Source organism: Uloborus diversus, chromosome 6 (genome assembly GCF_026930045.1).
Source record: "Uloborus diversus isolate 005 chromosome 6, Udiv.v.3.1, whole genome shotgun sequence".
In the NCBI taxonomy this organism is placed as follows: domain Eukaryota; kingdom Metazoa; phylum Arthropoda; class Arachnida; order Araneae; family Uloboridae; genus Uloborus; species Uloborus diversus.
The window spans coordinates 14,329,670-14,460,666 of NC_072736.1; the positions used below are offsets into that span (position 1 = coordinate 14,329,670).

Here is a 130,997-nt window from a genome sequence, read left to right on the forward strand (position 1 = left end):
TTTAAATTATAAATTATCATTTATTATAAAGTATTGTTTCAGAAGTCAATTTTTACCCCCCGTCGCAAAAAAGAAGGGGTAATAAGTTTTAAAAGTGTGTACCTGTGTGTCTATTTGTGGCATCGTAGCGCCTAAACAGTTTTTTTTTTTTTAATTTAATATTAGTTTTTGTTACTGATTTGGGGTTTCTGTTTATTCTTCATTTTCGTTTTTCTCGGCATCCTTCAAAAAAAAAAAAAAAAAAAAAAGACTAAATTCTCTATTTATTGTTTGCGAAGCTGTTCCCTGCTTTGTTATTTCGTCGGACGGATTAAATTGGGTGGAATGGGTCAGCGCTGCGCTTATGCTGAAATAAAACGTGAAAAATGATTTCTATCCTGTCCAGTAGCAGCTTTACACTTTTGCTCCTGTATCCTACATCTACCGAGCAAGCTAGAAATAATTTTTCATTCTATTTAAGCATTAATGCAGCGCTGACTCATTCCTTCCAACTCTCCCTCAGTTTTTAACGGAGATTTCTTCAAAGAGTAAATCATAGTCTTGATTATATTTTCGCCGCAGATGACGTTTTTTGAAGAAACTGTGTCATTATTCTGACAGGAATACCTTCCGTAACAAATTTTACGCTTGGATAGTTGAATTGGGTAAAAAAATTTTGAGGTCCGTATCCGTATCCGCGGATCTTGAGACTAATGATCCGTATCCGTATCCGCGGATCTACTCTTTTAACGATCCGGTACATCACTAAAAACAACCCCATTCTGTACAAGTAACTTTTCTGCCAGCGCAGTATGAGTGCAGAGAAGAAAACACCTCTCCATCCAAAACCTGTCCTGCACCATTGATTGATGAATTAACACAAATGATTGCTTTGGATATCTAGTCCCAAATCGAATGTATTGCCTCAGGAGGAATTTATTACACCTAGGCAGAGTTGGGTTTTGGACTGTGCAAAACTGGTTTAGGACAAAACAGGTAGTTACTACCGTCCAAAACTCTAAAAGTGCCCGAAAGTGTCTTGCTGACCAAAAGTATGCCAAAGCTAAAGCAGTGTAATCTAATCAATTCGTGTTTACTGCAATATTCGTAATGCATAAATATAAATATTAATTCGTTTTAATTAATGAGCGTTTGATAATATTTTTCTCTGAAATGTTCATTAAAAATATTTTACTTAAAAAGAAATTTCTATTAACTCGATCACATAAAAACTTCCTAATGTAACAGTTGGTAGAGTTATGAAAGGAAATTCACAACACTACCAAGACAAATAATTTCAGTTCTATTTATAACTGAAAGGACTGTTATTGAATGTGTAATATTTAGGTGCAAAAAACAAAAGCACTCAACTAAAAGCACTCACTAAAGGTGGTTTAGTTTTTTTTAAATAGTTTTTGAATGATATATTTTAACGAAAATTATTTTTTAAATCAAAGATTAAAGAACAATGAATTGATGTAAAATAAGAAAAACAACGTTAAGAAAAGCACGAATTTGCCAATTACAGCAAATGTAATTGCATAGCAACAGCAGCTGTAATTGGCAAATTTGTGCTTTTTTTAACGTTGTTTTTCTTACTTTACTGTTCAGCACAAAGGTATTTATTTATCTTAATGAATTGATGATTAAATATATGCACTTAAGTTTTAAAACTTGTGTGATTTCTTTTTTTAATTCATATTTTTAATATAATATAGTATGTAACTACAAAAAACAAAAACTATAGTAGCTTGACAATTTTTAGAAACAAATTATTGGCATTTTCCTAAAGTAATTGGGTGGTAATTTAGTTTTAGATCAAGAAATGGCACCATAGTCAAGAGAAGAAAAGCTTCCCAAAGCTGCAAAAGATTTACAAATATATATATTTTTTCCTTCCGTAAAAAAATTGTCATTTCATTGAAGTCAGTTATTGCACTACATTTTGAACACTTCCATTTGCCCACAGGCATAAATGTAAAAAAATTTGGTTACTATTATGGGGGGAAAAAAAACATGGCGTACAAATTCTTAATGAAGAATTTAACTTCCTTGAAACTAGATTAGAATCAGCTGAATACATTACATATATATTTGAACTTGAATGTTCACATTTAATAAGTTAAATATAAAACATAATTTGGACACGTTTTGTTATCACATTGCTCATTAATTTTTTTAAGTTATGGCGTTGTTAGAACGATTGAGATACATCAGTTTGAGTATTTGATATTTTATTGCATTTTTAGTTTCTGCAACAATTTTCAATTTTCATCATCTTTCTCGGCCATATAATATCCTTCTTTTATTTAGTTACTAGTGGTACCCGCACGGCTTTGCCCGTAATAGAAAATCAAAAGGTCTTTTGGTTCGCCTGTCTATTTACAAATAATGTATGGTGAATTTTCTCGCCAATTGGCTTGTACCCATGTTACGGTTCCACGTTATGATAATTTCGTGATTTACTCGTCCATCTTATGATATTTTTGTTCTTAAAATTGGATTGGAAAAAATAACCGCATCGAATTTTCGAAAAATCGCTTCGAGGTGCACACCCCCATGGTACAAACTAACTTTGTGCCAAATTTCATGAAAATCGACCGAACGGTCTAGGCGCTATGCGCGTCACAAAGATCCTGACAGACAGAGATGCGGACAGACAGAGGGACATTCAGCTTTATTATTAGTAAAGATAAAGATTTAGTGTTTTGGAAAAGTGGACGGGGGGAAGGGTATAACAACATTACCTTCTCCTTTTTGATTTTTCTAACGACATCAAGTTTCATATGTATGACGCAAATTTACATAATTTAAATACAAAACATTGAAATCATTTATGCTTGAAGGGCTGCAGAATCTAGTCACACGTTACAAACTCCGCGACGAATGAAAATTACCCTCTTATTCTTCTCGATAGTCCGCATTTGTAAATTTTGGGTCATTTTTGTCTTTTCTTTTTACTTTAGATACCAGCTTCCTGTTCATACCAGAGTAAAACTTTTCGATATATTTTTTTTGCACATTTATTTAGCAAAAGTTAAAACCATCTTTTTAAAACAATATAATATGTAGTCAAAAATGAATATGTTTGTGTTTCGCTGTTTTTTTTTTTTGAGTTTATTTCCACTTGCGAAAAATTGAAAAATTTGAAATTTCTAGTATAAAATTATGCATTTAGAAATATCTTACTACTATTATATATGCGAAAGTTTGTCTGTATGGATGTATGGATGTTTGTTACTCTCTCACGCAAAAACTACTGAACGGATTTTAATGAAACTTTACAATAATATAGCTTATGCATCAGAATAACACATAGGGTAGTTTTCGTCCCGTTATGGGGGGCAAAACCCCCTTGGAGGACAATATAACACAATTTTCGTATAAATTCTCTAATATGGGGATGAAAAAATACTTCCACATATTAACATTATATGTCCATCGAAAGCTCTGATTTTTCTGCTGAAGATGGCACCTGTTCCAAATTTCTAAGTCGAATAAAAAACGAGTTATGAGCTTTTTAGTTCCATGTTCGAAGGCTTTCCTAAACTCAATACAGTATTTAGTGTATCATCTCAACTCCCTGTCGATAGCGACTATTGTTGTATTGTTGACTATCTTTGCTTTTCGTGACTGTTCAAGGCTTTTCTCAACTCAAATCTTGAAGTAAGATTTTTGCACAAGATTGGCAAAGAATACATGATTTGGCTGATCATTTTCCACTTAAACGGAACTTCAATGTAATTAATGGTTTTTTTTTATTTATTTGTATTGACTGGGTATTTAATCGATCAGCTGAAATCTAGCCAAACTTTTTTTGTGGAATCATTTCAATAGCTAAGGCATTTGGCATTTTTTTTCAACTGTCGCTGTTTTTGAAACTAAAGACTACGCAATACTGTTTCTCGGTTTTCACCATGTAACCAAATATCGCCATTTCTTTAATATTTCTTTCTTTAAATTTGTTAACACGTAAAATAATTCGCCAACTAATTCGCAAATTCATAAACAGCGCAAAAACTTCCATTACTTTGTCTTTGCACACAATTTCAAACAATTGCCAAATTTTTACTGTTTGTTGGAAACATTTCGGGTAGCATCATTGTTGACCCTATTTTGGGACGATTTCTACGGTAAGAAGTTACACATTATACAATAATTTAGATTGCCGGTGTAGCGCTGGATATTATGTGTTTGATGCAGATCGGGATTATAAGGGAACTGTTTCACTTTATTTAAGAATAGTTGACTTCACTCGAATTGGATTTTTTGGGAATTACCCAAACTGACTTCTTTACAGCTCTTGAACGTTTTCGTGATTTATTTTTTGTGATTTTTGGGTTTCTTCTCAGTTTTGTCATTATTTCATTTACTCCCTTTCCCCCTAATTTTCAGTTTTAATCATACCTTTTGATACATTTAAGGGGGCAGGCAATTTGAAATGTCGGCGAAACTAGAGACAAACAATGTTTTGGTAACTATTTGACCTCTGCCTGTAATGACCATTAACTTGAATCAATTGAAAAAAAAAACTACATCAACGTGAGCGAAGCCGCGGGCAAAAGCTAGTTTATAATACTTACACTTAAATGCTTTTTGTGCTGATGCCTGGGATTGTTGATCCCTTAGTTTTCTAAAATCATAAAAAATAACAAATTTCATCACTTTTTTTTTCTTTCTTCGTCATGAATTTAATTTTATTACTTGTATTAGTAGCTACCTCAAGCATAATCTCACCTGGAAACGATGACCACTGATCAATTTATATTTAAGGAATAAATAAATAAATACCATACGAAGAAGAACCAATTTTAGCATGATATGAAATATCAATACGCTATTTTTTCTTTTTCATATGTACTTCGTGTTTACTTAACCTTTTCCTTTTTTAGCTACGTTAAGTTAAGAATTCCTTCTGTTAAATCTAAATTACTCGTTCTTGCAGAATTTTCATTTCTGCAAATAGTGCAGTTTTTTCTTAAACTCCACAGGCTCTCCCCCCCCCCCCATTTCTATTCTAAGAAATCAAACTTAAAATTGGAACGAAACAGTTTAACGACTTACGTTCTAAATGAACAAGTAAGCAGGAAGTTGGACAGAGAAGAATGAGATGTGATGATTCTTTATTTGTACTATTTTTTTGACAGAACTTTCTAAAGGCTGTTGTGCATTTGTCTTTTAAATATTTAAAATGAATTCCTTCTTCGGCTCAAACTAGTTTTTTGTTATTATTTCTTATTTCCTGCTCTATTTTAAATGACTACCTCTACTAGTTTTAACGAGGCATGCAAAAGAGTACCTGAAAGAAAAGTAATTTGAAAGGAACTGGGAGGGGGGAAAAAGTCAAACGGCTTTTTTCAAAAGTTTTCTCTTTCTTTATTTTTGAACAAACTTCTGCTGACCTTTCCATTATTTTTTCTCATCACCCACTTCCCAAATTTTTCATACTTTTTGAGCAATCACGATTGCTTATTGTTCTCATTTGACTGTTTTGAATTCCTCTATGATTTTATTTTCCCGCCAGCACCCTCTGCCAGCACCGCCGTCGCGTCGACCGGCCTCACAATGCTGCTCCTCTTGCTAAAACCGTCTCCAGGTTGCGTCCATATCCTACACACACATACACACACACACTCATGCCTGCACACAGACACACACTCCTACACACACACATACACATACACACACAAGCTCGTGATTGCAAAAAACATAATTTGAATTCAAGATGCCAAAAATTCAAATTAATATATATATATATATATATGTGTGTGTGTGTGTGTGTGTGTATTTTTTTTTTTATCAAATGCATCATTACCTAATTTTTCTGATTTTTTAAAAAATATTTCTTGTCATCCTTAAAGAGGACATATTTCATCCTCATATATAATAGCGAATGATCGAGTAACGTTCCTGACGTCATCAATTTTTCGTCATGTTTGACATGCAGAGAAATGCCTTATTTTGACGGGGCTGAACTGGATCCGGTAACTTAACTGTTTTATTGGTGAGACTCATTGTAGGAGAATGAAGGAACGAAAAAGTACTCAACAATGAACGCTACCTACTGGAGTTTAGGGTTCATCCCCTGGAGTTAGGGTTGAAATTTCAACCATCAAAATATCACCACACAGGCAACGGCTTCGTTCAAATGTAAAAGTAATTTTCACCCGTCATACCTTGACGGGCGACTTTCTAGTTTATATTAATCATGGTTTCCAATTTTTCTTTAACCGTGGGAAAAACAACAGTTGATTCACCAGTTGTCCACTGACCATCGTAAAACTTGTGGGATCAGTAATCCTAACCTCGCTAGATTTCGTTTGGTCTCAAAGTAGAGGTGCAGAATGGGATCATTTCCAATATTTTAAAAGTATTTTTTTCTGAAAGAACATGCTTAAAAACCTAGGATCTAACCATTTTTTAAAAACTTTAAGTTTAATATTTTTAAAAAACTACTTAAATTGGTGATCTTTCATAGTTTACATTTCTTGCCGATGACATCACAAATGATGAAATGCCATTCTGTGTTGCTATTCACAGATCAAAATATTTAATTCGTATATTTTTACTCACGTGTATTGGCAACGATAGGGTTGATAGCAAGCGTAGAGCGCAATTTTAATTCGCTGCTTGTTTATCATAACGTGGAAACGCGGTACAAAGATGCGTCATAGAGCATCATTTGTGACGTCATAAAGACCACGCCTTGTTTGAAAAATCGGACATTTGAAGAAATTAATTAAAAAACAACTGTTGGGAAAATAAAAGAATTTTCCAGGTCCATGTTTTTTTTTTATTTTTTTGCATATTCTATCAATTTCAGTGACTAAAAGTACTACTTTTGACTGAAGGAAACAACCCCATTTCCGGAAATTTTGAGGCAATAGGGGAAAAAAACCCACTTTTTTCTAGAAAAATTGATTTTTTAGGAATTAAAATGTGGTTCACTATTTATATTTTCTTAAAAAACGCTTTTTGAGTATAATGGGATCGTTTCCAAAATTTTAAAACTATTCCTTTTTTCTGAAAGAGCATGCTTAAGAACATAGGATTTGACCATTTTTTAAATAATTTGACAAAGTTTAATATTTTTTAACAATTATTTTAATCAGTGCGCAGATTCAATTTCCTTTTTTACGCTTTGGCACATGACATCACAAGTGATGAAATGCCATTAACGCAGATAGCAATATTTAATTCGCTTCTGTACTGACATGTAGTAGCAACAGGGGCGTGCACAGGGAAAGGAGAAGGGACACCTGCTGACCCGGGTCCAAACCTGAAGGGGGCGCAATATTTTTAAAACTAGAGGTGAAATACAGGGGTGAACAATATGGAGGGGGTCTTGGAAAGGTCATTTGTGACGGGCCCCAAAATTTCTGTACACACCCCTGAGTGGCAACGATATGGTTGATAGCAAGCGTAGAGTGCAGTATTTAATTCGCTTCTTAATTATGGTTATCTGGAAACGCGGTAGACAGCAAGTGTAAGCATTCAGTGCGCCAGTGGAGTACGAGCCAAAGTTCATCAGTTGTGACATCATAAAGACCACGCCTTGTTTGAAAAATCGGATATTTTAAAATATTAATTAAAAAATGAACGTTTTAAAAATAAAAAATTTCCTCGCTCCATGCTTTTTTTTTTTTTTTTTTTTGCTCATTCTATCAACTTTAGTGACTGAAAGTAGTAGTTTTGACTGATGGAAACAGCCCCATTACATTTTTTCATAAAGTTACCGCGCTATAGTCAGGGCTAAGGCAGAAATATATGAAATACATCGCCCGCTCAGTCATTCCAGCCGAGGACTGGAGTTTCATGCTTATTAGCACTCATCAGCCCGGCATAGGAAATGACTGAGCTGGAGGTGGAAAACCTCTTAAGGAAGCCAAGAGAGCCAAACAAACTGGTAGCTAATATAAGAATTAGCACTGACCGGACGAGTGACTGAAGCAAATGGTTCGGTTCAATTACAAATACAAAAGTGACGACCAGCAACAGGCTCTGGGCCCAGCTAGACTGGTCCTAGTCAATTTACAATCCCCAGTGAAGATCAACGGCCCTCTTAAAACTGTCTACTCCCTTGCTCATTACCACCTCTTCCGGTAAACTGTTCCAAGGTTCCACTACCCTGCTAAAATAATAATTTTTCCTAACATCCATGTTAGCCTGAGATTTAAATCGCTTAAAACAATGACCCCTTGTCCTGTTTTCAGTGCTAAACTTCAGCCCCGTAACATCTTTCGTTTTAATAAATTTAAACAGCTGAATCATGTCCCCCTCTGTCTCTTCTTTGCTCAAGACTGTACATTTTAAGCCTTCTAAGCCTGGAATCATAGTCTAAGTGGGAAAGTCCACTTATTAGCCTTGTAGCCCGCCTTTGAACCCTTCCAATACATTAACGTCTTTCTTAAAAGATAAGGAGACCAAAACTGAACAGCATACTCCAAATGGGGTCTTACCAAACTTCTATATAAGGGCAGAAGAACTTCTTTAGATTTGTTTGAAATAGATCTATTGATAAACCCAAGCACCCCGTTGTTTCATTAAAAAATTTATGATTTGAACAAAATTAACATGTTGAGCTTTAAAATTCTTGTAAATTCAATTGCTTTCAATTTCTATTTTTTTAGGGCACTGCCGACTACGAGATCGTCTTCAACAGGTTGTCGCAGCCGTCTTGGTCCGAGACGCGCGCACCCGGCTGGCCGGATGCACGCTTAGTTGACGGCGATTCCATTCTTCAAGGCCGCCTGCAGCTCCTCCACAACGGTGCCTGGAGATCTGTCTGCACCAACTCTAAGAAGTAATTATCATAATAAGCTTAACTAGAGATTTCGGTGGTGATAGTCTTTAAAATATCTGTTAATTCAGTGCCGAATTTCATAATGTATCTAGCTACATAGAAAATATTGGGATCAGGGAATCGAAACATACACCGAACGATGTGTAAAGATGTTTTCCTTTAAAAAGGTTCACCCTTTCTTACCTGAATTTTAGTTTACAATTCTTATATAAAGAACTTAATTTTTATTGTACTTTTGGAGAAGCTGTATGATTAACTATAAAATACTGTTACGATGCACAAAATCAATGTTCAGTGGGAGTGCGGGAGAAATAAAATAAAGCAGTACGGTACGCACAATGTACAGTAGTAATAAAATGCAGCACTTTAATAGTACTGTACACTGTGAAACGTTCTGGTTCGAAATAAAATACACTTTATTACTCATAAAACACAATGTGGATTGTATCAAAGTTATTAAACACAATTTATTGATGTTGGAGGTTGAAGCCACTATTCCTTATGATTCATACACATGACGCCACTACTTCGAATGAAACATCACATGAAGCCACTACTTCATTATATTTCGATTCGATTTCGATTCCGAATCACAACTGGCTACAACTTTATTTATGTCGAGGACTGCATACTAAGTGCCTTGCCTCCATTTTTTTTATACCGATGGATGGCAGCACCAACACCGGATCGAACAGTTAATGAGAATTTAGAACTAGACCAGGAGCTAATAGCTACCTGCTGCTAGTAGTTGTTAGCACCCCCAGAGGTATCGTTTCACTTGGAGGACATTGAGACCACGAGCATAATTAACGTCGCCCAGTCCCCTTTAATGACGACGGTCATTAAAGGGGACTGGGCGACCATCGAGGTTCGAACTCAGGACCCTACGGCCCCGAATCCGACACTCTACCGATCGGGCTACCACGGCCCTACTTCATTATATGCATAACACTTTGCAAGAAGAAAGACAGCTTTTACTACTGTTGCCATTAAAAAACAACAATTAAAAATTAAATCTTTCACGGAAGTTATATTTCTTGGAGGAAGTACCGAACACACTGTACAGTAGTTACAGTAACTATATTTTTTACTAAGGATGATGATGAGATGCTGTGCGTTCATATCGTTACCAGTCTTCTGACAGCGCATATACACTATGAAACTGTTTAAGGGGTCTAAGGACCCTTAAGCTTCAAATTTCTCTATTTTCTGGAAAAAATATATGTTATGCATAATTTAATTCTGAACAATTTGATCCATATTTATTACCATACGCAAAAAACTTTTCAAGTTATCGTGAAAATGCGTAAACTTTCCCCATAGAGATTTATGTTTACAGCAGCTGTTTAATTCTCTTTTTCTCAGGTGCTGGTTTCTCGTTCTGCGTGCATGATATTTTAGAAAGTTTCTTATGTATTTCCGTAAAACTTTTTATGCATGTTTGTCTGATTTATTTTTATGATCTGAACCTAAATTTTAACTAAAAATGAAAGTTAATATCAAAAATAAAAAAAAAAAATATTTTCACCCAAAATTTTGGAAAATTTTGATATTAACTTATAAAATTTCAAAATAAAAAATTGAAAAAACTAAACAAAATTAGGTTTAGATCATAAAATAAATCAGACAAACATGCACAAAAAATTTCACGGAAATATATTACAAACTTTCTGAAATATCATGCACGCAAAACGAGAAATCCGAGAAAACGCAACCTGAGAAAAAGAGGCTTAAACAGCTGCTGTTAACATAAATCTCTATGGGGAAAGTGTACACATTTTTTTGATAACTTGAAAAGTTTTTTGCTTATGGTAATAAATAAGGTATCAAATTGTTCAGATTTAAAATAGGCATAACATATATTTTTTTCCAGAAAGTAAAACATTTTGAAGGTTAAGGGTCCTTAGACCCCTTAAAAGAGGAAAAAGAAGAAAGGGTGATGAGTTGATCCTCTGCTTTTCTTGGATCATCGCGGGATTAGTCCCATGGATCAGGGCGGTCATTCCAAGCTCGTCAGCTTGCGAGATCGAGATTCTCGCTCAAGTGATTGCTTGTGACGTAGAAATGTCACAAAGTAGTATTCTCATCTACTTGAACCTATCCGCAAGCTAAGTTCGTGTAGATTAGAATACTACTTTGCGACATTTCTACATCACAACCAATCATGTGAGCGAGAATCTCGATCTCGCAAGCTATCGAGCTTGGAATGACCACCCAGACATCTTTATCAGAAATGATGTCGTTTTTGGTTGCCTTAGTTTGTACTTCTCTAAGGCGAGCAAACTGGTGTAAAAGGTGATCGTAGACACAAGAGGATTAGCAAAGGTACAGAGTCTCGAAAGTTCGAGTTCCGCTTAATCCGAGGTGCTTCATTTATATTTAAAGTTATATTTTTATTAGCTAAAAATTTGATTTTCCTTAAAATCTGAAAATAGAAATATTTGCAGCTGTAAAAAACGTATTGACTTCGTTCAATAAATGATACAAATACAATATGAGGTTGATTATGATGTTTTGGTTGCTTTGCACATATAAATGCGTACGCATATAGAGAAAACTAGGAATCTTAGCAATTTTCCGAATTGCCGCCAAATTTGTGGACGCTAAAGACCAAGGGTTAATGTACTTCGGCCATGGCCTTGCTGATAGTGACAAAAGCAAAAAAACATAGCCCATAATTGACGATAGCGCCAAACTCCCAGTTAATAACCATGGCAGGATTGAGGGCCATTGCCTCGAGATTTTGGACTTTTCTATTTATTCCCACACTAGTGGCACCCGCACGGCTTCGCCTGTAATAGAAAAATTAAAGGTCTTTTGGTTCGCCTGTATATTTACAAATAATGTATGGTGAAATTTCTCGCCAATTGGCTTGTGCCCATGTTACGGTTCCACGTTATGATAATTTCGTAATTTATGATAGTTTTTTTTCTTAAAATTGGAATAAAAAAAGAACCACATCGAATTTCCGAAAAATCGCTTTGAGGTGCACACCCACATGCTACATACTAACTTTGTGCCAAATTTCATGAAAATCGGCCGAACGGTTTAGGCGCTATGCGCGTCACAGACATCCTACAGATATCCTACAGACATCCAGACATCTAGACATCCTCCGGACAGAGAGACTTTCTGCTTTATTATTAGTAAAGAAGTTAAGTTGAAATTCGTCTAAAAGCAATTAAAAGAAAATTTATGGTTAAGTTTGAGTGGGTTTTTTCTTTCTTGAAGACAATTTGTCCTTTTTCTTAAGGAAGTAAAAGGTCTCCTCCTTATGTCTTTCAAGTTGTGTAAATTTTAAATGTGAATTTTTTTTCCGGATAATCCGAGTTTTCAGTAATCCGAGGTGAAGTGAGCCCCAGTTACCTCGGATTTTTGAGATTCTACTGTAATGGATCGCATCATATTATGATTATGCGCCTCCGACCTTTAGCATTTCTCTTGCGTACATACTCTTTTCGTTTTAAACTTCAAAAGTCAGGCCAGGCATCTCTTTTTCTTCCTCACTTGCAAATTTAAGTAATTCAGCAAGGTATATGATGAACTTTGGCCATGGCAGTCAATGAGTTCGCTAATATCCTCTTTGGCCATATCGGAGAAAACCTTCCTCGCTGAGATGCTGTCCGTGATTCCCTTCCGAAAATGTTCATGTTGCGCGAGAGGAATTTGAGTTAGCTCTAAAATTCTTACTCCTGAAAAATTCGCGTTAAAGCCAATTCGCGTAAGACGAGTCGCGTTGCAGCACGAACAGGGACGGATACCAGGGGAGAGTCATGGAAGTCATGACCCCTCCTACCTAAACCTTCGACAAAATTATTCATCCATCATTATTATATGATATCATAATTTTCATGCAAAATAGATGGATGTAGAATGTCATGCAAATACATTATTTATCGTTATATTCAAATACTTTATGAATAAAATGGAATTGTTTGCCGTAATATTTTTAATATATTAATTATTTGTTTAAGTAAATATTTAAAGTAATCTTTCCTTTCATTGCTTCTGAAATTAACTATTAAAATTTGTGCCCTACTAGGCGCCTTATTCCGGCCCGATTTGGGGCTTCTTATTGACACCCAAAAAGTTCCAGAAATGTTTCCTATTCAAAACTCTATATTTTTCAACATGTTCCAATGACTGAATAGGTCAGAAAATGTATGAGACTTGTACTAAATGTAAATTAGTGCTAGCATCTCTGGATCATCTTTTATATTAGGCGGGACTGGAGAGGACATCTACTCCAGTTTTCTCCTGGTGTATGATTTCTTGAAGACTCTTGGGCTAACGGACCTGGTCTAGCCTGTGGCTAGACATCACTCTCCGAGGGTCCGCTGTGCTTGTCACCATGGCCTGATAAAGATATCAGGGGCCCCTAGGCTATATACTTTTTCAGGGTTCCTGTGTAGTCAACCATTGCAATTTTAGCCATTGCCGAAAAACGTTTGAGCTATTGGTTAGAAAAAAAATTAACCATTTGAGGGCCCCTAAAAAGTAGGGGCCCTAGAGTCACGGCCTAGTTGACCTATTCAGTAAGCAGGCCCTGCCTGTTACGCAGTGGCCTTACCAAATTAGGAACCACCGGATCCTTGCGGCTAGACAGGAGGAATTAATCAACAACAGCAGCATTTTTCAGCATGCCTATTCTTAAAAAGCTAGTCTGTATCTTAGAGCAGGAATTAAAATGGAGGGAGCAAGTTCAATCATCGACTTAGAAAAAGCTGACCCAAAGTCCCCAAGTCACGTGACCCAACAACGACGAATGGTTGGCACGTTTTGCGTGAAACAAGCGAAAGAAAACTGATTTCTTCCAATCCTTTGCTTTAAAATATATCACGTGACTTGGGGGTCTTGGTTTCATAAATGAAAGTCTTCACTCCCTCCATTTTATCTCTTCTCAATGCTCTATATCCGCCCCTGAGCACGAGTCCACTGTACACAGTAGCAATAGTTCTTTTTTCGTGTAGCGAGATAATTTGCTCTTTTATTTCTTTTCTCTCTTTTTTGAGCAATCACGATTGCTAATTGTTTTCATTTGACCGTCCTTGATGCCCGGTTTCTTTTTCAAGCCCACCGTCCTCTGCAAGCGCGACCTACACACACGCTCGCTCATACACACACAGGCGCCTTTACACATACACACACGCCAGCGTGCATACACACAGGTCTACACACACACACAAGTCTACACATACACAACTATGCACACGTAACCGCCCAAGTGGAACGACAGGAACCGTTTCTATAAATAGGCGAGTGGGGTGGTAACCAATGAGTAGGAGGGTCCGGTCGCAACTCGTGATTGCGAAAAACATAATTTAAATTCAAATTAATTTTGAAAATTTGAAATTTTTCTTTTCTTTTTCTGCTATTCAGTATTGCTTTGCTACAAAATCTATTATATCACGCTAACCACTTTGATAATATTCCCATCATTTTCTTCCAGTTGGACAGAAGAATCCCTGCACGTGATGTGCCGCCAACTGGGGTTCTCTGGCGGCCACCTGTACCACTGGTTCCCGAGGAACAACGATTCTAGTCAGCTGCTGTACGAAGATCCTCAGTGCAATGGGAACGAATCATCTTTATTCGAGTGTCCGAATTGGACTTCGAGGAGGTTGGGCAGCGGAGTCTGTGGTGAGTGCATTATTTTACATTCCTAGCACCAGTTTTTTTTTTGCTTTCTCAGGAGTCCTTTTTTCGAGTGCGACTCAACATGCCAAGGGTTCTCTTTTTGAGAGTGTCACTCAACAATAGTTTTTATCCCACGACCTTTTTAGAGTGACGCGACATCAGTTTTTATTTCAGGTATTTCCTTTTCGAGTGTAACGCGGCGTCAGTTTTTTCTTGGGACCTTCATCGAGTGCTCCACGCAGGCCCGGATCTTCGTACCCATAGACCTCGCAGTGGGGGGGGGGGGGGGGGCACGACCTAAAGGGGCCCCACGGCCCAAAAAATTGAAAAAAAAATTGAATTTTGTCATCTTGAATTCAAATTATGTTTTTCGCAAAGTGTGTGTTTGTATGTGTGTGTGTTTGTGTGTGGGGGTATGTGTGTGTAGGCATGTGTGTTTGTGTCTATGTGCAGGCATGAGTGTGTGGGTAGTTGTGTGTATGTGTGGTGTGTGGGTGTATGTGTCTGTGTGTGTAGGGCATATGTGTTTGTGTCTGTGTGCAGGCATATATGTTTGTGTCTGTGTGCAGGCATGAGTGTGTGGGTAGTTGTGTTTATGTGTGTGTGTGTGTTTGTATGTGTATGTGTTTGTGTATGTGTGTAGGTGTATGTATGTGTGTGAAGGTGTATATATGTATATGTGTGTAGGTGCGTGTATGTATGCGTGTAAGTGTAGCATGTTGACGAAACCTGGAGACGGTTTTCGCTATAGGAGCAGCATCGTGAGGACCCGGTCGACGGTGATGCTGCGGAGGGTGGCGGTGGGAAAAATGATAGGAACGTCAAAAACAGTCAAATGAAAGCAATAAGCAATCGTGATTGCTCAAAAACTAGCACCGTTGCAAATAGTATACACTAATGGCCGTTTGGGAGAGGCCCTACAGGTTTTCTTGCAGGGGGGCCAAAATTTATAGATCCGAGCTTGGCTCCTTGATATCAGTTTTTGTCTATGCACCTTTTTCGAGTGTGACTCGGTATCAGTTTTTATCTTAGGAACTCTTTTGTCTTCTCTCAGTTGACATTTTTATGTCCAAACCAATAGATCTCGCGCACATGTTATCGACGTACGATCCTCACATATACTAAAGTTCTTTCAACGAGTTCAATAAAACGCTCAAAAGAATTCGGAGCTTCTGGTAACGAAATTGAGATGTAGTTTATATATATAGCTACTGCTATTCTCTCGTTTTCAAGTGACCCAAAAATGGATGAGGACTTTTTCAGCTTTGACCTTTTGACTGTGGTTGAAAAAGGGCCACTGGAGTCAGGGGTGCCCCCTCTCTAAGAGCAAGGGCACACCCTCCACTAAATCTCACGATGCCCCTCCCCCCCCATACCAAGAGTCACCCCCTAAAAATGAGGAAAAAAAACCGTCAAAACAAGCCTTCCTTAAAAATTTCAATGACGTAGTCTGCGCCATGACCGTCCCTACTGTCCAACCACTGATTTTATGGAATTTTCAAACGTCCAGATGAGACGAATCTACCTGAATGAGGGGGAAAAGTAAAAATTTGATGCGTGTATTCCGCTCACTTGAATGAGACTCTGCTTCTGCAAAAGCTGACATCGCTAAAAATAATAGATTTGTCCATTTCCGGCTGTAAAACGGATGTTTGTCTTTCCATACAATCCGTGGTCAGACAGTAGTTGGGCGCCGCTGCCGGAGCAGTTCTCGGCAGCTCATAATGCAGTGATTAGTTCTTGTTCACGTGACTTATATGTGTACCATCGACTCCTTCTACTTGCGATGTCTAGTTGTGTAAGGTCTATGGGCTTAGCTTTAGGAGTACACAGATGGACATTTACCCCCCCTTCAGATTTCAGAAAAACATCCTTTTCTTACTGTGGCTGTAGTAGTATTGCGTTTGCAAATTTTCCTTCTCTTCCCCGTTCTTCCCCTACTAGTTACGCTTATGGTTATTGATACTCTTCTTTGCAAATCAAGTTTAGATTAAGTATGCTTTGAACAACCATATTATATCTTTAGAGCGGGTATTTAACTGGAGGGAGCAAGTCCAATCATTGACTCAGGAAATGCTGAGGCAAAGATTTCAAGTCACATGGTTCAAAGGTCACGAATGAGAGACATGTTTTTCGTGAAACGATTGGAAGAAACCTGATTTCCTCCAATGCTTTACTCTCAAATATATTACGTGACTTGGGATCTTTTTGCTTCAAGAGTCGATGGCTTCACTCACTCCACCTCTTATTTCTTCTCAATGAGTATACCTAGAGCAGGGCCCCCAACCTACGGCCCGCCGGCTACATCCGGTCCGCGAACACATTTCTCCCGACCCGCGGGAAGCTTACATGTGTGTGGGTGCGTGTGTGTGTGAGTGTATGTATGCGTGTGTGTGTGTATGCATGTGTGTGAGTGAGTGTTGTGTACGCGCGTGTGTGTGTGTAGGCGTTCGTGTGTGTAAGTAGGCATGTGTGTTTGTGTCTGTGTGCAGTCATGAGTGTGTGTATGTGTGTGTAGGTGTGTGTGTATGTGTAGGTGTGTGTGTGCGTGTGTAGGTGTGTGTATGTATGCGTGTGTGTGTTGGATATGGACGCAACCTGGACACTGTTTTCGCAAGAGGAGCAGCATCGTGCGGCGGCCGGTCGACGGTGATGCTGCAGAGGGTGCTGGTGGGAAAATAAAATCAGCGTAACATCAAAAACAGTCAAATGAGAACAATAAGCAATCGTGATTGCTCAAAAAAACTCATGGGTGTTTGGGGGTTGGCGCAAACTAGACCACTGAACTGAAATATTGTTGGATTTTGTTAGCCCGCATCACCTCCAAAGTTTTACCATTTAGCCTTTGATTGAGAAAGGTTTGGGGGGCACCCCTGACTAAGAGAAAAGAAATGACTGTATAATTAAATATGCAAAATTGCATAGTTAAAATATTTTTTTTTTAACGGAAGCACTAATTCCTTTACTTTTCTTTGTCCCGGCCCACAAGTTGAACATGCTGAGTTTCAGCCTCATTTTGTTATTCTTCGATTAAATAATAGCCAATAAAAAGACCCATTACACAAACACGAAAAATGACTGTTAACCAGGATCGTCGCACTCTTCTAAAGGTCATTATACTACGGCAAGCATCCACGTAATAATATGGAAGTCGGTGTGAGGAACAATTACCAAGCCACTTGCTCACAGAAAAAAAAAAAAAATCCTCGAGTTTTCTAGTATTTAAAGAAAAGCAGTGAGTTACGTCGGCTATTAGTTCCACAAAGAACATCCCCGATTTTTTTTTATTCCTTCGGAAGTTGCCATTTCACACCAGAACTAACGGCCCATAACGAGTAGTTATTTTCTTCTACCAGTTTTACTGCTCTGTCTTGTTTTTTTTTCTCTTGTTTTAGATAGATGTTTGACTACCGTGCGGTTAACTCGTTAAGAAATACTACAGTAAAGCGTTGTTTATACGTTTTGCAAACGACTGACGTCAAACGACGTATGGTTGATAATTTTTAAACGATTAATCCTCAAAGTACAAATTTATGCAAATGTTAGATTTAAGACTTTTAAAAAGTTTTTTTTATCAGTTTTTACTACAAACACAAGGGGGGGGGGGGTACTATACAGGGTTTTATACTACACCTGGGGGGGAGTCATGGCGCAGACTACGCTATTGAAATTTTAGGGAGGGTGTTTTGGGTGGCACTTTTATCTTTTGGGGGGGGGGGGCTTGCTTTTGGGTGGGTCTTTGCGACATTAAGGGATATGCGCCCTTGCTTTTAGTAGAGGGGGGATTCTAGACAGAGAGAGCAGACATCTAGACAAAGAGACTTTGAGCTTTATTATTAGTAAAGGTTTGGCTATTATTTCACATTTTAATGAAGCTTTTTTAAAGTTGTTTTATTTAGTGGGCGTGTTATTTCACATTTTAATGGAGCTTAGTATTTAATTTAGTTGGCGGATATTTTACATTTTGATAGAGCTTTTAGATGTCATTTATTGGTTTGTTTTCATAGGAGATTTATCTTGTTTCGCGGAGCACAAAAAAATGCTGCTCGTTCAAGAACATAAAGATTCCACTTTTGAAGAAGTGCAACCAAGCGCATTCGTTAAGGAACATGCGTTTCATTCTGAGTTTAGTGTAGTTATTATCCAGATCATTAAAAAAGTCCTCATTTCAAAAGAGAAGTATATTATAGATTTGATAACAAGACGATTGACCTTGAACGATTTCATTTCTGTTTGAGAGGAAAGAGGATAAATTCTTATCATCAGCAAGACAATCCGGCCTTTCTCAACCTTAATTTAATAAATGGAAAAATGGAGTAGTTTTAACCATTCGTTTGCCAAAGCTCACGTTATCAGAGCCAAAATATAATGTGTGAATTTTTTTTTCTTTCTTTATAAAATCTTTTTAAAATTTTCGACTGACTACTTTTGTACACAATATGAGTTTTTTCCCATTCTCACTCGAACTGTAAACCAGTTTCACACATCGTAAAATATTTTTCCGTTACAGCTATATGCACTGGTTCAAACATTTCTTCCAAGTCGAAAAAAAAAAAGTTTTTTGACTGTTCAAGTAAGATTAAACGCATCTATCTTTTTCAAAAACAGATGTGTCCGCAGATGCGGTTAAACGACGAAATTCGATTCACAAATCTAGAACAATATTATTTCTAAACCGGAACGAACCAATCACGAGAGGATCTGAAGCGTGCCTGCTTCGTCTTGGGACATCGTCACTCTAGTAGGCCATCCTGTGTTCGGATTTGCCTGTCGAACATCAAACCAACCATAATTGTGCATTCTCACCGTTATTTGTGTTTAGTTTTCGAGGGCAGGTTGTTTTATTTTCTTCCACTGAAAAAAAATAGGCATTATTTTTGTGATAAGATCTATCCCTTTTCTCCCTCTATGTTTTTTACTTTATTTTTAAATCAAATGATATTAAAAAGATACAGACACCGCATAGACCCTATTCACGGTTTGGCAACGGTCCCTTCAGCTGTCGGTCCATGGGTATTTTGACCAACTATGCAGTGTTAGTAGTGCAAAAAAACTCATTTTATTTAAAGGCTAGTGGTACCCGCACGGCTTTGCCCGTAATAGAAAAATTAAAAGGTCTTTTGGTTCGCCTGTATATTTACAAACAATGTATGGTGAATTTTGTCGCCAGTTGGCTTGTACCCATGTTACGGTTCCACGTTATGATAATTTGGTATCTCGCCAATTGGCTTGTGCCCATGTTACGGTTCCACGTCATGATAATTTCGTAATTTACTCGTCCATCTTATGATACTTTTGTTCTTAAAATGGGAATAGAAAAAGAACCACATCGAATTTTCGAAAAATCGCTTCGAGGTGCATACCCCCATGCTACACACTAACTTTGTGCCAATTTTATGAAAATCGGCCGAAAGGTCTAAGCGCTATGCGCGTCAGAGATCCTGACAGGCAGAGGGACTTTCAGCTTTATTATTAGTAAAGATGTATTACTGGACTTCATGCACATCATGAACATGCTTATTGCTTACACAGACTTATGATTGCATGCAAAATGCTAAGAAAAGGGAAAAATAAAAAAAGAATTTGAGTTTTCACCATGTTTCTGATGAGGAAACAAAGAGGCTTAAAACCATGAAAATACGATTATAAAGAGTGTATTTTGTACTAAATGAATCATTCACCTTTCTTTCACAACGTTTTCTAGTTAAAAACTTCCAAAAGCTCTCTTTCTTAAATAGAAATAAAGTTTATAAGTCGCATAAAAGCAAGTGTTATGATAACGCCGCATTTATTATAGTACCGTATTTTCGTCTCCTACAATTCCCACATGCACTGCAGTGACGTTTTATACCTGCAGTGGCGTCAAGTGAATAGGGTCCATTGTTTCCTTGTACACCCGTTAACAGGGGTGCCCACAGGGGGTGATTATGGTGCAAGTTGCCCCATCAACATTTTGGGGGGGGGGATTTTTTAAATTTTTTAAATTTATTTATTTAAATTTATTTATTGGTTTTTCTAATTTATTTATTGATTTATTTTTAATTTATTTTCAATTTAAATTATTTATTTTATTTTATTCTATTCTGTTTTCTTATATTTCATTTGTTTATTTAGTTTAGGTGAATGTGTGTGTGTGTATGTCATTCAAAGTCAGAACTTTTCTATTAAAATAATAACAATTGAAAAATAACCAAATAAATAAATAAATAATATTTAAAACAAATAAATAAAATAAAAAAGAGAGCTAAAAGATAAAAAAGGGAAAGAGAGTTGAGAAAGCTTTGGGAGGGGGGGGGGTGTATTTGCGCCATTGAACTTGGGGGGGGGGGTGGCACCCCTGGTCTGTTAAATTACACACATTTTTTAATAACTGCTTTCTGCGTTGTCCAGCGTTGCACGATCTACGTAGAAAATAAAAGTTGCGTCAAGTGACGTGTGCAAAAATCTAAATTAAATAAAAGAAAAATTAATGAAAATTATAAAAATTCCATTCTTAGCAAGTGTATAGAAGCTTTTGGGACAACTTAATTATTTGCAACTCAAATAAACTATAGGGGAGCTGCAGCCACTGTCTAATGGCGGGTGAAAAGGTAAAACAAACAAATGCCGTAACTTACAACTTGCTTTGACGCTTTGTGAATGACAGTAATTTTTCATCGTGTTTGTGGGAAGCTTTCTTTTTTATTCTTCTGAAATTACATTGCACTACAAACTGTCCGAAGCCTGTAATTTACCCCAAAGAAAACACGTGGAATGGAATGTTTTACCCTTTTCGGTAGAGTTGTTAATCACCGTAAAGTAGAGTATTCGAGCTCTGAAGTTCGAGCGAATTCTTGCGAGGAAGTAATACCGATGACTGTTAATCAAAAGCATATCTAAAATTATATCCCCTCTGCGAAATTATACTTGCCGTAGCTGGAGCGAACTTATATCGAAGGATCACCAAGTAGGCTGAAATCAACGCTCCTTAATACTATCTAAATGCCTGTCGCTGTCTCACTCTTAACATAGAGCTAAAGTGATCCCAATTAGTAAATTTCGGTACACCTGCTACGGCCATCTATCGAAGTTCGAAGGTATTCGAAATTATAGTGGAGTACACAATTGGTTAACTTTTTAAATTTTGAAATTAACCAATTAACAATTTGATTTGCATTGTTTGGATCCATCGCCATAGCAACGCCATCCTATGTATTACCGCCAGGTAGCGTTGAAAGTGTACTGGCTTAGGACAACTTTTTGAGGCAAATGTGATAGGCATTTAGTATTAAGGAGGCGATGCTGAAATTGAGTTCTTCAGGACTAACGACTTGAGAAATAAAAAACGAGCTGTCTTCACTTCTATTTCTCTATAACAATTACGAGTTCGTAGGAATGTGAAATGGAGTTTCGTGATAAGAAGATATCTTGTTTACTGATGACGTATTGTTCTTGCCCGAATGACGACTTCTTCATAATCTCTTCTATCGACAACTGTTTGCTCACACTCACCTCAGTACTCGTAGATGGTATTATTGCTGTTTTATTGAGAGGTTATGTTGAAGATTTCTAAAAATTCGCCTCCCTTCCCCTTCATGTCTGAAGAATTAAGAGAGCATCATTTGGGGAAAATATCCAAATCTGGACATTGACGAATCAAGGATTTTCTTCTGGGGGAGGCTGAGGTCGTTAAAATGTTGTCTCCTTACCATCACCAAAGTTCATTAATGTAAACGAAGATGTTTTTTAAAAACTAGCTATCATTATCTGCTATCAAGGGGTGAAAATGGCGAATGACATTTTTTGTGTCACACTTGAAATTATCAAAAATTTGGTATTCAGTGGTAAAATTTTAAAATTTAAATCTGAGTGTAGATCGAAAAAAAAAAGTCATGCATTTTAGACACTATTGCTAAACAATTTGAAAGCAAAACTTTCAATACTTGTTAAGGATGCAAAAAAAAAAAAAAAAAAAAAAAAATATGCGCATAGCAATTGTAGATAGTGTAAAAGAAGTAGAAGAAAGAAAAGCTGCAAAATCTTAAGCAAATAGTTTAAAACAGTGAACAACTAACTTTCGAAAACTAACATTCTCAAATTCCTGTATTAACCTTAAAAAGAACGAAAACAAATTAAATGATAAAGATAGGATGGATGTAGGGAAATATATCTTTGTTTAAATTTTACGTTTAGATACATAAACATAAAAAAGGCTTAAAAAAAAGAACTTAGTTCTGGTCTGGGGGCGGCTGCAGCCTCATAGCCGACCCCCTGAATTCGCCACTGAGTCTGGATAAATCTTGTGATAGTACGCATCATTAGTGCTGTTTCATTCTGAATGTAAAACTTTAAATTTACTAGTTTGCTTCTCGATGGATAGGTGAGGTAGTTGCCTCACCCTTCACCAGCCTTTTGAGGAGTTTTGTAAGGTTTTTGTAATGAAAATAAAACTCACTTGGTTACGTATTGTGAGGCTCTGACAGGTTGAGCTCCGACTCGGACAATGTTTACCTCTGTTTCGGAAAATAGGGAGGGGTAATTGGCGCTTAGTTGAGTTGAGAAACTTTCTTAGTAGTTTTTCGAAAGTACTCCAACTAAAATCCGAACCAATAACGCGTCTATTTTTCATTAAACTCCTCTAAAACGGGTAAACATAGTCAAGGTCACAGCTCAACTAACCAGAGCTGCACTATAGTTTCCCTCAGTATTTTTAGCATCGGAGAGTCAAAAAGCTTGAATTTGTAGGAAATGGGAAGGACAGTAAACGCGACCGGCTGATGGGGTTGTTTCCTTCAGTCAAAAGTAGTAATTTTAGTCACTGAAATTGATAGAATAAGCAAAAAAAGATAACAATAATAATAACATGGACCCAAAAAATTCTTTCATTTTCCCTACAGTTATTTTTTAAGTAATTTTTTTAAATGTCCGATTTTTCAAACAAGGCGTGGTCTAGATGACGTCACAAATGATGCTCTTTGGCGCATCTTTGTACTGCGTTTCCACGTTATGATAATCAAGAAGCGAATTAAAATTGCGCTCTACGCTTGCTGTCAACCATATCGTTGCCAATACACGTGAGTAAAGATGCGAATTAAATATTTTGCACTTTGAATGGCAACACAGAATGGCATTTCATCATTTGTGATGTCATCGGCAAGAAATGTAAACAATGAATGATCACCGATTTAAGTAATTTTTTTAAAAATATTAAACTTAAACAAATTATTTAAAAAATGGTTTGATCCTATGTTTTAAAGCATGTTCTTTCAGAAAAAAAAATACTTTTAAAATATTGGAAACGACCCCATTGTGACTTCCGCAGTTCGCGTCTTGTCAGGGAGTTTGACACTAGTTTTCAGTTGAAATTTGTCTTATTGTAAACAAACAAGGATGCTTGACGAAAATAAATTTTGTTTTGACAACGCTTGATTATAGCTACCTTCGCTTCTCCTGTTTTCAACTGGTTTTGAAGTGAACTTATCCAAGGATGAATGCCAGCAATCCTGAGGTGATCTAAATCGGCGAATGGTAGGGGAGACTGGGGAGGTTTGACCCACCCTATCATTTTCATATTAAAACACATATTTAACTGATGAGTGCTGGAATGCAGCATAATATTAAGTCAAATCAAAAGCTGTTTCTTTTTTTTTTTAGCCAATTTGAAGAACAGTTAAGAAGAAATCGCGTATGATAGCTTTTTCATGCAGAAAAGTCATTTTTTTCGTTGCAAGTTCTCCTCTGTGCGATTTGCCATTCACTTTTACAGAAGTAAATTGCATTATTTATATACTCTGATTAATGTGCTAAAAGCCTGTTTACTTACTTTTAAAATTCACAATTTATTTATACGCAGTTTTTATTGTATTTTCTAAAATGGCTATTAAGGGAGGTTTGACCTACGTCAGTTACGGAAGGTTTGACCCACGTCAGTTACGGAAGGTTTGACCCGGGTCAAAACTCCCCATTTAATTTTGTTTGATGGTGTAACATTTTTAAAACAATATTTTATTTTATTTATTTTAAGTAAGATTGTGTTTCGTTCAAATGAAAAAAAAGTTGCTCTTAACTTGTAATTAAAGTCTCTTTACATAGTACAGATAACAGTGATTTGAAACACTTCCTGTTTGTGAATAATTCGTATCAAACTAAACACAACTCATATTTGCTTTTCTACTTTGTTTAATTCAGTTTTTAAGATATTCAACCCATACAGACCCTTATTAATCCAATTCAAAACTAGTAACACCTGAACAGCTGCGCCCATTTGCCAAAGCAGGACTTAGAAAAGTCAAAGAAGGAAGAGAATTGATCACATCTAGATTTTTTGACAGACACCCCTGTCAAAGCTGAGATAGAAAAAATGCATAATATGAAAAAGAGTAACAAAATATCTAAAAATATTTTTAAACAGCAAACAGTAAAACGAAGATTACACTTGTGTCAGACAGTGAATAAAAACGTGAAATATTCTCATGTCATTAAAAAAAAACTATGATTTTTCTTTTACATAAGTGTTGTTTGTATCATATATTAGTATTAAATCAGACATATTAACATTTCAGTATAGTTTATATAACTTTTAACCTCTGTTGGTCAAACCTCCCTTATGGTGGATCAAACCTCCCTCAAGTGGAGAAGTCTGACACAGTTTAGACACTCTTGAAGAATTGCTAGTAAAAAAAATAATTTAAATAAAAAACAACAATGTAAAAAGTTGCTCAGTTATATTTCCTCTCGAAAAAAGTCAATCAGGAATTTTTCTTATGGAAACTTTTTTTTTTAAATACCTTAGTAAAAAGTGTTAAAATTGTCACTTTTTACGCCTCACAGTTTACTCAGCAGTTATTTACCAAAAGAACGGTTTTTCTTGCAATGATAACAATAATAATAGCAAAAATAATAATAACTTTGAAAAGAACTTTATACCATGCAGCGGAAAGAACTCTTAAACTTGAAGTTAATAAAAACAAAAACGGGAATGGGGAAAACTTTTAGGTGAAATTTGTCAAAATTAAAGCATAGATACCTACTGTCCAACCACAGATTGGATGGAATTTTCAAACGTCCAGATAAGACGAATCTATATGAATGAGGGGGAAAAGAAAATTTGATGCCGGTACTCCGCTCAGTTGAATGTGACTCTGCTTCTGCAAAAGCTGGCATCGCTAAAAAAAAAAAAAAAAAAAAAAAAAAAAAAAAAAAAAAAAAAAAAAAAATTTGAATTCTGAAATTTTGAATTCAAATTATGGTTTTCGCAATCACGAACTGAGACAGGACCCTACTCATTGGAGTTATTGTTTCTAGAAACGGCTCCTGTCCCCCCCCCCCCCCCCCCCCAAGCCTGCCTCTCCTCCTGGGTGGTTACGTGTGCATAGTTGTGTGTGTGCGTAGACCTGTGTGTATGTACGTAGGCGTGTGTGAGGGTATGTGTGTGAAGTCGTGTGTGTGTATGCGTGTGAACGTGCGTGTGTGTAGGCATGGACGCCTCCGACCAGGAGCTCAAAACCGGAGCAGCCGCTCCACGCCGCCAGCAGAGGACGGTGGGCGATGGTGCTGCAAAGGCTTCTGGTCCAAGTTGAAAAAGGCACGGACACCAAAAATGGTCAAATGAGAACAATAAGCATCGTGATTGCTCAAAAAAAAAAAAAAAAAAAAAAAAAAATGATTCGTTCATTTCCGGCTGTAAAACGGATTTTTGTCTTTCCATACAATCCGTGGTCAGACAGTATTTCATAATCGAACTGTCGGTATTGAAAATATAACCAGTTTTCTTACTCAGTGATAAAATCATTGCTACCAAAACGCGGCACACGAATTTAACTCCAAACCTCTTGGAAGAAGAAATTTTAGAATCGTGCAATGTATATCGTATCAAAAGCACCTCTCACTTCCACTTCCTCGTTTTATTCACTCAAAAAAGAATACATTTTATTTCGACGAAATAACTCGATTTCCTCCGCTTTGACCCCCCACTCTTGTTACGTGTAGGCAGTAATGCGGTTTTTATTTTCATACTGTGAGTTCTAAAAACACGATTTATATTCTCACGAGTCATGTTCGCCTGTTTTTTGGAACCGATGTAACGACATCGTTTTCTGCGAGATCCTTGTCTGCGTTTTGTTACGGTCTCCGAAAAAGATTACTCATTCTTTTTTCCTTGGGAAACCAATCTTGATTCGGTTTTTGTTTTCCTTGAATTTTAAATAAATGATTTGCTTCGCTGATTTGAAATCTCGAGTGAGAAAGGTAGCGTTGAGGTTTTTTTTTTAAATCTCTAGTGAGATGCCGTTTTCTTCAAAAACGCGTGACTTGGAAATCCGTTATTTCTGCTGATTATATACGTGTTGTGAGAAGGGTTATTATAACTTGAAGTGTGGACTGTCGCTTGAATTTTCTAATGTACACCCATTCAAGACAACTTTAATCCACATTTTTTTTTTTTTTTTTGAGCAATCACGATTGCTTATTGTTCTTACTTGACTGTTTTTGATGTTACGCTGATTTTATTTTCCCACCAGCACCCTCTGCCAGCACCACCGTCGCGTCGACCTGCCTCACGATGCTGCTCCTCTTGCGAAAACCGTCTCCAGGTTGCGTCCATATCCTACACACACACGCCTACACACTTATGCCTGCGCACAGACACAAACACACATTCCTACACACACACACTCATGCCTACACACAGACACAAACACATATGCCTACATACACACACACACGAACGCCTACACACACACACACACGCGCGCGCGTACACACACAGCACTGCATACACAACACGCACACACATGCATACATACACACATATACACGCACCCACATACATGCGCCTACACAAACACACACGCGCATTCACACACACACACACGCTCGTGATTGCGAAAAACATAATTTGAATTCAAGATGCCAAAAATTCAAATTATTATTATATATATATATATATATATATATATATATATATATATATATATATATATATATATATTCTTTTTTGAGCTACTGCTTATTTACCTCATTTGACCGTTTTTGATGTTTCTGTGATTTTTCAGACTGCCATGACGGCGGGAATAAGTTGTGATCGTTGTTTTTAATATTTAATTAGAGAGGCTAATTTTCCTCGTCATGGAAACACATCGTCTGCGTTCATTCAAGGCTTAACTAAAGCATATTTTTCATTAAAAAAGCGGCTTTTTTGTGCAAAATCACGTTTTTTTTTTCAGGAAGAGCACCCATGTAAATGAACTTAAAACAGTAAAAGTTCATCTAAATGCAAAATTTCCTGAATACTCATTCTCATCGGTTAAGATTGATAAGAACGGTATGCGCTGTAAATATAATCTTTATAATAAGTGAACGAGTGCAAACTAACCATAATACCGCATCCTACTTATGACTTATTTGTTTATTTATTTATTTTATGGATATGCCTTGTATTATCTGGTCTAGAAAATCACCAGTCATGATATGACGGGTGCGAATTTCTTTTTCATTCCATTCCATTTCATTTGTGGAAACAAGGAACCCAACGAATAGGATCCTATCGCAATTAGTGATTGCTTGAAAACATAATTTGAATTAATGACGTCAAAATTCAAATGAATGCCACGGGCTGAATGCTGGATTCCCCCCCCCCCCCCGTTTTTTTTCATTTATTTAAACGTTTTCGTTAAAAAGATCGGACCCTAGTCGATCGGAGATTGCTTCGCTCTCTCATCTGTTGCATAACGGTAGCGTGGTTGCTTGGCGAGATAAGTGATAAAAAATGAAGTTGGTAGATTATTTTGGAGAAATATTTTAAATTGCAAAGGAACTTTCACTGGTTTTTTAGAGGGTGTGTAAGCATTTTACCTAAAGAAAATTGACATTTTACTTCGGGGGGAGGGGGGCAGAGAGATTTTCATTTAATTAAGGGACTTCTTTTAAATTCTTAACAAGGGGCAACGCCGTGCGTACTAGTTGTATATCTATTGGCAAAAAATGGAGAATAACTCCTGAGGGACGGTCCATAAACGATAGAGCTCTTCCTTTCGGCATATTTGACCCCCTCCCCCTTTTATCTCGAAATGTCACGCTTTTTACCGATTGGTTGGTAGACACGGTATTACGCCTTCCCCTTCACTTGTCACATGTCGCACTGCGTTAACATCATTTTTTCTCAATGTAGCATCATTTTTGACTTTTAATGCCAACTGAAAATTGGTATTTAAAAAAATGTACTTTCTCAGAAACGATTAATTCTTCCTTTTTTTCTTCAATGTCCTGTAGAATGGAAAGAGGTTTGTTAATTTTTAATTATTTTCTGAAGCTGTCCTTAGAAAAAAATTGTGCTTCTCAAAAAACTTTCATATTCAGTGCCTGAAAAATAGGCTCTTTTTGTTGAATTTTATTATTATTATACTTTTCAATAGAACCTCCGCAGGATGGAGATTGAGAATGATTTTTTTTTTCTCTTTCCGGTTCCGGAAGAAGTTGGTGGAAAACCGGAAGTTTTCCATCAAATTGGAGCGTGGCAGTTTAAGGGGGGTAAACCGAAATGGTTCTTTTATCAATATCATAGTTTTAATTTGTACTGTTTTTCTTCTTACTAATGACTTAGTCCTAGTTTAAAAAAAAAAAGAGTACTGGTTTTGGAACAGTTAAATGAAAAACATACATGCTTTTATTTTCGATGAATTAAAAAGGTTCCAAATTGGGACACTGACTCCGTTTGGTAGGTTTTCCTTTTGAACTTATAATGGCAGTTACCGCAAAAGCACTTTATTATTATTTTTAATATGCCGTCATTTGTTTTCATTTTAGTAAAATATTGTGCACTAAACTTTAGATAAATCTGTATTGTTAACTATATGGGTTAACTTCATTATAATTAAAGCGATAAGAGTGGGTTGTTTGTCATTTTAGTTTGGTTCTTGCAGTTTCGACTCTCTCCGTGAAGTAGGTTTCAAAAGCAAAACCTTTATTCAATTAACTTGCTCATAAAATTAATTAATCTTTTAAACTGCATTTGTATTATGAACTCATACTTCAAAATGGCAGTTTTCCAGTCGATTCACACCACTAAAATAAAATTTTGCGCTGACTAATCAATTTTGTGTAAAATAATGCTCAAATTTTAAACAAAAACGGCAATATTCACTACACATTTGTGCCTGGCTGTATTTCTGATCTTCACGAGAATATTTTTATGCTACCTGCATATGTAAGCATATTTTAATGAGACGATTTTTTAATGAGGAGTTTAAAACTTTGTAATTTGAAAAAACATTAAAAAATCAAACATTTATAAACAGCAAATATATTAGTCATATCTATGGAATAAAAATATAAGGCAAAGTGCCCTAAAGCTAACATTCAAAAAACAGCGTCTAAAGCTGATATGTACTTAAATAAAACAAATATTAAAGGCATTACCAATTGAAGAGATTGCTGCAAAAAGAGGGTACAGTGAAACTGTGTAAGTTGACCACTTGTGGTGCAGACTTGTGGTCATCAACTTACTAAGGGTTTGTTTTATAATTCTCAGCCAAATTTGGTGCATATTGGTGGTCAACATAGACAGGTAATCAACTTACAAGGGTGATCAACTTTACAGGTTTTACTGTAGTCCCAAATTTCAAAAGGCCTGAGGAGTGTTATCTTTGCATTTTATTCATCAAAAGCTCTCGTACTTAAAAAGTTTTTCCCCACTTTCTTTTCACCGTGCACACAGGAATTAATTAAATTAATTTCTTTTTTTTTTTTTTTTTTTTTTTTTGTGGTAAAATCCGATTTTTCGAATTTTTAACTATCCGAACGTGGTCCGGTCCTAATTGATTCGGATAATAGGAATTGTACCGCAATTGAATTTAATCTTCGCCTTTTTCCTGTAGAATTTCACCTTATTCTGTATTGCACGTCGTAGCTGAATCCTCCCCGACTTTTCATTGTTTACCACTCAGGTGCAGTCACGTTGCTGGCCTGTTCATCTAATGTGAAGGGTGGTTGCCCACCTAACCTTTGTTCCCCAACCATCCAATTACGGAAGCACTCATTTCTCTTCAGTTTCTACCATTGTTCCTCGTAAGCGGTTTTTTCCCGATTAAAGTAGATCACAAAACGTGACCAACGAAAAAAAAAATATTCATTTTGTTACTTTTCTTTTTCGTAATGTTTACTTATTTAATTCGTTTTGTTTATTTATTTATTTATTTATTTATTTTAGTTTGAACGGTCCTTGAAACTCCCCAAGTTAAAAAAAAAAAAAACACTGTCCGCGGAATACTCTCTTTTTCTCTTCACAAACGAGCTGGTGTGTGCCAGTTGGACCCCAAAAAATCGATTTTATGCCGATTTAATGCAGCGGCTATTTCTTCGACCATTCCTATTATGCCAGGCAAATCACCTTTCAAAAATTTGTTTATTTTTTATTTTCTATCTCTTTGTTTCTCATCTGGTATCAGGATTTTTTTATACTCCGCTTTTAAAGTATGATTGTTTGTCTTAGAGTTTTTGTTTCTCCTCTTAATCACCTCTTATTTCCATGTCAGTCTTTTCAACTTTTCGTTTCCATGTAACCTGTTCCTTTTAATGAGCCCCATCACAAGTGTTATCTCCGCATCGCTTGCTGTTGTATTCTTCCATTGGTATATTTATGCATTTGACATTTACAAAACAAACGTTCGATAGTCTGATAATGTCAATGTACACATCTCTGTTTTGTGTTACTTTGTGTTCCAAGACACGCTGCCTGTTTTCTGTCTTTGAAAACGTATCAACGGAATCTTCTGTTTGTAATTAATACAAATAGATTTGTGGAAACTTACTTTAATGGTTTAACCACGGCAGTAAAATACTATACAGTAGAAGACCATTGTAACGCATACCTTGGGAACTGAGCTTTTGCGTTGTATAACTCATTTCCCATATTTTGAAGCTGATTTTCCGAATATTTCCATATATTTGCACTTCAGAATGAGTTTTAATTGCAATGAGTATCGAATCACTAGTTACGCAATATAACATATATATATATATATATATATATATATATATATATATATATATATGCGACAGGAAGGTCCGGGTTCGAGTCCCGGCTCGGGCATGGACGTACTTTCTCTCTCCTGTCCTTGTCCTTTCTTTGTGTGAATGTGTTGTTATGATGTGAATGGTTGCCTGCCCTATGAACGGGTCCTCATGGCATGTGTGTACTGTGGAAGTCGAACTTCACACTAAATTACGGTACAGTTGGAAAAGTAAGCAGCGCACTCCAAATTGCCAGCCTAGCTGGCACACGACAACAACAACAACATATATTATCTTTCACAAATAAATATGTTTCAAAATCAAAAGAAAGATAATTATCCTACACTTCTTCTAGATTCGTGGTTTGCATTTTCTAGAGCAATCTGGCTCCCCCCCCCCGTGAATACTAATTTTCATTTAAAAGCTTTGAATTAAAATGGAAAGATGGAAAACTATTTCAAAATTTAATTTGCCTAAGAATTTTTATGTTTGAAAGATGAAATAAAGGTTTTTTTTTTTTTTGGACTGTAAAACTTATTGTTTGCGTTTGAAAGGTTATGTGATTTATATAGAATTGCGTTATATAGGTCGGCGTAAAAAGGTATTCTACTGTATTGCTTCTTAACAGGATTGCACACGATAGTGTAAAATGACCAAAATTTAAACAAGTAGAAAAACCAAGAGCATTTAAATAAGTAAGAAAAGCAAGAGCATTGTAAAACATGCTTCTGGGTGAATAAATATTTTGCCCTCGTGCCGAGTAAAAAAATAAATAAATAAATAAATAAAAATAAAAAAACAGATATTGTAATGTGTCAAAAGAAAAATGAAAATCTCACCTTTTGTCTATCCTTTTATTTCTAGAAAATCGTCCGTCATGGTATGAGGGTGAAAATTGTTTCTACATTTGAATGAAGCAATATATGCTTTAAAAAAAAATGGTGCAAATCGTAGTAGGTACTCCGGAAATATGACTTATTTAATCTCCCAATTGAAAAGGCATAAAAACTGATTTTAGATAAAGAGTGGCAACACCCAACTATTCACAGAATACTTTCTGTCATTCACACTGAAAGATAAAAGTATTAGTTTGTAATTGATACCAAATTCAGGTTAATTAGTTGAAAAATAAGGGAATTGGAGAGATTTTCTAAATTCATGCCAAAACAGTGACTCAGAAAAATGATCAAAAATCGAATTTTTGAAAAAATTCTCCAAACCGTAATTTTTATTCAAAAAATCTAAGACAAATAATTTGGGCTTTTCTCATAGATATCTATTTGTAAAAAAATTATGGACAAAGTCCGAGACATGACGGCTCATGGCATTAGGCGATTTGACGTGAAATGGACCCGCCTTTCTCTGCGTGTCAAGCATTGCCAAAAAATATTATCAGAAAAAATAACTTTATGAATTTTTGGTGCTTTAACAATGAAATAATGCCGTCACGCATGCTACGGCGCGAGTTTCATTGTTGGTGACGTCAGAGCGTTACTCGATCAGTGATTTAGGCGATAATATAAGTAAGTAAACAGTCTGGAGATTAAAGGGAAGTTGATTTGTTTCTCATTGTATTGCCATTGTCATTTTTCCTTTTAATTTGTTTTTCAGTTTCATCAAGTTTTTCTTCGAGGCTTGCGTTGCCCCTTATGCTTTTGCCTGGCTAAGAGCCTAAAAGGGGATTTAAGAATCCGAATCTAGTAAACAAACGCGATATCTTTTCAGGGGTGCCCACCACGGAAGGGAGGGGAGATCATAGAGCTTACAGCGACTTTGAAATTTTTGGGGGTGTTGTAGGTTCTTTGAGCAATCACGATTGCTTATTGCTTTCATTTGACTGTTTTTGGCGTGCTATTATTTTATTTTTCCCACCGCCACCCTCCGCACCATCACCGTCGACTGGCTCCTCACGATGCTGCTTCTATAGCGAAAGTCGTCTCCAGGTTGCATCCATGTCCTACACACACGCGCATACTTACACAACTACACACGCACACATACACACACACAAACACATACACACACGTACACATACATACAGACACTTACACATAGACACACACAATAACATACACACACGCATATATACAGACACCTATACACACAAACACATACACACAACTACCCACACACTCATGTCTGCACACAGACAAACACACATGCCTACACACTCATACACATACCCCCTACGCACAAACGCACATACCCCCCACACACAAACATACACACACCCCACACACAAACACACACGCCTACGTACACATACACACTCGTGATTGCGAAAAACATAATTTGAATTCAAGATGTCAAAATTCAAATTAATTTTTTTTTTCATTTTTTAGGAGGAGTCAGTAGTGTTTTAAGGATGAGGGCGGTACACAAAAGGGAACCCCGCTCTGCTACTGCCATCTAGGATCTGGGGCTTTCACAGTACTGACCTTTCGGCCGGGGCCCCCTAGACCCTGGCGGTAACGAAATCCAACCACTTACAACTCTAGGCACCGTGGACCCAGGTACAAACCTGGCTCCGGTGGCACCCAATTGCCTACTCACTGTTCCACTCGATAAATCGCTCATGTTTGGATCCCCCCCCCCCCTACCTTCTATTTCTTTTCCGTTAATCAAACCGCTTGAAAAAAGTAGCTTTCTGTTCGCTGTGCTCTCTCAGATTCCACTGTGCTCTTTTCAGATTCCCATTTGATTGTAGTTGATGCATAACAATTGATCTTTTGCTTCAGCTCGCATCGAACACACAGCTTCACGTTCGAATCAAAAGAATAAATGAAACTCTCAAATGAAAACTCGGGAGGAGAAATTTAAGCACATTACTAAGCAAACGATAAAGCGGGGCTGTGTGTAGCAGTAACCGAACAACGCCCGTCTTTCATGCCCGCTGTATATTCATGGACTGCGCTAATGTTTTTCTACCTTTTTCTACCCGTCGACTGAAAGGGGAAGTCAAAGGTCAACATTCGGCTGAAAGCGTTCTGCACCAGCCCCCGGTTGTGAAGTTGCGAGAGAAGGAATTGGGACACGTGAGGCGAAAGTGAGGATATGACCAGAATTCGATTGCGAGTTTGAAGCGCGTGCGCGATCAGCCTTCAGCGTGAGATTTTTGTTGGGAGAGTTTGTTTTTGTCTAACTCAGAGCCCTGGCAAGCTCGTCATTTAGGACGGGGGAAGAGGGGGGGGGGCAATCCCCCCCCCTGACTTTGAAAAATTATTTTTTTGCAAAATGTGGGCGAGTGGTTTTTGCTGTTTCCCGTTACAATTTGCATTGAGAATACACTCTTTGCTCCCCTCCTCTTGGAAAAATTCAAAACGATGTGCCTGAGCCCAGAGCCTGATATGTCATTGAACTTATGAGGCCCACCTTTGAGGCCCTCAAAAGTTATACACCATGTCGGAAATTATTCAGAAATACGGTTTCAATTAGTGTATTGCATTCAAAATCAATTTAGGCGTACTCAATAAGGGGCGTGCGTTGTCCTCCCTCAATTGCCTGACTCTTTTGTTTTAACGGTAACTCGGATGTCCAGAAAACTTTAATAAACGAGCTGATGTGTGCATCACATGACTTCCTTTTACTCCAATTTAATGTCATTTCCCCATTATTGGCAATTTTAATGTGATTCAATTGTTTACTCTCTAAATATCACCAAAAATGGCCAAATTGAAACCAAATTTAAAATTTAAAAAAAAAATCGCCAAATTTGTCGCCAAGTTGGCAACAAAACTTGGCGACCCAAAGACTGGCGATATATTAGCAAGTGCCCGACAAATTATAACACCACTTGAGTTTACATCGAAATTAACAATGATTTCCGCCCAAAAAGGGGCAAAAGACCCCTTTAGAGACACCCGAACGCAACCAAAAGGGGAGGTGCACAATTAGACCCCACTAGGAGTCTACGTACTAAATTTCATTTTTCTAGGGCATACCGTTCTTGAGTTACGCCACATACATACATACGCACATACATACGTACGTACATACAGACGTCACGAGAAAACTCGTTGTAATTAACTCGGGAAACGTCAAAATTGATATTTCGGTCGTCTATACGTTCTTAGGTACATATATACGTGTGGTCGGCTCGAGAAAAAAACTCAACATTCATTTGGGGGTGATCAAAATGGAAATTAAGGGCGATTTTTGAGTGAAATTTTTTTTGCAAAAACAATACTTCCTTTTTTGTAAACGGAAGTGAAAATCAGTAGAATTTTCATCAAAAACCTAGAACTATCAAAATAACATGATTGTTCTGAAAAACCAATAAAACATCGTATTTGGTATCAGACGATACCATTAAACATTTGATACACAAGCCCGTTATTTATGGGAGCGTCAGGGAATTTTTTTCACTCCTTTGTAAATCTGCATAACTGGTGTACACTTTGACACCAAACCCAAGCTGCTTCGAACAATCAGAATTCCAGGAGGAAACTTTTTCAAACTCCAGAAGTAAAAGCATTATTCTTAACAATAGTGTGACAAAAAAAAAAAATCTATCTGCTACTTTTTCGTATAAAATTTCAAACTATCAATTATAAAGAGTTGAGTGCTAATCGTTTGTTTATTGATGTGTTCAATAAAACAGAAAGATGACGTAAAACTCCAACGAAAAAGAAAAAAAATCGAACAAGTAAAATGTTTACAAGCAAATACCAAACTGTTCGTTACAGCTTCCAGAGCCTGAAGTTGCAAGGGAAGTTGCACTCTCTGATCTGTGCTATAACGATCTGTTCGGTACTTGCTTGCAATTCTGCTTCAGCTCCGATTATGAGGGACGGTTACGAGTACCTTTATGAAAGGTTTTGTTTTAATAATTTCAGAAGTTACATTATTGTTTCAAAAAGTGCCCTCGTGAATTGTAAATTACTCAGTTCGTGCGGGGTAATCATGATCATCAATTAAAAATATACAAGTTGTCTGTTAAAATCAGGGGTACCCACAGGGGGGGGGGAGATCATGGCGCAAATTGTGCCATCTAAATTTTTGGTGGGGGAGATTTAAATTTTTTTTTTCTTGTTTAAATTTTGTTGATGAATTTCGAATTTTAATAATTTGTTTTATTTTATATTATTTTGTTTATATTTTATTTCATTTATTCATTTAGTTTGTGTGTGTGAGTGTGTGTCATTGACGTAGCAGAGAACTTTTCTTATAAAATAATAATAATAATTAAAAATAAGTAAATAAACAAATAAAAATAATTCTTAAATAAAAATAGAACTAAAAATGAAAAAAGGAAAGAGGGTTAAGAAATTTTTTATTGGGGGTGGAGGGGGAATTCACGCCACTGAACTTGGGAAAAGGGGGGCACCCCTGGTTATCTGGTTCAAATTACTGCAATGTTCATCCTTCTTTTTGCCACCCTTCGAAACAAATGCAATTTTCGGATGATTGATTTCTGGCAGCACGCGTTGAAACGAAGGTAGAAAATGGGGTAGAGAAAACAATTATTTTAACCGTCAGCACCACTCAGAACGAAATCGTCAACGCCATTAAAGCAAAGAAAAAAAAAAAGCCCACTCCTATTTTCATCTACTGATGGACAATGGGGACATGGTTGGTGCATTTCGAAATTACATCGTGTTTGAGCATTCAAGCCTTCACGTGCGTTACAAGTTTAATCATGATACTGGCTGGGAAAAACATGTTTTTATCCCAAAATTTGATGTAGTTTTGTCTGCCGTTTTTTTTTTTTTTTTAATTCTCATATTTCATAACTTAATGCACATGTCCGATATTCTTCTTTTGCAGCGAATGATATATGCACAAGTTGGGGCTGGCGTCTGAAATTAGGTTTTGAGAGGGAGGAAGTCGAGCTTTTTATTTTATTGGCCATGATTTTAGGGCGCGAACTGGAACTTGTAATTTCTAGAAGTTTTATTGCAAGCTGATTTATGATGGGATTACCTCCGCTGAAATTTATTTGGTCTGTGTGCGGAAAAACATTAATACACAGAGGACTACCAGGAGAATTACTCTCCTTCAGGTGAATTGGGCAGGAGGTTTTAGCCGGATTTAAGGTGTATGCGCAAGCGAAAGAGCTTACATAAAAGCTATAAAATATTTTTTAAGGTTCAAACTACGCTATATTTAACAATTTATGGCTGTTGCATTATGAAAAAATACAAAAAAACTAATTTTATTATTTTTTGAAAAATTCAATTTTCGGCATATTTTTTCGAACTTTCAGCCGCATGCGCGAACTGAAGATGCCAACTTAGAATATTTTTTAAATTATATTTCCCCAATTGAGTATACCAAACAGGGCCGGATTTGGAAGAGTGGAGGCCCCGGAGCAACGAAGGAGTGGAAGCCCCTAATCAGGGTTCGAAAAGATTATCATATTTTCGAAAATATCCGATACTTTGATATATTATAGGGGTTTCACCAACTTAAAGGGCTAAATCCTTTTTTTTTTTTTTTTTGTTTAAAAAAAAAAGAGCGCCCCATGCAATCTATTGCTAATAGAAAATTATAACAGATGTTTAATGATTAATTCCAAATTCTTCGTTACTATTAAAAAATGTCAAAGAAAAAGGGGGGAAGCGGGAGAAAATCGACGTGTTCAATAGATATTTTCGTTAAAAAAATTTCCATTCAAGTCATAATTCTTAAACTTTTGAACTCAAGAAGCGAGAAGTTGTAAGGATAACCTGCAAAGTTAACCATTTTTCGGATTTTTTTTTTAACTTACTTTATTTCTCTTTAACTCATAGGTACAAATTACAAATTAAATGAATGTAAAAAATATATATTGCCACTGAAATGATCGATCAAATAAAAAATTGATAGTAAATGGATACTTGCAATCAGGGCCTTCTGATATATCTTCTTACATATAATAAAACAAGATGTTTATGTGTGTGTGTATGTTTGTGGCGCGCATCCTGGGAAAACGGTAAGGCCTAGAAAGATGAAATTTGGTACACAGTGCAGTTTTTGCCGAAAATGTGCACCTCGGGCTTTGAATTTTGATATTTTAATTAGAAAAAAAGTTATTTAATGTTTTATGTGTTTTTTTTTTTTTTTTTGCACTTTTTAGTACTTTTTACTTTACAGACCCCGAACCAATCGCACTACACAAATATTTTTTGTACTATAGTGTAGGAAATTTAATTTTAAATATGATGAATGAAAAAATTTTGAGGATAGAGCAATTTTTGTATTTTTTATAGATTTTTGAAAAAAACCTTTATTTTACATTTTTTCTGGGTTTAGTTTTTTTCGAAACCCATCCTGCGAAAAGTATTGAACCCTCAATTCTAAAATTTTAGTTGGTAATAGTAAAAACATTTATCCCCCTTCAGAAGAAAAAAGTTTTTAAAAATACGCAATAGTTTTTTTTTTTTTTTAACATTTTTTTTTAATGCAGAATAAACGCGAGCTGTTCGCTTGCCGGCTGAGTTCCGAACTTACCTCATCACGTGATCTAACTGAAATCGTTTGCCTTCTCTTCACCTTTTTTTTTTAAAGTTTTTATTTTTTTGCAAGCGCTACTTTTTGCACACTACGGGGGAACATAGAGCCTTTATTTTAATTAAATAAATAAAGTCCGCGGTTTTTTGCATGATCTTTGTTTCTGTTACGGATTGGCGGTTAGGTTAGGTAGATACAGAAATAGATAGAGATTGAATGGACAAAAAATGTTTTTTTCGAATTAATACTTATATAAATAAAAAAAGATTGTTAATTACTGTCAGAGGTAGACATGCATAGATCGTATAGGTAGATAGATAGACAAATATAGAGGTCGATATAGTAGATGGACAGCAAGAAAGGGACATGCCCGTCATTTAAGGAACTTCAACGGGGTGTCAATGCCCCCCCCCCACATACCATGACTTTGAAAAAACAATGCTTTCACATAAAAGTGAAAGTGCTTTTTGTTATTTTTCGACAAAATTTGCATGAAGAGTACGTCGTTTGTGTCTTCCCACCCCCTTCTATAAAAACATTCCAAACGACGGAACTGGAGATAGATCTAGAAGATATTTTATTCAAACTACTAATGATATAGATAGATATAGATTGATTGATACCGCAACAAAATTTATTGAAGCAGCCGCCGAAGGCGGCAACATTGGCGTAAAAAGGCAAATGATAATATTGATATATAGAAAAAAACATTGATTAATATCATCGCTAAATTGTCTAAGCAGCCGCCGAAGGCGGCAACCCTGGCGCAAAAAGGCGAATGACGTAAAAAGGCGGACCAGCTGGTCGCCGTAGGCGGCAAGTCGATAATAATATTATTTTTGTCCAAGCATTCTTTGTAGAAATTTAATAAAAAAAAATGTCTGGGAGAAAAAACGTAAAATTAACTGACCAGTGAAAGTTAGGATATTTTGTAAAAAATTTACTGTGGGAGCCCCTTTGTTGTGAAGGCTCTGGGGCAGTAGCCCCGCCTGCCCTCCCCTAAATTCGGCCCTGATACCAAACTACAACTTTTGAGCGGTAACGCGATTCTGTAATAAAGAAATCGATTTTTTCGAACCATCTTATTAATTAATTAGTCCTCGTGTTATAATCATTATTATAACATTTGATTGAAGTTCTACATTGCGTTTATTGTTTGACTTAAAATGCTGAAAAAGATATTTAACTTCCGCTTTCGGCATAAATGCAGGTAAGTACATAATATTTCCGAATTTAAAATAGTTTAATTGGCTTTAAGAGATAGTAAAAAAATATTTTAAGAGAATCTTAAGAAAACTTCGATGTAAAAAATATTATGAAGGATTGAGTCCTTTTTTACTCTCCGGTGCCCTCTCCAAAAACTATTTCTGTTTCCTCCCCTGTTAATTAGGTACTATTAGTAAGAACACAAGTTTTAGATCAATCACTATTTTAGAAAAATACAATAAACATAATCATTTTATAGAACGAATTAATTTCCTGAAGATTATTATGATTATTTGACTTGTTTCGTCGTAAATTGGAAGCTTGTAAAGAGAAAACTATTACGTTGTTCAAGCTATCATAACATAAAAAAGAAAAAATGCGGAAACACCTGTAGCATACCTGCTTTTATGCACTGAAGGGTCAAGCTGAACAGGTGTTTATGATCAACGATTCATAAATAACATCTATTTAAATAAAAGATATGTTTCCGGAAAACCAAACCAACTGCCAGTGTTGACTTGCGTTTCTTTTTGTTTTTCGATTTGTTTTTAGAAGTCGCTTTTGTGTCTTGGAGGCTAAGAGAAGCTTTTTAAGTTTAATTTCACTGAGTTGTTTATAAAGGGCTAAAAATAACTTCGCGAGAGGAAATGGAATTTTTTAGTACACTATCCTACTGCTGCTACCTCGCATCGGCTGAATTAAATTCATATTTAGGATAAGATAAGATTTATTAAGAACTAGTGGTACCCGCACGGCTTTGCCCGTAATAGAAAAATTAAAAGGTCTTTTGGTTCGCCTGTATATTTACAAATAATGTATGGTGAATTTTCTCGCCAATTGGCTTGTACCCATGCTACGGTTCCAAGTTATGATATTTTCGTATCTCGCCAATTGGCTTGTGCCCATCATGTTACGGTTCCACAATATGATAATTTCGTAATTGACTCGTCCATCTTATGATAGTTTTGTTCTTAAAATTGGAATAGAAAAAGAGCAAAATCGAATTTTCGAAAAATCGCTTCGAGGTGCACACCCCCATGCTACAAACTAACTTTGTGCCAAATTTCATGAAAATCGGCCGAACGGTCTAGGCGCTATGCGCGTCACAGAGATCCAGACATCCTCCGGACATCCAGATATCCTCCTGACATCCAGGACATCCTCCTGACATCCAGAGAGACTTTCAGCTTTATTATTATTAGAAAGAAAACATACGTAACGAATAGTAATCGATCAATAACGTTAGACATACATTTTATTCACAAAAAGACAATCAGAAACACTTAAAAGAAAAAATAATTCTCAGTTACATCAGTTTATTAGTCTTCAACACTAAAGAGCGCCAAAGGCACTGTCGCAGTGTTCTAAGTCAATATAATTTGAAGTTTGAATACTTATATGTTGTTTTTTTTCTTTTTTAAAGTAAATAAAGTACAATATGTATAAAAAAATCGCACAACAAGTAGTAACCATCACAGAAAAATAAAAATTTGTATGTTTCATTCCAAACATAAAACATTACAACTCACGTTGAACATTTTTAACATTACTATACCTCTACAATATCACCCCGGTTGGCAAGTTAATGTATTTTATCTCAGCTAAAAGTTTTTTAGACTTTTTTGTGTGAAAGCGTTATTAAATTAGAACAGCTTATCAACAATTACATGAATTGATTGTCATAACAATGCGTATTATTCTCAACTAGTGGAACGGCCAAAACCGGAATTCCGTGGTTTTATTTTAATTTTCCAATGAGACATTATAATTGCGCAAAGCATGGAATTTCTTGTAATGAAGTTGTTGTCGCATTTTAACCTTCAAAAGAGAGTTCTTTTGTGCTGGTTTTTGTCACGAATGTCACTTGTGGTTTCATCGAGTTAGGAAGGTCACCTCTTTTGTATGCAATTGACACCATTTATGCACCGCATTTAGCGGATTTTGAAAACTTGGATACCTGGAAGAGGGTTGATGAGGTGTAAGAAACCATCAACATTTTTCTTACTACGATCGTCTGACAAAGTGGTACTACTTTTTCGAAAATGAAGTATAAAAAAGAAAATATTGGAAAATGTTTCGAAATTTTTTTGGACGATTTTCGGGAGCTTTCTTTACTCAGAAGAACGGAAAGAATGAGGTTTGTTGTTCAGACGTATCCGATTGGAATTGATTCTGGAAATTAATTTTTGGGCGCCAATCGCGCTTCAAGGTGGGATCAATAGATCCTTTGGCCTATTATACACCTCAGTCATGAGTGATTTATCTTGAGAAGCAATGCAAGGAATTGACCAAAAGAAGTCAGTATATTGACAGCGGCCATGTCGCAAGTGTAGGATCCAAAAATGGCACATGAAAAATATTTTCCCGGGTTTTGTTCATCTCTGCGAGGAGGATTTTGGAGGTTCTGCGAGACCTCCAAAAAAGCATTGAGGCTGGTCGAAAACCCGGAAATCCGCCGCTGTACAGATGTACCTCGATGAGAACTGGTGCTAATTAGGTTTTGGTAAACTTTTTTTATGTAGCATAATATTGCTGTGGAGTACGTTATTTAGTTTTTTCCTCCAATCAAATAAAAAAGTTATTTTTTCACAAAACATCAGAGAATGCATGTGAAATACATACAGAATAACGTTTCACAAATCGGCACTAGTTTATGACCTTATTCTTGCTCTGAACTCCCCCCCCCCGCCTCAGAAACTTCTTGTTTCTCATTTATTTCCGCTGGAATGTAACAATGGTACCTATACCTATTCTAAAATGTTTATCTTTTTTTTTTTTCCAATCTTCTTGATAGACAAAATGGATTTGGGACAAATTACTTCAGAATAGCGATGGAAACTCATAGTCCAAGAGCCCATGATAGCCAGACATACGTCATAGTATAAAGGCCCAAAATTTTACTGCGTAAGCGCACTGGAGCAGGTATGAAGGGTTCGCTATTAGTTAAGCTGACTCGCGCTGGCTTTGGCGGGCAAGAGGTAGCAAAGGCGCGAAAAAATGGTGAACAAAAACATCATAGTATAACGCGTGATTTTTTAATATTTTATTAGGGGTACTATTACGAGTTAAACCTTACAAAGCCAGACACTTAGCACGCTGGCTTTGCGCAGCCAGACACTTCAAAGCAGGAAAAAAATGGTACACAAAAACATCATAGTATAAAGCGTGATTTTTTTATATTTTGTAAGGGATGCTACTAGGAGTTACGCCTTACAATGCCAGACACTTCGCACGCTGGCTTTGCGCAGCCAGACACTTCAAAGTTGGGAAAAATCATGTCCAAAAACATCATAGTATAAAGCGGGATTTTTTTATATTTTGTAAGGGGTGCTACTAGGAGTTACGCCTTACAATGCCAGACACTTCGCACGCTGGCCTTGCGCAGCCAGACACTTCAAAGTTGGGAAAAATCGTGTCCAAAAACATCATAGTATAAAGCGTGATTTTTTTATATTTTGTAAGGGGTGCTACTAGGAGTTACGCCTTACAATGCCAGACACTTCGCACGCTGGCCTTGAGCAGCCAGACACTTCAAAGTAAATCGTGTCCAAAAAGCATCATAATATAAAGCGTGATTTTTTATATTTTGTAAGGGGTGCTACTGGGAGTTACGCCTTACAATGCCAGACACTTCGCACGCTGGCCTTGCGCAGCCAGACACTTAAAATAAATGGTGTCTAAAAACATCATAACATAAAGCGTGATTTTTTTATATTTTGTAAGGGGTGCTAATGGGAGTTAAGCCTTACAATGCCAGACACTTCGCACGCTGGCTTTGCGCAGCCAGACACTTCAAAGTTGGGAAAAATCATGTCCAAAAACATCATAGTATAAAGCGGGATTTTTTTATATTTTGTAAGGGGTGCTACTAGGAGTTACGCCTTACAATGCCAGACACTTCGCACGCTGGCTTTGCGCAGCCAGACACTTCAAAGTTGGGAAAAATCGTGTCCAAAAACATCATAGTATAAAGCGTGATTTTTTTATATTTTGTAAGGGGTGCTACTAGGAGTTACGCCTTACAATGCCAGACACTTCGCACGCTGGCCTTGAGCAGCCAGACACTTCAAAGTAAATCGTGTCCAAAAAGCATCATAATATAAAGCGTGATTTTTTATATTTTGTAAGGGGTGCTACTGGGAGTTACGCCTTACAATGCCAGACACTTCGCACGCTGGCCTTGCGCAGCCAGACACTTAAAATAAATGGTGTCTAAAAACATCATAACATAAAGCGTGATTTTTTTATATTTTGTAAGGGGTGCTAATGGGAGTTAAGCCTTACAATGCCAGACACTTCGCACGCTGGCTTTGCGCAGCCAGACACTTCAAAGTTGGGAAAAATCATGTCCAAAAACATCATAGTATAGAGCGGGATTTTTTTATATTTTGTAAGGGGTGCTACTAGGAGTTACGCCTTACAATGCCAGACACTTCGCACGCTGGCCTTGCGCAGCCAGACACTTCAAAGTTGGGAAAAATCGTGTCCAAAAGCATCATAGTATAAAGCGTGATTTTTTTATATTTTGTAAGGGGTGCTACTAGGAGTTACGCCTTACAATGCCAGACACTTCGCACGCTGGCCTTGAGCAGCCAGACACTTCAAAGTAAATCGTGTCCAAAAAGCATCATAATATAAAGCGTGATTTTTTATATTTTGTAAGGGGTGCTACTGGGAGTTACGCCTTACAATGCCAGACACTTCGCACGCTGGCCTTGCGCAGCCAGACACTTAAAATAAATGGTGTCTAAAAACATCATAACATAAAGCGTGATTTTTTTATATTTTGTAAGGGGTGCTAATGGGAGTTAAGCCTTACAATGCCAGACACTTCGCACGCTGGCTTTGCGCAGCCAGACACTTCAAAGTTGGGAAAAATCATGTCCAAAAACATCATAGTATAAAGCGGGATTTTTTTATATTTTGTAAGGGGTGCTACTAGGAGTTACGCCTTACAATGCCAGACACTTCGCACGCTGGCCTTGCGCAGCCAGACACTTCAAAGTTGGGAAAAATCGTGTCCAAAAACATCATAGTATAAAGCGTGATTTTTTTATATTTTGTAAGGGGTGCTACTAGGAGTTACGCCTTACAATGCCAGACACTTCGCACGCTGGCCTTGAGCAGCCAGACACTTCAAAGTAAATCGTGTCCAAAAAGCATCATAATATAAAGCGTGATTTTTTATATTTTGTAAGGGGTGCTACTGGGAGTTACGCCTTACAATGCCAGACACTTCGCACGCTGGCCTTGCGCAGCCAGACACTTAAAATAAATGGTGTCTAAAAACATCATAACATAAAGCGTGATTTTTTTATATTTTGTAAGGGGTGCTAATGGGAGTTAAGCCTTACAATGCCAGACACTTCGCACGCTGGCTTTGCGCAGCCAGACACTTCAAAGTTGGGAAAAATCGTGTCCAAAAACATCATAGTATAAAGAGTGATTTTTTTTATATTTTGTAAGGGGTGCTACTAGGAGTTACGCCTTACAATGCTAGACACTTTGCACGCTGGCCTTGCGCAGCCAGACACTTCAAAGTTGGGAAAAATGGTGTCCAAAAACAGCATAGTATAAAGCGTGATTTTTTTATATTTTGTAAATGGTGCTATTAGGAGCTTAATTCATTTAATTAAATAGAGTAAAAAAAACCCTCCTTGTTTCCCGTAGTGTGCAAGAAATAGCGTTTTCCAAAAAAAAAAACCCCTCAATATTTTTATTAAATTAATTACGCAAATATGTAACGTAAAATGATACAGCGAAACGTCCAGCGGGGGAGGGATGATTCAAAAAAGAAAGCATTCCTAAGTTGAAAAAAGTAAATAAAAAAGCAAGTGCTACCGTTAGCAAAAGCAAAAAAAAAAAAGAAAAAGAAACGTTGCAGCGAATTAGATTCAATTACTCAATATCGAATCGAAATCTAGGCAGGACGTCACAGCAATTGGAAGGTACCTTTTCGCACTATTATGACGTCACAGCTAAGTTGTAAAAGGAAGAAAGTTTATTCCCCGTGGGCCATTGCTGGAAGATACGATGTGTTTTAAAAAATTGTAAAAAATGAGCAATTGCATATTTTTGGAAAAAAATTCTGAAGAAGGTGAAATGTTTTTACTGCTGCATATTAAATTTTCTGAAAGAAATCACGCATCTTTTGTGGGATGGGTTTAGAAAGATTTAAACGCAAAAAAAAAGCGAAAAATAAAGGTTTTTTTTTCGAAGTTTCATTAAAAAATTGAAAAAAAAAAAAAAAAAAAAAAAAAAAAAGCTATCGCGTATATTTGAAAACTTTCTTCTTCTGAAGAGGGATAAATGTTTTGACTACTACATACTAAATTTTCAGAAAGAAATTCCCATACTTTTTGCGGGATGGGTTTAGAAAAAATTAAACACAGGAAAAAACGCAAAATAAAGGGTTATTTCGAAAATTCGTAAAAAAACCAAAATCTTCACATTTTTTCGGCCCTCATATTTGAAATTAAATTCCCTGCACTAATGTTAAAAAATTATTTTCCCGGCGCGATTGGTTGGGGATCTGTAACAAAAAAAAAATTAATTAAGAAAAAAAAATAATCAAAAGTTTAGAATTTGGGCTTCGAGGTGCATACCCCCGGGGTACGTTCGAATTTTATGGCAAGTTTCAAAGCTGCAGGTGCTATGGGGGCTTCTGCCCATCGGGTACAAACAAACAAACAGACAAAGAAAGAAAGAAACACCGTCACTCTTATACACATAGGTCAAGGTTATTGATATCGAACAAAGTAAAAAACAGTTTCAAAATTTCGTAAAGGGGCTGTTTCCATCAGCCAAAAGTATTTCTTTTAGTCACTAAAGTTGATAGAATAAGCAAAAAAAAAAAAAAAAAAAACATGGAGCGAGAAAAAATTTCAGTTTCCCGACGATTAATTTTTAATTATTTTTTTAAACTGTCCGATTTTGAAAATAAGGCGTGGTCTTTATGACGACACAAATGATGTACCTTGGCGCATCTCCACTGGCGCGCTGAATGTTTACGCTTGCTGTCTACCGCGTTTCAAGGTTATGATAATTCAAAAGCGAAATAAGTATTGCGCTCTGCGCTTGCTATCAACTATATCGTTGCCACTACATGTGAGTAAAGATGCGAATTAAATATTGCGCTCTTGGCTAATGGCATCAATGAATGGCATTTCATTATTTGTGATGTATGTGCAGATGTGTGATGTATTGGACACGATTTTCCCCAACTTTGAAGTGTCTGGCTGTGCAAGGTCAGCGTGCGAAGTGTCTGGCATTGTAAGGCGTAACTCCTAGTAGCACCCCTTACAAAATATTAAAAAAATCACGCTTTATACTATGATGTTTTTGGACACGATTTACTTTGAAGTGTCTGGCTGCTCAAGGCCAGCGTGCGAAGTGTCTGGCATTGTAAGGCGTAACTCCTAGTAGCACCCCTTACAAAATATAAAAAAATCACGCTTTATACTATGATGTTTTTGGACACGATTTTTCCCAACTTTGAAGTGTCTGGCTGCGCAAGGCCAGCGTGCAAAGTGTCTGGCATTGTAAGGCGTAACTCTTAGTAGCACCCCTTACAAAATATAAAAAAACCACGCTTTATACTATGATGTTTTTGGACACGATTTTTCCCAACTTTGAAGTGTCTGGCTGCGCAAAGCCAGCGTGCGAAGTGTCTGGCATTGTAAGGCGTAACTCCTAGTAGCACCCCTTGCAATACATAAAAAAAATCGCGCTTTATACTATGATGTTTTTGTGCACCATTTTCCCCCTGCTTTGAAGTGTCTGGCTGCGCAAAGCCAGCGTGCGAAGTGTCTGGCATTGTAAGGCGTAACTCCTAGTAGCATCCCTTACAAAATATAAAAAAATCACGCTTTATACTATGATGTTTTTGTGTACCATTTTTTTCCTGCTTTGAAGTGTCTGGCTGCGCAAAGCCAGCGTGCTAAGTGTCTGGCTTTGTAAGGTTTAACTCGTAATAGTACCCCTAATAAAATATTAAAAAATCACGCGTTATACTATGATGTTTTTGTTCACCATTTTTTCGCGCCTTTGCTACCTCTTGCCCGCCAAAGCCAGCGCGAGTCAGCTTAACTAATAGCGAACCCTTCATACCTGCTCCAGTGCGCTTACGCAGTAAAATTTGGGGCCTTTATACTATGACGTATGTCTGGCACCCATGGGCTCTTACTCTATCAGCTAAGAGGCGAACGCAGCCGGTTACACGTATCAATAAACTATTGTTTTTTCGAACCTTTTTAATTTTATCATTTACGTATGCTTTAAATTGGTCTGTCTACTTCGGCCAGGAAATAATCGTTCAAAAAAGCAATTTTTCACTGAGCACAATAGAATTTTTCCGAAGTTGTGTCTGTGTTATTATTTTGTTAGTATTATTTTTTGTACAGCTAATTTTAAAAAAATTATGGTATTAGTGCTCGGCCCGCGAAGCTGATCCGGGTGACTCGCTATGTTCAATGTCATCGATTGAAAACTATGTTTTGGACACGGAGTAGGAAGAAGGAGAGAAATGTCCTACGGGATTGCTAATGTAAAAGTGGCAACGATTGTTCACTTTTTTAGAGGACGCTGTCGGCGAACCGCTCCCGACAATCGCAGCAGATCAATGTAAATGATGCTAAGTTTCTCTTTTTTTTCAGAGGCAGCTATTAAAGGAAAGAAAGAAAAAAACTACTGGAAATTGGTTGTAATAAGGGGACAATATATAGGACGATGTACGGCTTTCGTCTACAGGAAGTTAGCGCAGTATTTTGATGAAAAAAGTTATTTTATTTTTCATCACCAACTTGCCGAATTCGTCTGCTATTAATATTGCGCTGTGCGATGTTTTAGTTATTACGAGTTGGAATTTTTCTATTCCTGTAAATAATTGACGAAATGAGAATGTAGTAATATTATTTACGTAAATACTTTTTTTAATTAGTTGTAAATTTCGCGACATTTTTCGAGAACTAATTAAAGCGAAATAATTTTTTGCTTTCACGACCTTTAACTGATAAAAATAAATGTTAATGTTCTATTTACTTAACTTCAAGCTGATATTGATTATAATCATTTTATTCATGTATTTATTCACTGCTTAGACATAATTGTTGTTATTATTTTTTTATTATTATTGCATTTTTTTCTACAACCAAATCGAAAAAAAATCAGGAAACCTTTTTCATTTAAAAACAGGGCCGATCCTAGCAGGTGTGCAGAGTGTGCGCCGCACAAGGGCGGCCAAAGCAAGGGGCGGCCGTAGGCCACATCATATAGTTCTTATAATCAAGCAAAATTCCTCACGAATTTCTCACAAGATAACTTATAATAAGTAGAATAAATATGCTGATTTTTAAATGTTCAATTGTCAAAGTATGTGTCGATTTCACGACAGCATAGCATAGTTTAAGAAAAATAGAATGTTAGGAAACATTGTGTTGGTTCATTGTCCATTAATATCTACTCTTAACAACATGCTTCATTTGGTTGCAAAGTTTGTGACAGAACCGGTAATCAGGCATGGATACAGGGGAGGGGAAAGGCCCCCTTCTGAAGCATGAAATGGTGCCGTCTAAAAGGAGAACCGAGGGCGGCCACTAATGTTTACCCTCCAAGCTTTTAAAGACCTAAACAATGAAGACATATTTTATTTAAATTATTTAAAAAAAAAAGCTATACTGATTAGATACTCTCGCAAGCATTTCAAGCAACAAACTGTGTAACAAACTCTGTGTTTAACAATCGAGGATGCGTTGGAGAGAAAGTGGAAAATTGCGACTCCCTTGAGAGTAACATATATGAATGACGAACCAAAATGTTGTACTTTTCCTCCTTTAAGACAATTTTTCTGATTAGAATCTTGAATAAACTGCCCGATTTTAGATCAGGTAGGAGGACAGGGCCCTTGTCCCGGGAAGCAAATTTAAATGTAGCTGCAAAACGAAGATCCAAAAGGATGCCATTTCCTCCTTGACGAAACTAAAGTCTTAAAATTGCTTTTCTAGGACTTTACTTTCAGAAAATTTCGCTGGTTGAACCATCGATCTTAAAAACCCAACTAAATCTCTGATTCACCTCTTCCACCTTAACTTAATCAAACATAGCCTTAATATGTTGGCTCCAAAATCCAAAACGTGTTTTCAGACGACAGCCCTTCCTATCATCAAAAGTCATATAAAATTGCTTTGGCATTTTTCAAAATTTTTGCGTTGGAGGACCCCGAAATCCATTCGCAAACATTACTACCAAAGACAGTCTCAATTAGCGTCTTTAGAGAAGCCCCTAATTCCACCCCCCCCCCTCACTTAACGTATTGAAAGACAAACTAAAATTGCGTTTTTCAAACATCAGTTTCAAGAACTTTTGGGGAAAGACCCTGGATCCCCCTTTTCTCCAACGCAGTCACTATACCTGAAAATTTCGTTTTTAGACAGTTCCGTGGAGCTACAGCTTCCTGCCTAAACTAGCTTGAAATTGACTTCAGTATCAAAAACACAGTTCGTGAGGGCACACTGAACCCTCGCCCGCTCTTCGTCGCATCGTTATCAAACAATGCTTAAAATACGATTTTGGGACTTATTTTTCTAAAGAATTCAGGAGGAGAACTGCCAGGCTTATGTAACTTTTTATGGTGCTAGGGCATATCCATCAATCGTCGAGGTGAGGTGGACAAAAGTCTATAGTAATATTTTTCAGACATTAATGTTGAAAAATGTCCGAAAGATCCGTAGAAGCTCCTCAGTTTTGTTAACGTCACCAAAGATAATATAAAATTGTGATTTTAGAAATATTCGCTTACTAGCTCCAAAACCCTTCCTTCAGAAAACAGCCTACAATGGATTTCAGTTCCGAAAAGTATTTTGGTTCGGAATATTTTCACGTTTCCCCTATTGTTTTCAAATATAACCAAAAGCGGTTTTTTGAAAAAATAGTGTCGAGAAATTATCGGAGGATAGCCGCCAGATCCCCTACCGTTACCAAAGACGGCCTAAATTTGCGTTTTAAACTTAGATTTCAAAATCTTTCGATGGGAGACAATTGAATCTTCCTCCCTCTTGCAACGTCAACAAAGGTAACCCAAAATTGCGGGTTTAAAATTTCAGTTTCGGAGATTTTTCGGGAAGAACGCCGATCCTTCCTAAGCTACGGTCTTAAAAAATAGCTTCAAATTGATTTTAATTTTGAAAGAATTTTAGGAAAGAACTGCAACATTACTTTCACCTAAAGTCTCGAAAAGGTTCCTAAAATTGCGATATTTGACGTCAATTTCGAAAATTTCTTCATGCACCTTGAATATACTTGACTCTTTTGTCCTTGCAACCGATCACAACTAGAGATTAACTAAAAATATTTTTCAAAAGCCAATTTCGACAATTTTCTTGGAGCAATCCTCCTTCCCTGAACCCCTGACACCTCCCCCCACGCTTCCCCTTCTCTGATGTCACCGAAGAAAGACCATAAAATGCGTTTTTACGACTAGTAAATTTTGGTACCTATTACTTTCTTCAAAGATATAAATTGTACCTAAGAAGTTTCTTATTATAAAAAAATTCATCTTTTTTATAAGATCATTCTTCTTCCCCCCGTCCCCTTTTTAAATTCGAACTTGGGATAGAAATTTAAAGAAAGATTTATATAGACGTTAAAGATTAGTCAAAATATGCAAATTACACTTGAGGGGCCAGGGGCGGCACATTAGGTCTTTGCACACGGGCGGCCGACACCCTAGGATCGGCCCTGTTTAAAAAATACATGTCCAAAAAGAGTAAATTGTAATTTTCAAAAACATGATTAATTTCAACAGAAAACCCCACAAACTATCTCAAAAAAGCGTTCCTAGGTATAATTTTTTGAATGAATAAGGTTTCTCGATTTTTTTTCCCATTTCGTTGTCGAAAAAATGCAATAATGAAAAAATAATGATAACAATTCTGTTTAAGCAGTGAGTGAATTATTATAATCAATATCAACTTGAAGTTAAGTAAATAGAACATTAACATTTGTTTTTATCTGTTAAAGGTCGTGAAAGCAAAAAATTATTTCGCTTTAATTAGTTCTCGAAACATGTCACGAAATTTACAACTAATTAAAAAAGTATTTACGTAATTAATTCTACTACATTCTCATTTCGTCAATTATTTACAGGAATAGAAACATTCCAACTCGTAAAAAATAAAACATCGCACAGCGCAATATTAATAGCAGACGAATTCGGCAAGTTGGTGATGAAAAATAAAATAAATTTTTCCATCAAATACTGCGCTAACTTCCTGTGGACGAAAGCCGTACATCGTCCACTATATTGGCCCCTTTTTACAACCAATTTCCAGTAGTTTTTTTCTTTTTTTTTGCTTTAATAGCTGCTTCTAAAAAAATGAGAAACTTAGCATCATTTACATTGATCTGCTGCGATTGTCGGGAGCTGTGCACATACAGCGTCCTCTGGAAAAAGTGAACGAACGTTGCCACTTCTACATAGTAAAGATTTATCTCCTCCCCTTTAACCTCCCTGGTTTTGGAGCCTTCCAAAACAACCGATAATCTTCATTCGGTATTGAGAACGACTGTTGCAAATTTGAAGTCAAAATAGTCAGAAATAGGTTTCTAAAAAACGGATGAAACTTTGTATCCTTAAAATAAGCATGTGATGTGGTAATGATAGCAATTCTTGGTTTGTTAATTTCTTTCATTTTCTCAGGTTACTTAGATAAAATTTATATGTGATGATATGTAGATTATGTGATATGTAGATTATATATGTGTTCTGGCCAGTGAGAGATTCCTTCCAATATGACGTGTGGTCCTCGGGTAAAAAAAGCTTAGGCAGCACTGGAATCGAGTTTAGTCTTACACTACTGTGTCAGACTATTTCAATGGTGCTGTTTGCACCCCTGGTTAGTAAGTATTGAGAAACATGGAAGTATTCAATTGTTCTTTATCACAAACTTAAAACCACAACTCCTCTATTTTCAATTTTCATTTTCTTAAGTTCCTTCTTTGACATTTTTAAGCACTTTTATTATACTTGGCCTGATTGTCACGGAGAAATCTGAGGCCTGGTTTTGCTTATATCTCTATATAACTAGACCACTTAGAGACTTCGGGATTTCACTAAATGATTTGCTTTAATCTTAAGGAACAACTTAGCGCTGAAAAATTAAAATTCTAAAATAAAATTATTGTTTCAGTTAGGATGGAAAACAGCAAATTTCATGTAATTTCCCTATTAAATTTTTAAATATAAAACCCAGTGTTACAAATTTTGTTGCCTTGCAGCAGCAATGTTAAAAGCAATCATAATGAAAATTTTGACCAAGGAATCATTCTCTGAAGCAAGCATGAAATTAGCAAGCATGAATCCTAGAGAGGAACAAAGATTAAATTTTAGTGCCCACAGCTTAAAGTTTTAGACATGTATATAAGTTTTTTTCCCTTTTAGTACCGAGCACCTAATGAAAAAATAAGGTGAAGTTTCGTGAGGGTAAAATTATTTTATTTCTGAAATACATTTACACAAAAAGAATAAAATAACAGATTTTTTAAAACATACCAAGCACTTTTCATAATGCACTCAAAAGGACAAAATGACTTTTCTGGTTCAGAAAGGACAATTTAAGCATTCCTGTAGTTTTTGAAAATTCCAAAAAAATGACACCACAAACAAAGAAAAGTGCGGTTCTAGTTATTTCAAACAAAACTTTCCGAATAAGAAAAATATTCATTTTTCAACACTCGAAGTTTTCTTCGTTTGTGGTGTCATTTTCTTGGAATTTTCGAAAACTACAGGAATTCTTAAATTGTCCTTTCTGAACCAGAAAAGTTATTTTATCCTTTTGAGTGCATTATCAAAAATTGCTGGTATTTTTGGTATTTTTTAAAAAATCTGTTATTATTTAATTACAAATAAATAAATCTTCTATTTTTAAGCAAAAGTAATAAAAACAGTATCTTAAAAAATATATTTCCAATTTTAACAAAAAAGAAAACAAATAAGGAGAGGGAAAAACAAAAAAACAAAATAGACCGCTATCCGCTATGGCAACAAAGATAGGTACAAAGCTATCGTTGGGAATTATTTGGAACTTAACGTTTGAATGTATCACCTTTTAGCATTTAATTCTGTATCCGTGTTCCTTTTTTTCTTTTTTTTTTTTCATTTCAATCGAACGAATTTAAGTACAAAGGTGAATTACAATCAGTGAGGTTTGATTTATTGATTCGGATGCACAAATAAAGACTTCTTTTAAACCTATTCGTATACTTTTCCTTAATCAGTGACGGATATGTATCCGTAAAATTCTCAAAACTTTTTTTTGTGTATGTGTCATTTGATATGTCTTACGTCGAAAAAGATTTATTGTTTTCTCACATACCAGGTTAGTCATTCCATAGTAGTAAATAATATGAGACATTAGTGTCAAATTGAATAGTAAATGATCTTGTTTAATTGTCGTTTTCGGGGAAATGGGGACAAAGTTGTTTTACCAGGATGTAATCAGCATTAATGAAAATCTAAAATAATTCTTTACATCCTACATGTTAACTAATTTGTTGAATTTCGATCGAACAGAAAAATTCGTTGTTCTTTCTAAATTACTTCTAAGTTGCCAACCAATGAGGAAGCTGAAGCTCCTTTCCTTATGAGGAGCACAAATATTATGTCGATGAATTATTACATTTCCGAGTTTGGGTAACATTTCAGTGCGTTACTAGTAAAGATTTCTTTCATCACTGACTATTTCCTATTTGAATCTTGGACACTGCGAATGTTTTTTCTTTTTGTTTTTAAATTTCGTTCTTGAATGAACTTTATTGAGTAATATTTTTTTCATCATATGCCAATTTGACGCGCCAACGAATTTCAACAGAATTAGAATACCATTTCAGTCCTGAGGGGAGAGCAAGCCGGTGCCTGCCCGGACGGCAATTCTTGGGGGGCGGAAAATTTGCATTATTCCTATGTTTTTGTCTTTGAAACTCGATATAAAAACTTTGAAGAAGATAAGTTAGGGTGGGAATTTTAAGGTTTTGCCCTGGATTGGAAAAATCGAAGGTCCGACACACTGCTATTTGTTGCTTTTTTTTTTTTGACGAGAAATGCTTTGTATAATTCAAGAGTGATCACCAATACATTATCGCGCCGAGGGTAAAGACATGTAACGTGATAAAGAAAATTGACCGAGGCCTTCGCAGTAGGGCCACCGAGAGCCAAGGTGAACCCCTTGTCAGTGTGGTCAAGTTTCCCAAATAAAACATATATTTTATATTACTCCAATTCAGATTCTGGCCCTCTAAAGGGCCAGTTTTCGAGTAGGCTCTGATATGGCTTCTCATTAGCCCTGTTTCGGAGGGCTCTTCTAGTGATTTCAAAAGGGGTTTACTCTGAGGTCTGGACACCTGTGCCAACCCCCAAAAGTTACGTACCATCAGCAAAGACGCAGCGACTAATCCCTTTCCTTTTCGCCCAGACTGTCCAATATCCCGTTGAGGTCAATGACGGTAATTATCCAAGGTCAATGCTGTTGGAAAAATAGCTTTCCCTCGCTTCAGCTATTTTTCGCTTAATTGCTCATGCCTGCTTTCCCTCAGTGGACAATGCAGGACAGGAGGTCGGCGTCCGTGACCCGTGCTCTGCTCTCTCGTTTGTTCTCTGCGTCCTCTGTTTGCTTGGCCAGCCTTTATTCTGTCACTTTTTATTTGACATCATTGGGACTCGATGGCAATATTAAATAAATATCTATTCAGCCAATTATTTGGAACTTTCGCTGACCGTCAAGCTTGGAATGAGTTGAATAACCTCTCTGTGGAAGGTATTTATCGAACTGCCCTCATTCATATTTTCCTGCTTTAGAATGTTAGTCATCTTGCCGTCCCCTTCTCTCCTTTTTCGAGCCATATTCATCAGTCCCAATCTACAGATATCTGCGAACTACTCGCAGCCTGAAAGTTAGTTGCCGCGAACCGCCCAATACATTATTACCCAGTGCCTGAACCATTTAGAAATTTCAGAATAGTAGCCCAAAACATTTGCAGGGCCCTCCACCCTTGAACACTACAATTGGCGAAAGTACTCAACCGCACACCTTCTCTGTAATTACACAGGGTGGCGACAGATCAGGGAGATCAGGGAACTTTATTAATCAGGGAAAAGTCAGGGAATTTCGAAAAAAATAACAAAAAATCAGGGAAAATTGATTTTATGAAGAAAAAAAATTTTTTTTTTTTTTTTGCTTTACAAAATTATGTACTCTGATTCCCTACGCATTTTCTGCAAATTATCTGTTCAAAAAAAAGTAAAATTAATGAGGTGCGATTATACACTGCCACATTTGTGCAACTTTTTTCCTAAACGTCAAAGTATTGATTCTTACTTATTAACCACAGGATGAACTTCCTAAGATTGCTTCTGTGTCTGTTAGGTTGTTTATTTTACCTCGCTTGAAATTTCTTTTCACGCTTTCAATGCTACGTAAAATAAACAACCGTACAGGCAAAGAGGAAGCCTTCATTAATGCCTAAGCTTCTTTGCCTTTATTCCATTGTTTCGAAGTAATTAGCGTACTGTAATCATGATTTCAAGAAAAAAATCTTTGGTTTTTGAATTAATACTGATAAAGGCTTAAAATTTATCACTTCTTCGCGCTTTTAATTTAATTGCTAAAATGAACTTTCAATAAAAAAAAACTTTATTTTTTGCCGTTATACTATTTGTTGTCGCTACAGATTATAAAGATTTTCTTTTCTTCAGACGAAAAAATGATTCTTTTATTTTATAACCAAGTTGTATTCTTCTTCTATAAATTTTGAAATTGCTTTTTTTTCTTGCATTTCAAAGTTGTTTGTTACAAAGCAATCTAAGATTTTTTTTCGTTACATACGAAATCATTTAAAATAGAGTTAATTTGTGTACTTAAGCAAATATCTTTATTTTTTATTGTTAAAATGCTGTATTCATTCATTAAAACCTATGTTCTTGATGAGAAAAAAGCTCCCTATGAATGGATGTCAAATGGTTTCATCTGTTTTGCATAAATATGTCAATTAGTTATATAAGAATAACTACATTACTTCTATTATTTCACTATTACTTGTAATTCTTGCAACAGTTATTATACTGTTTGAAAATTTAGTTCAAAATAATTTCAGTTACTTTTTTATTCTATCATAAATACACATATATTTTTAAGAGTGATTTTAATAGTTTCTTAAAATTCTTATGATAAGTAGTTTCTGGAAGTAAAGTATTTTTTTTTTTTTTTTTTTTATAATTTTCTATAATCTTTCCATTGTAGAAAAATTTAATATACAGTTTTGTAGGGGTTTCCCCCCCCCCCCAAAAAAATTGACTTTATATGTTTTTTTTTCTTTTTTTCAACCATTTTATTAAAAAAGTAGCATCTTTTTTAAATATATCTTTAGTTCAACAACTTTACACAACTTAAAACGTTTAAAATATTGCATTTCATACAAACATACAATGGATTTCTATTAGAGCAAGGAAAGAAAACCATTATCATTGGTAATGTAAATCAGGGAAATTTGGTGAACTTAATCAGGGAAAAGTCAGGGAACTTTTTTTCACAGTTCTTGTCACCACCCTGTTACATTTGCTAAAAACGTTTAAGGCACTCAGAGGTTTTCAACAACCTAAGCGAAAGGCTCAATAGCAAAAAAATGGCTATTTTTATGCTCAACTCCACCCTGCTATGCTCTTTTATATATCGTCCTTGTGTGTGGTTTTAAACACCATAAGAAAAAAAGTCATATTTTTGGTAAAATTTGTAGATCGACCTATAATTTTTAGGAGCCTTTAAACCGGCCTTTCTGGACGTAATGGTAAATCAGGCGCTGATTGTTACATGCATGCTATCAGTTGTAACCAAATTCAAAAGTAATTACATGCAGCAATTTTTCATAAAGTAGCTATTATTATTTGTTAAGAAACTGTTACTACAAACATCACGGATCACCCGACTGCACACGCTATTTGTGCGACGCCCTCAGACTCAGACATGAAGTGTCCACCTGTCATAATGTCGTTGAAAGTTCAATTTCAATATGATAAACAAATTATTATTTTGCATTATGATATGTTCAAATAATTATTATGTAAAAAAGATAATTTTTTAATACATATCTGACTTTCATCAGGACGAATATTTTCAGTTAATTTTGTTCATTGAAAGAAAGTCATAATTTTGATTTAATTGACGAAATAATGGTGTCTGAAGCAATTAAATTAATAAATTTTAAGCTTATAAAGGGGCCTGTTCGAAGATCGGTGTGAATGTACTTTCGTATCTTCACACAATCGTTACCGATAAATAATCGGTCTTAGGAAGATTGGGCGCCGAGCATTTTGGGCGCCAGAAACTTTGGGCGTCGTGCGCTTTGGGTGCGCTGAGCATTTTAGACGCCGAGCACATTGTGCCCAATGTTCCCGGGGCCTAAAGTGCTCTGCGCCCATTGAGCTGTATAGTAACCATTGAGCTCTATATAGTATCCTGGAGAGAAGCTACAATAGTGGAAATTTGAGCTCGCTTGGCGGGAGAAGGGGTAGAGTGAAAGACTAGATTTGTAAGATTATCGCTGTTTCGCTGGCATTACGATTTTTGCTGATGCACTGTGCGATCGCTGATCTCATTGGATGCAACCAGTGGTGCAATAGCTGCGCTTTTTGGGAGGATGGCAGTTTTGTTTTTCTCTTGAAAGGAAATAATTGATGCAATTGAAACTTAAATGAAGTAGTGTTGTGTTGTGTACCGTATCCTGTTGTAAAACCATAAAGGGTGGACTTGACACTTATATTTTATGTGAAATATGTTACAGTAGTTAGTAGTACAAGTACTTATATTAAATTAAAAAAATAAAATAATCGCGACCTCGATTACCTCAACTCATTTTAAGATGAATCTCGCAGGGAAAAGCGCGCATCTTAAATTCAAATATTTTTTACAAGAAATGAGAAAACAAGCAAAAAGAAAGATAATCACAACTACTGAGTTTTGCTAGTCGTAAAAGCAGAATCATGAGAGAAAATTGAAAATTCCTTACTAAAATCAATTACAAGTGTTTTGTTTGTTAACTCATAAGAATTGACAGTAGATAAGAATTTTAAATGATTAAGCTTTCTACAATTGTGTGCCAATAATGAAATCGTTACCAATCGCGTATATAAAGGCTTACAATTGTTCTTAAAACTTACTTCAGAAAGGTTATTTATACCTTCAGTTCAATATGAATCAAAAGCCCCAAACGAATTCTTTTGTAAGCAGGAAAAATGTGTTCTTTCGATTACTATCAACGGGTCAGTCCGAACACATATAAAATAGAATACTTTTTTTTTTTTTTTGAGTAATCACGAATTGCGTACTATTCTCACTTATTTCCCAAGTTTGATGTTGCTCTGATTTTTCAGATTACCATGACGATGGTTGTTTTTAGTACTTATTTAAGAGCGAAATTTTCGCCTTCATAGTTACAAATCATTACCATGACGACGGTTGTCATTAGTATTTATTTAGAGAGCGAAATTGTCGTCATCATAGTTAGAAATCGTCAGCGGATTGGTTTTATTTATATTTATTTATTTTATTTTATTTTCAGAGCCCAACTCAATCAGACTTTACATTTAAAAAAGAAGGTTTTTCTGGGTAAAATTACGTTTTTTCAGGCGAAAACACCTGTATGGATGAATTTAAACAGTAAAACTTTATCTGAATTCAAAATTTCCCGATTACTCATTTCCATCAGTTAACACTGATAAGAAATAAAAAATACATAACTTAATACGCTGTAAATAATCTTTAATGATAAATGTACTGGTGGACATCGGCCATAAAATCACAATCTTAATTACTGCATCCTTATCGCTATTTTATTTTTCATGGATATGCCTCGCATTATCTATTCTGGAAAATCATGAGTCATTCTTGAACGGGTGCAGATTTCTTTGCCATTTACATTCCATTTCATCTGTAGAAACATGAACTTCAACGAGTATGGTCCTATCGCAATTCGTGTTTGCGAAAAAACTCAAGATGTCAAAATTCGAATGATTTTTTTTTCTCTAAATAACAGAGAACAGCACGGAAAAGGAAACGTAACTAAGCTTCCAAGTGTTGCTACCCCCCAAAAGTAGGATCAAGGGAAAATTTTAAATCTTTTTCAAAGCCTTTCTTGCTGAAATAAATGAGAAGTATTTTGTTTATTTAACAGAAACTGGCCGAACAGATAAAACTTTTAAATCAATGATCTTTCCCTCGTCACCAATCGCATACATGAATAAAAGCTTAGGATTAAAATGGATGATAAGGCTTATGACTGAAAAGACATCCGAAAAAAGCTTTTGTTGAATGTCTTTTCATCCATAAGCCCATTTCTTTTGCATTGATGAAGGCGTTCCTTGTAACACCGAAACACGTGTCTGCAGTAATCTGCAATTTGTGCTTTCTGACGTTGTTACTTCTTACTTTACTTTTCAGCACAAAGATATTTATTTATCTTATGTCATGGTTTTGAAAAACTGTTAGATTTATCAATGTGGTATATTTTCGTGCTATAATAAGTCACCTTTTACTATGTCTGTAAAGTTAATGTAACAGTTTTAGACACAATGCAGATATTTTAGTTCGATGGGGTCAAATTATGATGACATAGTCATTTCCTTTGCATCAGGTTTGAAAGCGACCTTTTATTTAAATATTGTTCACAGACAGTAGCGTAACTAGGGGTTGGCAGGAGTGGCATATTTTTTTTTACAAATGTATTGAGTTGAAATTTTATTCTTTCTTTCATCTTCATTTTTAGGAACAATTGGAAGTAATTGTACTATTATACATAGCATACAAGAACATGGACTTGATTGAAATAATGAGTTTCAATTCAGTCACAAACCTATTTTAGAAATATAAAAAAATATTTCACAAACAAAAATCCCCCATACGTGCAAGGGCGGACACAGAAATAATTTTTGGGAGGGGCACCGAAAGGTAACCCAGCCCCCCCCCCCCGATACAATTAAAAAATAAAATAAACAATATCATGGGTTTTTTAATAATGTTTTCAAAAAGCCTTTAAGCCAATAAATCTTCTTTAAAGAGCAGAAATATTGTACAGTAAATTATTTCTAACCTGGACACTTATGGAATGGAACAAAAATATTCTGATTGGGGGGGGGGGGTGCACCATAAAGGGGGATTGGATAAAACATTGTCGCCGCAAAAGCAACAGCAGGATATCGTACTATATGGATTCGCCCTCAAAATGTGTTCAGAATACGGGGGTGTTCACATTACGGAGTGTTCAAAGAGAAAGTCAATATTAATTTCTTCCAATGTGGTCGCAAAATCTTTTCTTTTTTTTTTTTTTTTTTTGAAATTTTATACCTATAAACTGTTTAACCTTATATAATTTCACCATAATTGTATAAAAATACACGGTATTACTTAGAAACATTTTCATAATGATTAAACCAAGAGGATATTCATACATAATTTGTACTTTTTTCTATCAATGAAGAATGAATGAATAAACGATTTAAAATAATTAATAATAAAGTTGGGAATTTAGACATATTTTTTTTTCCAACTATTTCTTTACATTGCAAAAGAAATAGTTCTCAAAAAGATGAAAATATAATGCTATACGTCACAAATCTGTAAAAAAAAAAACTGGGAATTGTGTAAAAGGAAAATTGATAAGTTCTTTTCTTCAATAAATTCTTTTCTAACGATAAAAAAAAAAAATCTGTGATTCAAAAATTAGTATGTACCTCATAATTATAGCTAAAAGCCAAATTAAGAGGGTTTTTGTTTTAATGCTTTTGAAAAAAAATTTTTCTTTAAATAAATATTATGAAGACAACACGATACTTACAAAATATCTGCTGAATATTTGAGAAAGAAAACCTAAAACTTCCCTGCAGAAAAGAGATAAACATACAAAAACAATATTGTGAATGTGAAAACCCTTGTTTTCGTTTTACTTTAATTTTCGCTAGCTCATCATTATCGCGAAAATTTAAGCCACGCGAAATATTTAAACTTTCTGTTCGATTCACATACAATTCACTAAATTTTTTATCTCGCAAAGTCACCGATACGTTCATTTTCGCAAAAATTACGACTCGTGTAACTTTTTACAGAAGGTAAATGGTTAATAAATTGAAATAAATCTGCATTTGTTTAAAAAGTAGTGTTACTGTGTTAAATAATCCTACATTCTCGATGAAAAATACTAAAATTTTTAATTATACAATTAAAATTTGAATTAACAAATTATCTGTTAATTCTTACTCTTATTAAGCGAAACAAACAAAAAACGAAGGAAAAGAAAAACATATCTCCGAGCGCTCCGAGCGATGGAAGTTCCCTCCCTCTCCTTCTACGTCATCTCACGTCACCCTGAGTCTTGGCAATAATGGTTGCCGAAAAAGAGCCAAATTTTTATTCTTTTACTAAATAAAAGTAAAGAATTGTTTTGTTTAGTGATGTATATATTCAGCAGACCGACAACGTGATGTAGTTAAAAACCGGTCATTTGATAACAAAAAGCAAATGGGTTATTTTTAAATATTTTTTAAAGCTTGCGAGCTTCCTCGTAGACTCCAATGCTAAGACCATCTCCTAAGCCTAACGAGGGGAACATTGGCGAGATTCGAAGGTTACACCTTATCACTAAACAAAACAATTCTTTACTTTTATTTAGTAAAAGAATAAAAATTTGGCTCTTTTTCGGCAACCATTATTGCCAAGACTCGGGGTGACGTGAGATGACGTAAAGGAGAGGGAGGGAACTTCCATCGCTCGGAGCGCTCGGAGATATGTTTTTCTTTTCCTTCGTTTTTTGTTTGTTTCGCTTAATAAGAGTAAGAATTAACAGATAATTTGTTAATTCAAATTTTAATTGTATAATTAAAAATTTTAGTATTTTTCATCGAGAATGTAGGATTATTTAACACAGTACTTTTTAAACAAATGCAGATTTATTTCAATTTATTAACCATTTACCTTCTGTAAAAACAGTTACACGAGTCGTAATTTTTGAGAAAATGAACGTATCGGTGACTTTGCGAGATAAAAAATTTAGTGAATTGTATGTGAATAGAACAGAAAGTTTAAATATTTCGCGATAATGATGAGCTAGCGAAAATTAAAGTAAAACGAAAACAAGGGTTTTCACATTCACAATATTGTTTTTGTATGTTTATCTCTTTTCTGCAGGGAAGTTTTAGGTTTTCTTTCTCAAATATTCAGCAGATATTTTGTAAGTATTGTGTTGTCTTCATAATATTTATTTAAAAAAAAATTTTTTTTTCAAAAGCATTAAAACAAAAACCCTCTTAATTTGGCTTTTAGCTATAATTATGAGGTACATACTAATTTTTGAATCACAGATTTTTTTTTTATTTTATCGTTAGAAAAGAATTTATTGAAGAAAAGAACTTATCAATTTTCCTTTTACACAATTCCCAGTTTTTTTTACAGATTTGTGACGTATCGCATTATATTTTCATCTTTTTGAGAACTATTTCTTTTGCAATGTAAAGAAATAGTTGGAAAAAAAATATGTCTAAATTCCCAACTTTATTATTAATTATTTTAAATCGTTTATTCATTCATTCTTCGTTGATAGAAAAAAGTACAAATTATGTATTAATATCCTCTTGGTTTAATCATTATGAAAATGTTTCTAAGTAATACCGTGTATTTTTATACAATTATGGTGAAATTATATAAGGTTAAACAGTTTATAGGTATAAAATTTCAAAAAAAAAAAAAAAAAAAAAAAAAGAAAAGAAAAGATTTTGCGACCACATTGGAAGAAATTAATATTGACTTTCTCTTTGAACACTCCGTAATGTGAACACCCCCGTATTCTGAACACATTTTGAGGGCGAATCCATATAGTACGATATCCTGCTGTTGCTTTTGCGGCGACAATGTTTTATCCAATCCCCCTGTATGGTGCACCCCCCCCAATCAGAATATTTTTGTTCCATTCCATAAGTGTCCAGGTTAGAAATAATTTACTGTACAATATTTCTGCTCTTTAAAGAAGATTTATTGGCTTAAAGGCTTTTTGAAAACATTATTAAAAAACCCATGATATTGTTTATTTTATTTTTTAATTGTATCGGGGGGGGGGGGGGGGTTACCTTTCGGTGCCCCTCCCAAAAATTATTTCTGTGTCCGCCCTTGCACGTATGGGGGATTTTTGTTTGTGAAATATTTTTTTATATTTCTAAAATAGGTTTGTGACTGAATTGAAACTCATTATTTCAATCAAGTCCATGTTCTTGTATGCTATGTATAATAGTACAATTACTTCCAATTGTTCCTAAAAATGAAGATGAAAGAAAGAATAAAATTTCAACTCAATACATTTGTAAAAAAAAATATGCCACTCCTGCCTACCCCTAGTTACGCTACTGTCTGTGAACAATATTTAAATAAAAGGTTGCTTTCAAACCTGATGCAAAGGAAATGACTATGTCATCATAATTTGACCCCATCGAACTAAAATATCTGCATTGTGTCTAAAACTGTTACATTAACTTTACAGACATAGTAAAAGGTGACTTATTATAGCACGAAAATATACCACATTGATAAATCTAACAGTTTTTCAAAACCATGACATAAGATAAATAAATATCTTTGTGCTGAAAAGTAAAGTAAGAAGTAACAACGTCAGAAAGCACAAATTGCAGATTACTGCAGACACGTGTTTCGGTGTTACAAGGAACGCCTTCATCAATGCAAAAGAAATGGGCTTATGGATGAAAAGACATTCAACAAAAGCTTTTTTCGGATGTCTTTTCAGTCATAAGCCTTATCATCCATTTTAATCCTAAGCTTTTATTCATGTATGCGATTGGTGACGAGGGAAAGATCATTGATTTAAAAGTTTTATCTGTTCGGCCAGTTTCTGTTAAATAAACAAAATACTTCTCATTTATTTCAGCAAGAAAGGCTTTGAAAAAGATTTAAAATTTTCCCTTGATCCTACTTTTGGGGGTAGCAACACTTGGAAGTTTAGTTACGTTTCCTTTTCCGTGCTGTTCTCTGTTATTTAGAGAAAAAAAAATCATTCGAATTTTGACATCTTGAGTTTTTCGCAAACACGAATTGCGATAGGACCATACTCGTTGAAGTTCATGTTTCTACAGATGAAATGGAATGTAAATGGCAAAGAAATCTGCACCCGTTCAAGAATGACTCATGATTTTCCAGAATAGATAATGCGAGGCATATCCATGAAAAATAAAATAGCGATAAGGATGCAGTAATTAAGATTGATTTTATGGCCGATGTCCACCAGTACATTTATCATAAAGATTATTTACAGCGTATTACGTTATGTATTTTTTATTTCTTATCAGTGTTAACTGATGGAAATGAGTAATCGGGAAATTTTGAATTCAGATAAAGTTTTACTGTTTAAATTCATCCATACAGGTGTTTTCGCCTGAAAAAACGTAATTTTACCCAGAAAAACCTTCTTTTTTATATGTAAAGTCTGATTGAGTTGGGCCCTGAAAATAAAATAAAATAAATAAATATGAATAAAACCAATCCGCTGACGATTTCTAACTATGATGACGACAATTTCGCTCTCTAAATAAATACTAATGACAACCGTCGTCATGGTAATGATTTGTAACTATGAAGGCGAAATTTTCGCTCTTAAATAAGTACTAAAAACAACCATCGTCATGGTAATCTGAAAAATCAGAGCAACATCAAACTTGGGAAATAAGTGAGAATAGTACGCAATTCGTAATTACTCAAAAAAAAAAAAAAAAAAAAAAAAGTATTCTATTTTATATGTGTTCGGACTGACCCGTTGATAGTAATCGAAAGAACACATTTTTCCTGCTTACAAAAGAATTCGTTTGGGGCTTTTGATTCATATTGAACTGAAGGTATAAATAACCTTTCTGAAGTAAGTTTTAAGAACAATTGTAAGCCTTTATTTACGCGATTGGTAACGATTTCATTATTGGCACACAATAGTAGAAAGCTTAATCATTTAAAATTCTTATCTGCTGTCAATTCTTATGAGTTAACAAACAAAACACTTGTAATTGATTTTAGTAAGGAATTTTCAATTTTCTCTCATGATTCTGCTTTTACGACTAGCAAAACTCAGTAGTTGTGATTATCTTTCTTTTTGCTTGTTTTCTCATTTCTTGTAAAAAATATTTGAATTTAAGATGCGCGCTTTTCCCCGCGAGATTCATCTTAAAATGAGTTGAGGTAATCGAGGTCGCGATTATTTTATTTTTTTAATTTAATATAAGTACTTGTACTACTATCTACTGTAACATATTTCACATAAAATATAAGTGTCAAGTCCACCCTTTATGGTTTTACAACAGGATACGGTACACAACACAACAATACTTCATTTAAGTTTCAATTGCATCAATTATTTCCTTTCAAGAGAAAAACAAAACTGCCGTCCTCCCAAAAAGCGCAGCTATTGCACCACTGGTTGCATCCAATGAGATCAGCGATCGCACAGTGCATCAGCAAAAATCGTAACGCCAGCGAAACAGCGATAATCTTACAAATCTAGTCTTCCACTCTACCCCTTCTCCCGCCAAGCGAGCTCAAGTTTCCACTATTGTAGCTTCTCTCCAGGATACTATATAGAGCTCAATGTCTGCGCCCAATGTTCCTGGCACCCAAAATGCTCCGCGCCCAAAGTTCCCGGCGTACAAAATGCTCGGCGCCCAATGTTCCCAGAGCCCAATCTGCGGCGCCCAATCTTTCTATTTCGACAAATAACCCCCTACGCCAATCCTACAGACACACCTTATATACAATGCCGATTGAAGAGGAGGAGCTTTTTATGTTTTCACACGATATCAAATGATTGCAGTGAATATGTTACTTAATGAGTATGAACTTAAACGGACTGTTTTCAAAATCGACTTTACCCACGGACCACGATTTGCTGAACGCATTACTAAGTTTGGGAGTTTTTGCGTTCTTGAGTGAAAAGCTATTTTTGGGACTCTTAAGTGTTAAAAAAGATAGAACCATGACCACTCCATGACGCGTGTACTACAAAAGTTTTTTTGTGTCGTTTGGTGACGTTATTTCTCAGATTCTCAGCAGCCAATGGGAGCACGAAGGTGACTGTTGGTTTGTTTTGTAATCAAAATCGAACACGTGTCTTTCGGACATGACATGAGTTAAATTATTATTATTTACTTGTTTATATATTTTGAAGTGTGACTTTTTAAAAAAGACTTTTCTGCGATGTTTATTTAGGACAAGTGTTTTGTTATTGTATTTAGAAGTTCATCCAGATCATAGAGAGAGATATTCTCTTCATTTAACACAAGATTTTTTAATTAAGACCAGAAAGTCTCTTGAGAAGATTTGATTTGTAGAAAAAAAAATGTCTATTTTGTAACCATCTATGATGTGGTTTGGGATTCCTTCAAGCCAGAAGACCGTTCCAAGCCTCCAAGGCATATTTTCTACGAAAGTTACACTTAAATATGTTTCATATAGTTGGATACGTCCAGAGACTTGTCATTTCAATGTTTTCTGGAGGGGGGGGGGAGGAGGTATATACAAGTACATACCACATAGAAAAAGCATAACGCATGCACAAATCCATTCTGTTACTAAAAGCCAGGGGCAAACCTGACCCTCCCCCCAATTGACAACCATGCATTGAATTTCTTCAATTCAGTTTTCTGTTTACTTTGCTTCAAGAAGTTTCATTTTGTATTTCTGGAACACTACAATTTTCATTGTTTATTAGTTGCTTGAAAGTTTTTTTTTTTTTTACAATCTGCTTTGCTTAGTTAAAAGGGGTTAGTACAATTGTTTTAGTGTAATAAAAGATATTCTTGATGTGTTTGTATTGTTTGTAGAAAATGTATGATTGGCAAACCCATTGTACCAATTTTTCTCTTAGGGGGGGGAGGGGGTACACACTAGGTATCTACTGTCTCTCCCTTCTATTGTGGAAAACACAACTTAATTCACACACTTAAGTAAGTTTTATTTCTCACAGCTATGAGGGAGGAGTGGAGGTATTTGCAGCTTTCTGTCCCCCTAAATGCCTGTTGAAAGGTTAACAGTTCCTTTTAGATTTACATGACTTATGTCATTGTAGTAGCCTAAGGCTAGGCTTGCCAGATATCCTGGTTTGACCGGGTGTCCTACTTTTTCTTGTGCTTCGTGTTGTCACTATGGCGTCATGAAAACGTTTCCGACCATGGATTGCAATGTGATTTCCCATGGTTTAAGTGTACTCTATTTGCCCTGAAAATCTGTAAACGCTGTATTGATACACCCTATAGAATATGGCTATGAGTCTTGGACCTAGCATGTATTGCTATTTGCATAGGCATCTGGTGCCCCCAAAAGATAGGGGTCAAAGGAGAAGTGTAGGCAGAATATGTGGGCAGTGACCCTAAAATTGACTTCATTTAAATTTAATTTCAATGTCATTGTTGATTGACATAGGCGGATTTAGGACTGAGTTGCTGGGGGGGGGGGGGGGGGGGCAGGATTTTTTTTTTTTTTTTTTAGCAACATTTTTATTGCCTGTCATGTTTTTGTCTGTTTCCTGTGATGCATAAGTCCATGCTTTACTTTTTTGTGTGTCGTTTTCATTAATACGTGTTTTCACGCTGTCCTTTTTGAATTGACCTAAAGAGAGGGAGCTGGTATCAAGAGAGTGACCCAGGGCTCCAATTTTAGGGGGGCCGGGGGTTTCTCCCCCGGAAGAAATTTTGTAAAATGGTTATAAAATTCTGCATTTTGAAGCCTTATAAAGGGTAATTGTATAGACATAGAAATTGATGACCAGATTATACAGTTATACAGTATTGTTCAAATTTTGTAAGAAACAGCCATTTTAAGTTTGAAAGAAAAAATAAACTATAGATTTCTCATTACAGCAACTTTTTTAAAAATTATAAGTAGTGCAGAAAACGAAAAGGAATAGAGGCAGTGTATATTTTTTTTCCTGGTGAAACAGATTAACAATATGCAGTAGAAGTAATTGGAGCCCACTTTGCTTAGGATTTTCAAAGACTTATCTAATTATTTTCAAGGACTCTAGAATAAATAAAATTATTTAACACACTTCATTTGTACTTTCCAGTCTCTGATATTTTAATACTTGAGTGTAAAGTTTTACAGTCCTGTTCTAACTTTGTGAGAAATAGCTATTTTAAATTTAAAAGAAAAAAAACTATAGATTTCTCATTACAACAACTTCTATTCAGTTGCAAGTGGGACAGAAAACAAAGAGGAATACAAGTAGAGTATAGTTTTATTTTTGGTCTAAACAGATTGACAATATGCAGAAGTAAGATAAAAGCAAGCAACACCAAAAGAATTTCCAAAATACTGCATTCAGGATTGAATAAATAGCAAGATATGAAACATGTGAGTCACAAAAATTTATTTCAAATAATGTTACGAACGTGAAAATCATGATTTTTACATTTTTGATACAGGATGTAGCAAGGAGCTGAATTTGACATAATTTGGCATTCCTCCCCCTCTACCATTTGTTCGAAATTTTAAAATTTAAGGTTTGTAACCACACTTTTCCAAATATTCAAGATTTTCAAGCACTTAAAAATGAAATTAGTTTTTTTTTTCAAGCAATTTCCATTTTTTAAGGAACGAATCATGAATTTTTTGGGGGGAGTTGGGGACCCACTTCAAAGCAGGGGCCCTAAGCAATAGCTTGTTTACCTTATAGGCAAATTCGGCCCTGTTTGTAATTCACTCTTACCTGCAAATTTTTGCTTGATTCGTTTGTAATTTTTACGAAAATTCGTCAGTTTTTACGGTTAAAGGATTTTTACGATTTTACCAATCTTGTTAGGTTTTTATAGACTTTTAAAAAATTTCAGCAAATTTTTCCAAAACTTTTGATGACTCAATTATTTAGATTTTAATAATGACAAGGTCTGACTCAATTAGACTTAGATGATTATGACTTACCTTACTTTTTAAACAGTATTTATAAAGTAAGTAAAATTGTACTCTCCCTCTAAGTAAAAAGATTCATTTAATCAGAATACTCAGATAACTGAAATTTATTCAGTTTGCGGTAGTGTTTATTTTCTTTCTCTCTCTCTCTCTCTTAAAAAGAGAGAGAGAGAGAGAAGGAAAAAAACTATGTTTTTTGTTTTTTAGAATTTCTCAAAAGGCCAATTAATCTACTAGGAACATAAATATTATGCATAAATATACTTGAAATGTGGACACAAATCATAACGAGTAGATCGTTCTGTTAGCGCTAAGGGGGGGGGAGTTTTGCCCCCTTTGCTTTAGGTTCTAATTTGTTAAAATAATCGTCAATTATTATAAGTGTTGCAGCTTAATGCATAGCTCGTTTAGCCTATATTTTCATTCATATACTTGCCCAAAATTTTTTTCAGTTCAAAATAGTGAATTTTGACACATTTTCAACACTCCAGTGACAGCTGTACTATTTTTATTTAATGTTCGTTCCCCCCCCCCTTTTCTTTTCTCTCATCAGAAAAGGACATTCGCTTTTCTCTTCATTTTCATTGAACTATTCAAAAAAGAAAAAGTCATGATTTTTTGTTTTAAGATTTTGGAAGATGTGTTGTTACTATATAAAGTCCTCCCAAAACTGGGGGGCATTGCCCCTATGCCCCCCTCTAAATCCACCCATGCCCTTCTAAACTATTCAAAAAAGAAATAATAATAATAATTTTTTTTTTTGAAATATTTGGAAGATGTGTTGTTTACTACATAAAGTCCTCCCAAAACTGGGGGAGCATTGCCCCCCTCTGCCCCTCCATAAATCCGCCCATGTTGATTGACCTTCTCTAAAAAATTCGTGACACGGCCTCAAAAATCGGAACTGATGGTCCCATGCTCGACTCCTTTCGAATTCAAAGCTACATTTTAATTTTCATGAAATAATAACTTATAAATATAAAATTCTCACATATTAAGATAATTTCTTCTAATATCTGAATCAATGAATTTTATCATTTTTCGGTTGATCATTCATTTTGAACTTGGATAAGTAGAGGAGCAAAACTCCTTCACATTTGAAAGTGAGAGGGCAGTTGCCCCCTCATACAAGCTGCCTACTATGACCATTTATTCGCAAACATTCTAGTGGCTATTTGATATTTGATCTTTTGATCTCAACTCATGCTTGTCTATACTTAAGATGTTTTATTAATTCACAGACCCTATTTTTTCATCCTAAGTATTGCCTATCTGTGATGATAATGATGTTATGTACATTTTTTCATTCATTTTTCACTATAAATATTTAATTCTAATTTATTTCTCTTTTAACAGATTACCAGTCCGACATCGGAATTCGATGTGATAAACACCTAGGCAGTGTAGATTCTTCAAACTGGCGGGGAATCTTCTTCCAAAGTGCACAAGTGAAGCTGAAAGAACCTGTCGAGAATAAAGTCCGGCGTTACGACTCCCTATCCAAGTTGGAGCATGTGAGAATACTGTATGCAGGCCGGGATGCATATGGGAATGCGACCCCGGCTTTGGAGGTCGTTGGCCAGCCACCCCACATGAACGCGGTTATAGTGAGGCATTCTGCCTTTGATGCCATCCATGTTTATAAACCAACAGATGCCTTTTCCATAGAAAACAGTGTCATTTCTGAAAATAGAGGTATGTTATGCCATGGAGATTTATTTAATTGTAAGACGAAGTAATGCTTGAAAAAATTATGAGCTTAAGTATCTGGATTTTTTATTTTTTATTAATATAACGGTGTTTGTGTACAGAAGTGATGTATTTTTCGTATGTTTTGTAGTTCTTGTCATTTTAGTGCAGTTTCCTTTTTAAATATAGCATTATAAAGGAGATTACACCATTTTTGCTCCAAATTTCTCATTTCCTTCCCTGTCTTTTGAAGTAAATATAAATGTGACGCCCAGCAACAGGCTCTGGGCCCAGCTAGGCTGGTCCTAGTCAGTTTATAAGTCCCCAATAAAGATCAATGGCCCTCTTAAAGCTATCCACCCCCTTGCTCATTACCACCTCTTCCAGTAAGCTGTTCCAAGTGCCCACGACCCTACTAAAGAAGTAATTTTTCTTAATTTCCAGGTTAGCCTGAGATTTAAGTGATACAGAAAAAAGGATTAATTCTCAATGAAGAATGTTTAACATTGCAGCAGCATTTATAGTATTCTTGTTTTAAGAGTCCAAGGCCACGCCGAGGTCCTAGTTAAAAGGGCTTCATTAGGTGCCACTTCTTTGAATTACTTCAAATATTCTTGTTTTCATAGACAAAACAGTTTTTGACAAAGTTCGGGATCTGTTTTATACCATTCATCTTCGACAGTAGATTTCAGATCTATTGATGAAGTAAAATGTCTCCCATTTGCATAAGCTCCTCTTGCTAAGACGTCCAATAAGATCTCGATTGGTTTGAGATCTGGAGAGTTAGCTGGCTATTTCTAAGTTTCAACATTGTTTACTTGGAACCAATTTTTTCTATTGTTACTTAAATGGATAGATACATTGTCTTGCTGATATTTCCAGTTTTTTCCAGCAAAAAACTCAGCATTTGGTAAAAGATGACTTGCGACGACATTTTGATATGCTTGTGAATTCATTTTACCTGGAACAAATGTAACTGAACCAGTACCATTGTAAGCAAAGCACCCCCAAGTTATGACAGCGCCTCCACCTAATTGGCGCTTGGAAAATCTTTCTTTTATTTTTAATAAATCATGCCCAGGGCCGTGCTAAGGGGGTGACAAACTGTGCGGCTGCACAGGGCCGCTAAAATATTTTGAATTTAAAGGGCCGCTTAAAATATTGTAAAAAAATATCGTCTTACTAATAATACCAAGGAAAAGAAGATGCAATGGGACAAACTTGAGCTACAGCGCATTAAAAATAGGCTATTTTTCATGTGAACGATTTTGGCAGCCAATATTTTTTTGAAAATCAATATTTACGCTCTGCAACTATAACCCATTAAAAATATATGTATTGACAATAGAATTACTAAGTACGAGCTTTCGAATCATTTTTGTTCAGAATTTATGACTTTCTAAAATCCAGGAAAAAGTTTCTCCATAGCGTTTTTCTTGCGACTTTGCATACGTGCTACATAAAAGTTAATGAACACAAATTCATAAGAATACTCAAGCATATCAACAACTAAAAGTAATTTGAGCACCTGAAATTTCAGACTTTTAGTGTGATAAAATTTTTTGCAACCTGCTCTCAAACATGGCAATTTGATACGACAGTCTGAATTTTTCGCTCATTTTTTTAATCTTTAAAAAAAGAACACCATCGAAGAAAAATCTGATGATACAGTAAAACCACTCCTAGCGGACACCCCTCTTATGTGGACAATATTTAATTCCCCGATTCCAAGGCAAATAGCATTATTAAATCCCTGTCCTGTGGACACCCCTGTAGTGCGGATTAAAAAAATTTGTCTTGTTAAGTGTCCGCATTAGAGGGATTTTACTGTATTAACGAAAAGAAGATTCGAGGTGACAAACTTGAGCTGCAGCACTTTGAAAATAAGCTACTTTTCACTTGAACAATTTTGATAGCCACTTTGGATCACAATATCTTTTAGAAAATAGATATTTAAGCTCTGAAACTGTAACCCATTAAAAACAAGTATTTTTACAATATAATCAAGAAGTACGAGCCTTTGAATTACTTTTGTTTAGATGTTATGACAACCTAAAATCCAGGAAAAAATTTCCCTCCGCACTTTTTCACGAGTTTACATGCCTGCTATAAAGAATCTGATGGGCTCAAATTTCCAAAAATACTTCAATGTATTAACAGCTAATTGTACTTCAAGCGTCAAAAATTTCAAGCTTCAAGTGTAATAAAATTTTCTGTAAACTTGGTGTAAACTCGGCAGTTTGGCACAAAAAGTTGATCTGCCATTTTGGATCACATTTTTCGAGGATCCTAGATGCTCAGGATTTGGATCTAGGAAGCTGAAAATTTGCATAGGTTAGTTTCAAAGGCCTACAGCTCTAAAATAGTTGTCCTAATTGGAGATGGTCGAGCGGAGGCCCCTAGGTTTTTGAAATGGAATGACTCTCTATATTTGCTAGTACTAAAACTAAGGGAAAAGGTAAAAATTTTTCATTCCTTTTCCGAACATTGTTCTAAAGTTAGATTTCAATTTCGTACTTCATACCCCCCCCTCCCCCGGGCTGAAAACAACGAAATTTGGATACCAGCCCTTATTTCATCGATTACATCTCTTTCGGATCCCAAAAATTTTCTTTGCAACCATATTTTGTGCCATATTTTTACACATTAATTTTGTAATTAGTTATGAAAATCTCGAACTAACTTATACAGCTGGGTGACACACTACAGCGGGTTATGTTTTGGGAGAGAATAAATAAATAACAAAAATGATTATTTATCGACTATTGAAACAAATTTCTCACGGGGTGCTGAAACTCTAAGCACGCCCCTAATCATGCCAACAGTACTTCTATCCAACTAGTCCATTCAAATTCCCCTTCTTTTCATCAGAAAAAAATATTTGCATCCATCGGTTATCCTAGGTCATGACTTTCTGGCTAAAGTTCAAACGCTCTATTTTGTGCCTATTCAATAACTGGGGCTTAGCCAATTTCGTTGCATAAATAAAACTTTCACACCTTCTAATTGTGTTACATATTATTGTCTTTTGACAAATATTTAAGCCTACCATCTGAATAAGTTTCTCGGAGGAGTACTTTCCAGTTGATGTAAGCTTGCAAACTCTTCTTTCATCACATGAGGACAAAGCTCTAGGTCTTCCACCAGTGTTCTTTTTGCAATAATCGTCTTTCTATCCTAAAAAAATATTGACTACATTCTTCGATCTTCCTATTTTTTTCACATTAGTACTGCTACTCATCCCCGTTAAAAAAAAAAAAAGCTTCAGTCTGCCCTCTTTCATGATCTTTATGACTTCTTACCTTTCGACATCTTCACAAAGAGCATCAAAACTTCGAAGAAATTAATGAAAAAACTACAAGTTGAAGGGTTTCCACAATCTCATTAATTGCTGTGATATTTATTTCAGTATATGTATATTTAGTTTTTAAGAAATACTGGTGGTCTTAAAGTTGTTACTCAGGCTGAAATACTAACTTTCAATATACCACTTTATTTCTGGTAGTTGCATACAAGGGCGCCCATATGCAAAATTGTAAGGGGGGCTCAGATATTTTCCCCATGATTTAACACAAGGGCGCCCATATAGGGGGCAAGGGGGGCTCGAGCGCCCCCCCTTGAAATTCGAACTTCCTTCCTTTTGGTACTTTTTTCTTTGCAAAAATGTAAAAACATTTATTCTCCAGCCATTAATGAATAAGTTATTAAAAATGAAATATTTTTTAACGACTCTAATCTGTCCTGAAATTGGTTTCCATGGAGAAAATACCCTCCTAACCCATGAGGAAAATATCTGAGCCCCCCCCCCCCCCCCCTCTTTACAATTTTGCTGGGCGACCGTGATTTAACAGGATATTTTCCCCATGGAAACTGATTTTAGTGCAGATTAGAGTTATTAAAATTTGATGTTTTTAATAACTTATTCATTAACGGCTGGAGAAGAAATGTTTTCACATTTTTGCAAAGAAAAAAGTACTGAAAGCAAGGAAGTTCTAATTTCAAACAGGGGGATTGCGCCCCCCCCATTGCCCCCCTATATGGGCACCCTCGGTTGCATACTTCACAAAACGTGTCACTTCTGTTATTTCTTACGAAGGAACATTAATAATTCAATAATATTAAAATCTTTCCAACTTCATTTTCCCGTTTTCTCAAATTTTTTTTTACTCGCCTTAAAGTTTTTACTCTGGCTGTAGTTTTAAAGGATCCGAATAACTTCTATTCTTTTCAATTAGAGCTTAAAATGAAAAAGTTTGAGGACCATGTATTTTTTGTAAATTGTTTGAAAAGTATGACAACTTGTGGCTCATTAATTCCAAATTAATTTTGCAATTTAATTTTGTTTATGTTCCAGGATATGGTGTGTTTGTGAATACTAGTCTCAGCCAGATCACTCTCAACGGTGTGAAGGTCGAAGATAATGGAGGAGACGGCATTCATTTTGTCCGTCACGAGAGCTTCGGTGGAGCGGCTTCATTCTGCGACACCGGCAATATTCGGGATGAGCAGATTTATCCCGTCTATCGCAGCCACGTGCAGAAAAGGGAACAGCACTTTGTTCGAAATTGTGAACAGGTGAGAGCCTGTTTTGTATGAAGCTGAGCTGCACAGTATAGCGCATATGTTGTAGTTTATTGTGTACTAGTGGTACCCGCACGACTTTGCCCGTAATAGAAAAATTAAAAGGTCTTTTGGTTCGCCTGTATATTTACAAATAATGTATGGTGAATTTTCTCCCCAATTGGCTTGTACCCATGTTGCGGTTCCACATTATGATAGTTTTGTATCTCGCCAATTGGCTTGTGCCCATGTTACAGTTCCATGTCATGATAATTTCGTAATATACTTGTCCATCTTATGATAATTTTGTTTTTAAAATTGGGGTAGAAAAAGAACCACGTCGAATTTTCGAAAAATCGCTCCGAGGTGCACACCCCCATGCTACAAACTAACTTTGTGCCAAGTTTCATGAAAATCGGCCGAACGGTCTAGGAGCTATGCACATCACAAAGATCCTGACGGACAGACAGAGATCCTGACAGACAGAGAGATTTTCAGCTTTATTATTATTAAAGAAGATAAAGAAAAGGTAGAGATGTTACCAGCAGTGTGTGAAGCTTAGACTTTTGAATTGATTAACTCCTGGTATTTCATACAATGTCAGTAGTATATAAATGAAGGATCAATTGCAAAATTTTTTGTCTTTTTTTTACAAAATGTCATGCAAAATTTATCGTTTTTTCAAGATTTATATTAGTTTTTATACCGTCATTTCAAGAAAAATCTTTTTACAGTTCACTTGTTTAGTAACTTTATTTTAATATAAGTTTGTGTAAGTTTTTTAAATTTGCCAAATCACATCAGTTTTAAACGAGCTGATGCAGCTTCTGGTTTAAAAGAGGTTGTTCGAGAAGGCTTCCATATTACCCAATGGGTCCGAAAACAACACCTATGGGGAGTGTCGAAAGTGTCATTTTTATGCATAAACAGGGTAATTTTGGGCTGTATGATATGCAAATTTTTTTTTTCAATATTTATCCAAAATATGCAAGTGATAAACTAAATTGCAAAAAAAGAAAAAAGGAATGCTACTCCATTTTTAATTTTAAATATCTCACCCATAATTTTGGTCAGAGTGGGAAATCCCACTTTTTGTGTGAACCCTGTAAAAAAAACCTTATATCAAACGCGTAATGTCTTTTCTTTGCCAAAAATTAAATATCCTGTCAGACATGTATTTTTTCTTGTTCATAAAAAAATTGGAGAACCTCATATCAGACATGTTCTGGCCAAAAATAAGAATGCTGTATCTGACACATCATTGTTTTTGCCTCTTAACATGTTTATTTTTATACAGCTGTTATTGTTTGTTAGTATAAAAACTAGCCTAAAAATTAGAAGTTGGTCTATATGTATGTAATAGAGTTGTGAAATAATTAACTGTTGGTGCTGAAAAAAGATTTGAAACATTTGAAAAATTTTACCTAATACCAAAACAGAAAATTAATGTTAGTAAAAGTGGTGGAAAGTATGTGTCCTGGTTACACCTTCGAAAGTGAAACAGATACTGATTTGAATATATCCAGTTGTGTAATTGAGGGGGATGCCATTTGCAGATTTTTAAATTTTAATGTAAAAATTCCCCCATTTTTTAAAGTTTTAACACACATGTCCCTCACTTTGATTTCCGTAACTCATGTTCATATCTGAGTGTCTCCCAACTTTTTTTTTTTCTGAAGATCACAACACTAAGTAATGCTGATAATAAAAGTAGTTTATCCTCTAAAAAGAAAACATGCCCTGATTTTGACATGTGATAACACTGCTTCTGATCTCAACACATGAAAAAAGCTTTCTTCAAAACTAGTGCACACAAATGTGGCTCAATTCTTAAGAAAAGAGTTTAAGACAGTTTCCAAACTTTTGTTATCTTTATTATCTGATTTAAATCCTAATGAATGAAATTTAAAGATACATTTTTTTTTTTTGCATTGTGTATTTTTAGTGTAATATTTTCATCCCTAAGGATGATAATATTGAACTACTTCTTAATTTACAATGATTTATGACGATTAAATTATTTGTTCGGTTATTTTTAAAGATGTTTGAAGTGGCCAGTTGGACGGAACAAATCTTGACTGTGAATTTCATGGGCCTGTCGAGTGATTTCACCGATCCCAAAAATGCATCACGGATCGAAGTTTACGATGGTGCCACGGAGAGCAGCAGACACCTTGCAACAGTGCCAATAATCAACAACACCTTTCCTCAGAGTGTGACCAGCTCAAAGCAAAAGATATTGCTGAAATTCATCCCGGTCAAAGGACACGATGCCTCATTTGTCATAGAAATTCTAGCCAATCAAGGTGAATATATTCCCAAACTTTTTATCCGTGTTCAAGGCTCTTTTGAGAATTTTTTATTATTTTTTTTATTTTACAATAGTGATAAGTTTAAAGGTTAATAATAATAATAATAATAATAATAATTTGGCTTTCTAAAATTTTCATCTTGTTCAAGTGAATGCTAAAAGTAGCTATTGAATAATAATCAACCATTTTATCAGAATTTTTTAATCTAAGAAGTGTTAGAATAGTTTAGTCTGGGGCTGGGTTTCCCAAAGTTTTATAGCAGGCAGACCCCTTTCATGAACCTGTATTTTAAACCTTAATAAGCTCAATAACATCAGCTATTTTAGTTAATTTGTTGCACTTTGCTATTTAAAGAAACTCCCTTGTTTTTAGTTTAAAAAAGTATGGGATTTACAATGAATGCAGGCACAGGAATTCCTGTAAATATGACTTTTATCAATTACAGCGATTGTAAAGAGGATGTTTTTAAAGCAGTATAGTCAGGGCCGGATTTGGAAGTGTGGGGGCCCCGGAACAACGAAGGAGTGGAGGCCCCTAACCAGGTTTCGAAAAGATCATCATATTTGCGAAAATATCTGATGATTTGATGTATATCCGAATATTTTAATATATATGTATATATCCGATATTTTCGACCCATGAAAGTTTGGATATTTTGTAAAAATTTTATTGTGTGGGGGGGGGGGGCCTTTGTTGCGGAGGCCCCGGGGCTGTAGCCCCGGTTGCCCTCCCTTAAATCCCGCCCTGAGTATCAGGGGTGACTCTAGCAGTTTTGCCGCCCCGGACAAATTTCCAAAGTGCCGCCCCTCTCCACGGTAAAAAAAATCAAACATTACAATTTTTGCATTACAAATATAGTCCCTTCTTTTTGGTAATTCCTCTTTTTTTTTAAATATAAAACATTCTTTCAAAAAAAACGATAAGCCCCCACCCCCTAAAATGGTCATGCTTGAAAGCAGTTTCGCGTTGTCTTCACGTATTCATCAATTCATCAATCCTAAGTACGACCATGGCTTTCCTGCACTTGGGCTGTGCCACCAGAAAATATTTATAGGGGGGGGGGACGCTTAAAAAATACCCGTATCTGCTAGAGGGGTCTGGGGGTTCTCCCTCGGAGAATTTTTTGAAATTATAGTCTTAAGAACGCAGTTTTAGACGCTCTGTGGCGGTTTAGACGGTGGAAAGTTTCAGGGGGTCTTTTGAGGGGGGAATTTTAAGAAACTGAAGTCTTAAAAACACGATTATAGGCGAAATGTGTTGACTTCATGTGTTGACTTGTTTGTTTATTTTGTAATATTTTATTTTATTTTATTTGTTTATTTATTTGCTTCAGAAATATAAAGGCGTTATTAAGATTTAGACCATTCCATGCATGAATAAAAAGTTAATAGGGGGGTGAAGGTGGGTTAGGATTTAATATAAAAAGAAAGCAATTCTTTTCTAAATATATATTTACTACTCATGTTCGTAAAATAAGTGCACCACGCGAAAAATTTAAACATAGAAAGGTACCTTGCGGTGCCTTTCCGTAAGAATTTTAGGATTACCATTTCCTACAAGAGTAATTTTTAACAGCTGAATAATTTGTTACAGAAGAATAAGATTTTTTTTTCTATAAGGAAAAAAAAACTTGAAAGAAACAGCCTTAAAAATCAAGAAAAAGAATAGAAAACGTTTAATTTCAAATATTTTATCCTCCATTTCGGTTAAATATACTTTAACGGATAATCTGAATAGTTATTAAAAATTATCGATAAAGAAAATAATAGTCATAAAATACCATGTAAAAAAGAAGCATTCGAAATGAAAGCAACTTTTTTTCATGTGAAACTTTTTTCGAATACTTTGGTAACTATTTTAATTTTAAACATGTAACTGTAACGTTTATTTTCTAGGATGGCAAGAATTTAAAAAAATATCATAAGAAATTTCTTATCGAACGACAAATGACCAATATTAGAGACCGAAAACAGCTAAGGGGGGAGGGGGGGGCTACTAAATATTTTATGTTTTAATTTCGAATAAAAATTCTACGCATTTCTATCATAATAAAAAAATTAGTAAAAAATAATTGTCACATAACATGATTTTTGTTCAGAAATATGGCCTGTATTATAATTCCCCCTCCCCTATTTAGTCTTTTTTAGGGCGTTCTTTTTATTTTTCCCCTTACTTTAGTGGATTTATCCGGTTTTAATGCCACTTTGACTATTAAATTGCAAATGTAGAAGGGTCATTCTCCTGTTATACACGGGATATTTGCAGACATTTAAAGTGCAAAAAACAGTTAAAAAGGATGTTAATTCATATTTTTTTGCAATTGGATCATAAATCAAGATTCATTCTGAAATTTCAAATGCTATAGTGCTTCTATCCAATTCTCTTGCCTTTTGGTCAAATACATTAATTAGAAAAATTACAAATTTATTTAATTTGTGTCATGCACGGGACATGTATGAATGTTACTCTATCTCAGCTATAAGAATTCAAAAGTTAAAATAGTAGTTGTGTTTATAATGAAATAAAAACTAATACTGGCAATAATATATACCATTTTAAGTGAAAGTTCAATAAAAAGTATTTTACATAATAAATAAATATTTATATATATATATATATATATATATATATATATATATATATATATATATATATATATATATATATATATATATATATATAATATACTTTAAATTGTTATAATGTAACTAGTATTAGGATGATACGTTATTTAATACTAAAACATCATTGAAATATCTACCTAAATCTCCAAGCAGAAAAAAAAAAGGCTACGGTTCCTGCTATTGCAAAACTTCTTATTTGTTTGAATGTTCCCTGCTTCAAGTGTACGGTAAATTGTCGGGGACACGTGGACTACAATCAACGGAAAGAAAAAATACCATGGAAGATACGGCGCCGCACAATAACTGTTATAAAAGAGAAGTAAAAGTGTGAAGTACCTAACCCTGGTAAAATACAGTCGGCGAAGCAATTGACAGGAAGAGAGGAAGAGAGCATGGAATAATCAGGGATGAATAATAGGGCAGTAAAGCACATAGCCTAGGGCCCAGCAGATCCCAGAATCAGGCGAGAGTTCTGGTAATCAGACCCTGACCCCCCACCCATTCAGTCTCGTTTCCCAACCAAAACAGGCAACTGTTGACCATTTGCTGTCGGCGACAGCAATTAAGGTACAATAAACGAAGAGGAAAGAAAACCTTCACGTATTTTTCAGACTCCCAAGCTATTGTGCTCGCAAAATACTCTCATACAAATTTGCTCCTAATGTAAAATGTATTTTAGACATTCGAACCAAAATGCCGCCCCTCAAATTTGCCGCCCCGGACAGGGGTCCGGTTTGTCCGGCACTAGAGCCGCCCCTGTGAGTATAATAACAATACTTTAAAGGAAAATGCTTATCATAAGTAATTTTAGAAGTTCTAAGTATTGTTGTAATCTAGCCAGAAGCTGGAGATATCTTCATGCCAAAAAACAAAACTGATCACTGAATTTCTTTTTTGGTAATTATGTTTCTCTAAAAGATTCTGAACCTTAAAATGAAAATGTTAACAAAACAAACCTTGATATGTCAGTATTTATCTGCAAATTAAAACTATTTTTCTTTTTTTTAGGAAAAGCATATGACTTAAACATAACAAAGAGCAACATCTCTAACAATCAAGGCAAAGGCGTTACTATTGAAGACATGAGATCTGGAGTTTTAGTGAATGAGTCGTCAATAACCGAAAACAATTACTTAGCTGGTTTGGATGTTTCTGGTGGAAGTGGTGACGTTATGGTCAATAACTCAATTATTAGCCTGAATAAAGGCGATGGCATTAATATTACTTATGCTGGTGGCTTCATTCACATAGACCAAACATCTATTGCTAATAATGAAGGAAGAGGATTTAGTTTTTGGTCTAATGAAACATCTAATCATAAATGTCACAATTATACAGCCCACATTACCAAATCGGAAATAGTTAGTAATGGTCTGTATGGAATCCTTATTGGTAATCAGTGTGTTTCAAACCCTGTGTGGAACATCAGCATGAATTCTTTTCGAAGCAATGAGGATAGTGGTCTACTGATATCATCCTGCTGGAAGATTCGAAAAGCCGGTGTCCGTAGCAAGATATACGTAACTCACAATGAATTCATTGACAGCAATCACCTTGCTCTTAAAATGTCCCCAGTCTTACATTCTCATGTTATAATTGAACATAATCAATTTAAGAGACATAAACGTGGAGTTATTTTCATGAATGGTTTGGATGATGATGACTTTTTTAAAGCTTTTGCCGAAGTCGAAATCCAGTACAATTACTTTACACACAACTATGGGAAGTTTGTAGCTAATATTGGTGTTGCTCAGGGCACTTCTGCCCAAAAAATGCTGTTTTATAAAAATGAGCTTGAAAACAATGTTATTACCGAACCTTTCCCGCACCTGAATCCACGTTCCCGCGTAGCCGCAGTCGTTGTGGTTTCTTCTCAAAATACTGATGTATATAGGAATCGATTCCAGAATTTCGAGTCTGTGTATGAACTTGGATCACATGTCGAAAGACATAATATAATAACAAATGCTACTTTTAACTTTTGGGGAGCTACAAATGTCACTAGAGTTTATGGGAAAATTTTCGACAGAAAGGATCGTTACAATCTTGCCCGAATTGAGTTTTTACCATTTCTGACGCTTCGTTCTGATCTGGATACTACCACTGCAATATCCGACATGCACGAGAGAGATAAAATTCTTCGTTTTCGAAATGATTTTGAAATCGGCGGAGAGGTTCCAGGTGTAGAATACTTAAGGAGAGGTACATATGTCGTCAAAAGAGATATTTATGTGCATCCCGGGACTGGTCGGTTGAATATAGATCCAGGAGTTGTTCTAAAGTTTGAAAGATCTATTGGAATGATGGTCCAGGGTGCATTATTTGCTGAAAGTGAAAGTGAGTACTCGCCCATAACGTTTACGCTTGATGAGCAGAGTGGTCGGATCGACGAAAGCAAGGTCAGGTTGTCGGATGGAATGGAAGGACTGTTGGAGGTTTTTGTGGATGGAAATTGGGGAAGTGTCTGCGATTATGGATGGGACATAGAGGATGCTTCAATTGCATGTAACCAAATGGGTTTCGTATTGCATCCAGAAGATTGGATGTTGGAGCAATCGGAGTTTGAACACGGCACGAGATATCCAATTAGATTATCAAACATTCAGTGTACTCTGTTAGATACTGATATCACTCAGTGCAAGTCCGAGAAAGATTTTGAAAACTCTTGCTCTATGATGGTGGGTCTTAGATGTTACCAACCGTCCTGGTCAGGAATAAGGTTGGGTATGGCTGCTGACCGAAGTAACCTAAAGAATGTAGTCGTCGAGTATGCAGGATTGCTCGACTATGCAACGAACAGTTTTAAGCCAGCTTTGCAGATTGATTTCAATAAGCACTACCTGCAGAAATTGAAAATTCACAGTAACATGGACTCTGGAATCGGTATCAAGTGGAATGAAATGTTTGTTCTCGAAAACAGGCAATTACTGGACTCTCAATTGAATTCGAACCGTCGTCATGGCTTAGTTGTGCATTCCCAGGGTTTGAATGTTCTCAGATGTGATTTCTCCAAGAATGAAGCTAGTGGGTTCCATTACAATCCTATGTTTACCAGGTCGGAGCAAAGAGATCTGATTTCGTGGATTAATTTAGAAGAACGGGGTAAAGTTATTAGGATTCCGGATGATGTTCAAGGCCGGAATGTGCATTTAAATACCGATGAGTTATAGGTATCTGGTTTTCACTAAAACGACAGCACTGAAGGAATTCAGCTTGACAACAAATGGAGGTCGAAGCATTGGGATAGTTGTTTTGAATCCGTTCGGAAAATCGACATCTGAAAATATGACGATATACGGACGGTTAGAGATTGCAGATGATGTGATACGCTGGGACCTTCGGGACAATTTGACAGCATTTCCTTTAAGAACCCCTGGATATGGTGTACTAGTGGAGTATAATTCTGGAGAAGATCCTAGTGGTCAAGGAATCATATACATTGCATCTGTTGATGGTAAGTTTTCTTTGTGAAGATAAATACTTTTCGTTCATTTTATTATTATTATTAGTTGCTTTGTAATTGCAGTAATTGCAAAGTTAATTGCAAAAAAAAAAAAAAAAAACCCTCTGTGACAGATTAGGAATTTTTCAATCTAGGTTTACTTGCTAGAAAAAAAAAATGCTTCTTTTTCTTAATTATTTTTTTAAATAGGAACCACATAAAGTTTTTTTAAATAATACTGCAAGCGACGTACAGTACTTATACATCCCCACAAGGTACTGACCTAATAAAATAAGTATGTATGCCAAAAAAAAAAAAAGGTAACAGGCATAAAGTTAAAGTGAATACACAACTTACATGTTTTATAATTTTTTGCTTGTTGTTATTTTTCTGCATGATTAAAAAATAAAAAAACACCTTTTCAATCTCATTCAAGTGTATTTGCATTCAAACAAGTATAAGGGTTGATTCAGGCTTAAATTTGGTCTGCTTCAGACAAGTCTATAGCTTAAAATTGGTCACTTCACAAAATTTGTACCTTAAAAGTAGACCTTTCACAAAATTTCTTTTTAAAATCAGTTCTTTTATCATTTTTAAGCTCAACAAATTTAATTTGAAAAAAAAAAATTAATTTGAATTTTGACCTCTTGAATTCAAATTATGTTTTTCGCAATCACGAGAGTGTGTGTGTATGTAGGCATGTGTGTTTATGTGTGTGTTTGTGTGTAGGGGGGTATGTGTGTGTAGGCATGTGTGTTTGTGTCTGTGTGCAGGTATGAGTGTGGGTAGTTGTGTGTATGAGTGTTTGTGTGTGGTGGGGAATGTGTGTGTAGGCCATAGGCGTCGGAACGTGGGGAGCTGAGGGAGCTTGAGCTTCCCCTGGAATATTTCAGACCGGCTTAGCTCCCCCGGAAAATTCTTGCACTGCTGCTTTTTGCCGTACATTGTTTACCTCAAACCTGATTTCAAAAATGTGATCTGCCTTTTTTGGGAATTTCGGAATTTCTACCCAATGAGCAACAAAAGCAGTGAGCAGACGGAGTGGTCAGTGCACTTGAATTCACCTTCACCTTTTTTTTTCACTGTTTAAACACTCTTGATTGCCGAAATGCGGGAAAGTGGACTCTACTCTGCTTCCTGCGAAAATCAGTACCAGTCAGAAGCGTAACATAACCAAACATTTTTGGGGGGGGGGGGAGGGGGGGCACCAGAGCCATCACCAAGAAGGGTTTTGCTACCCCCCTCCCCCGCCCAGTTTTTCAGAAATGGCGTCACCAATTTCCTATTAGTAATGAAAAAAAAAGCAGAAAGGAAACCTTTACGATTTTAAGAACATGTAATAGAAATGATAAGTGAACAAATAGAATAAAAGAGTCGAAAAGAGTTTTTTCTGCAAAATTTGAAAGCAAATGCAATCTCTGAATATTATTTAGGATCTATGACAAGCGTCAGTCATCAAAATATCATCATGAAAATAGTGATTAAGTAGAGAAAAATATATGTGCCACCAAAATACATTTTAATTAGAGAAAAAGTTGAAGCAGAGTAAGGTGAGATTTAAAAATGTCATGACTAGTCACACCACTGCTAGTGTGCTAGTTCTAAGTGTTTAAATACAAAAGGCGAAATTAAACGAAAATTTTATCGCGATGTTCTGGAGACATGACATCTAAAACAAAAGAAAGTGTAAAAACTAAGATAAGTCTAAACTACCAAAAAATTCAATTTTTTTTTTTTTTTATTGACGGGGGCCGCAAACGCTTGTATTTCAAACAAATAAAAATATAAGGCTAGAAATTGAAAATTTCATTATGGAAAAACCAAACCACTCAAATAATTTTGGAAATGAATAGCACCTGAGAGCGAAGACACATTGGCTTGGTTGGATAAAGCAGCGCGCTAATGAGGGAAAGGGTGGGAGTTCAAATCTGGGCCGAAAAAACTATCGTTTTAATGGGTTTTTGTTTTTCAGCAGAATTTTAATCCAAGTTTCCACTAATATGCAAAATTCTAAGCTGTATATCTGTTGTTGTTAAAATCAGGAAACAAAACATTGATTTTAAGAGGGTAAATCGAAGTTTGACTTTGCAGAAGGATAAATTTCAATTTATTTTACTGCTTTACTACGCATTGCTTTGGTCTATAACATCTCGAGGTTGCATTGAAATCAGAAAATTCTTCCTTTGAACTCGAATGCTTCGCGTGGGTCAACTAGTCATCTAAAATTGCGTTTCTGGAATTTCACTATCGGAAAATTGCTGAAGTCGGATCCCGAACCTCTCCTCCCAGTAACATAGCCAACTATCATCTAAAACTGCGTTTTGACAACTAACTTCGAAAATTTTATTAATGAGCTTCAGCCCCTCCACCTCCGCCAATATAATTTAAAATAATCTTAAATTTCGTTTAAGGTCTTACCTTTCAAATAATTACTGGGGTAAAGCACCCGAAAACTCACCCCTAACATCATTAAAAGTCAAATGAAATTGTTTTTGGAGCTCCAATTTGGAAAATTTTCCAGTCTTCATAACGATATCAAAGATGGCACACAGCTGCGTTTCTTAGATTGTTCATTTTCGACAAATTTCTGGGAGGGGGGCCCCGGATTTCTCCTCTAATTAACATCTCCGAATAATGTCTAAAACTGCGTTTTCAGAACAACAATTTTGAAAAATTTCTAGGAAGAACCCTAAAATACGAAACTCCTTAACGTAATTAGAGAAAAAATATAAAATTTTTCAAGTTTCAATTTTGAAAAATGCCGAGGAAAACGCTCCCAGGCCACTTTTCCACCCTAGCTTTAACAAAGATCATCTAGAATACATTTTTAAGACCACACAAATTAGAAAAAGCATCCTATTTTTGATTTTTAGGCTAATTTCTTTATAATTCTGGAACAAAAGATTAAGTGTCTAGCAAGCTGGGGGTGATGAATCAGTTTGGCATTTAAATATGAATAGCTTGGGTGCTCCAGACATAACTAAAAAAGATTGCTAAGGTTGTTTGTACTTGTTCAAATAATTTCAACTTTCCAAAAACTTATCTCATTTTAAGTTATCTGACCCCTCAGATTATACTTAACGAAGTTACAATTATTCTTGTTTTTTTGCTTTCTAAATTACGGTTTTTTCGTCACTTACAGATATATTTTCATGACAAAATTGTTATTTTTCATCTACTATTGCAGAAAAAAACCTCAACAATATTATTATATTAATATTTCATAGTTTCTATCAAAGACTTTTACAAAAACTTATCTGAAAAATATAATATATAACGAACACGTAATTTTAACACATTTCCAATGTTCTGTTTCTCCGCCCTCCTGTTTCATCCTATTCGCCTTTTTCTAGTTCTCAGAAAATAAGAAATTCTTCTAAATGCTACTCTGTCGAAGCCTTCCCTTTCCTCCAAAATTATTACAGAGCACCTCAAATTTTGTTTTCAAGGCTCCGATTTCCTGAAAATTACCGGAAGAGAGTCCCTGGATATCTTGCCATCCAACAACATGGGAGATTATGTAATGTTCCGTTTTTGGGACTTCAATTTAAAAAAAAATTGCTGGGCCTCTAACGCCAACAAATATGATCCACAGTCGCGTGTTTTAGCGATTACAATTTCGAAAAAATTAGCGAGAAGGAACCTCTGAACCTTTTCTGATAACACCAATGAAAAACGCTCTCTAGTAGGACTTCAAGTTTAAAAGTTTCCAAAGTAGAGCCCTAGTACAGTCTTTTCCTCTGACATCATTGAAGGTTGTCTACAATTACGTTTTTAAGACTTCAAAATTGAAATATTGTGGGCGGGAGATGTAAATCGATTCAAAAAATCGATCGAGGACAATCCTTCGAGTCATATTTTCACTAAAGTCAACAAATATGGTATACAATCGCGTTTTTAAGACATTAATTTCGAAAAATTTTCAGGGAAGGTATTCAAAACTTTTCTCCCCTTAACATTACCAAAGATCGCCTAAAAATTCGTTTTTAGAACAAGAATTCTGAAAAATTACCGGGGGAGGATCCCCGAAACTCCTCTATTTCTACGTGCTCATCATCGAGTACTGACTGACCTTCTTTCAAAACCAGAAGTTTTATCACCTCATTCTCTCCACAAACAATTGATGCAAGATAAAAAAAAAAAGAGATGGAAGCTTCGAAGCTAATTTCATATGTAGAAAAAAAAATTAAAGTCCCCCCCCCCCACCAATTATTTTAAGGGGCCATTGCTTCTGCCCCTTACATACCAGACACCTCTCATAATGTGTCCCAGCTCCCCCTACTTCTACAAAGTTCCTATGCCTCTGGTGTAGGCATATGTGTTTGTGTCTGTGTGCAGGCATGAGATGAGTGTGTGGGTTGTTGTGTGTAGGTGTGTATGTGTAGGTGTCTGTATGTATGCGTGTGTGGGTGTATGTATGTGTTTGAGTGTGTGTATGTGTGTAGGTGTATGTATTTGTGTGTGTATGTGTAGTTGTGTATGTATGCGCATGTGTGTAGCATAAGGATGCAACCTAGAGACGGTTTTCGCTATAGGAGTAGCATCCTGAGGAGCCAGTCGACGGTGACAGGGTGCGGAGGGTGGCGGTGGGAAAATAAAATCATAGGACATCAAAACAGTCAAATGAAAGCAATAAGCAATCGTGATTGCTCAAAAAAAAACAAAAAACTCCCAACTTCCAAGTCATTTCCAGTAAAATTCTTTAGGCACAAGGGATTTCAAATTAGATTTGTGATAAATTCATGATGTATTCAATTTGATAGGATTTTTTTTAACAAAAGTAAATGTATTACATTTTCTTTTTATATCAGTTTCAGCACAAATGACGACATAAGCAATTAATTAAACATTTATTGACATTTTGTGTCACTAACTCAACATTAACAACATTATTTCATATTTCTAGGACAAAGAGACAGATCTCCATGGGAGAGTCATCCAACAATTCACATAGACTCTGCGAGGATAACCGACTGTGGCAGAGGAATATACAGCCACCATTTCAACAGAGATATAAGCGATCACGGTGACCACTTTCATCGCTACACCAACGAAACCATACTTGTGACCAATACAGTGATTTCTGGAAGCAAGATGGAGGCCATTTTTGTATGGACGCCATTTTGGGATCCAGTTATTAAGAACCTTGCTGAAGTATGAATTTGCATTTAATGTTTTAAAATTCTATTGATAGTAAAAGGTTTATCTTAGTATAGGAACAATAAATGAAAAAGCCAATGTATTTAAAGTGCAAAAATTCAAAATGTTGTTGATACGTTTATTGGGGTTAGAAGGAACTACTTTATCAATGCATAAAGTTGTGATTGGTAAGATTTAAGTAATTAGAGCAGAGCTATAAGCAGTCTTCACTCAAATTTTATAAGTCCAAAGACCACAACTAAAAGGGTTGATAAAAGGATTCATTGTAACTCTGAAATGTGTCTATAAAGTTTTTACAATTTATGTTTAAATAATACTGATTTTTCCCATTTATTATTCTTATTCTGATATGCAGGATTTAAGAAATGATTCAAAGAAATTGTTTTGATATGTTTTTTTAAATTTAAAAATTAGCTTTTGAAGCATTGTTTTAAAAACTTGGATCATCAGTTTACACATAAAAATGCTAACTTAACTTGAAATTCATGTCTTTAAAAGTACAAAAAAAAAAAAAAAAAAACTGAATCTATTATTTCAGAAAGAGCGTAAGTCCTTTGGAAATCAGTAAGACTTAAGCTTTTTCTGAAGTATTCAATTCAACTATGTTTAAAACACCTGATTTGACTTTTATCGCATACACACAAATAGATTTGTTTATTTCACTTCATTTTTCTGTATGCTATTATGCTATCAAAGGCTAGATATAGATGCCTATGTTGCATAAAAGAAAGTAATAATGTGTATATTAGTTACATGGTATATTTATGTGAGACATGCATTAGAAAGTACGTAAGATTACTTTAGCCGTGAAATATCTTTAGTATTATGCAAATAGAAAGTAATAAATAAAGCATTTATTTTTCAGATCAACTACACCATTATTAATACTACAATAAACAGGAATTCTAAGGGCTTGCTACATTACAGTAGAGATATCAGGAATTCTAATAATCTTTTCCATTGGACCATCAACAACACAGCTATCGAGGACAACGCCGAAGGTGGAATTGATGTTCGTCTTCCTTATGTTTGGCAGTACTCTGAAAACTACACCCACTCTTTTTCAATGCACAAGTGTTCTCTGGTGAACAACCGAAAGTTTGAATTTTTGATAAGCGGGCATTTTGCGAAGGTGAACATGTCAGGCAATCGTTTCCAGAGGAATAACTGCAAGAAAGGAATTATGGGGTTTTACGGTATGGAGAAAGAACTTTTGATTGAAGAAAATGTGATAACCGATAATTCAGCAGTATTTGGGGTAGAATTCAATTTAAAGAGCCATGCTAATAAATTTGGACTGATACCTGCAAGTTTTCACAGAAATATTATAGCGAATAATCGGGACATAGGCCTTGGGCAAAAATTTGGATATCAGCCTACCAGTTATGCTCTTGCCATTCGAGGTGTCCAGTTGATTAATGTTACCAGAAATATATTTAACAATCCGAATTTGCAATTTGAGTTACTGACAGGCGTGCTGACCGGATCCGTCAAGAACAAAATTAATGTTGGTAGGAACTGGTGGGGATACATTGATCCTGCTGAGATACAAAAAAGGATATTTGATTTTGATGATTGGAATGGATATGCCATTGCGGATTTTAATCCCTACCTTGGAACAGAAAATATTGATGGTGGAGTTATATCATTTAATTCCAGCGATCAAACACTGACTGCCAGCGGATATCTGAACGGACGCTTATACAGTGACTTGACCTTGCCTTGGAAAAGCACACCGTATGTAGTTACTGCTGACTTAACTATTATGCCAGGTGTCACTCTCAAATTGGATCCTGGAGTTGTGATTGAGTTTTACCCCAGTGTTGGAATATTAGCTCTCGGGGACATTGTTGCTGTCGGTAAATCCAGCAGTCCAATCGTCATGAAACCGGCTAGGATTTTTGATGAGAGAAGATTCCGTAGAAAAACCATACCGATCAAGTCCAGACTGTGCATTGATGAGAAATGTGATGAGAAGAGGCAAGATGGTTTTCTGGAAATATACAATGCTACTACTGAGCAGTGGGTTCCAATATGTGATGCTCGATTTACGGAAAGGAATGCGCAGGTTGTCTGCAAGGAATTAGGTTATAATAATTTGAATGTTCAATTGGCTTTTGGACCGAGGTTAGACATGGTTCCTACGTTGACTTCACGTGTTAGAACTTGGCCGCATCCGTTGGAATGTATAGGTACGGAATCGGCACTGGGTGATTGTGAGTATAGATTGAATGGCTACATTGAGAGCTACAAGTGTCCTTTCGATGGAGATTATGTGTATGTATATTGTGGCTCTGAAACACTGGTAGGCTCAGAAGAACACTGGGGTGGAATTCGTTTCTCCATCCCCAATTTCGAGACTTCCGATTCCCCTCTGAATAGGCCAACGCTCAGTTACGTGATGAGCGATTCGTCTCGCTTGGAATATGTCCACATCAGAGGTGCTGGAGTCCTCCATAATGAAAAAAGTGCTGCACTTCAGTTGGTACAGAGGGAGATTCTGATTAATTACGTCAACATTTCTGAAAGTGCATCCCATGGCATTGAAACTGTTGGAGTGTCCGGCAGCTTGTCGTTCGACAACCTCATCATCAGTAACAATATGGGCATTGGTATCAATATTCTTTCTTTAACTGGTGAATCTTTTGGTGATGCATCAGTGTCAAAGCTGGGATATGATCCACTGAAGTCCATTGATATGTCTTACGGTATATTTGGCATGGTGGACATGTGTGATATGAACAAGGAAATGAGTGTGGAGAATAGAATTTTGCTTTACTACAAGTACGACAACCAACCTGTTGACTGTGTAAAGATATTCAGCTCGCTGCACTATGGAAAGCAGGTCGGTTTCAGGCTGCTACAGTTCAACCTGTTCGATGGGACCAAGTACGCTGCCCAACCGGATTTCATACAGATATATGATGGAGATGTCTTTAATGATACCACTCCACAGGTGGCTAATATTGGATGGCATCACGGATATGAAAATGTGACCAAGTTTTATGTCTCTACAGACAGCACTTTAAGCATACTGCTTCACACTATTGGCGGAAGTGAGGATCATGGGTTTATTGCTGAAGTTGTAACATTGCCAATATCACATCCTAAAGGTAAGATTTTTTTTCTTCAACAAGTTAATACATTTTTTAAAATGATATGTGCTGTATGACAAGTTTGTAATCAACTTCTGGTTAAAAAATTAACTTGTTAGCTTTTTCATTTTTTGGTCCGCTCTGTTAAAAATAATTCAGCAAAAACAGTTTAGGGGTAAATTCAATATTAGTTGTAAAAATAATACTGAGCTTTCTTTCACCAATTTCATATTTTTGAGTAAAAAGCCTATGACTAAAAACTCTAATGATTTGAATAAAGGAATCATGAATCAAGAGACAACTAGATCACTAAACATGGGTACCCATATGCCCCCCCCCCACTAGAAATGAGAACTTCTTTGCTTTTAGTGCTTTTTTCTTTGTAAAAATGTAAAAACATTTCTTCTCCAGCCATTTTAATGAATAAGTTATTAAAAATGTCAAATTTTAATAACTCTAATCTGTACTGAAATTGGTTTCCATGGGGAAAATATTCTCCTAAACCATGGGGAAAATATCTGAGCCCCTCCCCCCTTAAAATTTTGTATATGAGCTCCCATGTCACTAAAGTAAAGAGACAATGAATAGCACTTGTTTAACACAAGCTTATATTAAAAACTTAAAGATTTTATTTTTGAGGGTAAGTGGTAGTTCATGTAGAAAATCTTTATGAATTCAGTGTTAGTAAAGTTTCCAAAGTTCTATGCTTGATTAAGTTCAGCCTTGAAATTAATTTATTTACTAACATTGAAATTAATTTATAATTACTCTTATTCATTTTTATGTTTGGCAGAGATATAAGAGCTAATGGCAGAGCAAGTACAATAAAAAGTCAATGTTTTAATGCAAAATATTTATGCTTTTATGAAATAATTTGAAGCTTATGTATATTTTTATGTTACAGCTCGTAATTCTCAGCACAATGTGTCCTATTCTGAAATTTCCAACAATGGCTTAGAAGGTATTGCTTACAGAAGTGCAGGCGAAATAACACCGGCCATTACTCTCAGATACAATCGCATCGACAACAACGGCAGAGAGCTGTTTGGAAACTTCACGGCGGGAAACAGCGCCATTTTGCTAGATGTGCAGAATGCGAAAGAATTGTACTTCTATAACAACCTGATCATGAAGAACCAGGGTGGTCTACTGCTCAGGGTGGATTCCCGAACGGCAGTTTCTGCGCTGGATGGAGTTATCGTCAACAACCTTTTTACCGAGAACAGGAATAGGGAAGTTTTGAATTTCCAGGGCAGGAAAGCTGGTGCATTCCAGTACATCAATGTGTTTAGGAATTACTTCACAAGAAACTATGCCCAGTATAGAGACACAATATTTGTATCACAGGTATTATATTGTTTTATTTATTTACTTATTTTTTTTCAAGATCTTAGAGGTAATAGACGAGTGAGGCTAATTTCATTTAAACTTTTTTCAGTTAAATTCTAAAAGATTGCTGCTTGATATGCTGAATTATACTGATAAAGCTTGATTATGTAAATCAAACTTGTTTGAGCATTGTCGATAACTCTCAGTTCATGCATGTGCAGTTCTAAATTATTCTGTTAAGAGTGGAGTTGAGTGGGTCACGTCCTCAATCAAGGGCCAATTTCTGTGGTCGACGCTTTGGCAGGCTCACAGCGGAGTTCAACTATGGATTTGTGATGCAGAATGTTTTGTTTATCAATTCTATGTCAATCCTAGTTCTAACATGGGCATAAACAGATAAGCTACCAAATATTTTCAAAATAAAAATATGTCTATTAGTGGCGTCCTTCACTCATTAACGTCCTCCAATAATCCAGATGTAATCGTAACATTTACAAATCTTAAATTATGCAGTAGTTTATGTAACAATTTTTTCCTGATAACACTGATACTGTAGGGTAAACGGTCATGCGCATTGACACCGAACTTGGACCATTTGCATGTCAGATGTCACTCTTCTTGTATGCAAAATTTCACGATTTTAACTTTCTCCTTTCTTGGGGCGCTATTTTCAATGTTCTTGAGTGTACTATGTGTAAACAATTTATATATTGTTCACAAACAATTCTGTAGTCCTGACTGGCAAAAGTAAAACCACTTTTAAAAAAATGAATAAATGAAGATTCTGAAATAGTCAATATTTGCTAGTTACAATAGTTTATCTCTGGGTACAGAATGGAGAATGATAGGCAGAAACAGAAGACAGTCCAGTCAAATCATATTGTAATAATCTACTTTTGTGGTTATTTGTTTTGTACAGGGATGTTTTCTTTCTTTTAAAAATTTATCTATATTTATTCCATAGGTTATTTCAAACTTGACCGAAAACCTTGCATATAACAACACTGGAAAGCATTTACTTGATGTCAGAGGCTTTCAGCGCATGCCTTTATCGTTCCAAACATGTGAAAAAAATTGGTTTTGGAGAAATGTAGCAACGGATATCTGGGACAAGAGCACCATCATTGCTGGCAAAGCTGGACAACAATTTAACCACAACTACTTGGTTAACCCCGACAACGATTTTGAACTTTCGGCAAGGAACAGGAGCCTGTAAGCATACGCTGTTAATATTTTTCTAATTTTTTCTTTAAGTTTTTTTTTTCCTGAAAGATAAAATATTAATCATTGCTAGTAAGTTCTTAAGAGTCCTTGCTTTGTTTTTAAAATTTCTTATTACAAAATGGATAATGTTAACAAAGGTGAATTAGATTTGTCCAAGCTGTTTCAATATAGCTGTGATGATTATTCAGAATAGGGGTGAAAATCGGTACTAACTGCTAAAATATGAATGTAAAAACCGTAGTAAATCATGTTCTCTTTAGTTGGGATAGAAGCAGCAATTGATTCATTCAGAAATTTTAGTAAATACAGTACAATTCTTTTATTTTATGGCTTGGTATGTCACAAAATCTGGTTATTACTTGTATGGCAACATGCCCCCCCCCCCCCCCTCTTACTCTAAGAAATATTGAAAAAGCTATTTTCGTTGATGCATGAAGTCTAGTCTTGCATCCATTTTTTTTTCAAAGGATGCTTTATTTTGCCTTCTAAACCATTTATGTCAGAGGAAAAAATGAGCACTACTCTCCTCTCCTCCAGTCTGAGCAAAGGGTTTTGATTACTCTTTTACATTCAGAGACTGTGCTAGTAATCTTTAAAAATCGTTTCCCCCCCCCCTTTTTATGAAAGTGGATTTTACTTCTTAAAAGAATAGTTTCTGTGTGTGTATGAAAAATAATTATTACACTTAATTTTTTTAACAAGTCGCAATTCATGTTGCTTTAAAAGCTGAAATATATATAATTTGAAAAAAAAAAAAAAAGGATAAAAAAATGTTTACAACTCAAAATTGTTGCTAGAATTAAAAATAATTGGCATTTTTTGAATCAAAAACGAGATTTTTTTCGATATTACATGTGGGAAAAATTGCCAGGACAATTTTTCATGAAATTACCCTATTACTGTTTATAAATATGTTCACGTTATGTTGATTACATGAATATAGAAGCAAATCACAAAATAAATGCTGTAGTGTATTTGAGGTGCAAGTTATTCGATGAACTTTCATGAGGCATGAAAGCAGCGTATATGCCAAAGGAGCTTTTCATCTTAAAATAAGGATAGTTTTTTTCAAAGAGATTTAAAAAATCATGAAATGTAGCTATTTTATTATTCAAACCACACTAACAATTAGAATTTTCTAAGCAAAACTTATGCGTGAAAACGCTCACATGGTGTGATTGTCATGTTAGAAGTAAGAAGTACACATCTAACTGCATTGTCAGAATCTTTGGTTACATTCGGTAAAAAACAATTTTTAATCAATCTCTATATTGTAAGACGGGTGCATAAGAAAGAGTTTCCTTATTGCTTTGCTGAAAATCCTATTCAAAGTATCTCTTAGAAATCAGCAAAATGCTTTTAAGTTAATACTTTATTTTAACAATTTGTTTTATTCCCACTTTTAAAATTATTTTGAGCTTGAACTGTACTTAGTACTTCAGAAACGTTTTGAAAAATTAGTAAAAACACACTGTTTTTTTTCCTTGGTCTGCTAGACAATTTTTTTAATTAAATTAGTATTGAATTCTATGTATTTATACTTTAATTTGCTGTTTTTTCCCTGCCAGATATAATGCAAGAGAGAGTTTCATTGATGCAAAGATGAACTGGTGGGGATTCAACGGAACGGCAGCGATTTCTGGGAGAATCAAAGATTATAGCGACTTTGAAGAACTTTTGGAAGTAGAATATTATCCATACTTGCACGATAACAGCAGTGTGCTAAGTGGTATGTTTATGTTTCTGTAGAATTATAATTACACGTTTCGTAGCTGCACAGCACATTGAGGGATTTGTGTAATCTTTTTTGCTTGTATTATAAATTTAATGAGTCAGTGGTATTATTTTATATTATCCTAAGTTATGCTTCTGTATTTGATAAGATGGATTTTCGATAACTCGATTTTTTTTTCACATTCCTTGCAACTTCGACATATTGAAGCTTCACTTTTAAATTTTAGGTGCCAAAAGTTTTAGGCAACTTACAAAAAGAATAATTTTACTCTAATAGTTCTTTTTCAGCTTAAGTATTGATCATTGTCTGGCTATTATTTGTAAATTTCCCTTTTGCTCAGTGAGCAATTAAATTAATGAAAAGTACTGTATAATCCTGAACGCAACCCACAGTTTTCTCTTTATAGTAAATAAAAGTAGGGTTTCAAAGAAATTCTGGAGGGAAGTCTGTGGTGGACGTGTGTCCAGGAGACCCCATAGTCCCTACAGTCTTGAAATTTTGTACAAAATTACTCTAAGCCCTGGGGGTGTGCACCTGGGTTTTTTTTTTTTTTTTTAATTTGAATTAGTTCTTTTATAATTAATTTTTTAGCGCAAATTTCGCGTAAATTGCCTATTAAAGGGATGAAACATTACTTGCACATATTATATTATATATTGTTGGAAAGGGTAGAATTTTCCGCGTTCTACGCAATTTGTTTCAATGCTCTAAATTAAATACGGCGAGAGTTATTTGGATTTTTAGCTCGAACTTTTTTAGGCTTAGCTAATATTTAGGCACTACTTTCTTCATTAAATCTATAAGTAAAAAGCAAAGGAATTGTCCCACAGTTTTCTTTTTGACACCCCTGGAAATAGCGGTTTTTTTACTTCAGATCTAACTCGACCAATGGTCGAAAAACTGAGTTTCTCTCTCCAAAGGAAAAAAGTTACAAGCCATTAAAAATAAAGTTTGTATAATTTCATCTTCATTAAAATTATTCCATGTTTTATTTGGCATTGCCATAGCTACGTCTTTTTGATTTGCATGTTTCTTCTTTCTTATTTACAAACTTTAAGGGTTTCGATTTTAACGGAAAATCTTGGGCTTAACTCAATTCAAGCCCCGAGATAAAGAGCAAAATATATTACTAGAGACCACGAATATGAAAGCGACTTTTCAAACGTACAAAACTGCAGTTATGCAATGCTCAGGAGCCCCTTAGTCCTTATCGCTCTGCAAGTTGGCAAAAATTATTTTGAAACCCGGGGAAGGGTGCTTTTTGTTCCAAAAAGGAGCTTATAATGCAGTTTTAATCTGTTTCTTTTTAATTGACGAGTTAAATCTTTGCGAATCAAATAAGATTGCGAAGCAATCTTCGGGGGTTGGTGAGCGTTAGTGAGCATGGAGCAGAGTCCCATAGTTCTTTAAAAAATAGTTATTCAAATTGAATGCTAACCTCATTTGGGGATTTAATGTTGTTGTTCTAACAAATTAAACTCTCTGTTGTTTTGACCCCAATGCTGTTTACTCCATTTTCACCACATCCCCAGCTTTCACTGCTCTTGTATGTTCATCAAGTCACTTAATCCTTATTGTTAATGCAAGGCTCAAAATTAACAATTGGCCACTAGTCTGGGACAACCAAAACATCCAACTAACCTGCAGAATATCAATTTTAGTGGTCCACGGGGACAGCAAGGTTTTATTCCTTTTTTTCTTTCAAAAATTCTTAGCGTCATCATTTTTACTTCCTTTTACAAAAAAGGAAGTATTGTATTCGCGAAAAAATTTTCACTCAAAAATCAACCTTAATTTCCATTTTACTCACCCTCGAATGAATATTGAGTTTTTTTTTTCGACTCGATCACACATGGATAAGTATCTAAGAACATACAGACACCCGAAGTATCCATTTTGACATTCCCCAAGTTTATTACGACGACTTTTCTCTTGACGTCCATATGTATGTACGTATGTGCGTGCGTATGTATGTCGCATAACTCAAGAACGGTATGTCCTAAAAAGTTGAAATTTGGTACATAGACACCCAGTAGGGTCTAGTTGTGCACCTCCCCTTTTGGTTGCATTTGGGTGTTTCTAAAGGGGTCTTTTGCCCCTTTTTAGGGGGAAATCATTGTTAATTTAAATGTAAACTCAACTGGTGTTATAATTTGGCGGACACTTGGCAATATATTGTCAGTCTTTTGGCCGCCAAGTTTTGTCACCAACTTGGGGTTTTTTTTTTTTTAAATCTGTTTCAATTTGGCTACTGTTGGTGATATTTAGAGGGTAAACTATTGAATCAAATTAAAATTGCCAGTAATGGGGAAAATGACATTAAATTGGAGTAAAAGGAAGTCATGTGATGCACACATCAGCTCGTTTGAAACTGAAGACAAAGTCTGCAACTTGATTTACAATGATTAATGTTCTCTTTGCAAGAAAAGATTAAGAAATTTCTATAGTATTATAACCTTGCTTTTGCCGCCGCATTGTGTTCCTCCTAAAATAACAACAAAGATAAGCTGTTGGCTTAATTCCCTTAGCAGTATTGTTGGAAAAAAAATGCCTGTTGTCCTCTTCTCTTTCCCAGTCCCTCAGCGATGTCTATTGAAAACTGCTGATTGAATCCATTGGTCCTGTTAATTTTTTTTATTTTTTATTTTACACTAGTGGTACCCGCACGGCTTCGCCCGTAATAGCAAATTAAAAGGTCTTTTGGTTCGCCTGTATATTTACAAATGATGTGTAGTGAATTTTCTCGCCAATTGGCTTATGCCCACGTTACGGTTCCACGTTATAATTTCGTATCTCGCCAATTGGCTTGTGCCCATGTTACGGTTCCACGTTATGATAATTTCTTAATTTACTCGTCCCTCTTATGATATTTTTTTCTTAAAATTCGAATAGAAAAAGAACCACATCGAATTTTGGAAAAATCGCTTCGAGGTGCACACCCCCATGCTACATACTAACTTTGTGCCAAATTTCATGAAAATCGGTCGAGCGGTCTAGGCGCTATGCGCGTCACAGACATCCTACAGACATCCTACAGACATCCAGACATCTAGACATCCTCCGGACAGAGAGACTTTCAGCTTTATTATTAGTAAAGAAGATAATTTGTCTTTTTCATTTGTTAATACCAGGACACAAGAATGGACTGCTAAAAGTATCTGCTGACTATTGAAATTTCATAGTTACTAGTTCATTGGACCAGTGACTTATTTTCCTGAATTTTACCTCTAATTAATGGCATATTTCATTTTTTATTGGTATCTTAATGCCTGTTTATCATGGTATGATAAATAGGTATAAACAGCATGGTTTTCTGTATGATAAACAGAAATGAAAAAAGGGCAACAACGACAGTAATGTTGGTTGTGCTTCAGATGTTGGTGATTTGGGATTCACTGTATCAAACTAATTTTTTTTCTTTTTGAACTACAGTGAAGCACCATTTATATGTTTTAATCAATTATACATTTTTAATTTGGTCCCTGCAGAGTTTAATACATATTAATATATACCTATTATATACATGAATACACCGCCAGCTCAGTCAATTCCAGCCGAGGACTGCAGTTTCGTGCTTATCAGCACTCATCAGCCCGGCATAGGAGTGACTGAGCTGGAGATGGAAAACCTCTTAAGGAAGCCAAGAGTGCCAAACAAACTGGTAGCTAATACAGAATTAGCGCAAACCAGACGAGTCACCGAAACAATGGTCCTCGGCTGGAAATGACTGAGCTGGCGGTGTGTTTCATGTATTTCTGCTTTAGCCCTGGCTAATGGGCGGTTATTTACTGAATATACCTATTATATGTTCTTTTCATTTATACGCTTTTTCCATACAGCTCCTTCAGAAATGTACCTATAAATGGTGCTTCACTGTATTTTACGATCATTTTTGTATCAATCAATCAGAAATTGAATGATTTTTTAAAACTTGCCCTCTCTTTTTTTTTCTTCCCCTCCTCAAAATTGTTGCCTGATAATTACGATGCAAATGTTATTCCGGATTATGTGGCATTTGTTTTAGATATATGAGCCAACACTTTTTTTTGACATGTTTAATGAAGAATAAAAAGTTGAAAAATGTGATTTTAGGTAAATGTGCTGGTGGTTGGAAGAAAATTGGGGACACTTGTTTCCTCTATGTTGGTGGAGTAATGACTTATGCTGAAGCAAAACGGTTTTGTGAAGTAAGTTTTAAATAACAGTTATTAGCTTAAAATTAGATTTCAATGCATAAGATATTGTTTTTTTTCATTATTCTTTTTACTCATATATATATATATATATTAATTAGTTACTTTTTTAATTAGTTAAGTCTTTGACGAATGTTTCAATTGCCATTTTTTAATGACTGTATTGAAACCTCTCTCTCAAAATTTTCTCAGCCCTGAAATTTGAGATAAGTTCAACTAACATAACTACGTACATGTTCTTTACAAATAATATTTTACCTCAAAATAGGGTGACATTCATGCTCCATTTCTTCCTTTTTTTTAAAATAGAAATATGTATAATGGTGACTCATAGTTTACATCATTTGGCTGCATAATGTATTGCTGCGAAAAATTTTAGTGGTGCAATCATACTGTCTTCATAAAATAGAAATTGATCATCAGAAAGAAGGAAAAAAAAAAGTTCTGTAAAACACAGAGTTTGCCGATAATATATATCAGTTGATATATATCACAATATATATCCGATATTTACTTTGAAAATATCATGATACTTTGATATTTTCGATATTTATTTTTTCAACTATCCTATTTTCAATATAAAAATTATTAATCATAGTAATTTTGTTTATTTGTTATTAAAAATAACCAAAAAGTTATGTATTATATTTTTATGATGTATTAATACATGATTAATATAATTATGTTCATAAATATATTATTTTTTCTTTTTATTTTTTTTATGTTCATAAATATATTAGCAATGTAACAATTAATTCATATTAAAAGTGCCTAATTAAATACCAAACATTGGTCAGAAAAAAAAGAAAATGTCTTAAAACTGTGCACCAACTAATGCATATTTTTTTATTTTTGAATCATACAACTGTGTAAAAAAGAAAATGAGTAAAACAGCTAATGCTAAATTAATTTTACTAAAAATTGATAAAAATGTAAAATGAAATATTAGATATAAGTAAGGAAAGAAACCTTAATTTTAAGTCTACATATTGTAATGATAATATAGAAAATAAAGAGTAATTTGAGGATGCATTTACTATTTTGAAGACTTTAGTTTGTGTTGATTGAAAATATCGGATATACATCAAAATATCCGATACATATCAAACTAGTGGATATTTTCGAATCCTGGCAAAATAGTACTTTTTCTAATTGTTGACCAAAACATTTTTTGACCCTAATAATCCATACTGACTTCCAACAAATGACTTGATTTAGTAAAATCTGGGCGCAATGAGTGGGAGATTAAGTGATAGACTTATTTCCTCTAACCATCCTCCAACAATAGCAATCTAATCTTCAAAGAAACTATTATCACTTTCTTCAAGTGCCAATCGATTATAATGCCCTTTTTTTCATGCATATTATGTCCATTTACAGTCGGACCTCCGTACATCGAAGTAGCAAATTGCCGGAAAAAAATTAGATGTATAGAAATTTCGATATACAGAAACAATCTTTTTTTATCCTAAAAATCTCCAAAAACATTAAGATTAAAGCTAATTGTCATGTACAAAACCCAATTTCTAATTTATACAAGCATGGAATTAAATAAAAGTTAATCATTGAAAAAGTAACAGAAATTACATTTTTGTACCTTCATACATCTTCATTCTTCGGCAATTCAACTTGATGCGCAACATAAGGGGGATTTTCGTTTTGACGATGTAATCCAGAGAAAAGTAAAAAATCATTTTACCTAACTTGAATGATTTTTACTGAAGCTAAAAAGACGAGGAATCAACAGACAAAAGGGAGAACTTGAAACTGATTTTACAATGTTACTGGTTACAACAAAGATTTGATATAAACTTGAGAGAATTTAAGAACTCCAGAACGAAACAACGACCTTTCTACACCCCCCTCAACCCCAGATTCCTTATGAGTTTCGTAGCACCTTTAGTGAACATAATTTTCTCCTCTAACCTTCATTTTTCATGAGACAAAGTCTAAAGTGGAAAAAAAAAATCTACGAATGTCTCGAAAAAAAATTCGAGATATAGAGATTTTTTCGATATATAAAAACACATTTTCTATGTAATAAATATATAAATTTGCTGGGATTTCGATACATAGAAAATTTCGACATGTGGAAGTTCGATATATGGAAGTTCGACTGTACTTAGTAATTTGTATGAGATTGACGATTGACTATCTTACCACGAGCCTGAACTCAAAATCTATTTTGTGCTCTCTAGCCCCAGCCTGCTTCTGACCCAGGCTCTCTAATGACTAGATTTTTAACCCACAAGAAATCCTTGTTGGAAAGAAACAATTTTAACATGCCCTTGTTAAAGATAACAATATACGGTAATGCACCAGAGTAGTAGACAGTCGTAAGTTTGGATTTAAATCATGAGAATTTTAGGCGGGTAAAACTGATGTTGCTGTGGCACATGAATACGGTGCAACCATCTAGTGCTATTTGAATTTTATGAGCCAGTTGGTATTTACAAGGCTCTGGTGGAAGGTAATGAACAGCCACCACAAGGTCTGCCGGTGTTTCATGTTCATTTGACTTTAATGAGGTTTTAGATCTAAAAATAAAGACTTTTTGCACATTTTGAAGAGAAAAGGGGAATTTGGTCCATTACCATATACTCCTGTATATTATCGGCAGCGGCAAATAATCCGCAGGTCCTAAAATTGGCCTGAAGAAGAAAAAAAACTTCGTATAATCCGTGGATAATACGATGCAAAAAAATGAAGTTTGGATGTACTGTACAATTTTAGCAACTAAACTAAAAACGTGAAGAAGTAATAACTCTTGAGGTATATTCAATATTAAAAAACAAAATAATCTAAAAAATACAGATTTCTTCTCGAAATTGACTATATGGTACGCTAATTACTTGAAGACAAAGTCAAAGAGTCAAGAAAGGAGCAAAGGGTCTAATCTTGTGCAGAAGACTTTTTTTACTGTATGTTGTTTATTTTACGTAGCCTGAATCGCGTAAGAAGAACATTCAAGCAATATAACCAACATACAGGCAGGGTTAACAATCGATCGCTAAGAACATTTCTACATATGTTAAAATACCAACATACAGGCAGAGTTCAAGATCTCTAATGGCGAATCCTGCTGGAAATATTGAGGTTCAATGTATTGGCGTTAAAAAAAAAAAAATGCACAGATCATCCGCACCTCATCAATTTTACACTTTTTAAACAGATAATCCGCGGATTATATAGAGGAAAATACAGTACTCATCCTTTCCTCAACCTATCTGATACTGGGTATCATCAGAATTGTCGGTGTCTGTTACTGGAGGTTGGACCTTTTTTTCAAGATTGAGCAAATAAAAATAGAATTAACTCATTCAGAGGATCCAGAAGCAGCCAAACGTTAGATGAGATGTAGTTGCAGGAGAGAAAAATAGTTTAAAAAGTCTAAATACATTAAAAGACTCTAAAAATGGAGTTGACCTGAGAGCGATGTCTTAAGCATGTCTGTTACTGGTGCGGTTATCCTAATTGGTAAGGGGTAAAATTACTAACAAAATTCAAAAGGGAAACTATTGCTTTAAAATTTGACATACAATAATTTTCACCACTGTTTCTGTCTGAATCTTAATTGCATCTAATTCTCCCACTTCACAGCTCGACAATGCTTCTATGCCGTACGTGAAAACTAAACATGACGAACTGATGGAATTCGTGAAGGAACGGCAATACTACTACCAGCACTATTCAGACAGATTTTGGATTCAATCTCTGGACATTCCCCCTCGCGAGTGTGCAGTTTTGGTGAACAGGAAAGTTGTCCGCCGTTCGTGTACGGAGTATTTCCCATTTTTGTGTGAACGAGGTAAGATATGTTTCTATGCTATATGTAATATTTAAGCTTATGCAGTAAACTCCCGATTATCGGGGGTCGGATTACCTGCGGTTTGGATTATCCATGGGTCTTTTCAGAGTTTTTAATGGCCATTAAATGTTTTTACTTCCTTTTACAAAAAAGGAAGTATTGTATTCGCAAAAAAAATTTCACTCAATTTTCAGCCTTAATTTCCATTTTGCTCACCCCCGAATGAATGTTGAGGTTTTTTTTGAACCATACCACACATGGATAAGTGCCTAAGAACGCGAAATATCTATTTTGACATTCCCCTAGTTAATTACAACGAGTTTTCTCGTGACGTCTGTATGTGTGCATGTATGTCGCATAACTCAAGAACGGTAAGTCCTAGAAAGTTGAAATTTGGTACTTAGACTCCTAGTAGGGTCTAGTTGTGCACCTCACCTTTTGGTTGCATTCGGGTGTTTCTAAAGGGTCTTTTACTCCTTTTTGAGGGGGAAATCATTGTTAATTTCGATGTAAACACAAGTGGTGTTATAATTTGGCGGACACTTGGCGATATATTGCCAGTATTTTGATCGCCAAGTTTTGTCATCAACTAGGTGACTAATTTGGCGATTTTTTTAAAATCTGGTTTTAATTTGGCCACTGTTGGTGATATTTAGAGAGTAAACTATTGAATCACATTAAAATTGCCAGTAATGGGGAAATGACATTAAATTGGAGTAAAAGGAAGTCATGTGATGCACACATCAGCTCGTTTAAACTTATGATTGTGTTATTGTTCGTTTTCAGCTTCGTATATTTCAAATATTCAATGTTAGTGGATACAATGTAGCAATGTTTTTAGCTATAATTTAAATGTATGTATGATTGTTATTCATATTTTTAGCTTTGTATACAGTGGTATCGTTTTTTATTTATTATTCAGATTATCCGCAATTTTTGCCTATTCGTGGTTACCGTGCCACCCTATTCCGCGGATGATCGGGTGTTTACTGTAGTTGGTTCAAAAAAAATGAACCTTAAGTTTGATTTAAAATGTACCTGTTTGTACATGTCAAAAGTTGAATGGCTTTTTTGTTGTTGCTGTTAAAATTAATTTAAAATATTTTTTAACAAATTTTCTGCAACAGTCTTAAACACAGCTGGCAAAATTGTTCAGGGGAAAAATGTTGTTTGCCTTGTATGACATATATACTACTGAAATAAAATGATATTTTTATTGTATAATTCTAAAAAATAAATGCATAAAATGAAGTTTATTTATGCAATGGAATAGATCCCAAAATGCTATAGATCCCCGTTCATTCAGATCTCCAGTTTATCCGGATGGAATTTGTAGTTTTAAAAAAGCATTATGTTTACATAAATAATAATTTTAAATTATGATAAAGTGCGGCAAACATTTGCTTTTTATTTTGATTAAGTGTTCAACTTCTGCATAGATCACACAATAAAATGTAGCAATGTAACAAATGTCATGGCATACTTGGACTGTCAGTCTGACACCACTGCAGCAGCTGAAATATAAATGATAAAGTGTTTGATTGAATAGTTAAAAATAAAGTGCGTATTGTGTGGAACGATCCTATATGTATTCTTCGCAAGAAAAAATAAGAAATTTCTACAGCATTAACATATTGTTTGTATAACTTGTTTTTGCCTATTGAAAACAGCTCATTAACTCTGCATTGTCATGGAACTTTTTGTTTTCGTATTAACTTATTATTATTTTAAACCAGAAGGCGAGACTAGACCACTAAAATTTGTACAAACCAGTGAATTTTTGCATTTTCTGGTCCATTGCACAAGCCTCGCATTTTTAAAAATTTCTATCCCTGTTTATTATTTTAAGTGATTTTTCACTCAGAATTTTTTTTCTCCAATGGGGCTGTATAAGAGACCCACCTCGAGGCATCTGTGCCATAACTAGACCTAGTTTCCCTCAATGCATCAGTCTTTCGTAAGTCACCATTAAGGCACAGTTGTGTTTTTGATGCCCAGTTTGCACCAGATGGAGGCACCTGGGCTCTCATTTGATGCGAAATTGCACTAGGAATTTAATTTAGCCGAGGGATATTCTAAGCCAAACGAATACCCAAGGGATCTTTTACATGCCGCATAATCATACGAGATGGGCGCTGAAGATTTTCTGCATCTCAAAAATCCACCGACTGGCCACTCAATTTAGAACCTGGGTCCCCGGGCTTGTAATGAAAAGTTAATAAGTTATGCATCAGGGGTGCAAACAGGGGGTGGGCCCACAGGCCCCCCCCCCCCAGAATGCTGATTTGAACAATTTTCAAAAATACTTTTTTTTTTATTCGAACGAAAATGAACGCCCTTTGAGAAAACGAAGTGGTTCCGAAGTAAGCAGGGATTGTAGACAATACGACAATTTTATAAGTATACATATGCAATGTGGATATTTGGGACTCATCAAGTGTAAATGATTTTATTGACTATTTTGTTGTATTTTTAAGTGATTTCATGCCATTTTAACATGTTCCTTGTTTTTTTCTTTCCTTGAATGATCTTAAAAATATGAATAGTTTAGAGCTTTTGGCGATAAAAATTCGTATGCATTTTGATTTATTTCATTAGTATAGTAAACAAAGTAATAACAAGTATTGATTTCCATTTATAAATTTGAGCATCTTACCACCATACTGTTGTTTCAAGTACTTTAAAGTTTATTCTTAGCGTTATTTCAATTGTGGCATATGAACAATTAATGTTTTTGCAACAATTTTTGAATAAATTGCATAACTTATACAATTTTAAGGAATTTTACTAAATAATATTAATAATAATAATAAATATATATTGATGTAAATAGAGAGAGAACGCTGATAGAGTGTTGTGAAAAAAAAAATTGTGCCCCCCCCCCCTAAAAATATTTTCTGGTTGTGCCCCTGTTACGCATATTACAGTTACGGGTGATTGTGTTCCGGTATTTTACCGAATTTCCGGTATTTTCGGACGTATTTCCGGTATTTTTATGTCCGAAAATACCGGAATTATGTTTTTTTAATGCTTTTATCTCCCTACCTCCGCAATTTTTTTATATTATATAATACTCATCAAATATACCTGCAAGAGCCTTAAGATGGATACCTATCCCTTAAGATGGACAAATATCATGATAATTTGTACAACACCACCCCAAAAGTAACTTTGTAGCCCATTAAAAATTTAATCAAATGTACACACAATATTTTAACACAGAACTATTTAATACTATGGCGAAAGTGCACTTAGGTAATAGGGGCCAAAGATTACCCTCCCTTCCCCTCCGTTCTCGCTTTGAAACTTTCAGGTATTTTTTGATGAACTCACAATCACCCCTGAGTTTAGTTCAATATATCATACCTGCCAAGCCTTCCAGATTTCCCGGAAGTTTTACGGATTTTTATGTCCTTTTCCGTTTTTCCGGTTATGAGCAAAATCTTACGGATTTTTCACGTTTTGTAGGAAAAAAATTGTATCTCCCCAATTTTGGAGCTAACGATTCTTTTGTGGAATGCGGCACCGCGTTTTAGGCCAAGTAGCCAAGGAAAGGTTGCCGTAGGAGAATGGCAGAAGAAGTGAGGCATGATTATGACGTCACGGAGTGATACAGCGCATGACTTCATCGGGATCCAATCAAAGCAAGCGTCGCGCCTGGCAACTAGGGGCACAATTTCGGCGCCGATTATCTTCTCGTTCTCTCAGTTCGAGCTGCTTTTGTTTCGTTCTTTTTTTAAAATGAGTACCAAATGTTATTTCCAAACTTTTACAGAAAGCAATAAAAGTAATATTTACTAAACGAAAGAAGGTTCAATTGATATAAAATTCATAACTAATATATTGTTAAATGTAAAGAGGATAGGGGTCCTGTTTGATTTTATTTTGCGTTAAAATCTTGTGGATAAAAATAAAAAAATCTTCCGGATTTTTTTTCTCGGAGGTTGGCAGGTATGATATATAATTTTTAAACTTTTTTTTAGACCCAGAGATCACGGTATCCACCAGTTTATGGTTTTTGGAACCCCTCACGCTGGCTTTTATCAGCATCACCGGCCTTGCAGTTCTTTTTGCAGTCCTTTGCGTAGGATTCTGGCTCTGCAAATCGAGGCAGCGATATCGAGAGAAGCTAGAGAGACGAAACTCCATCAGGGCGTCCATAAGGTCAAACCGGTCCTTGACCGGCTTCTCGGAGTTGGGGTACAAGAGGCGACTCGAGAGGGCCTTCGAGACCGAATCGGCACCCAAAACGCCCCAGCTCAAAATGAACGGAAGCTTGGACTCTGTCGAGAAGACTGCTTCCAGGTTCAGCTGCTCGATGGATGAGAGTTATGAGAATACTGTGGGAGATGCCAGCTCTGCGAGGGTCCCCAATGGAGATTTCTCTGCCTTTGTTGGAGGGTATGGCTACTTTTGTTTGTTCATTCCAGGTCTAGTAAGAGATAAAGTCTATGAAAAGTAGAGGGATTGAGGGACACCCCCAAAGCAGAATACTACTAAATTTGCGACGTACGTCGCAGAACATATGCCTGAGCAGCAGAACGATTCTGTTCAAATGTGAAAGGAAAATTGACAAATTTTCTGCAGAAATTTTGCAAATTTCATTGAAAATCTGCAGAAACCGCGGTACCGAAAATCTGCAATTATTGCGGTGCAGAGAATCTATAGAAACTGAACTTCTTAAAATTAAAAGAAAATCTAAAATTATCTCAAATTACGATAATTTGGCGGAAAAATCGCTATGTTGAATTTGATTAATCCTTTGGGGACTTTCCCGATCGATCTTCATCATTACAATTTCCGCCATACACTTATGTTTTGGAAACATGCCAACATTGAAACACGTCCACCGCCGGAAATTGCGTGTCTTGTTTGAGATTTCAATCCTTTTGCATCCAAAAAATATTTCAATTGTTTTGAAGTGTTTCATTATATGTAACCCAACCTCGACTCATTCTATTTATTATTTCAGTAATTTCTTTATTTTGTAACATTATTTTAATTGCTCCTTCATGCCATGTAAAATTAAACAAAAAAAATGTGGTTTGACACCTAGGTTCGAATTTTTATAAAAATTTTGTATCTTTGCTCTTTCTATGCATTTTGGAAAGCACATAAACTATTTTTGTAAAATCTCAATCGGTTTAGGTTTGACACCTTGTTAAAGTTTTTTTGATTTTATAGTTTTCATGATCAACTAATTTTCCAAATTCTGTGCTCTTTAATTAGTCATTTGGTTGAAAGCTGTGATGTTTCCGAAAATATTTCATTTCCACAGAAATAAATAACAACAGTCCAGTTTAAAAAAAAAAAAACAACTCCTATATGAAAAGATTTTGATTTTTGCCACCCAATTTGTGGAAAATGTCACGTTTTTTCGCGTACAATACTTGAAATACTTGCAGAACAATTTAGGTCAAATGATTTTACGTTGCAGAACATCGTAAAGTATTCTGCTTTAGGGAGGGACACTTATGAATCCAATGTAACCAGGGGCCCGATTAAGATATCAGGGAACCAAATGCCAAAACATTTTTTGGGGTCTCTTGCATTCTAACTTCACAATTTTAGCCACTGACTGATTGACCATTCAGGCATTCCTTAATAGCAGATGTGCTAGGCCAAAGCCTAGTCAGTAATCAGGCCCTGAATGTACTCTAATATTTTTTTTATTTTTATTTGAGAAGGAAATTGGTGATTAAACATCAATGAGCGACCAGATATTTGAAAAAGTGTGGAATGTTTAATAGAAATCTTTTATCAATTATTTGATGTGGGTGATGACAATAAGTCTTGAGTTTCAAGTTCTATAATTAATTAACTCTGTTTTTTTTTTTTTTTTTTTTTTTGCAGAAAACAAATTGTCAACTCATAAAAATGCTTCTATATTTGTACTGAATAACCAGCTATAAATTAAATGTTCACTATTATTTTTAACACCTTTACAAGCTTATTTAATGCATTGAAAATCAGAAATACGCCTCAAGAAAAGTCGAGCAAATTTTCATTCCTAGTATTTTAGATTACAACTTTGAATGGTTGAAAAAAAAAATTTTTTTAAATAAAATATTTGATTTTAATTGAATAAGTACCTTTGTGCTGGAAAATTGGGATAAAATCTATTTTACCATACATTTGACTTATTTATTTTAAATACAAAATATCAAATATTCTAACTGTTAAGCTAATGAAAAGTACCATGGTACATCTGGTGACCGCATTTGCATGCATCTATCAGAGTCTTCCCACCTGGAAAAATCTGGCAAATTTTTCTGGTAAAAAATAAAACATCATATCTACTCTTTTTACTGAAAATATTTTTATAATATACTAGCTGTACCCGACGCGCGTTGCTACGCCAACAAAAAAATACATCATTATACTGATTTTCATGACAATCGGTTGAACGGGGCAGAAGTTGCTACTCTGCAGTGCCACCTGGTGGCGAGTGGCTTCAATGAGCATATTATGCACCTTCTCCGTGGAAAAATACATATATATAGCAATTTTCGTAATAACCGGTCCAGGTATCGAGTGAAGCCGTGACTATACTCAAATTTTGTACTCACGCCGTTTGCAAGATCAATCCATCGCTAAAAAATATCAAATAGAAAAAGTTTTAAATCCCCCCGTTGCATGAAAAGCCGTAAAACAATAAAGAAAGAATTTATTTGTTCAAACTCAAGAAAAATGCTAACTTCTTATCAATGAGATCAATTAATTTCTGCAGCCGATAATTTTATTCGTATTTATCCAATGGATTGTGACTTAAATTGGAATAAAAAAGGAACTATCGATCGGATTTTTTTCGAACTGGTCTATAAACATTCCCAGTACCAAAAATAACAAACGGTGAAAGTTTCAGCCAAATCTGCCTGGTAGTTTTTGAGTTCATGGATGACATACAGCAGGGGTCGAAGTGGTCCTATATATCCTATATTTCCTATATTTTCAAAAAAAGTATGAAAATCGTCCTATATTTCCTATATTTTTGGAAAATGTCCTATATTTCCTATATTCCTGTTTTTTATCCAATTTATTTCTTTAAAACAACAGTAAACAAATTATCTGACTTCGGATTTTTCGTCGAAAGTACGTGTGTAAACGAATTTCAAATTAAAAAACACAACTCACTAAATCCTGCAACAGGAATCTTCTCTCATTGGTCACAGCAATATGACGTCACTGTAGTGGGTGGAGTTTCGAGAACGAATTCTGAAGTTGGTTTTAGAATTTTGCGTTTGGCAACAGCAGTTTGTTTTGTTTTCCAGCGTGGTTTTTTTTTGGTTTTGTTTTTGTGGTTTTTTTTGGTTTTTGTTTTCGCGGGTATATTTTTGTGTTCAGTGCATTTTCTGATCGGAATGTTATAATAGTCTTTTTGCAATCTTTTCTTTTTGTGGAATTTTATGGAACAAAATATCTGTATGTTTGTGCTACAAAGCATTGGTTATTTCCTGTTAGTTCTCAACACAAAGACGGTTTTTATTTATTTATAGAAGCTATGTTTGTGACACTTCTATCCCTGCAAAAATTGTGAGTTGCTGTGTTAATTATCAATAAATTTCACTTTGTTCTTTTTTTTTCTTTTTTTTTGTCTACAAAGTACACTTTTTTCAAAAATTATTCTTTCAACTACAGGAAAGTCATTTTAGGTGTAAGTTATAATTTTGTTTGAAGGTTTTTTTTTAAACAAAATCATTGATAAGAATAAATAAATAATATGTAAGTATTATTTCTTTTTTCATAGCGAAACTATTCATATAATGTGTCCTATATTTGTCCTATATTTTTTGTGGAAAATGTCCTATATGTGACAAGTCGATCACTTCTACCCCTGCATACAGACAAACATTCATTTTTATATATATATAGATTTCAAAGGAAAAACTTGAAAACACTTTTCAAAACCAGCTGTTATTTTCTTGCAGATACTCCCACGATGCCCAGCACGAAAACAGAACTGCCAACCTAATGGTCCACCCGACGTTCGACCTGACTTACGAGAACCAGTGCTTCGTGGAGCGCTCCGCTTCGAGAAACTCCCACGAGATATCTCGCGACTGGAGCTCCTCCACTGGCTCCACTCTGGACATGAAGAGGTCCTTGGAGCGAGAAACGAAGGGGGGGCAGGCTTACGTGGGACCCTATCAGCACAGCCCCTCGCTCGCCTCCACCTCGGAGTCGAACGACGAGAGCACTCGCAGCAGTTGCAGGCAACCCCCACTAGAGACCGCCATGTGAAGTGCATTTACTCAAAGTCAATCTTATGTTCCTAGGAAAGGCTGTAAATAACATTCGAGCTTGTATCCGTCTTTCACGCAAAGGTCGTGTTTGGATAAGCCGACCGGTTAGCCCGGGCTCAGCGTGTGAAAGTATTTTAATAGAGCCACTGGTTGTATCTCGAGCCGTTCTAATTCAGTGGTTGATCAACGGGTTGTCCTCTGAGTTACCGCAGGCAGAGCCTGATTACCGCAGGGGCATGCGGGGCACAGGCCCCTCCTCTTAGATTTCAGGGGGGCCCAAAATCCCCTTTATTTATCATGTTAATTCAAAATAAATAATAATTTTCCTCAGAATCTAGAGTACAATGATGTCATTGATATTTTTGCAAATGCTAAGCAAGGAAAAAAATCTCTTATTTGTTGATAAAAATTCCCCTTAAAAACTTGATCTCTGTGCAAATCCTAAAACCACTCCAAGTTTAGTCTGTATTTACTATTAAAAGTTATATCATAGATAACTTTAATATTTACGGTTTACTGCAACGGGCAAAGTGCAACTACATCTTTAATAATTATTGTATACTATATCACTTATACTTTTTAAATATATAGTACTATATTTTGATATGAGGTACCACCAAATTTAGCATGGCTGTGATAATACGCAAGTATGGAAATATTTTATAGCTTCATTACATAGAATAAGCATGAATAGGAGGGGTGGGGCACTAAATGAATTTCATGCCCAGTGTTCTCAAAAACCTTTGTCAGGCCCTAAGGGGGCCCTGAAATAGAATTGTGCCCCATGTCCAATGTCAGAATGATCAGGCTCTGACCGCAGGAGAAGACCGGTTGTGAGACCATGTGGTATTTTTGGCCAATCAAAAGTCAGCAGCTTCAATCAAAGTTCTGAAAGAATGTTCATGTGCATTTGTCTGCTCAAGCAACACCGATTGAACCATAAGGGGTGGACAAAGCAACCAACATCAAAACTGACGATTAGTTACCGATGTCATTAAACGTCATGTAACCAACGTCATGGGTTAACCGGTCATCCTATTTGAACATGACCGAAGACAATTCTTCAAAATTATTTGTTCAATCAGGGGAATGATCATGTGTGGTGCAAGAACTGTGAAATATAGTGACCCTGACCCACTTAGATAAATAGAAGAGGATGTGGTATTGTGGTAGTAAAGCTAATACTCAATGGAAATAAAGCACAAATTGTGAAAAAAATATTACAAATAGCTATTTCAAGACAGCTACAGTGGAGCTCGTACATCAGTTCAAAAATACTCAACAGCAAAGTACCGAGTGTTCTTGTGTCATAAAATGCACTCCACTGTAGCCTTGAAATAGCTATTAGTAGTATTTCGTTCACTATGTGTGCTTTATTCAAGTCTATTTGCTTTGTTCACATTTTAACTCAAAGAATCGTAATCTTTCTAAAGTTTGACTTCAACAACAGTATTAAACTGTATACAAAAAGTTCCTTGGATTTTCAATAATCATGACTTATTTACATTTGTTCAACAAGCATGTTTACTTTTCTGCATTTGATATGTTATCCATGTAGAAATAAGAAAGGCCTGTCAAACGGGTAATTCAGAGAGTTTACTGTACTATGTTTTCTAGTTACTCTGGTCTACTTCTGAGTTAATACTTTTGTTTCTAGTTAAAAGATTTCAAAAAACTATACAATATTTATTTTGTTAGATAAAATAAGGGAGATTTCATTGCTGAACAAATAGTTCTTGTACACTTGTACCGTAGCATGACTCAAAAAACTATACAAAATCTATTTTGTTAGATAAAATAAAGGAGATTTCATTGCTGAACAAATAGTTCTTGTACACTTGTACCGTAGCATGAACTTTACTCCATACCACTTTAACATTTCATTCCCCTATGTTTATCGTGATGATATTTAAACTTCACATGCATTGTCATCTATGAGATTTAAAGTTCATCCTGTTTTAAACAAAATACTTAAGTCTCTGCTGAAGCAACTACGACGAAAATGCAGAACCTGAAAAACGACACGACAGATGTCACCACTATATCATCAGTATTTTGTCTCATCATTCATAAAAGGTGCCAATGAATCAAACGGACTTCATAATGCTTCATATTCATTTGAAATGAACTTTTGACGTTAAGATTTTTATATATATTTATTTTTACTGTAATAGGCAACTATGTTTTATGAAGATGTGCCTGTGATGATGTAACTTACAGGAAGTCATATACTATTGAATGTGAATGAAGTATTTTATACCAAAAGTGCCTAATTCCTTCCTTATGCTCAAGCTAATTTAAAGACTGATTTATTTGATTTTTAGAAGTAGCTCAATTGTGTTTTTCCGGGGAAGTGTTATGCATTTTATTTTGTGTGTTTGCCAAAATGCAAACTAGTTTACTGCATTCATTTTTTTAAGCATTGTATTACGAATTTTTAGTATTTTTAATAACATTTAATTTATCAATTAAAAAAAAAAAAGAGTATATTAGTTAATAATGCATAAAAACACTTTATTTTACATTGAGAAGAGTACATGTTGATTTGAATTTTGAACTGATGTTTAAATGAATGTTTGCTCCAATAAGTAAAATAAGCATCATGTATTTATTTCTTGTGCAATACTGATTCAAAATGAATTTCCATTCAAAAGCAATATCATTACTGCTAATATATTTTAATTCCTTTTTCTGTCCCGGTTTAGTTCATTGTACTATATATTTTTATATGAAAATAAATGTAAATACCTGATGTTTTCATCTGTTTTTAGAATTTCGATATTGCAGGGGGGGGGGGGGGTAAAGTTAAATATCAGACAAAATTTAGTAACTTGAAACATTAAAAAAAATGTTGCACCACTTCACAAACAGCAAAATAAGAGGAATGAAAGAAACACGATGGAACTGCAATAGAGTAGAAAAATTGCAACGTAACTCCCCATTACATTGAACTTTTTCTGCATCTGCCGTAGAAAAACTAAACTTTGTTTTAACAGATAAGGTCAACAGTCAGTCAAAACTAAAAAGAATTTTTGGTCGCTGTTTTCATGTAAAGTATTTGAGAAAAAAAAAAGCAAACAATTGGGCAGCACTTTTCTCTAAATTGTTTTACGGACAACTACACACAACTTTTTGATAAATTGAGGCAATGGGAACAAAAAGGATGCGAGAGGACGTTTTAAAGTTTCGAGTAAAACCTGTTTAAAGTTACATCTGAAAATAATTACTTACCACTGGTAAACTGGCAACTAAAGGCCTTGTTTTGGCCCCAGATGAAATAAAGGGTGTTTTTTTTAGAGGTATAGAACTTTAAATTGGCAACACTGTTTGATATGTGCCATTTTGATAGCTGTCACTTGTTTTATGTTCAGTTTGGTTCGCCATTTCATCATGAATAGACAACAAGGAGAGTGCAACACGCCACACAGCGCGTGTCCCAATTGATTTATTGAAAGAAACGTTCGGTGAACGAATAATTTCGCGTAATGGACCCGTGAATTGGCCTGCAAGATCATGCAATTTAACACTGCTGGACCACTTTTTGTGGGGCTATGTGGAGTCTCTGGTCTGCACCGATAAGCTTCAGATGATTGACGCCTTGGAAGAGAACATTTGACACCTTATTACTGACATACGGCCTCTATTGCTGCAAAAAGTGAGAAAATTGGACTTTCTCCGAGCCAGCCGAGGTGGCCATATGCCAGAAAAAATATTTAAATAAAAATGGCAAAGAATCATCTTTCAAATAAAGCAATATTCATGGTAATTAACTTTTAACTGTGTTTTATTTGAACCTAAAGTTTTCTACTTCTAAAAAAAACACCCTTTACTTGGCCCGCCATATTTTAAATCCCCTACCTCCCACAGATAATTATTGCTTAACTTTTTTTGACAAGTCGTTTCTATTTTGCCCTACTTATTATATAATGTAAAAACCAATCCCAAACTCTCAAGTAGTATTCCATATCGCCAATGGACAAGAAAAATCACATTCACTTCACATTTTTTGAAAAACATTGATGGTGAATGAATCACAAGTCCATTTTTTATAAATATTCATATGTGTAACATTACAGTAAAATTTCCTGAACAAAAATGCACATGACAAATGTTACAAAAAGGCCCCCTAAACTCGTAAATCCGCAAGTGGATTAATTGGCCACTGAACTTTTCAACTTTCTAACAGGCGGGGTGGTGATTAGGAATTTTTCCTTTTTTTACAAAATGTAGCAACGATAATTAATGAATTAATAAATATATAATCTTTACTTTGGCTTAAAAACTATTACAAAAAATATTTACATGTTAAGAATAAGAAGGTTATTGTAATAATCATACAGAAATTATTGATGAAATACTATGATTTTACAGCAATGTTTTAAATATTGCTGTAAAATCATAGAAAAGTACAAAAACTAATCACAAGATATCGTATAGAACATTTGTTTACTATTATGATTTTTTTTGAGCAATCTTGATTGCTTATTGCTTTCGTCACTGCTTTTGGCGTGCTCTATGATTTTATTTTCCCACCACCACAGGCTCCACACGATGCTGCTCCTATAGCGAAAGCAGTCTCCAGGTTGCATCCATGTCCTACACACACGCGCATACATACACAACTACACACGCGCATACACAAACACATACACACACGCATAGGTACAGACACCTACACACACAAAAACATACACACACACACACACACAAAAACATACATATACACAACTACCCACACATTCATGCCTGCACACACACAAACACATATGCCTACACACACATATACATACACAAATACCCCCTACACACAAACACACACGCCTACATGCACACACTCGTGATTGCGAAAAACATAATTTGAATTCAAGATGTCAAAATTCAAATTAATTTTTATTTACTTTTTTTGCGGACCGGTGGCAGGACCATCAGTTGAGAATCGCTGGTATAAGGGATACTGTCTACTTACTATATTAATATTTTAAATTGTAAAAAATGTTTGTAACGCAGTGTAAGAAATAAGCTTGAGTGAATGCAGAGGGAAAGCAAAACGTCAGCTTTCATATGTACAAAAAGTTTATTTAAAAGCAAGAAAAATTTGTTACACAACTTTTACAGGAAAATTGCATATTTTTCTTCATTACAGTTCAAATTTTATTGCAAATTGATTCATTCTTTAACATGAAATAAGTAAATGAAATGTACTTGCGAATTCATAGCATTTTTAATATCACCCATAAAAGTTTCATTTAAAACAATCATGACAAATTCTTCACAAAAAGTTAAAATTTTAAAGTAAAATACTCCAAAGGAAAATTTGGCTAAAGAGCATGTTAGCAGCAAATTTTTATTAATAAATCAAAAGAATAATAATTTTGAATATTTTATGTACAATTATCTCTAATATTTAAATTATTTACAGGTTTAATGCTCAAATAACTCTTTGCTAAGATTGAAAAATATCAGTGTTTTATACATAATACACAAAAGCCCACAAGATATTTTACACTAAGAATTTCGATTTTTTAAATATTTTGTACAACTTTTATCACACAATAGAATTATCCCTCTGACTGTTAGTTAGTCTTTAGTTTGTTTTTTTAACTCTTGCTTTGCTTCAACTTTTCTCTTAGTAGTTAAGATGATACGCCTTTTGCTATTCTTTTTCTAATTTTACATTTTAATGGAACTTCCAATGTTATTAATGACTCGAGATAGTTATTTGGTGGATAATTTTAATGGAAATTTTCATATTATTTAATGGCTTGTTTTTATTAAATTATTTTACTTTTTAATAGCTTAATTTAATGAATTGTCAGATTATTTTTCATTTTGATGAAATTTTTAGACTTGTTTTGTTAAAGTAAATTAAAAAGACAAAATAACGTATGGTATCACTAAACAAGTAGCTTCTGTGCATTTTTGAGCAAACCTGGCAGCAATAAATAAAATGAAAAAGAATAGTCAAGATTAAAAATGCACCTATAACAGAAAAGTACATTTTTTCTTCATCCAAGAAAAAAAAAATCTTCCAGAATTGGGAATTAAACTATTGAAAGCTTTGTCTAATTTCTAAAAAAAAAAAGTTTTCTTCAGAGCTTAGTTCCCACATAAATAATTTGAAATTACCATAAAGAACTATTAACAAAAAGGAGCCAAACACTATGCAAATTAATCCCTGGTTGAAAAATACGTTATTATCTGTTTGACCCACAATCCCTCCCCCCCAAGATCATCAAAAATAAGATTTGAGGGGGGGGGGGGGCGGATAGATAAAAGAGCACTTTTTAAATAGTAGTTTGAACTAAGAACTGCTCAAGTAAAAAATAAAACATGATGGATTACACCATATAATACAATTTTTAAACCGAGCCATTGATACATATATTACCTAAATAATGCTTGGTAATTTCTGGTTTTGATTTAGCTACTGGACATTGCTTGCTTTAAAAAAAATTTAAGTGATCAAAACACAAATTATTTTTGTAAACACATTTTATTTAAGTTATCTTTTGAACTTTTTTTTTAGTGTGTGGGGGAGGGAGGGGGGATTATGTACTTATAAACCACCTCCTAACATTTTCATGATAGAATATCTTAAATGCATACAGAAAAGCTCGATTATCTAAAAATGTTGGGGTACCGGACTAATTTAAAAAAAAAAAAAAAACAAATATTTTGGATAATTGCACAGTAGGGTGGGCCGAAAAAACTTTTTTTTGGAAATCTGTTTTTGGATAGTGTGGAAAAGTTGCTATATGGCTCTGTTATCACCCTCAAAAAAATTCGCTAAAATTGCTTAATATTTGGCCTTGAAAAATGTTTTTTAAAAAAGCACAAAAATGTCCTTTTTAAAAAAAAATAATAATAAAATAAATAAAAACAGGGTTCCAAAAAATAAATTTGAAACTAGTTCCAGCAAACAGTAGAAGTATCAGTCAGTGAATCAGTTGTAACACTCAAAGATGTTTACACATTTCCTAGAATACTTAGCTGCGGACCTTTAAGACTGAAACATGGAGAAAATTTAAAAAAAAAAAAAAAAAAAAGAATAGTTTAAAAAGTAGTTTTTAAATAAGAGATGATATGAAGAGTGTTTGGATCATTGGACATTTTGGTAAATTGGACTTTGGGGAAACGGCACTCTACAGTATTAAAATAAAACTGCTCTAGAGTTTGAAAAAAAAATACATTGTCATTCGTTTCAAAGAATTCTCATTGATAAAATTATTGGGTTTGTCTATCCATCAAAAATAAGGGCGACATATTCACTGCACAAAGAACAACACATCTAATTGCTTCGAAAACTATTTAAATAATAAAAATAACAGCCAGAGGGTTAATAAACATTAAATATAATGGGAAAACGTTTTCCTGTTCTTCAAAATAAGGTAAATTATTTTCAACACGAAATATTTAGCAAAACTGACTGCAGTGTCAATACTTGTCCCAGAAGCATCTTTCACTAAAAGATTTAAGGCCACTTCGAACTGCGTGAGGCACAATCTGAAAGTAATCCTATTGACGGTAAACTTGATTTGCTCTTTTATTGCTCCTTAAAATAGCACTAATGTAATTGTCCCCTATCTGAAGGAAGAGAGAAAAATCTTTGAACAAAGAGATTTGGCAAATGTTAAACAATTACTCAAACAAAGTCGACATGTTAAAAGACCTCGTAAGGTTAGCCCATTAGAATACGAAAACAATTCATTGAGCAATGATTCTATTCAGACAATTGAACACATGTTGGAGTATTAACTAAATGCAAAGTATAACAACATATATTTACAAGTATTTCAGTTACATAATAAATTTTAATTGTGAAAAATCAATTGCAGTAAATCTAACAAAAGAACCATACCATAGTAGAATAATAATGTAAACATCCAAATAGTTAGAGCATACTGAAACATGTTTCTGGATGCATAAATTATTTGCCCTTGTGTCCCTATTATTGTTATCGAAATATGCCGCCTTGTAGCCTGGAGAAATTTTAAGAAAAATTGCCAAATTTGCGAGATTTAGTGAGAGATGGACAGCATCTTTCACACGCTTTGCAGATGATGTCTTGTTACAAATAGAAAAGGAAGTCACGTGGTACCTTGCAATTTTCGCCAAATCTTCAAATTTGGCGACTTTTCTTAAAACTTTGGCAGACTTTAAAAACTTATATCTCTATAATGGCATAGGAGAACAAATAAGTTATGCATAAAAATATGTTTCACTACACTTTTTCAATTTCTACCTATAATTTTTTTCCCTTATTATTACACAATTCGTATGGTACCCTGGTAAGGACTGTTTCCAAAAGCAATAAGTTAGCAACAAAGAACTGAAAGGCAAAAAGTGATTTTTCAACAAATTGAATTATCATATAACCATACTACTTTTTTGCACTTAAAAGCAAAACCAATAATCTTTAAGAACAATCCCATTATTAACATAATTTACTCTTAATTAATATTTAATCTGTTGTCTTTTTGTTCTTATGCATATGCCGCATATCATTATAAACTGTGAACAAATATACTTGCATTATGAATACAAACAAATGCACAGATTATATAACATTTTTCTTTAAATAAATTTCTAATATACGTGTTTCAATTTTTCATCTAGCAGTTTTAAGATATATACATTTCTGCAACCTTGCATAATTAAATAGCAAGCTGCAGGAGGGGGGGGGGAGATACAAAATATTTTTTCAATCTGATAACAAACTATAAATTATAACCACCACATTAGAGACACCAGGTATAATAAATGAATATAAAATTCATAAAGTATTTCCCAGATGCAAAATCTTTCATTATTCAATTTCTCACATATGCTATTTAAAGCAATTTGATGGTTTAAGAAAATGAAAATAAAATTTAAAAGCATTCAAAAGTAATTTTACTTTAGTACTAAATTGTTTATGAATTATGGGATATCGTTGCGATACTCTGCTATTCCAATGGTGTTGTTTCCTTCAGTCAAAAGTAGTACTTTTAGTCACTGAAACTGATAGAATAAGCAAAAAATAATAATAATAACATGGACCCAGAAAATTCTTTCATTTTCCCAACAGTTATTTTTTAATTATTTTTTTAAAATGTCCGATTTTTCAAACAAGGCGTGGTCTAGATGACTTCACAAATGATGCTTTTTGGCGCATATTTGTATCGCGTTTCCACGTTATGATAATCAAGAAGCGAATTAAAATTGCACTCTACACTTGCTATCAACCATATCGTTGCCAATACACGTGAGTAAAGATGCGAATCAAATATTTTGTTCTGTGAATGGCATTTCATCATCTGTGATGTCATCGGCAGAAGTATAAACAATGAAAGCGCACCGATTTAAGTAATTTTTTTAAAATATTAAACTTAAACAAATTACATAAAAAATGGTCAGATCCTATGTTTTTAAGCATGCTCTTTCAGAAAAAAATACTTTTAAAATTTTAGAAACCACCCCATTATGAAAAGACATTAAAAAAATCTTCAAAAGTAACATTAAAAAAAAAAAAGCAAACATGTTTCCTATCAGGAGCACCTATCAAATTATAATGCACTAAAACTCAAATATTTAAATAGTTAATAGCCGCGAGAGCAGTAGGATTTCAGGAGGTTCAATTAGAAAGCATGGAAAACAAACTTGTGACATAATCTCCCATTTTTTATAGGATAAGAATTGATCATCACACGAAATGTTGTTTCGAAAAGGGTTTGGGGGGGGGGGGGGGCTGATTTTGTTTTTCTGTTTGTTCATTATAGAGAGTACTCTAATTGAACAACTAATCAAGAAACAATATTTCATAAATGGCATTTTAACATTAATTTGAAAACCTTGAGTATGATTTCATGGAAATGAGAAGGGAGTAGGGGTGACATGCTTCAAGAAATGTCAAGAGTTGAAATGACTTTCTACTCTAAAAGTCATCTAACTCAGATATAGTTTTTTAGAGGGTAAGATTTAGAAACGTTGAATGCTTAACTAAGTTCGATGTTGCAGAACAAAATTCAGAAGCCAATGTTTTTTTATGTTTAGGGTACTAAGGATTCAAATATAGAGTTACTCTTTTTGGTATTTATTTTCTCTCAATCAATAAAATGGCCCACTCTTCAAATGTTATGGAAAAACCCCAAAGAACAAGATTTCACCAAAAACCGCCTAAAATTAACCACCCTAAAAATTACAGTGGTACCAGAAAAAATAAAGCAAAATTTGCTGAGGATACCTATTATTTTATTAGATAGGAGCAATAAATGTACTGTAACACTATCACACACAAATACATAAATTATGTAATGAATTATAAAAAGAATAATCTAAGTTTTAGTATTGTTAAATCAGGCCCGTGTCCAGATTTTCATATAGGGAGGGGTTTTGAAACTAGTACATCCTTAACTGGGGGGCAGGGAGTTCAATCCCTTACAAACTTTAGTTTTACGTAAAATTGCCGATCCCAAAATGACATTTATACACCTGTAAGGACTGCTTCCCCCCCCCTCCCGTACTTGAAGGATAATTCTGGCTGAGAAAGTGACAGAAGTACTATATCATTTTACAGCTTTTTTTAATTCAAACTTTTAAAAAACCTTGTTTGTTTCTTTCTATTCAAATTTGTTTACTATGCAGTATATGCAATAAAAATATTTAAAAAGCTTTTCACAAGTTCTTTTATAATGTAGCATGTGTATCAAGCTTCATATTCTGAAGTATTGCTTATTATACTAGACAAGAAAAAGCTTATTGCAGATGCAAATTACATTACCAAACACAATCAACGCATCTTCATTGCTGCAACATGTACCAAGTTCATAAAGCTTGGTATTGACAAATCATTCTGTGGTTCATCCTACATAGTTTTTCCAAAGTATTATTCTAGTTGATAAAGCTCTCACAGTTGTAAATTGCATGTAACTTCAGATTAAAAGTTTTATTTCTTTTCCTTTTTTTTTTCCGATATCGCTGAACACTAACTTTTACATTTGTGTTAATAAAAACCAAATACACATTTTCTTAATTTGGCTCATTAATTTTTTTCCCCAATGGGAGGGGTTTAACCCCTAAAGCCCTCCCCTTGGACACGGCCCTGTGTTAAATAAAAAAATAATAATAATAAAACAGGAAAAAATGAGTAAATTCCAAATCAAAAAGCAATGAGAAGTAGAAAATCCAATTTCATACAATACATGCTAAACATTACTGAAAAAAAAAAGAGTAACTCCTTTTCAATGCTTGCAAGCTATTTAATTGCTACTCTTAATATGATCAGTTTTTGTCCTTTTTAAATTAATTTTATTTAAACAAAGCAAATAGCATACTTTATAAAATCTGTAAATTTTAGAGGAATACATTGCATTATAATAGAAAGGGAAATAAATCGCAGCAAATGTTAATCTCATACTCTGTTAGACACTAATCGCAAATTCCTCATCAGACTATGAATATCATAGCATATTTTTTCCTAACACACAAACTTGGCATCCGCTAACATACCAACATAATCATTCTCAGGCTGCGGACTATTATTGTCGATTTCTTGCCCATTGTTTCTCTATCAACAACCATTATCAACTGGATTTAAAATATTATTTGAAAGAATGAACAAATTTTGGAATTATATAACTACACTTTGATTTTTTTTTTATTAACCTTAAGAGCTTGGGGAACCAGAAGCATTTCCACTACAGAAGATGGCTCAGTCAAAGAAGCAGCTTCTTCAGTGACTGCATCTTAGTGTTGAAAACTGCACTAGCCAAAGAAGCTGCTTAAGTACTTGACGTTGTAATTCCCAAAGAAGCAGCTTTTTGGTAACTGCATCTTAGCGCCAGAAGCTGCAGTAGCAAAAGAAGCAGCTTGAATAGTAACTGCAGCTAAAGTGTTGGAAGTTGTAATTGCCAAAGGAGCAGCTTTTTTGGTAACTGCATCTTAGCGCCAGAAGCTGCAGTAGCAAAAGAAGCAGCTTCACTAGTAACTGCAACTAAAGTGTTGGAAGTTGTAATTGCCAAACAGCAGCTTCTTAGATGACAGCATCTTAGCCTTGGAAAACTTCACCTGCCAAAGAAGCAGCTTGTTTGACAACTGTGTCTTAGACTTGGAAAGCAGCATTTGCCAAAGAAGCAGCTTTGATGACTGCAGCTTAGCCTTGGAAAGCTGCATTTGCCAAAGAAGCAGCTTCTTTGATGACTGAGGCTTAGCCTTGGAAAGCTGCATTTGCCAAGAAGCAGCTTCTTTGGTGACTGCATCATAGCCTTGGAAACTGTAATTGCCAAAGGAGCAGCTTCTTTGGTGACTGCAGCTTAAGTGCTGGAAGCTGATGAGTGGCCACAGATGTTTAATACAAAGTAAGGTTCAACAATTCTTCAGTGTGATGAATTTTAGAAAACAGAAGTGGTTGAGTTTCCAAGCTCTTCAATCTCAAGCGTTGAATCCTTGGAAAGCAAAGTTATTGAATGCTAAGTATACAGCACTACTTTTCTGAGAAGCATGAATCCCCCCTCCATTATATTTTACTGTTTTCATATTTTTATTTAGACATATGCAACCTGACTGGGATGTTAAAGGTAACTATGTTACTTCAAATTTGCTTACACTTTCTCAATTAGAGAAAGAGCAATACTTTGTCAAGTCATAGTTTTTTAAATCTATTTTGATTTGTAAATTATTGAGACGAAAATTAAAACTAGTTCTTTTATATTAGAAAGAATAGCAGATTTAAAGCTCTCTCTGTATGTTCGGCAGTAAACTCACAACTGTCAATTCATGACACATAGACAGTCTATTGAACATGGACCAAAAGCAGTAACTTCATAAGAGACAAAACTTCAACACAAATCAGATATTTTATAAATTCTGTTTTAATTTTTTGTCTTCTAATTTTTACAGAGCTGATATTTTATTGAATTTTCTAGAATGCAGACTTAATTTGAAAGATCACCAGAATTCTTTTTATACTGCTACTCTTGAGAGAAATTCTTGAACTTTTCTAGAGCTTTTTTGAGCAGAGTTTCAAGACTCTTAAAAACTGATTTTAAACACAATTATGTGAAAAAAAAAACTTTAAGCTCAGTTTAAGAATAAAATTAAATTTAAACAAGAAAGTTGTGTTTATTGAAACGAAAATTAAATGCCATTTAATATTTTAATACTGTATTGCGCACCTGCATCGGAAAAAAATATATTCCCTAAGAACTATTCTCAACAGTGCAAAAATTACAAAATATTTCAATATCAATGACTTAATAAAAGTTTGCCCCGCCCTTTCCCTGTGGGCCTTGTAAGATGGTTATAAATACAACACAAATTTTAAATAACTTATCCTTCAAACCTGAAATGAACAAAAAAATTGATTTATACTAAGTAGTCCATTGAGATACAATTAAATAAATAAATCTATTGAAAAGAAGAAAAAAAAAAGAAATACAGCCCTATTTTTTTCCTAACAACAATTTTTGAAACTTTACAAATAGCTTTCACAAGCTTTCGCCAAAAGCATTGCATAACTTTACATATCTACATTTTATGTATAATATGCTCTTTTCCAAGCGAAGCTTAAATACAATCTATGTTACATCAAGGGCAGTGTATTGTACTTTGCAGGAGGAGAAAATAAAAGCAACAAAAAATGAGGTATCAGGTTGGGTATGACTGTTTATCACACAATGCCCTAAATTCAATAATAAATGTTTCAGAAAAAGTACTCATAAATCTAGGAAAACTGGACAACACAGATAAATATAGGATTTTTGCTTTTTAACAACAAAAATTATACTTCTAATCTCTTAATTTGTCTACCAACATTTTTTGTTCAAAAAGCTGCATAACCTGATGAGCATATAAAGTTCAAATTTTCTTTTAGCTTCACATCACCATAATGCCATATCAGCAAAGGTGCATGTTCAAGAACTAAGTTGGGAATAAAATAAAAGAGGAAAAAGTAATTTTTAGTCAATAAAATGCAATTGAATTTCAAGCCGACTTAATTTTGAATTAGATTGTGTGAATGCTGACAATGTACCTACACATAAATAGGACGTTTAAAGGACATGAGTAATATTAAAGCTTACTTCATACGGGCCCTTGTACACCACAAGTGCTATTAAAAAAATGTGCTATGAAGGGAACCATTTTAAAAGTACGTAACAGAATCAGTTCTCTTTTTTTAAAGGTAAAAGATCAACATGCTTAACAGAAGAACAATGTTGCCACTCCCAATGTTTCAAACAGTAATTTTTGGCTCAAAACTAGTTTTGAAAAAAGGTTTCACATACAAACAATCATGCTGTCAACTTAATCGCAATAAATATGATTCAGTTAGAAATTTCCTAAAATGCAGCTGATTTAATAACTTTGCTCACGGAGTATTGCATAGTTTCAAAATGTAAATGGCCTAAAAATATCTGTAGAACAAAATACTCTTGCAGTGCACTGCATTACATGGCACAAGTAGGAGACTTTTTGTTCATATATTGCTGATGCAGTCAAAAAATTTCCAGATGACAAACAGTTTAATCTAAGCAATAGTTTCAGGAGAATTGCAAGTCAACAAATGTACAAACCTAAATAAAGTCCAAACATTATTTTATTCAATAATTTCAACAATAAAAACAATTTTAAAGAAATATCAAACACAGCATTGTAAAAAACAACTAAGAATATGATAAAATATAATCAACAAATATCTTTGAAGCAAACATTTTCTCTTAGAAAAACTAATAAAATCCAAACAAAACAGCATGCTATATAATTTTAAAAAAACTTTCACACTCTAAACATATATTATGACTGTATAAAAGTTTTTTAGTACATAAAATCGAAATACCGTTTAAAGACAAACACAGTAATGAGAAAATATTTTTAATCTTTAATTACACAATCACCAATAATACAATATCCTAATAATTGTTTATGTTTTATTTTGTATCATTTCCATACAAATAACCCTAGCTCAATAATCTCTTCTTTATAGAGTTATTAGGCAGAAACAAAGCTCAAATTTGGTGTCAAATTATGGGTGTGATTGCTTTGACTGTAGTTATAGTTTTTGAAGCACGGAAATGGCAAACGATTTGTTTAGAATTTTAATAAATTAAGATATGTCGTCGAAAATGTGAAAATTAACTTGAAAGTAAATCAAAGACATTTTATCATATTGCAGTGGCATCTACCTTGGGTCTCAGCCCACCCCACCATTTTTTTAAAAATGCTTTTTGAAAACATATAATTTCCAGAAATAACCCACTTTTATTTCTGTGGTGAAACAAAAGTTTAAATTACAAATGCATTTTGTGTAAAATTTGCCCTAGATGCATATGTAACCGCCCTTTCCCCGCAATACTGTGCTCTATTTTCGTTGTAATTTGGCAGATTAAATATAATCTAAGACATATTGGGGGAAAGTTTCAGAATTAAAATACTATGGTCTTTCTCTAATTCTAAAAGATTTCATTTATTGAAATCACTCACTAATTAGTTACTCTCATAATAGTTTAACCATTGGTTTTGAAGATGAAATCATAACTAAAATATTTCCCTGGTTGAAAATATGAATCTTATTCTTTTCCAAGCAAAAACGATAATAGTTTTTTAGTCCACAGCTCACATTTTCCACCGAAAAATTTCAAGAAAAAGAAATACTATTACACAAATAACATGGCTACTCAAATTTCAACTTTTTGCTTAAAATTTAATAAAAGTAGTTAAAAGTTTTAAAAACATATATGCAATATGCTAATTGTTCCTCACTTTTCTAACAATTATATTTCTAAGTCGTTATAATTTCCACTTGCCGAGTCGAAAAAAAAAAAGAATAAAAATAAACAAATAAATAAATAATAATAATAATAAACATAGAAAGTTTTACAGAATAGAAGTATACTAGAATTCTAAACAAAATCACGTGCTCTGTTTTGTTTGCCAAGAGGGAAAAATAGAAAATATATAAAAGGGAGACATGCCTAAAATAAAAGAGGCCCTGAAAATATCGAATCTTATATATTTATCTATTGCTTGCCTCTTTTATTTTGGCTATCCTGTTTATAACTCCAAAAGGTAACAAGGGGAAAATAAAGTTATAAATAAATATAACAATTAATAGTATGCACTAATGAAAAGAGAAGCAAAAAGAGATATGAACGACGCAGGTGGAACATCACCACAGCTGTTCTTTCTTTGAAAGTTTACCGTTTGAACAAATTTTAGGCTAACAAGAATGTTTTTTATAATCTACTAACGATGATAACTACATTTAAGTAAACAGCTATTAACTTTTGATATGGACGATTTTGGATAAAAGAATAATGAAGCATTGAAGAATTTCCAGTCAACTTCCGACAGAAGGCAGCAAGTTTCAACAAAAACCTTTTGCATTAAAATAATAGAGTCTTGATTCTCAATAAAATTAAACGTCAAGCAAGAAAGAGTCTTCAAAGACACATTCCTCTAAATTTGATTTTACTTTGTTTTTCATATTTATTTTTAAGTAATTTTGATAGCAGGCATTCTTAAATAAACTTACTTTACTATAGCATCAATAGAAACGTTCAAATGTATTTGATAGTCTGGAACAAACTCAGGATTAAAATTCTTCTTGCATTAATCTTAATTAAATCAGGTAATGTATAAGATTATCAGATGTCTTTTATTTATTGGGCATGTCCAGATGAACTAAAAGGAAAAGGACGCAGTTGCTGCTTCCACCAAAATAGAAAATATTTTAAATACAACGCAAAAAAAAAAAAAAAAAATTCTGCAATTTTATCAAACAATAAGTTGATGGTGGATTTTAAAACTTTGAAATCTCTAAGCAGAATAGACACCTTCATGCTAATAAGTCAAAAACTGCAACATGAGGAATTAGCGAAATCTCTGCTGTCATGTAGGAATATGAATAATGGTGCCACAAAGTTTCTACCGTGACTATTTGGAATCTCCTCCCAATTCAATAGCTTGATTCGAAAACACTGGTGGCAGACATTTTGAGTGACCTAAGCTGCTGACAGACTTGAAAAATTGGGTCAACTGCTCTAGGCTGATTTTGGAGGTTTTTGTACCTGATAGAAAGGATCAATAATTTAAGGTAAAAACTTGGATTTCGACTCGAGAATCAGGCTAGCAATTTTTTTTTTAAAAGGCAATTAGAATTTTACTACTGCTATTGTGTTCTCAGGGCTACACAATAAGAACCGTTGGTCAAAGTAAATCAAGTGAAAAGAATCAATACTAATCTTCATAAACTATTATTCAGAAAATATATTTTTTTAAATACGAAGTTTATTTTTCTTCATAGTATGTGAATTTTACAAAGCCCCCCCCCCCCCACCCCACTCACCATGAAAGAGGTACAATTTAGGAACTCGCAACTCTTGCATTTTGAGCTGCATAAGCCCTTGCTTTAAAATATTCCTGTTTTCACTTAAACTTTTAAAAAGGAAACTATAAAAATGGATGACTCATGAATGTTTCTCTTTCTAAAACGTTAAAAAATAATTTTAGAAAGAGCTTTTAAAAAAAACTTAAGGAATTTTTTTTTTTACTTTTGAAAATGCAGGAAAGCAACTTAAAGATAAAAACA

The 130,997-nt window shown here is 34.9% G+C and overlaps 1 protein-coding gene across 1 annotated transcript; it reads left to right on the forward strand.

The window, feature by feature from the left end:
• Window positions 1-5,930: 5,930 nt before the first annotated feature.
• On the forward strand, window positions 5,931-113,589 carry LOC129224234 (protein bark beetle-like). The gene is made up of 17 exons (XM_054858659.1): window positions 5,931-5,963; window positions 8,610-8,782; window positions 14,232-14,422; window positions 71,377-71,715; window positions 76,064-76,284; window positions 78,311-78,575; window positions 82,214-84,348; window positions 84,410-84,659; window positions 89,554-89,801; window positions 90,673-92,920; window positions 93,807-94,249; window positions 95,196-95,443; window positions 97,024-97,184; window positions 101,283-101,377; window positions 104,984-105,191; window positions 109,175-109,592; window positions 113,120-113,589. The coding sequence occupies exons 1-17, from the start codon at window positions 5,931-5,933 to the stop codon at window positions 113,430-113,432; spliced, it is 7,989 nt and encodes a 2,662-aa protein (XP_054714634.1). The 3' UTR covers window positions 113,433-113,589.
• The last annotated feature ends 17,408 nt before the right edge of the window (window positions 113,590-130,997 follow it).

What these genes read in the sequence shown, in the direction of transcription:
- LOC129224234 (XM_054858659.1), top strand. Translation starts at nt 5,931, where the DNA reads ATGCCTTATTTTGACGGGGCTGAACTGGATCCG. An exon ending in ACGGGGCTGAACTGGATCCG is followed by an intron (nt 5,964 to 8,609) that starts GTAACTTAACTG and finishes CTATTTTTTTAG; the next exon opens with GGCACTGCCGACTACGAGAT. An exon ending in TGTCATTTCTGAAAATAGAG is followed by an intron (nt 71,716 to 76,063) that starts GTATGTTATGCC and finishes TTTATGTTCCAG; the next exon opens with GATATGGTGTGTTTGTGAAT.